Genomic DNA, 112,262 nt, shown 5'->3' with positions numbered 1-112,262 from the left:
CAGCAAAAGCTGTCAAAGCTTGTCGAGACTTAAGAGAGATTTAGTCCGGGCCGCAATGAGAAATTGTGTGAAGAGAAGAACTAATTGAATGTGCTCCTTTGTATTTATTATTTAACTGAATACAGGCAGATATAAATTGGCTCGCAAGTTTATTATTGCTTCGAAGTCAGCCATGCAAAGATGTGATACTGTGGAAAACCAAAATCCAAGTTCCATCCAGGTTTAAGCAAATGCAGCTCACGTGCTTATCGTTTCAACTGGATTTACACACATCTTTTATTTCATGCTGAAAAGAATGAGAGGTCTTTTTGTCTTGTCTTGTTTTTTTTTTTGTTTTTTTTTTTTCCAGGAGCAGCAGAGTTTTGTAGCCTTACATGGTGAAAAAATGACTGACCCAAAACTAGGGCGAGAGGATGAGAGACAGAATGAAACAGCTTCTCTGGCATGCCAGCAGGTCATATCTTCCAGCATTTAAGAAGCGATAACAATAGACACGCAGTGCAGTGGAAAAGTCAAAGGTCACCAATAAATTTGTTTTTTTAATGGCCCTAAAATAGCATTGTTTTACACACACTCCTTAGGTAATAAACATCCACTTCCTCACTTACTCTGACCATATATAAGAAATTATAGTAAGTATTTTGACATGGTGGGTGTAGATTTTTACAAACAATAGTGGCACAACATGAAATGGTCAGTGTCTTATCTACTGCCGGGACTGCATGCGCTATTTTAGGACCTGCTGTCTGAGAATTATTTTTTTATGATAAGGTTCAGTGTAGTACAGTATATTCTAGTATGTCAACAAGCTTCAGTTAGTCCTTTTGCAGCACCTTTGTTTTGTTTTTGGTTTTTTTAACTATTTTCTTGTGGAATAAAGTAGAAAAGGGGAGGACTCCCTTACCCCATCATCTTTGTTTACTCTGGAAGACCAACTGCTGCTGTTGGCAGCTTCACACATATTTCATCCCCCGTTCAGAATCTGCCCATTACGCCCCCATAACCCTCTCCCCAATCTCTAATATCACCCCTTCCCTCTCAGTGTTCTCCAGATTTAGACAACAATGTGGAGAGCTCCTAAAACATATGATCCCCATAGGCCTGCACACATAAATATAGTTTCTATTTTTACATTTATTTATTATCCTAATCTAATAATTTCATGTGCAATGCACTACATTTAAATAATGCTTCGAATCCCACACTGAACTTCAATCGTGCTGTGCACAATCCGTCGATTTTGTATATACACTACTGGCCAAAAGTATTGGCCCCCCTGCAATTCTGTCAAATGATGCTCAATTTCTTCCAGAAAATGCTTGCAATCACAAATGCTTTGGTAGTAATATCTTGATTTATTTTGTTTACAATGAAAAAACTCAAAAGAGAATGAAAAAAAAATCATTATCATTTTACACAAAACTCCAAAAATAGGCCGGACAAAAGTATTGGCACCCTCAGCCTAATACTTGGTAGCGCAACGTTTAGACAAAATAACTGCGAACAACCGCTTCCGGTATCCATCAGTGAGTTTCTTAAAATGCTCTGCTGGAATTTTAGACCATTCTTCTTTCACCAACTGCTCCAGGTCTCTGAGATTTGAAGGGTGCCTTCTCCATACTGACATTTTCAGATCTCTCCACAGGTGTTTTATGGGATTCAGGTCTGGACTCATTGCTGGCGACTTTAAAAGTTTCCAGTGCTTTCTCTGAAACCCTTTTCTAGTGCTTTTTGAAGTGTGTTTTGGGTCATTGTACTACTGGAAGACCCATGACCTGAGGGAGACCCAGCTTTCTCACACTGGGCACTACATTATGCTGCAAAATTTGTTGGCAGTCTTCAGACTTCATCATGCAATGCACATGGTCAAGCAGTCCAGTGCCAGAGGAAGCAAAGCAACCTCAAAACATCAGGGAACCTCCGCCATGTTTGACTGTGGGGAATGTGTTCTTTTCTTTGAAGGCCTCGTTTTTTTTCCTGTAAACTCTATGTTTATGCCTTTTCCCAATAAGCTCTACTCTTGTTTCATCTGACCAGAGAACATTCTTCCAAAACGTTTTTGGCTTTTCGGGTAAGTTTTGGCAAACTCCAACCTGGCTTTTTTATGTACAGTATCTGGGCCAGAAGTGGGGTGTTACCACCACCGTATCCTACCCTAGAGTCCCTTTTTATTCAGACGCCGGCTGATAGTACGGGTTGACGCTGTTGTACCCTAGGACTGCCGGACAGCTTAAACGTTTTTGGATGTTAGTGGAGGTTCTTTATCCACCATCCGCACATTCTTTCGTTGAAATATCTCGTCAATTTTTCTTTTCCGTCCACATCTAGGGAGATTAGCCACAGTGTCATGGGCTTTACACTTATTGATGACACTGCGCACAGTAGACACAGGAACATTCATGTCTTTGAAGATGGACTTGTATCCTTGAGATTGCCCATGCTCCCTCACAATTTTGCTTCTCAAGTCCTCAGACAGTTCGTCTTCTTTCTTTTCTCCATTCTCAATGTTTTATACACAAGGACACAGGACAGAGGTTGAGTCAACTTTAATCCATTTTAACTGACCACATGTGTGATTTAGTTATTGCAACCACCTGCTATGTGCCACAAGTAAGTAACAGGTGCTGTTAATTACACAAATTAGAGAAGCATCACATGATTTTTCAAAGGGTGCCAATACTTTTGTCTGGCCCATTTTTGGGTTTTGTGTAAAATGATAATGATTTAATTTTATCCCATTCTCTTTTGTGTTTTTTAATTGTAAGCCAAATAAATGAAGATATTACTACCAAAGCATTTATAATTGCAATCATTTTCCGGGAAAAATTGAGCATTATCTGACAGAATTGCAAGGGTGCCAATACTTTTGGCCAGCAGTGTATGTTGTGTATTTTTAAGATTCCTTTTTTTTGTATATTTTTAAACCTCCTTTTTAACTGATCACCTTTGCACTGTAAAGGGGAAGCTCACCCCAATCTCTTTGTACATTGGTATGATGACAATAAAAGCTATTCTGATTCTCATTCTTGATTCTGATATATGGGATTGTAAATGCCAGTATTAGCCCTACTTTGGAAATATTAACTCAAAGCTCAACATTTACAGTTTAACTAAACTTGACCTTCTCTAAACTTTTGATTTTACATGCCTGGAGCTCATTGGCGAAATTCTACATCCATTAATTAATCAATACATTTCCAAGGATGTCCATTTCTATTCTTTTTCTTTTATTCTTCCTGTATCACTCATCCTGCTGATGACAGCCCGAGCACAGTGGCCTTCTTGTTTCATTCAGTTGTCATGATTCCAAAAACTGAACATCATGACAAATACCAATTCGAATTGAACCAGGAAACGCCAACAACATCGGGTACTACTCATTGTATCATTCGTTCATTTCATATCTGTTTTCAAATGAAAAATTGGAAAGTAATGGGCTATTGTTCACTGTTTTGATTTTATTTTAAAATTAAAAATAGAATATGAGAGAATCGCATCATGGCATTTTTGTTCTATTCGTTTTTTGTTTGTATCATTTTTGATGTGTTGTGCCCCTAAAATTGTTGACTTTTTTTTTCCAGTGAGGCCAGTCTTTAGACGCACGGATCTATCTTGAAACCTGTTCACGGAAATACAGAAGGTGATATACAGTGAGTGACAAATAAATAGACCACCATGGCCGAACTACAACCATACGCCAATGTTATGAAGTAGTTGTCGGAAGTAATAACTGTAAAACGTTAACTATCATGCTACTGGATTCACACATCAATGGAATCATCTTGTAGAAACTGATGATTAAAAAAAAGTCAACAACTTCCGGGTCACAACAGAATGGAATTTTAATGGTATTTTCTTTATATTCGATTTGATTTGTTTCATTTTCGATGTGCTGTGACCTGGAAGTTGTTGATTTTTTTCATTGAGAACAGTTTAAACTGTGCAGATCTTGAAACCTGTTCATAGAGATACAGCCACCATCTGCCCGTCATCCCTGACAAAAATTGTAAAACGTTAGCGATCGTGCTTCTCGATTCACCCATACTAGTAAATGGAATAACCCGGTAGAGACTGACTGACGTTCCTGAGAAGAAAAAAAAAACTCAACAACTTCTGGGTCACAAAACATTGAAAACAATACAAACCAAAAGCAAATAGAATGAAAGTAGCATGATAATGCTAATAATTTTAATTTCAAAACAAGATCAAATAGGTGAAAAGCAGGCCGTTACTTGTTTCCCGATTTTTGATTGGAAAACGAGAGATGAAATAAGTCGTTTTCCGATTTTGGATTCTAAAACAGATATGGAATTAACGAATGATACACTGATAGCATTGCAACATTTTAAAATGGCAGTGGTTTGAAACCCATCTAAACGGGCCAACACTGCAATGCAACCACAGCAAATTACAAGTGTAACAACAATAATAAAAAATAATAAAGACACTGCAGAGTATATTTATAAACCCTATCAAGCTGCACTCTGCAGTCCTATAAAACATGTCCGAATATTTAAAGTGTGTGTTTACTGAGGCTACCTTAAACTAGAGTTACCAGTAGCAGCAAGATCTGATTTATTTTGAAGGCACTAATATGTTTCATAAAAGCAAAAGGTATTTGTTTCATTGAGAGTGGTGGTTTTGTTGTCATGGGAACTGTCCCGATTGGAGTTTGAAGTTAAAAGAAAGTCATTGACCCTAGAATGTTTGTGGTGTTTTTGGTCGGATGTTCGACCCGCGCAGTGGAAAAATATCTGTTCTATTTATAAAGGCCCATTTAACAGAACAGGGTCATCTATGTTGCACACAGGAACACAAGCAGTCAGAATCTGATAACTGTGTTGAGATCACTGAACATGTTCCTTTTTCTGAAAAGCCTCAAATCCAATATACAGTGCTGGCCAAAAGTATTGGCACCCCTGCAATTCAGATTTTAAAAAATCAGATAATGCTAAATGTATCCCAGAAAATGATTGCAATTACAAATGCTTTGGTAGTAACATCTTCATTTATTTTGCCTACAATGAAAAAACACAAAGAAAAATGGGGGGGGGGGGGGAATAAATCATTATCATTTACACATAGGGTAACTCAAAAAATGGGCCAGACAAAAGTATTGCACCCTTTAAAAAATCATGTGATGCTTCTCTAATTTCTGTAATTAACAGCACCGGTTACTTACCTGTGACACATAACAGGTGGTGGCAATACCTAAATCACACTTGCAGCCAGTTAAAATGGATTAAAGTTGACTTAACCTCTGTCCTATGTCCTTGTGTGTACCACATTGAGCATTGAGAAAAGAAAGAAAAACAAAGAACTGTTTCAGGACTTGAGAAGCAAAATTGTGAGCAAGCATGGGCAAACTCTTCGACGAAACTTGACGAGAGATTTCAATGAAAGATTGTGCGGATGATGGATAAAGAACCTCGACTAACATCCAAATAAGTTCAAGCTGTTCTGCAGTCCGAGGGTACAACAGCACCCTCCGGGGGCTGGGGGGCCAAGCGCAGCCCATCCCTCCTCCCGCAGCCCAGCAAAGGAGCCACCCCCCCCGGAATCCAGGGTGGTCCCCCGGGCCACCCGCGCACCCATCAACCGGCCTTCAGGGATGGCAGGAGGGGACGCACCACCAACCCTACGCCTACCTCCACCCCCGCCCGCCCACCCGGGCCACGAGCCGCAGCCCCCCAACCGGCACAGCACGCCACGGGCCCCCCAGCGGCCCACCAAGCCCAAGGCAGGGCAGGGTCCCCCGCCAGTGCAGGCAACACCCCGCTGATACACCGGCACCCAGCCAGCAACCCGCGACGGAGCGCAGGGCGGATGTCCAGCGAGAGAAGAGAGGGGAAGGCGGAGGCAGGAGAACGCCAAGGAACTGCCACGGGGCGATGCAAGATCGGAGCCCCGACTCCCCACCCCACTCCCGCGGCCGGCAGCCCAGGTAGAGGGGAGGCCACACCATGAGGAAAAAGTGTGGGACCCACCTAACACCCTATTACTGTGGCTGCCAGGTTCCCGGCTGGCAGCCATCACCCAGCACCGTGATGGGATTGTGAGGGGAGGGTAGTGCAATGTATGCATTAAAATAGGAGAGCTTGGCTTGGGGCAGTGGGACCGCAGCATGGAGTTTCTGCCCCACCGCCCTTTGCCGAAGCTCTCCTGTGGAGTATGATGTGTGTGGTGCGTTTATAAAAGCTGCAGGGATGGCGGGGCCTGTGGTGAGGAGGCAACCGTGAGGTACCCCCCCCCCCCCACACACACACAACAGGTCCCAACCATCCCACAACCTTGGTGTGTGGTGCATTAAAAACGGGGGAGCCGGGCCGGGACTGTAAAGCCCCGTCCCAACTCTCCCCGGAGAAATGTATGAGCATGTAAGTGCCAAGGTGAAAGATATTTACAGTGCCGAAGTGAGAAGTGCGTAAGTTAAGAGGCAGGCTCTTGCGGGCGTGGCCCCGTCCACCAGAATCAGGGCCCCGATCAATCCCCGCCCCAGACCACCCACGGCGCCTCCGCGACCGCCCCCCCCCCCCCCCCACCCACCGAGCACCCACCCTGCACTCCGAGTAGGCGCCACGCCAAGCGAACGACGCCAAGGGACGTCCACCCCACCGGCAAGGGACAGCAAGCCCCACCCAAAGCCCCGTGGGCCCCAAGAGGCCCTGTCGAAGACCCCGCCGGCCGGGGGGCAGCGGCGGCCGCCGCGGCCCAGGGAGGCGGACAGGGCCGGAAACAGACCAAGGGGACGGAAGCGTACCCCCCACAACCCACCCCCGGGCCAGGAGGGGCGCGCGGTATGACACCAGAGGGCACCTCCCCGGCACCCGGTACAGGGAGACGCGGCTCCGGCCGGGCGAACCCGGGAGGGAACCATGGCTGCCTCATACACCCCCCGGCCCCCACCCCAACTCCACCCCACCCCGCCAGCCGGGGAAGGGCCGCGGCCCCGGACCGGCACCCGCGCGGCACCCCCACCCGCCCACGACACCAGCGCGCGCCCGACGGGGCCTCCGCACAGCCAGACGCAACCAGACAAGCCCCGGCCGAAAATCCCGGGGGCCAAGACTGGCGACAGGACGGACCAGGTCAGGACGCCAACAAACTCCACCTGTAAAGCTGACAGAAGAAGAGGTTTATCAAACACCATTAGATGTATGCCAAGGACCAGTGAAGTGTATTATTTATGCATAGTTCCTTAATTGTTCCAAGTCTGATAAGTAATATATAGGGTGTTCCCCAAAAAGTTGCATACGTTCCCCAGCAGCTGGAAACCAAATTGTCTATGGGTTTCTTTGTAAAATAAACGCATTGACCGACTAAACTGTGAAGGAAGAAAAATTATTGCCAATACTTTTGTCCGGCCCATTTTTGGAGTTTTGTGTAAAATGATAATGATTGTTTTTTTTTTTTTTTTTTTTTTTTTTTTTTTTTTTTTTGCAAGCAAAATAAATGAAGATATTACTTCCAAAGCATTTGTAGTTTCAATCATTTTCTGAGAGAAATCGAGCATTATCTGACAGAATTGCAGGGGTGCCAATACTTTTGGCCAGCACTGTAGCTACCGTGACAAGTTATACTCAAGTTTCTAAAAGTCAAAATCCATCCAGATGCTGTCTTCAGAAGCGTCAACAAATTAAACAAGATTAATTCACGTAGGACAGCTAAATTCAATTTACTCTGATCTCCTATGTGTACACTGGATTTTATCAAGCACACTTGCAAAATTACCTTAAATAGCATCCATTAAAAGACTAAGAAGGCTTTAACGGTTCATTTAGATACAAAGAAATATTTTCTAACAAACTTGAAACAGTAAAAACAGGCATAATTACAGAACATTTAAAAATCTATTGATTGATTCTAAGTAAAAAGCCTGTTTACCATTTGATTTCGGTAATAGAAAGTCTGTTCAACTACGTACAGTATATAAGCAATTTGGTTGTACCCAAATTTTGTTAAGTGCTTGGCTGCTGGGCAAGATGACACTCTGATTTTGAAAGTCAATGTGGACTGGACACCATTAATGGTGCAAAACACCAAGCAAGTAAAAAAATGTCTGACTTGACTTTATATATTAATCAATTTGGAGTAGTGAATAAAATCAATGTGAATCAATATTTATCTTATGTTACTTAACCCTTTAAGGTCTGGGCCTATTTTGTCTGATTTTGCATGCCTTTGAAGTTGCCTTTATATTTCAAAGACAGAATTGTTTACGATGGCCTGGTTTGGTCCCTTTTTTTGTGACACCTTGAACTTCATGTCCAAACTGTTGTTTCCTTCACTGACCAATTATAAATCATAATTTTGGGCCCAAAAAGACCAAAAATTCCAAAATCGTTTTGTCAAAATTTTTAATATTGATGTCCAATTGACAACCAAACATGCGTAACGAACCGTTTTGAAACTTTGTAATAATTATTCAACATGTTAGGATGAACATTCAACCAAAAAAATTTAGAATAAATAGTCTTTTATTTGACAATTCAACATAAACAACAGGTATAGCCATAGGCGTTTTTTGCATTTATACATGCTCTAGTCAAAACAGGTTATATACAGCAGACCAAACAGTGAAGAACAGTGAAAAAATATACCATCTAACACAAAAAGTGTTTAGAGGCCATCTCTTTATGAGTTTAGGTATTGCGGCCCATCACCTGATGAAAACTATGTACACACAATCAAGCTTCTTGAACACACATTTATATACACAAATTGAGAAGACTGATTGTGGGGAAAAAAATATATATATATAACATTGGGGAAAAAAGTATTTTCAAAAATATTTACAATAAACAAGTTAAATTTTTTTCAGGCATGCCACTCCGAAAAGCAGTTTCGTCCTGGAATTAGACACAGGGCTACATCACAGCCCACACTTCCATGGGGTGTCGGTCCTCTTTCCACCCTTCCATTTTCATTTCACTTTACTTTCATTGTCACTATAAATGTACATGAAACAAAAGTCAGTATTTATGAAAATAATAAAGTATAAAATAAAAATATATACAGCAATAAATAATAATGGAAATCTATATGTATGACAATAGAAAGAATACCGTAGCTGAATATGTGTTACATCCCTAATCTTCATATAGAAAGAAGACCACAAATTATACTTTGATCTGATATGCACATTTTATTATTACATACACAAACACGCACTTATATTGCATCAAAATTAACTTTGTCTTGCAATATCAAAAGAAACTTTTACAGCATTAAAAAAAAAAAAAAAAAAAGTGAGTTGGCTTACCTCTGCTCGTCGATGGCGTCACCCACGTGTTCAAATCCGTCACTATCTTCACTCGAGGACTCTTCCGAAGAAGACGATGATGACGAATTTGGACCACCCTCTTCCTCAAGTTGATCAAAAAGCACAATTGCTTGCGCTAAATTTAGTTTTCCGTTCATCCTCAAAGTCACACAAAGTCGCTCGCCCGCTTGCTTGATTCAAACGGCCGTCGCTCGCCCCCTCGCTGCGTCAGAACACTCCTGCCTCTCGTTCGGTGGAACCTCGCACGGCAGTTATATTTATAAAAAAAAAAAACCGCATTTTGTGCTTCCACTGTGACTTCGAAAGGGTTCGTTTGATTTGTTTTTTTTTCATGGAGCTTCCGTTTTGAAAAAGGACAAGAAATGATGGAAATATAGACATAAACAAATGATCCATGCAGCGTTTTAATGTTTTTTTGAGAGGACAATAAAACTATAAAACTTAAATGACAATATCTCACGTTTTAGTTGGTCGATTGACTTCAAATAACAACGAGAGTAAACCGCAACTTCCGCACTTTAAAACGAGACCAACCAACGGCATGTGGGTGACGTAATTAAAACGCGAGGGTGCTTCAAAGACGACGTGCGCTGAGGACGCGCCGGCGCGTCCTTCGACTCTCAAGGGTTAAAGTGCGTATGACAGCAAAAAGCATGTTTATTTCATATTTTCTGCGGTATTTTATGCTGCTGAATGAAATGGTCTGGTTGGATGTGTGTGGAAGCGATCGATATATTTATTCAGTTTTTTGAATCCCGCGCCATGAAAACGAGTGACTTCCTGGATTGACGAGGATTCTGAATGTGACGTCAGCAGAATAGTCATCTTCAGTATACATCCAATACTACAGGATGCAGAACGACTGTGGATTCAGTTGATTTTACTGATTAATTTGTTTATTTTTCGCATCACGCCAGCCAAATGTGCTGGAGAAAAAAATTTGCTGCACCAGGATGAGGCTTATGAGCCTTTTTGGGTTTCAAAAAATTCCCAATCACCCAGAGATTGGCGTAAACAATTCTGACAGCTCTGGGACCATTGGACTTTCGAAGAAGTGAGTAAACATCGTGTTTTGTATTATGTCAAATGTTTAGTGGCTGTTTTTTAAACTTTCACTGCCAATTGCAAGCACTTTACAGTTAAGGTGGCCAACTTGACAATCACCTACCTAAATTCTGAAAGACCTTATATTTAAATGTGTTTTAATTGTATCTTCAATAAATGTGCATTCTTTTGTCAAGCACACTTAGTAATTGAGGTTAAATTTGATGTTCAGTGCTTTATTTTTTTAATATGATTCAATATTATCTAAATAATGGGTGCGAGAAAAGTATTAATTTTCAGTTGAAATGGCATTAAAAAAGGTCTTAAAAGTCTTGAATTTAGATTTATCAATCCTGGGGGACCCTGTGCCAGCCCGCCATTGTTTACACTCTTTCCTCCGTCTCGGAAGCCGGGGGGTGGTCAGGGAAAATGACAAAAGCCAGTGGCATAAAATATAGTTCGGGAGGTGCAAGAAGTGGACAGTTTTGACCATTATGGAGTAATTTTGCCATGTCATACTGAATAAATACATTTTTAATATTTCATATTCCATTTAGCATAAGACTGTTATTTGTCATGACCATACCATTTATTTAGCAATTGGGGAAAAATAATTCGATACAAAGAATATCCTGTAAAAATATTGGAGAAGAGAGATTGAAAGAATTACATTTTGCTGCCCTCTTCGTCGCATTTTCCTCGTTATGACAAATTCTACCCTCAATGGGCTTAAGTCTAAATCAGATGAAACCATTCTCCTGCCGACGTCATCCTCCTGTCGGGGACGCTAGAGCCCTATAATGGTAGGTGCGGCTAAACCGCAGATTAAAAGACTAATTTCTCGTCATCTGCGCTTTGCCAATTTGTTGTATATAGTCGAATCGTCTCAAAATAATATTCTAATTCATATAAAAATGCTATTTAAGATTTTTTTTTTATCCTGTCGTATGCACTTTAATCAATGTTTTATTGTTAGTGCAAACATGTTGTTAAGTAATTAGCTCTTCAGGTCACTGTATTAAATTTAAATACAGCAATGCAATCATTTTCCTCAAACGGTTTGTGCTGAAGTAACTCACCAGGTTTTTGGTGTATCACCACAAAGATTATAAACTGCTTCTTTCTGAATAACTCTCTCATTGTTACTCTATACCAGGGGTCAGCAACCTTTTTGGTGTGGCGTGCCACTTTCAAATTTTCTTGTCAATCAGTGTGCCACACCAAGATTAATGACGCACATCCGAATGTTTATATCCAACAGAGCTGTAATTTTACTCCAAAGAAAACAACATGAACATACGTTGAAATCTTACAACTACCATTCTTCTTTAACAAATAACTAAAAAATAAAAGTATATTTTAGAAAATATCAAAACTTGAGCATCATCTTATGTAAACATATCACACACACACACAACCCAGCAAGAAAAGGGGAACAAGCGTGATTCTCAGTGCAGGTCTCTCACAGTACAGAGCGGGCTGTTTTAACCTTCAAAGTCAGGCGACTACTTTGTCTTTTTCACTAACAGTGAATTCTATGCACAATTTTAGATTTTAAATAACAAATACAAAAGATGACTAACTTAATGTGATCCCTGGCCCTGTTTTCCATGAATTTCATGTTTCGTCTTGTAGTTGCGTTTGACACTTGTTATGCGACACACACACAACGCTCCCAAGGCATAATGCACAGAGCAAGCGGAAGTAACCAGCCAACCAGTTGTTACCGGCACCCCCAAGGGGCCGCTGTCCCCTACAGTATGACCAGCTTACAAGTTAAGCGTAAGAAAAAGAGAGGCAGGGAGCAAGGTGTTGAGAGAGAGTTGTGCGAAGAGCGCCATGAAAAGTGGCTGTGTCCCATGCTGGTTTTAGTTTTGTTAATAAAAGTCTCCAGCAAAATACCATCCAACGTGTCACTGTGTTTTTATACACATCACCACCTCTCTGAAGTAATAAGCACCGGGCGAATCGACGACAACAAGCCACGTTAATCGCCTGTCCACTACATCCTACGGTGCAGAGTTGCAATTACCAAAAAGTGCAATTGGTAACACAGTGTACTTCCGCCAGCTCTCTGATTGGTCGGCTTCGTGACATGTTAGTAGCGTGGGCTGAATTAAACGCGCAGAGAAAAAAAATCCGACAAGCGCAGGAGTCGAGAAATTGGGGAAGAGCTGGAGGTGTGCTCAAAATCAATTATTGCTCGCATATAACGCCACAGGCAGAGTGGGTGAGAGGGGCGGTCCCGTAAAGCCCCTAAATAACAGGGCGCACAACTGAAAATGCCTTAATTTCCGGTAAAAAGGCACATTGTAAATGGGCTCGCTTCCGCTATCCAAACAGCTAAACATGAAAAGGTTCACACTCCGGATGTTTTCAGTAATCCTTTATGTGTCTCTTTTCTTTTTTATGAAACTAAAACAATGAAAAAATACATGCAATCAGCAACAATGCTGCAAATAACAAAATGCCATCCATATATGCAAACACAATTAGCCTGTATTCAGTAGTTCTTAATTAGAAATATCAAACACATTTCCCCTCAAACATGCAATCTAAAGACAATATAAAGAGTGTAATTCTCAATTTGACAACAAAATACTCACAGACGTTGCTCTAAAGAACACAAATGCCACTCAAGTTGTGAGTGGAGCTGCCATGTAACACACTGAATCCCATTTGAAGAACTTCCTATTTGCATTTTTCTTCTACTGTTTTAGAACCAATAAATAAAACGGCCACAAGATGGGGCGCTTGAGCAAGTGATAAAGCTACAACCGACAATGAACATAACACGCATTTTTTTTTTTTTTTTTTTTTTGCCATGCCCTCGCGTGTCACTGGTTAACCCTTCGCGTGCCAGTGCTGACACGCGTGTCATAGGTTGCCGACCCCTGCTCTATACTGTCCTTTGCAGTATATGGCATACTGAGAAAAATGTTTTTTTTTTCAAGTTGTTTAAAAAATTGCCAAAATATCAGTTTGAAGCAGTACTCTCCAATACCACTTAAACCTACACCCAAATTGTTGTAGCACTACAGCTCTTGTACTGAATAATCATCTTTATAGGGGAAGAATTTTTGCTTCACTGAAAATCAAAACTCGATGGTTAGTCAGAAAAAGAAAATAAGCTTGTGTTATTATGCCACTATTAAATACATACTTTCACATATTTCAAATTCTGTATTATTTTCTTCTTCTACAATTTTTTTTTTTTTTTCTTATCAATGATGGCCCTTTAGCACAGCTTTACTTGCTTTACTTTGTAGTAAAATATCAAGCTGCAGGATGTCCTATGATTCTACGGCAAGGTTGTGAATTTGTTTTTCATTTGCTTTGAAACCAATTCCACAAAGAGCCAAGATTTCATTCCAACCAATACCGACAGTTTAACTTTAACCAATGATTTTTCTGCTGAAAAAAACATCACTTAACTGCAATCCACTGATAACACTTGTAGGATATCAGATTGGTAAAAGCATGTCCTCTTCATCGGTTAGAAGTAAAACGTCTGGCACATTCTGGCCCCATAGACTTCATTAACAGTTGACAAGACAGCTTCCACAAACATTGCGCCACGGCTTCCCGTTGGGGGCCGACCCAGGCAGAGCGTTTGGCTTTCACTATGATAAACTCTACACACGCTGCATTCAAACACCGGATTTGGGTGGAAAAAGGACAAAATTTTTTACTGCATACAAGCAGGTAGGAGTGTCTCAAGAGTGATTTGGTTGAGGATTCAAGGTAATTATTATGTTAAATAGCCCCATGCATGCACTTTGAAACATTGTGAAAAAATGCATGGGAAAAAATTGTGTAACTTTCGCTCAAAATATTTTCGTAAAATAAATATTAACTGCCTGTTTTTTGCTCTTAACCAAGAATTTAGACTGTTCTATGTTCATATCTATAGAAATTCCGGGATGTACGCATTTATTTACAAGAATTTTCAACTTTAAAAGCCCTTTGTTTTGTGATGGCTGCCACGTTGTATCCATTCACAGTAGCATAACTTTACATTCAAAAGATCAGGTAATTTATTTTCAGCCAACTGCCTGTTTTTTGGCAAAAATGTAGTAATTTAGACATTTCTGCAGCCATACAAAACATCGATACAAAAAAAAAAAAAAAAAGCCTTTTACGTGTTTTATGTAACAATTCAATCTAAAAACGACGAGGACCTGATAGCCGGCAAGACGTGCCTCCGTGCTGAGGCTATACAGAATTCAACCTAAATAAGTTGTGATTGTGTATACTGTAGGAAAATGGCAAATTTTGCTTTTGTTGGGTAAAATTAAGATGATGCTGCATGATTTCCTCAAGTATTAAGTCTCTGATGTTAAATTGAGTGATTTATTAGCTGTTGAAAACTTGCACTGAATAAAAAAAAAAAAAAAATGCTATTTTGGGAAAATCCTTATATGTTGAATATTGCTATAGATCCTGAAAATATAGGTGATTATCTCTGCATTTGGTGATTTTTGTGCACCTAACGTAAAATTTGAGAATTTTATAGACATGATTTTTGTTAAACTTATATAAAACAAATAATTAATCAGATTTTATCGGGGAACGACTTTGATTTTGTCCTTTCAACTGATAGTGAAGTCTATGTTGGCCCTTTTAAAAACCTGTATGACATCAGCGGACTAAAACATTTGCACAGTGCATTTGCAAATGTAAAATACTTCAACCATAATACAGTGGTACCGCTACATATGAAGTTAATTTGTTCGAGGACCTTGTTTGTAAGTAAAAATGGTCATATGTCGAGCAAGATTTTCCCATAAGAATACATTATAATTACATTAATTCGTTCCACAGCCTGAAAACCTACACTAGATCCTTAATAAATGCTGCTGGTACTATTGCAAATAGCAATTACGTAGAGCAAAACAAATAAAGTATGAAAAAAATCGGAATAATAATAGTAATAATAATAATAATACAGTACTAGACTCTTTTGGGCTTCCATATACAGTAATGCAATGTGGTTGTGTGATGCTATATTTCAATAAGCGCCATAGCGTTACCTTGTGGACAATAATACCCATTGCATCTGTCGTCCTTTATTGGCAAAATCAATTCATGAATGTGACTGACTTACAGTCATACAGTATATTGTGATGGAAAAAATATAATGCTTTATTTCTTAAAAACGTTACATATAAAGGTACATTTTGCTTTTGCCTAAGTCAAAAATAGGGCGCCTGTACCACTTCCCCTTTGACACAAATTCAACACAGAAAAATGAGGGTCTTACTAGTTTCGACAGGAAATAACCTTCCTATAGACATGCAGTTGCACTTCTTGCTGTGACGCTGATGATGCAGATGGCTGCTTCAATTATTGTCTCCCTGTTCTTGTTTTGCTGCAGTTTTACCTCAACAGGTATAGAACTTCGACACTTTTATCATATTTGATATCACATTGTCTTTCCTTTAGGCTTTTGAAAAGGGAATGATAGTTAATATTACTTACTTTTTTATTTGCTACTTTTACGGAAATATTCTTCCACGGTCGTTATGTCAAAAAATGTAACACGATTATCTTAAATGTGAATTAGATCTGTTTTTTGTTTCCTTTTCGTGGTTTTGTGTGTGTGTGTGTGTGTGTGCGTGTGTGTGTGTGTGTGTGCGTGTGTGTGTGTGTGTGTGTGCATTTTTTGTAATCTCACTATAAAATCCAAATCAACTTTAAATATGACAAGTGTAAACCAAACAACATGTTTTTGATGATATATGTTAAGTGGAAAAAGAGAAAAAATCACAATGAAGTGAGGCAAACCAAAAAAATGTCCAGGTTGACTCAGTGGAACAAAAAGAAAGTGACTATCTTTTCAGATACAGTACAAATCATTCGGTAGGAGTGAAAAACTTCTCAATTTTAAAACAATCCAGACAATGGAAATTAATTTTCCTTATTTCTTTTGTTCCATAGAAGCCAAAGATACTTGTGAAGCTTACGCACCTGTCGGCGGGAGTTTTGTTGTACCTCTGCAACACAAACTGCAAACATTAGACAATCTGAGATGGAAGCACAACAAGACCAAGATCTTTCATCGACTTTCAAATGAGACTCGTTCAGGGAAGCCAGATGATATTAATAGAAATGGTTCTCTAAGGCTGACAAACCTGAAGAGAAGCAGTGAAGGCCTCTACATCCCTGAGGTTTTTAATACAAATGGGGAACCTTTACTGAATGGAAAAGGCCTATATTTGTGTATCTTGGGTACGTATTAACTACATGTTTCCACTTTCTTAATGACTTTTGACTTTGCTTTAGGTTTAAAACCTCCTAATGTAGGTACATATGCATGAATTTTGTCGTTAAGAGTCATGCATATTACACAAGTATTTTTTTTAACCCACCCCACATCAAATTAGTTTGAGTTTGAATTTTAAGAATAATTATTTAAGTATTTAGATATGATTTTTTATTTTATTTAATTAGTGTATACTCAGTATGTTTGATTAACAGAATTAATGGTTAAAGCAAACAACTGAATCATACAATTATTTTTCTGGTGTTTAAAAAAAAAAATCTACATTTCCAAGCATTCCAATAAATGTCCCTTAATGGGTTGATTTATTTGTTGTTATTTTTCTCTTCGGTTACTTCTGTTTATCAGTAGCTTTGAAGTGTTAGTATTGATCTTGTGTATCTGATCAGATCCTGTTCCAAAGCCTGGATTGCAAATTGAATGTGTCTTGCCCAATGTGAAATTCACGTGCATTCCTGGTAAGGTAAGGGCAAACACACCTTTTTCTCATTGTAGCCAAAATACATATAAGGTGATAGGACCCATATTACCAATATATTACCTTATAAAAAGCAATTGTATTGACTGCATTTGTTCCATAATGGCAAGTGAAAAACACAAGGGTAGTTTTTTTTTTCTTTTTACAATTATGGAATTAAGTTTTATTAATTTGTCACTGGCAACCAGTTCAGGGTGTCCCCTGCCTACTGCCCGTAGTTAGCTGGGATAGGCTCCGGCACCTCCGCGACCCTCGTGAGGAAAAGCGGCATGGAAAATGAATGAATGAATGAATAATTTGTCACGATTCTAAATTTTTCAACTGGATACTGAATTTTTTTTTTTTTTTTTTTAACTCCAACTAGGTAACTTTTCAACCATTATAAAATATTTTCATAACATTTGTGACGATATGTCTTTGATATCTTGAGGGGGTCTGTATCGCTTTCACCCGCACTAATTAACTTTGAGGAGGGTGGCAGGAACACAAAAAACTACAAGTATGCTGACTTCTTTATGGCATACGTCACTTCTCCTTTCCCAATCCATTATAAACATAGGCCCGGCTTTCACTTGCTGCCATGAACACAACCCCCCCCCCCCCCCCCCTTGTCAGTGCTGACAAGTTAGGATGGGGGGGGGGGGGGGGCAGGGGGAATACAGTACAAAATCGAATGTTTCTTATTACCAACATTGTCATGCTATTGTTTAGCACCAACTGGTTTTATGGCTTCATTACTATTCATCTTTCACACAGCCGCTGGAAACAGAAATGTTGTTTAATCCACCTGCAGGCGACCGGGAGATCATGATTTTACGACACTGTGCGATGGTCCTCATGGGAAATGCAGTCTTCCTAAAGGCAAAACATTACCGCTTTTGTCCACCGGTGTCGCTAAACTCGACCAAAACTGAAAAGTTACCTAGTGTTGCTTTAATGATTTGTTTTAATTTATTTACAAGGAAAATAGAAATATATTCTTCATGAGACTTTAATCGCTAAGATAATTAGGAAAGTCTCCGGTTCAATACTGAACAACGGAATGAACATTTTAAAACGCTCAAGCGAATGTTTACACCACAACATCATTGATTTCCTCATTTCGCTATCATCAAATACTGATTTAACTTCAGACAGATCATTCAAAGAAAGAAAAGAAAGTCGCATCATAACCAGTGATCAAAAGCTGATTCTGAACAAAAGTTGAGTGCACTGTAACGTATATTTAGTCAATGACCTGTACACACAGCAGTATACATTTGATTACTTTTTTGGGACATTTTAGGGGAAGCTCAGCTTCCCTTGCAGTCTTAGAGCAATCGCATTTCTGTAAACTCATATTAACATGAATAAAATTAAAGTTGTCATGTTGGGATTTTGGAAACAAAACTGTTACATGACTATTCATTTGTTTATTTATTTTTTAAAGAACTCTGAACTACTCTAGATATCTTTCTGACCCACAGACAGCTTATGACACTCTGGAGTGGTTTCAGAATGATAAGCCTTTGTCCGAGGAAAATGAGAAGACTGTACTGCGAGTTGCCAGTGAGGTGCCACATTATTCATTCAAATGCAAAATTTCCAATCGAGTCAGTTCCATGAACAGTGAAAGCTTGATACAAAATTGCATGGGCTCAAGTGAGTGTTATCCAAATTGCAAGATTGTTCTTGTTACATCTCCTGGTGCTGCTTTAAAATTTTCCTGTCTCTCTGTGCCATCATTAAAGGTGAATCCATCTTCCCCAAAGAACTATTTGGCCTAGATTTTAGGATCATGGCAAGCATCCTTGCTAGCTTGGGAGGTAAATTTGCTTCAGTGGTTAATTTTATAATATCTAAAACATGGCTTTAAAATGTATGTTTCTTTTTGTCCTTATCAGGCCTGGCTCTGTTGTTGATCATTATCCTATTCGTTTGCTGTATTCGAGCCATAAAAGAAAAACAAAAACAAGTTAAAGGTAAGGTAACGCATACGGCTTAAAGTGCACTAAATTGGTTTTGTTATAATTTTTTCCATAATTCTGAATTGCATATTATAAGCTTTGTACAACAAATTGTTAAGTGCCCAGAATGTTATTTTTCAAGCTATTGTAGTTCGTCCTTTTTCTGTTGTTTTGCAAAATCTCACTTCTCATTAATATGTTATTAAAACACTGCTTTGTCTTTTCATATTTGAATGCGCTGACAACAAAATCACACAAAAATTATCAAGGAAAGTCAAATGTGTCAACGCATGGAGGTCTCCTCGAAATAGAGTCCCTTGTTCTGATTGGAGTGGGTGTGTAGGTGGGATGCTCGTGGGTGGGGGCAAAGTGTGTGGTGTAGTGACCTGATGCCTCGCAAAGAGTATTGCACGAGACCACATACACATATACATTTAAATACTGCATGATTTATATCTTGTCTTCTCGAGTGAGCTCAGTTTCAAACTCTGGAAGTGGCAGACTCCAGATGGCATGTCTCAGTGCTCAGCACTCCCAATATTATTGGGCATGGACAGGTGCTTGCACAATAAGGCATTGTGTGATGTCACACCATGACTAAGTTCAATGCCTGCCATTTGCAGAGAGAATGCACTTAAAAAAAACAATCGCAATCACTTAATAACTACATAGATAACACATTTCAACCAGGGGACACTCTTATTATACATGAAACAGTATTAAATGCTGGAACATGATTTTAATGCCTCTTTAATGCATATATACTGTATATATAGAGAGAGTATTATACAGTACAATAAAATATGAAATATTTGAAACATTCATTTATTTTGATTAAATTTGAACAGAGGAGGAGGAGCTTCGCTTGGGATGGACCAATTCTGAAGGACAACACCAACACCGTCATCAACCACCCAAACGACATCACCATTGTCATGGTCAAACTGGACCCCGGCAACACCGCAGCAGACAGCACAGAGAGCCAAGGTATCAAAGAAGCAAACCTCAGGCCAGACCCAGAAGTGACACACAGGTCAGTGTAAAGATACATAAGTCGAAAGTAACTCTGGTTCTCATATTTAAAAGTGAACAACCACAAATTTGCCTTAAGGACTCTCAAGCAATGGGCCCAGACAAGCATGCTCCTCCTTGTCCTAAGCCCAGGAAAACAGCGATTCCAGCACAAAGAATGTGACGACATGATAATGCATCACCTTCAAATACAGTATCGTCCTGACGATCATCATCTTGCAGTATTGAGGTTCCCCAATTTAACTACACTATCTCCATAGTCACACAAACCTATTCAAATGCCTTTGGAAGAGGATTAGGGCCAGTGAAGAAAATAAATGCTTGGTCAGACTAACTTTAAAGTCAGTATTCTGAGAATAAAGTCAGAATTCTCCTTTTAAAAGTGAGAATCCTGCCAACTAGTTTTTGTTCTTCTTCAATGGCACTAACCCTCTTCTTAATGCCAGTTTTCCATGACAAAAACAATCAGAACCAGAACAAAAAACAATACAAACTTTTTCACAACATTAACGACCTATAACATGCGTAACCTACCAGTAATGTTTATTTTTATTATTATTATCTTCAAGAAGGAGACAATTTGTAAGCAGCTTTTGTACTGGATTAATCCTCTTTTTTTCCTTCTTTTTTACTCAATTGTTCTGATTTATGTAATGTTGTGGCTTTTTCTGATCACATTACTTTTTCTTATGGCTTGCATTTTACTATATTAAGTTTTAATATAAAAATACATCACAGTACCTTAAATCAATGTAAAGTTTTGTTGTATATCTGAAAATTAATAGGAATAAAATTTGTTTTATAACAGTTGGATCTTGAGGTTGTATTCATTCATTTAGAATAATTTGAATACACTTCTAATGTTAGAACATAAAAATGTAGACAGTAGTAGACAGATTTTTTTTTTTTTTTTTTTTTAATGCATGAGGTAAGCGGAATATTGGTAGAACTTGACAAGTCTTTCGAGCTGCTGCAGCTCTCAGCTCAACACAAAGCAGGTGCATTACATTTTTTGCAGAGATGTGGTTTTCAGTATGTTTGACAGGGCTGAGCTACTGCAGAGTGGAAAGTTTTATGGATGACTGCAGGCTGTTTTGTTACCCTGTTCATGATACCATACATTATATAGTCCACCAGTAATGTTTAAGGTTAATATGTCATCCCCTATTTATTTTTAGTTATGATAAAAAAGCTCTATGTATCATTAATGTCACTTTTAAGATCACAGCTAAATTATTCACGTCCTTGCTGAGGATTCAAAGTTAAAAACCTGCATTGGTTAATTGTGTCCACAAGATGGTAGTGTTATGTTAAATTGATATGCGGAATTTGGTGGCTGTTTTAAGCAACCTAATTCGTTACTGCATATTTGGTATTGTATATATATATTTGGTTATTATATGTATATAGTCAGTTAATTTATGACATTGGAGAATAAGAGATTCAGGGTTCTTTCACATCAATTTCCCATACACAAAGACTCACACTCTCACCACAAACACTTGACGCTTCTCTCTTCACATCCTTTTGGTCTCAGCCTTGAGCCTGAGGTTACACTGGCCGCACCTCTTCTTGCTGCTTGCAGAGTGACTTGGGCGTGGGCATGCTCTTTAACAGCGAAAAGTTCATCTGGTTAAAAAAACACAGAGGTTCAGTTTTGAAAACAAAAGCATAGCAATGCAAAAATAGAAGATACTGGCTCGAATCCAAATGGATGGATGTAAAATTGTTTCATTACCAAATTTCTATTCCCCAAAAACTATGAGAACATAATTAAATGGGCAAACACAATCCACAAACCCATCTCCTATTTTCTTTGTCAGGCACATTTTTTTTTTTTTTTTAAACCACACATTTCTCATTTGACACTCACTCAAATTTCCTTTAATTATTGTTACGTTTAATAATTAAAGCTATTTAGTTTGGTGAGGACACACTTGTTAGTTAGCAGGCTGTTACAAAGCTCTGCTATGTCTACTCTGTTTACCAATTATTTGTATTACATCATGTAAAACCATTTTGCACCAGTGACAACATTTTAGCCGCAGGATTTGGCACTTGATGTTGTTCATGTTTTTGTTTTTATGCATGCATTTGATTTGCATATTTGTACCCTTCTTAAAACCTGACGGTCACATGTATGGACTGTGGATTCAATGTTTGAGGAAAACAGAAATCGGTTTACCTGGGAACTTTTGTCAGTCTATACAAAGAACAATAGTTCGGATTTTAAGAGATTACTTTAAATGACGTCTAACCTATTTTGACTGGAAGAGGCTGTCAGAGATCGTCTGGTGCCATCAGTGGCACTGAAAGATGAATATTCACAGCCAGTCCTTCAAGTTTAAAGGAAGAAAAAAACAAGGTTTTGTATCTAAAGAATGACCTCCATGTATGAAATGGTTGTCAAAGAATCTAAATATGCAAATGAAATATTTCGCAGAACTATGATAATGATAATATTATGTTTTTAAACACAAAAAAAATTATACCGCTTGCGAGCGCAGGTATTGTGTGACAAACACATAAATGCAGATACATTTGAACAGGTAAAAGCAGCTAAGAAAATCGGCACCCATTCTTTATGGTTTCTGTACCTGTGCAATATGTATTTGTCTTTCCCCAATCTTAGTGTAGGACTCTAGCAAAGGCCGCTTGACTTCCATATTACAATAGGTTACCAATGCGTGACGGCTCAATGACGTCAATCTGAAATACTCACATTTGTCCATCCATCTATTTTCAATACTGCTTATCCTTGACTGGGTCGTGGGGTGCTGGAGCCTATCCCAGCTGACTGTGGACGAAAGGCGGGCTGCACCCAACACTAACATTCACACAGCCACTGTGTGGGAATCGATTCCATGCTGCCTGCGCCAAAGTCAGTTGAATGTACCACCACACAACCAGCGACACTACTCGCATTTGACTGGCTAAAAGACTACTGGCATTTAAAAATGTCTGACGACAGATATTTTGCCTACTTTCTAGAAATATTGGCATTTTTTGACATTATTCTCCACGATAAGTGAATGCCCCTTCCAACCGTCCAATATAAGTTAACACGTTAATATTGTGGTTTACATGGCCAAAAATGTGATGTACACATGTGTGGACACCTGGGCTATTTTAGGTGTATGGTTGTTTTTAGTTACTAAATTCACTTGCCCTATAAAGGGCATGTCCAAACTACTGCCTGTAAGCCAACAGTGGCCGACTGCCCAGTTTATACTGGCCCACGGCAAAATTATGAAAATATAATTTAATAAGGCCCGCAAAAGAAGTTTAAAGTCAGCCTACATTCTGTTGCACTTCTCATCTTTCACACTAGATAGAGCTAGTCACTTAAACAGTGCTTCTCCATTAGTTTAGGGGTCAAAAACTGCTAAATTTTTTTAGGAAACTGGAGAATTTAAATATTTGGTTTTACATGAATAAACTTATATTTTAAAAATTCAAAGTGATAAATTGAGCCATCTTGGTTGTGATTTTCTTGACTTTTTTTGCTGCTGCTGGACATTTTTGTCTTTGTTCTTCAATTTGTTTTAGTAGTGTAAATATAAATATATACAGTAGGCCTGCACAAACTATTGTGCGAACTTCGCCAACGCAATGTGCGCAAGCGCAATAGTACCATTGCAGGACGTGCGATTGTTTTGTGTTTTTTCACGTTAAACTTTTGTTTTTCTTCATAAAAGCAGCATTTGGGCAGAGACATGGCTTCGTGGATCCCCTTTTATATACACCTATCTTCATCATTCACAGATAAACCCCCTTAGCCTGGAATAAACGGTATCATATGAATACAAGGGATGTTCCGATCGCATATTTTTGCACCGGGTCCAGGTCACCTGATTTTCCCGATCCGATACCGTAAAAAAGTTGTTGTTTTTATTGCTTTGATGCTCACGCTGCCGAGAACAGCCTCTAATTTACTCAACGAATGAGTTGCCACAGCACACTTCAGATTGTGTACGAAGTTTGACGATGATTAACACATTTTTGCCTTAGCTCGTGGAGCTACCGAGACGTCTCTGGCCAGATCAAAGCTAAAAACCTGCCAATCATCGTTAACTAAGTGCCAAACGCCAGCTGCACTGGTGACCAAGTAAAATAGTTTGGTCGCACTGGATTTCAGGAGGGAGCATGAGAGGGTGTATGAGAAAGAAGCCGAAAAACTATAATTTTTAAATTAAAGCCCTGATCCTTTTCACCTGATTCAGATCCTCTGAAAAATGGCGCGATCGGCCCGATTTCCAATCATGTGATTGGATCTGGACATCTCTAATCATAGCGATTCAACCAAAGTCTTCCCAAACAGAGCTATTTAAGTCTGGTGAACATTCTTCTACTTTTAATATTGCAATATACAGTGCCTTGCAAAAGTATTCGGCCCCCTTGAACCTTGCAACCTTTCGCCACATTTCAGGCTTCAAACATAAAGATATAAAAATTTAATTTTTTGTCAAGAATCAACAACAAGTGGGACACAATCATGAAGTGGAACAAAATTTATTGGATAATTTAAATTTTTTTAACAAATAAAAAACTGAAAAGTGGGGCGTGCAATATTATTCGGCCCCCTTGCGTTAATACTTTGTAGCGCCACCTTTTGCTCCAATTACAGCTGCAAGTCGCTTGGGGTATGTTTCTATCAGTTTTGCACATTGAGAGACTGACATTCTTGCCCATTCTTCCTTGCAAAACAGCTCGAGCTCAGTGAGGTTGGATGGAGAGTGTTTGTGAACAGCAGTCTTCAGCTCTTTCCACAGATTCTCGATTGGACTCAGGTCTGGACTTTGACTTGGCCATTCTAACACCTGGATACGTTTATTTTTTAACCATTCCATTGTAGATTTGGCTTTATGTTTTGGATCATTGTCCTGTTGGAAGATAAATCTCCATCCCAGTCTCAGGTCTTGTGCAGATACCAACAGGTTTTCTTCCAGAATGTTCCTGTATTTGGCTGCATCCATCTTCCCGTCAATTTTAACCATCTTCCCTGTCCCTGCTGAAGAAAAGCAGGCCCAAACCATGATGCTGCCACCACCATGTTTGACAGTGGGGATGGTGTGTTCAGGGTGATGAGCTGTGTTGCTTTTACGCCAAACATATCGTTTTGCATTGTGGCCAAAAAGTTCAATTTTGGTTTCATCTGACCAGAGCACCTTCTTCCACATGTTTGGTGTGTCTCCCAGGTGGCTTGTGGCAAACTTTAAACGAGACTTTTTATGGATATCTTTGAGAAATGGCTTTCTTCTTGCCACTCTTCCATAAAGGCCAGATTTGTGCAGTGTACGACTGATTGTTGTCCTATGGACAGACTCTCCCACCTCAGCTGTAGATCTCTGCAGTTCATCCAGAGTGATCATGGGCCTCTTGGCTGCATCTCTGATCAGTTTTCTCCTTGTTTGAGAAGAAAGTTTGGAAGGACGGCCGGGTCTTGGTAGATTTGCAGTGGTCTGATGCTCCTTCCATTTCAATATGATGGCTTGCACAGTGCACCTTGAGATGTCTAAAGCTTGGGAAATCTTTTTGTATCCAAATCCGGCTTTAAACTTCTCCACAACAGTATCTCGGACCTGCCTGGTGTGTTCCTTGGTTTTCATAATGCTCTCTGCACTTTAAACAGAACCCTGAGACTATCACAGAGCAGGTGCATTTATACGGAGACTTGATTACACACAGGTGGATTCTATTTATCATCATCGGTCATTTAGGACAACATTGGATCATTCAGAGATCCTCACTGAACTTCTGGAGTGAGTTTGCTGCACTGAAAGTAAAGGGGCCGAATAATATTGCACGCCCCACTTTTCAGTTTTTTATTTGTTAAAAAAGTTTAAATTATCCAATAAATGTTGTTCCACTTCACGATTGTGTCCCACTTGTTGTTGATTCTTGACAAAAAAATTAAATTTCATATCTTTATGTTTGAAGCCTGAAATGTGGCGAAAGGTTGCAAGATTCAAGGGGGCCGAATACTTTTGCAAGGCACTGTATATTGCAATATATATCGCAATATATCGCAAACCCCCAAAGATTGACAATGTCAGTTTTTTCCAATATCGTTCACCCCTAGTATACAGTATATTGCAATGTCCTTATACCTCTGGATTATTTTGTTGATTGTATCCCTTAACTCTTTCACTGCCAGACAATTATTAAATCAATTTCAACTGGGAAGGCTGGCTTTGCGTAATCATACTGACCACTGACCAGCCCCCCATATAAAGTAGAATGGATGTCTACCACCGTCAATGAAAGCCAAGGAGTTCATACTTAAATAAATTAGTTGAGTTCAACTTAAAATAAAGACATTTCAAGAAACGGACTGTTTTTTTTTTTTACCCGATTCCAGTCCTCTATTTAACAAATGACAGTGAGGGGTTTTCAAATTGACCCTTGCATCCCTTTGAGTTTTCTGAAAGCAGCCTTCTGAGAAAAAAAATGGACACCACTGGATTGAGTGTCTGAAAAAGTTGAGTGTTTAATCAAGTTGAACTGATCTGAGAGTAAACACGAGAGGGCCACATTCGAGACAGGAGTATGAAAATAGAAAGGTGAATGATGACGTATGTTCAAAGAAGCCATGCACTAAAACCCACGTCTTGTCATGTTTGCTCATCGAGGAATCAGACATATGGGGACTTTAGACTTTGCCAATGAAGAAAAACACTTGGAGATCATGCTGTGTCGGCAATGTGTGTCACATAAAAGCTAATTAAACTAATATGTCATGCAGCATGAAAGCAGCGTGAGTGCGCTCCCTCTTTTTCTCCACACCCTCCCCGTCTTTCTTTCTCTCTCTCTCTCTCTCTCTCTCTTTCTCTCTCTCTCTCACCCTTCCTTCCCAACCCTCCCCTTTTCCTTCAAACCACCTAACTTCCGGCCACGCGCTCCCGTCTTCTACCTGCCTTTCGTGAATCAAATCCCGTGTACAGGTTACAGTCGCTCCCGTGTCCAAACACAACCTCCATGTTCGTCCAGAAGGTGTGGATTTATCGTCCTCATTGGAACCACGGCTGGCATATTGTTTGTGCAAAGGCTCCGCCCGGCGAACGGTGCTAAAGTGGCTGGCAGAGTTTCGTGAAGGGTCCGACAGCCGTGGTAGTCGGGGGACGGTGTTACCCCCCACACTGGACAAAGAAAGAAGGGGGGAGATAAGGGATTTAATTGCAAAATGGAACGAGAATTAATGGATAACTACCTCCTCTCGCTGCTTTGGGCGACGCTCATGTTCGGTAAGACGTTTTCTTGCTTGACTATTGATAGCTAATTAACTCGAGATACGCGCCACCGCACAATTCGAATCTTGTATCTTTTTTTTTTTTTTTAAGGACAAAATTAGTTTTGAAAATATACGTAGCAACTGACGAAGGTGAGACATTACGCCAAAGAGTTCAGAATATTCCAACTTCACCCAGCAATTTTAAATAAAGAAATAAATAGTTGACAGTTTCCCCTGATCTAAATACTGCTGGTATATTTTTGTCACCATCTTAACAGGTGGACTTAAAAATTGATATTACACAAAAGTATCAAATGATTTTCCTACAGTACAATGAAGTACCTGCTATGGAATTGAATTACTGTACTTAACTTGTCAGGATTCCTACATGCTATGTTAAGCACTCCGACCGGCCTGGTGTTGTTATGTTAGGTTGCCTTGGCAGCAGTTGGTTTGTTGGTAAATAGTTAACAAATGGAGTTTTATTTTTAAAGTTTTTTTTTTCTTTAAATAAGGAAAAAAAAAAAAAAAACTGGTATTGAACCTGCACTTCCATAGTGACATTTTGTTTTTAGACCCCCCGGGATCACTATGCAAGTAAGAGTATGGGGCCACCCTGCCCCAAGATAAAAAACAAAGCCTGACATAGTTGGGGACTTCATTAGAAGGATTTCCCCATCGCACTGTGTCATTGGTTTTCCTGTTGTGTTGTCTAGGAGTGGGAACCTCTTTATACCTCACGATACGATACGATTTGCGATACAAAGCTCACGATAACGATGATCTGACGATATGGCGATACAACGATTATCGATATATTGGTCAGGAAATCATTCTAGGATATTCTACAAACAACTAATAAACAGAAAAAACAACATTCTGTTGTGAATTGGAATGAGTTTATCGCAAGTACACATCCAATCCATTTGAACTGGGAGGGTGGCAGCGAATGAACGAATGTTCATTCGCTGCCATCTTCCCACTTCAAACGGATTGAACGTCTATGGCCGGTAGTGGCAGCCAATGCCAGGCAATGAGGTCATTTTGGGCCATTTAAGTTCATTTACCTGTTCATTTTCAGTTACTTCCTGTTGATTTTGGGGTATTTTATGGGTCTCTTCATGTGTATTTTGGGTTGCAGAACAAGAAATGACCTGGGAATCACCCAAATGAATAGGCAGTGACTCAAACTCAACAGAAAGTGACCTGTAAATGTCCTAAAATGAACAGCAACTGACCTGTAAATGCCCTGAAAATCGGACAGAATGACTGTGAATGCTCTGGTGTCAAATGAACGAACGTCTAAATGGATTGGGCATCGAACACCGTCAATGCAGCCTTAGAATTAACTGAGACACTATGGTGGAAAATTTTGTTAGCAACTTGTTGGTTCATTTTTGTTTTTTTTTTTTAGACATTGACACCTTTTCAAAACGATATCTCGATTCATGGCAGGAGCATATCGATAACCTTTTGGGATACAAAGTATCACGATATATCACCATTTCGATATTTTGTCACACGCCTAGTGTTGTCCCGACCCGATACTCAGTATTGGTGATCGATTCAGATATTTTTTGAGTATTGGATCTGGTCATGAGATCAGTGCCAATCCAGTATTCACAGGGGTTTTCAGCACAGTTGCATTTTTGTGTGGAACTACTTATGTTTAGAAAAAAAAATGATTGTTAAAAAAGCATTGTGTAACATTTTATTTTCTAAATTGAGCATTTTTCAATGAGGTACCAGAAGGGTTCGCTTAAAACAAAGACCTTTATTCGACATTCACGATCGATTCAAGCAACAAACTAAGCACCATCATTTTTTAAGATTTTCTTTTCTCTTAGCTATTTTTTTCTTTTGGGGGTTTATATACTTATTAATTTTTATAACCCGGTTGGCTGAGGTTTGCAGCAATACAGTTTACAACAGGGCCCGCTGTTGGCTACCAACCAGTGACTGTAAATAGTAAGGGGCCCTTGTGTTGCAAAGTCTAAAACAGTCCCTAGGTTCTGTATTTTCTAGGAAATTGCCTGGGACGACTGCCCTGTTTGCAACATCTCTTAGGACAAGCTTACCAAACCTGCAGGAAAGCACTTTTAATTTAACATTCAGTAAAAACTTTTACCTTACAAAAATACTGTTTAACTGTTGTCGCCCTGTCAGCTCTGTGAGTTGTACTTTTACAGTCTTCATTTTCACCTGAGTTGACCTGTTAGTTCTAGGTCTCAGCCTCTCTTGTTCAATCTTCCCTATGATTGGGGCACATTTACATTGTGTATCACCATGTGTCTACAGTATCATTTTCAGTTTATCCTTCAACTTTCGACTAAGGGGCCACGTGACTACTTAGTCATAAGGCAGATTTCCACCTAAGGGCCAAACACGATTAGGATACTGACATTACCATATGTTTAGTCATCAGAGCTGTATGTGTACGTGCATTTTTGTGTGTTTGAGGGAATTGGCTTAAATTAGGGTTGTGTCAGATGCTCAAATATTGCCAGTTTTCCTGTGGTACATATTGTGTGATTCTGCAAAACAGAAGGAGGGCACCTAATAGATGATAACCTCTTGAATTTCCTCTATTCACTTACTGTATTTATTTAAACAGATGGAATAGAAAGAAGCCATGCTTGGCAGCACCTTGAGTAGCATTAGAAGAATATGGTATACTTGTCAAGCAAACAGTTAAGAGGTGCATAGAAAGATAACAATGGACCTATCGCTAAATCGTGCCCCCAAATCAGAAAACTCTGACACCAACCGTAGAGTTGCATAGGAATGTGTGGTCGTTTCTTAACGCAATGTTTTTTTAACTTTAGATTTGCAAAATCCCATATCCCGATGGTTAAACGCTGTGCGTGGGGTACCTGTAATTCCAACACCAGGTACCCTGAAAGATTGGGGAGAGGAATTTTTGAGTACCTTTTTCAAATCTTAAAAAAAGCTTCCCTAATGCAAGCTATGGTTGGCTCTGTTGTCGACTACATAAACTACTGAATGTCTAGACAATCACCAAGGACACTTATGCTTGCTCAAATGTAAGTTAATGATTTATTTGTAAAAAATATATATATATATACAGTGGGGAGAACAAGTATTTGATACACTCTCAATGGGTTTTCCCATTGGCAGTGTATCAAATACTTGTTCTCCCCACTGTACATATATTTGATAGCATGTTTTATAACCGTAGACATAACTATTAACGTTAGTTTGATAATATTCGACTGCTTACTTGTTTACGATACGAGCCTGTAACTGCATAAATAGAATAAAATACAACTAATCTAAGATGTCAAGACCCCAGCACTGAAAGTCTTAAGTAAACACCACAAACTTTCTATATAGAAAGAGATATGTACTTACGTTTGGTCACGGACGCACACGGAAGAAAGTTGTCCTCACATACATCTTAGCATGTGGTTGCGGTCAGCTCAACTGCATCCTGCTCTCACCATTTATCTTAAGCATCTATTTATGCCGTATTCATGTCGCACATACTGGACTGTCTCAGAAAATTAGAATACACAATATTCTAATTTTCTGAGACAGTCCTGTATATTGTTCTATGTAAAGGACGTCAGCCAAGGTCGGCCCCCCACATTTTTACCACGCCAAATCTGGTCCCCTTTGCAAAAAGTTTGGACACCCCTGCTTTAAATGGTGGATTAATGTACAGGACTGTCTCAGAAAATTAGAATATTGTGTATTCTAATTTTCTGAGACAGTCCAGTATATGTTTATGATGTCAGTTGTTTATTTAGCACCTCTGGATAATATTGAGAATCCAAATGAATATAAAAGACTGCTTATTCATCGCCACAAAAGCTTCGGGAGCAAAATGTGACAGGTTACATGACATGAAGTTACTAAGTAGCTAACGTTATGGCTAGATAAATATTCAGCCTGTGGGGTTTGTCGTTTTTAAGTTGTGAGCGGTTGCATTTTGCCTCGATTATAATAATGGTCTCCTCCCTGTAAAGTTTAATACCATTGAAATACCGCTCCACTGCATACTGCAACCCCCTCTGTCTGCTTCTAGACAAAATTCATTAAGAAAAAAAAAAAATCAGGAAAAAAAAAAGTGTATTGCTAGCTGTGCTAGTGTAAATTCAGAAATTCCAACTCCCGCCATCATCCATAAATGGTTTGTTCACTCACTGTCACCGAAAGAATTTGACAGAGCCTTGGGTTGTCAGTTTTCCAAGGGTGTGTGGCTTAGTGATAGGTCCATTGGACAGAGGAAATATTGGTTTATTACTTCTATTACTGCCACCTCGCAGACAATGCCTTTTTGACAATCTCTTGTGATTGGTCTGTTTAGTCACATGCTAGGACGGCATACTCCAATTTCCCCCGGCTTGGTTCCTCAGTACCTCCATCTTTAAAAACCACGCAAGCTTCAAGTACAATGTGTGCATCTTTATAATGCCGCCACTACTATAAATAATACAAAAATGCACAAATGTCAGCGAACTCCTGGCGGGAGATTTACACGCTGTTAGTTTTGTAGCTGTTGGAGTGCCGGAGAAGGTGGAAATCAGTCACTCTCAAAAAGGACTGAGTATGCAATCAGCCAGAGAATCCCTGTGTTTAAAGTCTAAAGGATTACCGGAATTCTCCATAAAGTGCGGAGGAAACATGTCCAGCCTGTGGTGTCCTACCTGCAATATCGATACTCCTGTCCTCCTACATCAACGCGATTACCGGCCACGCAAGTTTAAAGAAGCCTTAAAGACCCCAGTTCAAACTGAAGAAAAAAAAAACGCCAATAACCATGATGTTGCCACCACCATGCTTAACTATAGATTTTGTGTTCTTTGTTGATAAGAAGTGTTGTATTTGTGACGTTTTTTGTTGTTGTTGTTTATAAGGCCAAAAAACATTTTCCAACTTGTTTGGGAGATATTATTTTCCAGTCAATATAACCTGTGTAAATGATCTTTTTATTTGCAGTTTTCAATCCAGTTTGCAAATTAATTGTCATTGCTTTCCAAGTTATAAAAAGAGGAGAAAGCAGTGTGAAAACACTTGCCGATAGTTTGCCTTTTTAATTTGTTGGGAAAGCACTTTTTTGGTCCATTGATGCTGACAAGAGCAGCCCATGAAAAATGTCCCGTATATGGGCTTCTGCATCAGGTGTCTAACAACTGTTTTTGATGTTTTTACGTACAATTATTGATAGGGGATTATTTTTTTATGGTATAGTTTGTGCCATGAGCTTACTTAGGATGGTTTCTGACAGAAAGCCAAGTTCTTTACGTTAGTCAAGATGAAGTGTTTTTGTAATCAACTGAAGGGTGCACACTCGCCAACAACTGACTTCAGTTCTCTCTTCATCAGGTTTCTGATCTTTTGCTGCTCATTTTCAGAAAACATTTTCATGGTTGTCTCCTCAAATTTAACTGAAAAGACAGCAGATCAAGTTTCACTGAGTAGTGAAAGGGAAAGGGAGCTTTTCCAAGCCACTCCCTAAATGTAAACAGTGGTGACCTATGAGTGATACAAATCTTTGAATATTTTATAACGGCATCCAAATGAGAGTACGGTTGCAAAATTCCAGGAATTTTCAATGTTGGAAACCTTTTCCAAATGGGAACTGTTATAATAAATCAGGACTTCATAAAGTAAACTTTAGCTAACACAGAATTTAGATGAGACAGTCGGAAAACATGTATGAATTAAAAAAAAAAAAGTAAACATTGGCTAACACAGAATTTAGATGAGACAGTTGGGAAACATGCATGTATTTAAAAAAAGAAAACCTGATTAACAACAAGGTTTAGTACAGGTTAAACTTGAACATCAACATCAGCCATTATTATCAATTCTTTGTTCATTCCCTTAAATATAAATGGGCAGAATCTGGAAGAGAAAAAAAAAACATTTTACCTTAGCATGTAGCGCAGACTTTTAAAACCCTTTGAAAACTCAATCAAAAGTCATTTTTAAATCACATTTATTCCACTGACAAAAACTTATGTCTTAAAGGGCTTGGATGTCTGAATTGCTGTGGTACCCTTTAATAATAAAGCCTGCAGAACACCCAAAAGCAGGTCTATCCATCAATTTTCTACACCCTGGCCTTTCCTTTGTTTCATTACTCAAAATCGGTCTGCATTCTACTTCTTTACACAGGATTCTAAGATCTCACAAGTTGAGCATCTCTCTAACACATTTCAGGCCATTCTCATTCCCTTCACTACAGTTTACATTTCTCATGCCCTAAAAAACATGACCTTTGTCATAATGTAAAACTAAAATTAAGTCGCTATCTCTTAAATCTGTTCCATATATGTTTGCTGGACAACTGTCATACCAATCTATCGCACGTTCACTGTCAGTACAATTTGGTCCAACTCATAAATCAGCAACATAAGTATCCAGCGGCCATCTTTCGTCGGGACTTGTCTGGCAGGTTCTACTGTGTTGGATGTAAAATTAAGATTTTTTTCAACTAATCAAATTAATGAGGCTATGATTCTAGATTTTTGTGAAAATATGTATAAATGTTCTTAAATCTGGAGTAAAATTACTAGTGCTTACTAGTACTAGTGCTAAAGCTTCAAATCAAATTTTGCTGCTTCGAATATTCGTTTAATTAGAGTGGCATTCCAATGGTTTGTTTTCAAAGTGTTTGCATTTAGTTTTATTGATTTGGGTGGCTACACTGCTTGAATAAGAACTCATTTAACATGGCTGAATCCAGCTGCTCCCTGTTAAGACCAACATAGGCTAAGTATTTGTTTGAGCTAATGTGTTTTTTATGCATTCGTAATTTCGTTTATAGGTATGTTTAGCCATTTTTTGGGGGGTGGGAATATGTGTTTGAAGGATTTGTTAAGAGCATTGTAAAAAAAAAAAAACTTTAGCATTTAAGCTAGCGGACTATTGCTATGCAAGTTAGCCAATTGTTGTCTTGTCATACTTAGATCTAGAGCTGAAACGAATACTCGAGCAACTCTAGTAACTAGAGTTTAAAAACTGATCCAAGTAATTTTACTCACCTCGAGGAATCGTTAAATTTTGCCAGCTCTAAGCATCACATTTTGCCCGGACTTCTTTAATGCAGGACAACGCGCTGATGTCACGTGCGTAGAGGAAGAAGCAATTAAAAAAAAAAAAAAAAAACTTACTGCAGCCAACAGCCGCTACAAACTACGCCGACGTCGCTCAAAACGCATAATGCTACGGTGGAAGCAGGTAGCGTCTGCTGCATCTCATAGATAACACATGTACCGTAATTTCCCGAATATAAGGCGCACCTATGTATAACGCGCACCCCAAATTTACTTGTAAAATCTAGGGAAAATTATTGTACCCGTGTATAACGCCCACCCTAATTTTAGCACCAATAAATAAAGGAATACAAGAAAACAGAGCTCGTGTACAGATACAGAAATGTCATTTTACTGACTGGTGAAACACAGCACAAGCATAGCACATTGGTAGTTCAAAACATTACCGTAACTGACAATATGTACGATAGTAATATGATCTGATAACTTCTTGTACTTACCAGAATCCAGGAGAAAACAAAACAGATATGACTTTTCTTTTAAAGGCTTCTGTATAACTTGCTCGTTTCATCATGATAAATAAATGTTTCCTCCATGGATTGATATGGTAAAATGAAAGTGAGAACGTAAGTCGGAAATCCGAGGGAGGTCATCGCTGTTGACACGACAGTAACAATAGGAACTATTGTTATTTGAGTTTGAGTTTCCCAAGGGACAGATATAGTTGACGGACACAGGAAGTCTGTGTTGTTATGTTTGTTATGGTCCGAGTTGCGGAGCTGCAATAAACGTTGACTCAAATGAGTTCAAGAAACTAAATTCTGTGCTTTATGAAGAGTGAAAAAAGCAGAATTTAACACAGACGAAATCATTCGGCCGATCAGAGTGAAGTATTACCGAAACAAAATGGTGACGTCACATACAGTAATGGTCGGCAACGGATCGCCGCATACGTTTCTTCAACACAACATGGCCATGTCAATAAAAAAAGAAAATCTGTTTTTATATACTGTATGTATAATATATATATATATATATATATATATATATATATATATATATATATCTGTCTCCATCCATGTACCCGTTTATAATGCGCACCATGATTTTACAAGTTGATTTTGGGGGAAAAAAGTGCGTTATATTCGGGAAATTATGGTATGTTGAACTAGATGCGAAATGACAGAGTCAGCGGCGTTAGTTAACAGCCGCCATCTTAAAGCAGTTGACTTCTCATCACTAATAAATAAGATTAACGTTACTGTCACTCGCTCACGTAACGTTAGCCCTGCGGAGGGCTAGGTTTCTATTAATTATGACCACTGTCGATGCGTGGCTAACGTGTCTTACATACCACCTTTATTAAATCTGTGAAAACATAGCGCTGTAGAGTAATGAGGGTGTAAAATAAAAACTTAATAATGCTTACTCAATTTTTGCTCATTAGTCATTGCTGGATAAAACACCAAGTAGCACTGGTCCCTAATGTTCTCCAATACAGCAGGTATCATACTGTAATGTTGACAAAGAGTAAGCTGCTTGTCAGGTTGCAATTATTTATTTTTTAGGAACTTGATTCATTTTTTGGGGAACTTGTGGAACAACCAACTAGAGCAGGGCGGTAAAACGAAAATTTACCGTCACCGAAATTCTTCACGTTGACCGACGTAATTTTGACCATGTCTGTAAATTCGGTAATTTAATAAAACAAGAAAATATAGTCTTTTTATCCCGCTTTGATGCTGTGTTGTTCGGCTATGTTCATTTCCCTTTAAGAAAGCAGACAGTGTGCGTACGTATAGAGTCACGTGGTTTTCAGGAAGCCAATCAAACAGAAGCCCGGTAGGCTAACGCTACAAGTAAGCGGGATGGAGTCGGGCTTAAGTTAGCTTCGCCAAACTTTCACCTGACATTAAGTAAACTCTTGGCGGGTTCCAGACGGGCTTTCACCCACTGTCCTCCCTGGTTCTCACGATATCAGGAGAGGATGCTTTCAGTGCTTTCTTCTGGTAGCCAAGCGACAGGCTAACGCTAGCGGCTAACAACGGCGACAAATGAACGTGAAAGTCGGACAGCGGCTCTAACCTTGTCGAAACGGCTGAAATTAATGAGTGGACTGGGCACGGACTTCATGTAGCAATCATCATGTCGCGTTATTTGGCATCTCTGTGTGATTTCTCTGAAAGCTTTCATGATGGTAAAGCACTCAGCATAAAGTATAATCCAACAGTGAAGCCGTTATATAATATGACAGTTTAATGGCCACAGCTATTTTTCTGTATGTGTTTGCTTTATTCATCAGAGCAATACAGCTTTAATCTGGTTGTGTCTGTGTGGGGGGTGCATGTATTAAAAAATGTTACGGGGAAAAAAAAAACAAAAAAAAAACTGAAACCTTGACGTAAACACTTGTGTTGAATAATTATGTCACAGCAGCCATTACCAATAAGTTGTCTGAAGTGTACTATTAAAGCTGCAAGTCATTTGTGTTAGAATGACATGTTTTCACAGTCGTCATATTGATTTTTATAATGTTGTACATTTTTCAAGTCATACAAGCTGATAAAAATGTTCACACTAGAATTCTTATTGTTTACAAGATTTTTTTAATACTTAATGTTTAGACTGCATGTGCAATTGTTAAATTGAAAGCTGGTTTAAAAAATTAACGAGAAACGGTTCATTTGTATTCCATGCATTGATTCAAATTTTCAAATTATATAATAGTCTGCTTGGGCGAATTTATCGTCATTTATCGTTATCGAGGTAAATCTGCTCAATTTATCGTGATATGTACTTAAGGCCATATCGCCCAGCCCTACAACCAACACACGACTGCTGTCAGCCGCAGCTGAAGCACATGCACATGCCAGAACGACAACAACAGCAGGAAGGAACGTCTCTTGCTCTCCCGCTCCTCCCTCACCCCTGCACGTCACGCAGTGCATTCAGGAACGCATGCAAATATCCCCGCCATATTATAACCTGATATGTTACAATACATTTATTTTGAACACTGCAAAAACTCAAAATCCTATCAGGACTTACAGTTTAGACCAGGTGTCCCCAAACTTTTTCCTGCAGGGGCCACATAACTTTTCCCTTCTCTGATGAGGGGCCGGGGTCAGTTTGTAACAGAAAAAGTGTGACGATTGCAGGTGTGCCTAAATGTAAAAATTATGCCTGTCAACAATAATGCGTTAACGACCATGATTAATCTGGAAATATTAACGCATTAAAAAAAATAACGCAATTTACCGCTCACACTAAGTTTGGCCACAACTGGCTCTTGAGTCCCACACGCTGATGTATACATTCTCCGCGCGGCAATGCAGGACAAAATGCAGCCACCCATGATGAGTGAGGATGATAACCCAGGACTGCTTCATGGCAAACTCCATTTTAAAAAGCTGCCTAATGGAAATCTGGATAAAACCAAAGTTGTTTGCACATCCTGCTGTAATTAACTGTCCTTCGATCGACGCTCAACCAGCCTAAAGTATCACCTTCAGGCAAAGCATATCTTCGCTAGTGTTAGCAATGACGCTAACACTGCGGTAACAAGCCGCAGTCATCAAGCTACACTGGCAGCGTGCGGACTCGGACTTGTCAACAAAAAGACAACAAGTAGGTTGATTACTGCTGTCGCTACTTGGGTAGCCAGAGACTGTAGAATGTATAGACCCTACCCACCGACGTCACAAAACCACGTGCTCGCTGTATGGTTCCGCCCACTTGTCCGTCATTTTGTCTCTGTATTAGCATTGGTTTCAATTGATCGAGGAATTTAAAATGCATTTCATGGAAGACCCGGTGCTTTCTGATGCCGTAAACTCACTGGATGTGTTGCATAAAAGGCGTTATGTGAAAAAAGCTTCGTTCTATACAGTCGCCAGATCCATATTTGATGCCCAAATCGATGTTTTTCGACCCACTGTCTTCGCCCTGTCTGCCTGACATCTGCTACGCTGATATTTACAATTATCTTGTCCACACAAAATCAGCCTATTCTCACGAAAATTTGAAAAACTTCAAGAGCTTGGAGGCTTATAAATACTTCGTTGCTGGTTGGGTGAAACAGGTCCTCGTCCATGAAAATTCGGCAGGAATCTATCTTGTGCTTGGAAAGGTGAGTTACGAAATTTTCAATTCAAAATCTTTTGTTATTGCTAACATCCACTGTCAAGTCTAATGTATTTCATGTCGTTTGTCAATGGAGTTAAGGCTTTTAATGTTTATATGGTTTAGCGATAGCACTCTCACTACATACATACGTGTATGTTGTCGGCGATTAGCCTAGCAATGATCTTAATTGTGGTTATTTGTCAGCCCAAAACCCTCTAAGTATATCTTAAATGCATCTTACCGGATATAAAATGACTACTACATAGTCTGTGGTGATTTTTTGGTGCCCAGTTTTCACGTCGAATTGCAGCCATCCATTTCGCTCTCCTCTTTGGATCCCTCGGAATACGGTAAAACTTCAAGTCTCTCCTTCCATCTTCTCTGTTAGTGCAACCAACAGCCACACACGCCTTCACCATTTTGATTATTAATGTTAAGGAGCAGAAAAACACGCCGTAAATAGGAGGAATGTACGTAGCCGTAACAGGTTAACACTATGTTTTGACGGACAATTGGGCGGTACCATTCAGGAGAGCGGAGTTGTGACGTCACGTGGGTAGGGTCTATAGCCATTATCATAGTCGAAGATGAGGGCCTTGAAAATAAAATGACAATAAACAACAACAACCAATGACAAACCACTAGACAGGTACGAGGCAGTGCCAGCATCGACTTATGTCCACTACAGTGGTGATCTGAGCACAGTGGTGCCCACAGTAAGCTGGCCCACCTTGCAAAAAAAGTATCTGGTCACACCTACCACAACCGTTCCTTGTGAGAAACTGTTTTCTTCAACAGGGCATTTTGTTCAAAAGAAAAGGTCTGCTCTGTTATCTGAAAATGTCAACAAGCTAGTTTGCCTGAGCAGTTGGTTAAAAAAATATAGAGTATGACTGGCTAACTTAAGCAGTGTTTCTAAACACCTTGACCCACAGTTTAGTGTAATGTTTTTCAGTTAAGTGTGTGAAAATTGACAGTTTATTTTTTTTATATCTCACACAGCTTTCAGGCCATTTAGTGTAAAACTGCAAATGCTGCATTTATTTTAAAACTCAATTTGGTCAAGTATTAATTCAGTCACACATCATACATTTCATCTTAAAACAAATTTTAAGTCAATTATAGTATTTTCCTAATTTTTTTTTTCCTGAAGAGCAACTTTATTCATCCCGAGGGAAATGTGATTAATCATGATTAATCACACAGTTGACATATGATTAACTAGATTAAATTTTTTAATCGTTTGACAGCACTAGTAAAAATGTATTGTTTTTTCAGAAAGCCACAATCAAATAACCCTTTTTGGATTCTTCACGGAACAAAAGTAAATAAAATAATAATATATTATATAATAATAATAACTGAAAAAGAGGATTAAAGAGCATATGACACGAGAAAAAAAGTCTTAAATGGCATTATTATGTGAATTAGAATCATATTTTGAGACGATTCGACTATATACAACAATTTAGCAAAGCACAGATGACGAGAAATTAGTCTTTTAATCTGCCGGTTAGCCACGCCTACCATTATAGGGCTTTAACGTCCCCAACAGGTGGATGACGTCAGCGGTAGACTTGGCTCATCGATTTTATTATTCAGCCCATTGAGGGGAAATTATTCAGAACGAAGAAAGCCGCAAAATGTCATTGTTTCAGTCTCTCTACTCCAATATTTTTACAGGATATTCTTTTTACCCAAGTATTTTTCCCCAATAGCTATATAAATGGCTTGAGAAGGACCAGTCAGCCCGTTGAGGGGGAACTATTCACAACGAGGAAAACGCGACGAAGAGAGCGGCAAAATGTCATTGTTTCTGTCTCTTTACTTCAATATTTTTACAGGATACTCTTTTTATCCAAGTATTTTCCCCAATTGCTAAATAAATGGCATGGTCATGACAAATAACAGTCTTGGGCTGAATGGAATATGAAATAATAAAAATGCATTTATTCAGGATGACATGGCAAAATTACTCCATAATGGTCAAAACTGTCGACTTCACCTTTACTGTCGCACCTCCCGAACGATATTTTATGACACCTAAATCGGACATATGTCATTTCCCTTCCCCGGCTTCGGAGAATGTAAACAAACCAGAAGGCGTGATAGCTAGCCGACATGCTAACCCGAACCGAGTGATGTTTCAAAGTCTTCAAAGCGGAAAATCACACATAGCTATCCTGGATTATTTGACATGACGACCCGGTTGTCGAATGTCTTAGCGGATCGGCAAACCGCCCGGCAGAGAGCAATTTACAGTTCGCTCCCCGGAGGAGGGTGGCTGGAGTTGTTGTGCAGCTAACAGTGCTGCTGCTAATGCATTAGGAGAGCTTTTTACATGCCTATCAATGATCAAACGTAAGTAGTCCTTCATTTAAAGGAAGTTTGTAGTGTTTACTTTGTAATCGCTGTATTCGTATTTGACATAATACAAAACAAGATGTTTACTCACTTCCTCGTAAGTCCAATGGTCCCACAGTAAATATCCACGGTGAATGGGAACCTTTTGAAACTCCAAAAAGGCGCATACGCCTCTCCTTCATACAGAATGATTTTTCTGCAGCCGTTTGGCTGGCGTGATGCGAAAAATAAACGTATTAATCCGCAAAATCAGCTGAATCCTTCGTCCTCATACACAACAGTACACTGTAGCGTGAAGAGGACGTCTTCTACCGTACACGTCACAGCGCCCTCCTCCTCAATGCGAGACCGAAGCCGGAAGTCACTCATTTTCCTGGCGCAGGATTCAAAAAACTAAATAAATATAGCGATCGCTTCCACACACATCCAAGCGGTCCATATCATTCAGGAGCATAAAATACCGCGTGTATTATGAAATAAACATGCTTTTTCGTGTCACAGGCACTGGGGATCCTTCTGTGGGTGTGTGGTATAAAGCCGGCGACGCTATGGAGCTATGACTCCGATCAGAGAATCAACAGGGGACGTTCAGAATTTATTATGATGAAAGGAGTATGAGATTTATTTTGTTGTATTGTGGTTTCTGTGAATACAAGATAACCATATAAAATGTAAGTAATATATATAACCTATAAACATATACTGTATTATAAACATATCTAAACATTAAATATAATATAAATGAAATAAACTGCTTACATAATGCATACAATGCTAATCATTCACAATAATGAGCATACACATTAAGCAGGAAAATAACTAACAATTTAGATAAGTGAATTGGCAACAAACAAAATTCAGGGGCCAACGATTAGCTCTAGCGGCTAACGGTTAGCACACGGCGGCTAGCGGTTAGCTCGTGGCGGCTAACGAATACAAGGGACTATAAGCTGGTAACTGATATGCGAAACGTGTTTATGCACTGCCAAGGCACACTTCTGCAATATAACCACCTCTCTCATTCAGATACACAACACTTAGATTGCCACTAAACAGGACGGCAGCTTGAGGAACGATCCGCAGGCAGTGAAAGAAGGAAAAAGTGACTGATCTTGTGTACACGGGCAGTGAAGGGAGAAAAGACAGTAACTGGTGTGCGCAAATGAAGGGAGGAGAGAAAGTGACTCGTGCGCGCGTCACTTTTCTGAAAGGGCCAGCATAGTAACAATTAAACTAAAGCACAAACATGCAATGGGGCTTTCGTACAATAACACTATTAATTAAAAAGATAATAACTAAATAACCCTCTGTGGGTTCTTCACAGAAAAAAAGCCAGGAAATAACATTATTGGGGGAAAAAAATAAAAATGCTCTCTGGTATTGTTCAGGGGCCGGACCAAATGTGGAGGCGGGCCGCATCCGGCCTGCAGGCCGTAGTTTGGGGACCCCTGGTTTAGACCACCTTAAAACATAACTAGAACTTAAAAATAGCTTGACACAAATGGAAATTCAATTGAAACAAGTGGGAAAAACACCTAACTTTTAAGTGATGTGTGTTATTAAGCGTAATGGCATTTTTAGGTAAGAAATATATGTATGTATGTGTATATGTGTGTGTGTGTGTGTGTATATATATATATATATATATATATATATATATAATATATATATAATATATATATATATATATATATATATATAATATATATATAATATATATATATATATATTAGGGGTGTAACGGTACATGTATTTGTATTGAACCGTTTTGGTACAGGCTGCTCGGTTCGGAACGGAGGTGTACCAAACAAGTTTCTGACGTAATGTAAAGTGCTGTCAAATTTAGCGCATTAACAGGCAGTAATTAATTTTTTAAATTAATCATGTTAAAATATTTGACGCATTTAACGCAACCGCGGATTTCCCGCTCATGCATCCCATAATCCCACTGTTAATTACGCCCCACGGACAGCTCGCTAAGGGCGTAAAAAAAATAAAATAAAATGAGCCACACACACAAGTTGCAAGTGGACACAAATTTATTCACACAAGTCGAACTCGCAATGAACAAAATATACAAAATGTGGAAGGAGCTGGCTTCAGCGTAAGCCCAGGCCAAAACAACAAACAAAATGAAACTACACTTAAACCCCACCCGCTAAGTAAACCCTGATCGTAAAAAGGAAATGAAAAAAGGACAGCCACAACCCTGGCTTCTACACTAAACAAAACGGGTTGAACGAAAACGGCAGTTTACCTCTACTGCTGCACGGTGCTTTTATTTACAGTGGTGAACAGAAACAATCCAATAACGAATGAACACAAAATACCTCACCGAAAAAGCGCGAGTGTAACAAAATAGCTATCAAATGCACAGGTGAATGATTGTCGAGCAAACAGCTGGCAAGGAGGTACGCGGCACGTATGCTGTCAAATGCGAACTCTGAGTGTTAACTGTAAAATGACGAGCGGTCAGATGACTTTTGTTAACACTGCCTTTATTTGTTTAACAAGACTCAGGCACAATACAACACACACGCGGGGATGCGAGCTCAAACAACGGCCTAATACAGTAGTACTACCTTGTATCGGCTTAGCTGCCGTAAAGCAAGTGTCGTTATTGCCGCAAATGTAAACAAAGGGCTGCACAATGGATACATGACAGACAGCGGCTAGTTTCTGAAGTTGGCACCCTTCCTCAGGTGGCCCATTAGCGGCAGCAACATCGTCTGCCCGTCCGGCGTCAATCAGAGTACATCACATCGGGAGGCAGCCAGCTGGCAGACGCGACGATCAGCTGACTGACAGTCTCAAAAAAGATAACAAACGGCCAGGGCCGTCACACCACTCAGAAGTGCAGTGAGCAGCGTGGGTAACGGTTACATGTAAACATGGAAGAAAAGAAAAGCAGGTTGGCCATCTGGGAGGGGAATTCAAAATTAAAAAAGAATATAGATGGAACAACTCTCAGAAAATGTAAATAAGTTGGTTTGCCTCAGCGACTGGCTAGAGGATGAGTAGGGAAGAGAGCCACATTTATGTGTACTCTACACACACTTTGCACACATTATAAATAATACTGTTTTTGTTCCTGTTCTAAGGCTTTGTTGTGCATTTGTTTTGCAGAGAAAAAGAGAATGTCTTCAACAGAAAGAATGTTAATGTTAATGCCATCTTGTGGATTTTTTGTTATAATCAACACAGTACTTATGTACAGTATTTTGAATGTATGTAGTATGGTGTTTATGGTGTTATACTTGTATAGCGCTTTTCCACCCTCCGTCTTGTGTCTTATCTTTCCATTCCAAAAATAGTTTACAGAAAAATATGGCATATGTTAGAGATGGTTTGAATCGCGATTAATTACAATTAATTAATTTTTAAGCTGTGATTAACTCAATTAAAAATTTTAATCGTTTGACAGCCCTTACCTAGCCCTTAATTTTCGAGGCTGTGGTCACAAAGTTAATATGAAAAACTTGAAACTGATCAGTGTTACAACTGTTCAGTTTTGCACATCAGATATTTTTTTTTAAAGAAAAAGTCTTAGACAATGTTCTTTATTTTTATTTAGTTTTTCAAAATATCTACATTTCAGAATATTCTATTTTCTATTTTTGAGCAGAATTCTAGCTTTGTATAGGCTAACGTTCCCATTGTTGAAAGCACAAAAGTGTGTACTAAACAACTAGCACATTTATATTTTGCATTTTGTTTTCTTACTGTACCGAAAATGAACTGAACCGTGACCTCAAAACCGAAGTATGTACCGAACCGAGATTTTTGCGTACCATTACACCCCTAATATATATACAGTATTTTATAAGATCAAAAAGTTTTTTGAGTGAAAGCAGTGAATGTCTTTTTTATTTATTTATTTATTTTAAAATTCTGGTCACATCTGAGATGCAATTGTTGGCTGTTTTCAACAATGTACATCAAAAACAAAGACATTGATTGACTGAAAAGAGTTCAAGATTAGATGAAATGTCTTGTTTTTCTCATGTATATTTATAATTGCCCTTTACCTAAAAAATGTTTTATCTGATTACTCGAGTAATCGATAGAATTTTCAGTCGATTACTCTATTACTAAAATATTCGATAGCTGCAGCCCTACTTAGATCCTCATTTACCGTAATTTTCGGCCTATAAGGCGCTCCCATTAAATTTGACACGAAAACAGCATTTGTCCATAGATAAGCCGCACCGGACTTTTCAGCCACTGTCATGAGCATTAATGAAGGGTTATGCTATGTCGTTAAGTGCCATCCGGCAAATTATCTCACTTTTGAATGGATGTAAACGATCCAGACTGGACATAAATGGAGTTGGTGACAAAATTTTACAAAACAAAAAAGTGTCATGTCGTAATTATGACGGTCTTATGACAGTCAAGTGGTGCCTATTAACTCAAATAAATCAAGAAATAAGCAGGACTGGACTATTAGCCGCAGGATTCAAAACGGGGGGGAAAAGGTTGTGGCTTGTAGTTGGAAAAATACGGTATGAAGAGGAAAAGCGGCATGGAAAATGAATGAATATTTATTCATTTTATTCATTTTTCTATTCACATTTAATGCTCTTTTGAAAGTGCAACCTTAGCAAGCCTTTGTTTTACATCTACTAAAATCTATTCTGCAATGAATAAAGCAGTAATGTGAAGTAAGGTTGGCCAACCATGTTTTTGAATAACATCAATGGCTAAACAGTTATAAGCATATTTTCGTCATTTTTTTTAACGCAACCCTTCCAGATTCTTTGTTTAACCCATAGCAACGCCCTTGACAACAAAAATGCTTTTTTTCGGCAATCTTCGGAAATTACGTCACACCGGGAAGTGCGAGGGAAGTTCGCCATAGAACAGTATTGTTTGTTGCATTGCTTCTCGGTAAGATGCCACGGCGGTGTGTGGCAATGTTTTGTTCTCACTCAAACGAAAAGTTGTATGAGTGGCCAAAGGATAGCAGGGCAAGTAAATGGACATCTTTCGTTCGCACGAAACGAATCAATTTCACGCCATCATCGAATAGTGCTCTCTGCTGCAAACACTTCGAAGATGCCTGCTTCCTTAACCAGTCTGCATATGATCAAGGATTTGCCAAAAAGTGTGATTTTTGGATAGATGACTGATGACTTTGTCAAAGCAGAGCTGCCAACTGTTGTGGAATGATCAGTATAAGCTAGCGACGTGGCAGTCCCCCATCATAGTTGTTGTTGCATTCGCTAGGTTAAGCGTGTTTAAATTGTGCGTTATCTACGATCTTGTCCGAAAGGGTTACTCAACTGTCAGTCGGGAATGAGGTGTGGATGTGCAAATAAGCGGGTCGGCGTCACGGTAATTCACGATCACGTTGCCGTAAGAGATGCACACCGCCGGTGAGTTTGTGCACATTTATTTGTATTTGTATTATGTATTTCCACCTTCATGCTTCAAGCATTGCATTGCATTTGTACAGTTCGGCATTTCTTTCACGGTGATCGCTTGACAGCCTTCTAGTTTGTGTTTTACTGTACGAGAGCCGCTGACAGGTGACCCCAACAAGCGTGTTGCTTTTAATGTCTGGCAGCGAATCAGCGAGCGCGCAGGTCACGCACTGAATCATGGGAAATGTAGTCTCGGGACAACACTGAAGTGATGCTTTGTAATCTGTTCGCTTGTGTGAAAAAACTACATTTCCTCACACCATTAGACGCCACTTCCTCCCGAGAGCCCCGAGCTGTGTTGTACTGTTAGCTCCATGTGTTAATAAAGAAACAAAGTTGTCAGTACGTCGTGTGTTCGATACATTTGTAAACAAAAAGCTCATAACAAGACACTATGCACGATCCGTTTAAGAGACGCTGGAGTAGTAGGAGGCGAGGAGGAGATCAGCGAGAAGCAAAACTTTGCGGTCGAATGTGGCGGCAGTCCGCTATTATTTTGTTTTTTATTGTTGCCACAATAAAGTGGAGAAAGCCATCAACGACTCATCTCCTTCTTCCCTCCCAACGTTTTTATATTATTATTTTATATGCACAAGAGCTGCCGGATCTGCCAAAATGAACATGAAGTCTGATTATTATTTTTTTTAACAATGTCATCAGATAGACAAAAACATAAAATTATGTGCAAATGCCTGCATCTTCAAATCATGAAAATAATAACAGCCAATATCTTACCAATCTTGTAATCTCGATGGGTCTTGTATCCATTCTATGTCAGGTAGTCTAGGCACATTGTTTGCATCCTGATTAGCGTCTGGCTAATACATGCTAGGTCCAACTTAAAATTCCAACCTCCTCTTCTTCCTCCAACTCTTCAAAAACTTGGATCTCCGCCCTTGCGTTCGATCTATCGCTTATGTCGCTGTTTGAATCATTGTTTGAAGGGCTTTGTATGGCGACCGTATGTATGGAGCTGCCATCGCTGTTCCCGGTGTGACGTATCACTTCCGGGTTCGTCCCCTTTCAGGCTCGAACTTCGGAAACGCGATTATTTTGTCAAATATACAACATATCAATTATTTTTTCATGCTTTATTTGTTGGACAATGTTTAATTACTTTAATTGTGACCCTATTTGGCATGTTATGAAATTACTTCACATTACTGCTTTAAATGCTCCTAATCAGATTACTTGATTATTCGAAGTAACTAGTAGATAGATTCATCAACTACTAACATAATCAATAGCTGCAGCCCTAAAAATTACTGCATCTCATTCATGATAAACCAAACCAAGAACACGCTCCTTTGCCTGTAATGTTATATTTTTCGAATGGCCCCAACTTAAAATGGCTGACTAGTGTTCCCTGTTCCCATTGGCTCCTTATTCGCTGGTAGAATAATGGGTAACTGATCGCAAGCTGTTTGAAGTATGAATTCTCTGCACATCTCATTTCCATGCTGTTAATGTTCAAAAGACATTCATAATATATTGATGAGATGCCGTTTGGTAACCTCTCGGAAGTTAAAGTTAATTTGGCCAGTGCCAAACTCATTGTCCCTAATCTGAGTAAACTATTGCTAGCATTAGACTAATGTTAATAGCTATTCAGATACTACTACCTTTTTTGATTTGACGTTTTATGTTTCTGGACTGTTCTTCTCTTTATTTGAATTTTTTTATTAATTTAAATGATGGTAATATTTCTGTTCAATAAATGTTTGTTAAATGAATTTAAATAGATTGTTTATTTATACAAAATCAATACATTTAAAATCATAACTTTTATTTATTTCTGAAAAAATTCCTAGAGGAACCATTGTACACACACACCTGCGAGAGCAAACACACAGTCTAACTCTTAAACAATGTTGAGAACCCTGTCTTTATGGATTTTTCTTGTGGACTGTACATACATTGCAGATTGTTTTTTCTCCCCGCACCTTTTGAAAGTGCACAACCCAAACCAAGAGCTCAAACTGGTCTGAGTGGATTGGACAAACTACGCAAAAACTGTATTCACATGCTGAATAGTGTTTTATGTTTGTCAATTTACAGGTGTAGTTCTGGTAGGCTGAAATACAGACACAAATGACAGCACATGACATACTCGCTGTTCTTTTTGGTATTCCATCCAGCCATTTGTTTACCGCTCACTTGGATCGTGGGTGAGCTTGAGCTTATCTGTGAGGTAAATATAGATTTTGCCATTTTTAACATGAATAAATCACTTTGAAAACTTTTCTTCCTTGTGGAGCTGCGCTGGGACTGCGCATTCATTTGACTTCCTGGCTTCATATGATTGGTGAAATAGACTCAAACGGCAAAAGGTGAAAGTCTCTTGACACAAGTATCTATGATGAATCAAAATACAGTAGAGTACAGTTGCTTGAATGCACAACAATAGTAAATGTAGCTCATTACTGCCCATCTCTGGTTTTCAATCATATTTCAAAAATGACTTTCAACTCTTGAACAGACCACATATAAGCAGAAAGAACAACTATAACTGGTGTCTCCTAAACTTAGTGTATGTTTGTACGACCTTTGACTGCTCAAGCAACCTTGGTCAAATGTCTTGCCCAAACAATATCCAGCAATTTAAAAAATTTAGGTTAAAAAAAAAATGCAGCTGTTTTTGAGGTGCCAAGCGAGGCCATGAAACAAGACTCCACTGTCAATTGAGTACAGAACTCAGTGAAAGACCGTAGGTGGTTGGGTCACACTGTGCCTTGTCTCTTCACACTCTTAAATGGTCCACTTAGTTTGATACAATGACATTAGCCTTTGCTAATGAGAGGAGGAGGATGGTTTGTAAATTGTCGAGTGGCTCATGTACGTAAATCTCTCGCTTTCTGCTTCCTGGGCAATCATTCTAATCTGCTGACACAATCATTCACATGAATTCGCTTCAGCTTGGTTCTGATCTCTCCTGTTCCTCTTCTCTGGATGTTGCTGTGTGTTCACTTTGTCAGCTGAATGGCAAGAGTTCTTTAGTTTAAGTGCGCATCTAAGTTCATGATTGGTTGCATGCACCTTCCTGGTTGTAGTTGTTGATCTGAAATCAACATCCTTTTCGTCAATATTGCAAAACACATCACGTCATCCCTCCAGGCATCATCTATTTGAACTCTAAAGATTGAGTTGAGACCGGTAACACTTAAGACCGGTGTTGGGCCTGTCATTTATCAATTTTGGGGGGAACCAATTATCCTATTAAATATTCCATTTATCAACTGATTTTTTTTCTTCTGGGGTTCTAATTACTGCATATGACAATCACGACTGATTTCTGCAAATGGCTATTAAGGTTGTTTGAAATGCACTCCTGAGGTTGCTTCAGGTTCAACTACAAGATAATTATAAGTTACTCATACAATGGCTGAGAATTGTAATTATTTTCATAATAGATTAACTGTGTAAGATTTAATTACCAGTTTTGTCTGTAACATGTCAAGAAATGGGCAAAAAATTTGATATTTTTTTCCAAACCAAGTATATTTAGAAAATGTAGGCTCCAGCACCCCCGTGACCCTCATGAGGATAAGCGGTTCAGAAGTTGAATGAATGAAAATGTCATATTCTGATTCAATGCCAAAGATAATCTGTCTGCTTTTATTGAGGTCTGCTGAGTGGAGAGAGGCTGAAATTCTTTGGAGAACAATAAGCCTTTAAACTATGAATTACTTGTTAATAGTTTTTGATAGTATTTGATTATTGATTAGTTGACGATTAATCAATTAATTTTGAAATTACAAGTGCAATGAATCAACCACAGGCATTGTCACACACACACAAACACTAGGGCACGCAAACCTTCAAACAATTTGGGGGGGGTTCTTCTTTTCCTGTCCTTGACATTAGGTTGCCAATTGTCATTAAAAAGCTGTGGAACATTTTTTTGTTTTTTAAATTATTATTGATCGTCAAGCAGGTACACGTTTTGTGGTGGATTTGTTGTGTTCAAATGCCAATGCTGTGGCATAACCCTATATAATTTTCATCCTAGCTTTGTTTTTCTTTAAATCGGAAATACTGTATTTTTCGTATTAAATCCAAAGGTTTAACACCCTCACCATTACCATATCAGTCATTGCCACCCCTCGTGACAGTTGAGCCTTGTTTTCAAATTTTTTAGTAATGATTAATCTTTGCTTTTCACTCAAGGTGGGTGCTTGGCCCGAGTGGTGACAGTATCTCCAGGCCCACTGATTCGTGTGGAGGGTCAGCCGGTCTCCATCAGATGTGATGTCGTTGACTACATGGGGCCTCGTGAGCAGGTGGGTTCTTTCTACTATGCCTAAGGGCAACAATGTTTTTTTTTTTTTGTTTTGTTTTGTTTTCTTTAATCATCTTGTACTAAGCATTTCATCCACTGTCTTTCAGGACTTTGAATGGATGATGTCCAGGGAGGCCAACGGACAGCAAATAAAAATCATATCTACCTTTGATGCCACCTACTCCCATGCATCTCTCAGCAAGCGTGTGGCATCAGGTGACATCTCAGTGATGCGTCTCCAGGACAACACGGTGGAGTTGAAGATAGCAGAGGCCAAGTCACAAGACGCTGGCTTCTATATGTGCCAAACACCGAGCACTGACTCTGTCATCAGTGGCAATTACGATGCTCAGGTCCAACTCATTGGTATGAAGTAGTGTGTGTCTGTGTGTGTGTGCGTGCGCATTGCTAGTGAAGCGTTTGACCAGGCTAGCTAGTTTTACTTTTTATAAGTAGTTTATCTCCCTACGGTTCATTTAACAGCCAGTGCCACGACTTAGCAATGCTCTAGTGAACATGTTAAAACCCAACAACATGAGCAGCCACAAAGGCTTACTTTACAAAGTCCCTGGCTTGTTTTTTGACTTTCACATGTATCTGCTAAACACACGTCAGGCTCTCAGCAAAGGCTAAGCAAACATCTCAGTGAGTTCAAATTATATACGTATGTCGTAGGGCAAATGTTACACTTAAAACATCATCATCTATTTCTCCTCACTATGTATTAGAAAAGGACATATGGGGTGGAACCTCTTCCCAGTTCTCTTTATAGTATTTCATCAAGTCCCCTAAAAAAACAGCAAGCTGGGAATCTTATTTGCTTAAAGGGATGAATAAATTGAAGTTTTGAAGAGAAACTGGGCTGCTCTCAGCAAGCAATGTTGAGGTGCCCTTGAAAATGTCACTGATCACTTGTTTGCCTGGATTACACATGGAATTGGTATAATTATTTTTAAATAGCCCACACATAATATTTTATCTTGAAATGTTCGCGCACCCATGGAGCTGCAGTGCTACCTAGGTCCTGCATAATTTGGCCTGTTTTACGGAGAAAAAAAAGAATCATAAAATGATGTATTCAGCATTTCTTTGAATTTAATTGGGTTTCTGCCTTGTGGTTAGTAAGTTTGTAAATACCCCAAATATTTGGGGGGACTCTTTTGTTGTTAAGTTACTGCTATCTTCATCTCCAACATGCAGAAAGAAAAGGATGCATGTTTGGCATTTCTGAAACATTTGACATTAAAGCAATGATGCCTGAGAACAGGTTATTTAGCTCCATAATGCACAATCATGTTCAGCTGCTCCCTAGCTCAACTCCCCTGGCACCTTGTTAAATTTAGACCTGAATTAACTTGGCAGAACTGTTATGTGGATCGTGTATGAACGTGCGTGTGAGAATGCGTGTGCATGTAATTTGCTGTCCACAATGAGAATATTCATGTTGGTTGTGTGTGAGATATGCACTAGGTTGCTAGCTGAGATGATGAGTTGGATTTGCTGCTGTAGGGTGTGTACCAGTCGAGACTTGTGCGCTACATACACACACACAGGCGTCTATCCCCCGATGAGGGTGTTTGGTTATGTAAGAAACAAGTGAATTGGAGGTCGCTGTGGGTTTCAGAACTCGGTTCAGGCTAATTTTAATTGATAGTGCAAAACGAGGATTATTTTTTTTCCTGCCTTAGCTATCTGTCATCAACACTCACGTCATCGCTACCCTGACCACAATTTGCACTGGACAGTAGTTGTGGCATCACTAAATCCGTATTAATTTTCTTGACAATCAAACTATAAACTTGATTAAGTTCTTTCTTCCTCCCTCAACTATATACCTGTAATTTTTCCTCACAGAAACTTGGCAGCTGAACAGAGGTGTGTTCGCAAGGTTTATTTATTTATTTATTTATTTTATTATTTACTCTATTCCAAAGGCCTGCATTGATTAATGAACGCAAGTGCTGAAGTAAATATCTGCCTTCAGTTGGCACCATCAGAGACATTTATTGTATTTGTAGCAACATAGAACTGCACAGTATTATACTAGGGGGGGCTTTTGATATTGTTCCCTTTTTGCAGAGCTTAAAGATGTGGAAAAATACACCCTCTAACCACGAAAGCAGAATGTGAATGTGCTTATTACATCAACAGCACAACAATAATGGTGTATATCTAATGTTTATTTTTCATCATTAAGTGAAATTGATACTGTTCCCATAGTGCATCGTACTGTATATCTTCTCCAGATAACTGTTGGCTCATTGTTTATTCAAAATGATTACTCATGAATGGGAGAGTGAAGAGCAGTCATTTTAAACCATTACCTAAAAAAGGCAACCAGTCTATCTAATTTAGGTTTGAAAATATTGACTTGGTTCGAGAAAATGAAGACAAAAACATCGACATTAAGGAAGCTCTGGTTGGCACAAAATTTCAACAACATCTCCTGGGTGTGTTTCATCCACTCACCATGTGATTCCACAGTTCTTGCGCTAACTTGTCAGACGTCATGCTGTGGTACATGAATCATTACAAACTTTTAGGTTTTATGTAACCTGTGATTGACCAACCCACCCTGACCCTTAACAGAATAAGCGGTAAACAATAGATATATATGAATGCATTGATGTTTGGTGTTAAGTGACAGACAATTTTATCCAAACCACACGTTTCCCTCAGGCTCATTAATTCTCATATATTCACAGTGTGTTAGACTTGCCTTGAAATTAAAAGTAGGGCACTGGGAGCATTTCTGGCAAAGACAGAGCTCATCTTCATTATGTCTTTTTTTATGCCCCCCCCCCCCCCCCCCCCTTGTTTTTTTTTTTTTTTTTTTTTTTTTTTTTTTTTTTGCCTGTCGCAATAATAGGAGACATGAATCTGGTGTAAATTTTTCGTCCCCTACAAAGGAAACTGCTGTCAGATATCTGAACATTATCCGAACACTGCGAAACGGCACATGCTAATGACAGCAGTGTTTTCCTGCTTCATTACTGTAAGGCTTTTATTGTAAATAGGTTTTTTCTGGCATTTTATATTTTAGCCTTGTCTAAAGTGCTGTTAAAAAAACATTTCCTATCATGAAGAGACCTTTCATCATCTTGAAGCACTTGAATGACTCTTAAAGTCAGTACATTGTAGACATTTTAACATTTATAACAGAAATGAATCTTTCAGTATAAGTCACCCTTTACAACCTATCCTACTTTGAACTGGCTCATTATGTTTTTCTTAGAAACCAAAAAGATCAAGCAGCAATAACAGTCAACCTAAAAAAAATATTTTCAGTAAATAAAACACTAATATATAATGGTATTGTACATTTACATATTGATTGATGAAATATATCCATAAAACGGACCATTTACAAATTGTAGATCATTTTACAGGTAGTCCTCGAGTTACGACAGTCCCGTTCCACACTGGCGACGTAACCTGAATTCCCGCGCAAAACGGATTTTACCATTTAAGTTTGAAATGTGTGTGTGCAATGTGCAAAAAATATTTTTAAAAAGTATTAAAAAAATATTAATAATAATAATAAAATAAAACAAAACAAAACCAAAACAGTCTTGTCGCAGGTGCGGTGTGTTTTGGGACAGCTCAGACAAACACTGAACACATCAACATTACAACCTGAAGCATACATGAAACTCGTTTCGTTACATTACTGTCCTGATTTTTATGTTACATGAACCAGAAGTTTTGCGGATTTAAACTGTGGACACAAAACCACTTTTACCGAGGAGCCAGGAATATTAGTGCGACGGTTTACCTGAATGCTTTATCTTTACCAATGTTCGTCAGTCTTTCGCGCCTTTCACTACTTGTTTTATGATGTTATGCTTCGTTTCCATTGTAATTGATTTTCTTTTGGCTGGAACAGCATTGCTTCTTTAGGGCCATCATGTGAAATGTGGAGGGCGAAAAAGGCAAAGATCCTCCCGGCTGGCGCACAAACACAGACAAGCACTATGCACTAGCTAAGCAGAAACATAGGTGTTGGAGACTAAAGCTACAGTACGTCTACACTAGAAAGGAGCAGCCTTGTGTATGACGTCGTCGTCCGCGCGGTTACTTCTGAAACGGAAGCTTATAATTTGTGGCCGTTGTTCGATGTCTTCTCCGCACATATTCAAGCGTTAAAATTTACAAGCTCTTTCAGATGTAAAACGAGAGCAGGAAAGCCGCGTCTGTACCATTCGCTTCCATTGTTTACGATGCTGTGATACCAAACAAAAAAATGGCGATGGCGCGCCCCATGACGTCATTTCCGTTGGCTTCGATTTTACACGGGCAGCCGGCGGCTACACGAGACAGGGCATACGGCGTTTGACAAATTAGCTGGCTATATAGCCCGTGAAATAAAATATCCGGACAAGAGGTACATTAGTGTAGCCGACATGCCGTATAGTATAATAATTTGAACTTTTAAGGCCATTATCCATCCTAGTGTAAACGTAGCCTATGTGGTGGCCAAGGTATGTGCATTGTAAAGACGCAATGTTGTAGGTCGAGGACATCGTAACCTGAGGACTCCCTCTATGAAACCTGAAATTTGGCAATTTAAAGAAACATGTTTTCAAACATGGAATTAATCAAAAGCACATATAGGATTTTTAAAATAAATACAATAATTTGATCTTTTCACCCTTTCTTTTCCAGTCATCCCAAACACGCTGATGGTGAACCCTCAGACCCCTCCCTCTGTCGTCCCTGAGGGTAGTGATGTTACTCTCTCCTGCAACGTCACCAGAGAACTCACACAGCCCACCTACTTATCAGTCACCTGGTCGCTAAAAAAGGGAGGAACATCAGAGGAAATTTTAACTTTTGGCCCTCAGGGTAATGTGGTCACAGGTGCCAAGTATGCGCGTCGTTACGCTGATGGAGCCATCCGTTTAGCACCCGGGAAGAGTGGATTGTTTGAATTGGTAATTTCCAGAGTGACAACATCTGATGAAGGGATTTACGAATGCAATGGAACAGAGTGGACACATGAAAATGGAGGAAAATGGATTCAAATTGTGGGAAGCGCAAAGGAAATGGGAACTGTTGCTGTTACTCCAACAGGTGAGAAGCACTCTCATTCTTTCAACACATAAGAAACATTAAAATGAAAAAAAGAAACCAGTTGGTAACATTGCAGTGGTTGTTACTCAGCTTTTATGGCCTTGGCTTAGAGCGTGATTCATTCTGAGAAATCTTGGCTGCATGACTTGAAAATACTGGAGCAGGTGGTGAAAGCAGGCTTCAAACCTATGGTGCTGTGTCCACGCAGTTATTTTAGAGACAAGCACTGCATTTGGAACAGACCTGAACATCCGCATTAGACCTTTTCATCACAACGTCACATGTACTTTACTTCCTTGTGGCAAAAGCCATTACATTGAATATGACCAGGGCAGAGTGATTAAAGGGACAGACAGCACCTAATATAAATGACCTTCATGTGAAAGACTGTATTTTAAGACTGACAGTATTTAAAGAGACAGACATCAGCTTTACCATGTGCATCCCAACAAAAAGAATCTTGTTTAATAAATTCAAAACACAAAGAATTTTATTTTTTTTTATGTGTAGTAGTGGAGAAAAAAAACATTAAGCCAGTTTTTGCAGGACGTGGCCACCAAACATTTTATTAGACAGACAGACATTAATGCTGGTACAGTGGTACTTCGACATACGATCGCATTGACATGCAATTGTTTCAAAATCCGACGTAAAATTTGTCTCATTTGTCTCGATATATGACGACATGCTCGAAATCCGACAATTTATGACAGCGTTGCAATTTCATAGTTTTCCCGCAAGACGGACGCATGGCAGATTGTCTTTTGAGAGAAGTCAACATGGGTCCTAAGAAGGTTAGTGCAGGTGGTTAAAAAAAGGAAAAAGGTGACGTTTAGCATTTAAATGATGAAAAAATATGAGCGTGGTGTGCGCATCAGTGAACTGGTTCAACAATACAGCCGAAATATGTCTACGATGCCGACAGTCCTCCGCTGACCTCTGTCCGCCAGTTTTTATAAGTTAAGGTGACAATTAATATTGTTGTAACATCAGCAAGGAAGTCCCCAGCTTTGTCAGGTTTTTAGTCATTTATTTGAGGACTTATGCAACACACCACAGCTACTGTCCGCCGTGGCCAGCCCCAACAACATCAGAACATTAAAACTGTGGAAGTAAAAACTAACACACCTCTCTCACTCGGTCGTCAGTCACACGGTGCTTTCAGGAACAGCATGCAAAACACAACCTCCACATTAAAACCTGATTTCATACATAATTATTATTATATTATTTTTAATTGTATTTGTAATTGATTTGTTTTACTATGTGTATTTGCTATTTGTAATTGTACCAGCAGTATTTATTAAGAATTTAGCATAAGTTTTTGGGCTGTTGAACGAATTAATCGAATTATGATGTATTCTTATGGGATAATCCCACTTCACATACGACCATTTCGACTTACAAACTAGGTCCTGGAACGAATTAAATTCCTATGTAGAGGTGCCACTGTATTAGTTTACCCAAAATGCAAGTATCCCAGGTTGCCCACGTTTCCTCGTGATATCAATACCCATTATCACAAGCCCCAGTGCTCAGTGTGTGTTTGTTTGAATATAACTGATGCCACAGAATTGCTGTGTTTACAAGCGATGTCAGTTTTTGTGTTCAAACATTATTTTCCCCATCAAAGGTCTAATATTTTCACAATTTGCACACTTAAATACTTTGAATAACTGTTTTTCATATGTAAGTTATACATACAGTAGATGTTGTCTCTCCCTTTATTATGCAAATCAATAAATTCTTAGACCCCTGATTATGGATAAAATACTTTATCAGCACAAAAAATGAGACTGCTTGCAAGCGCAAGCATTTTGTGATGTCAGTTAGACCCACACACGAAAACACATTGACAGAAACACAGGTGCATGGAATAGTGGGTATTACTGATGTCAAGACGAAGGGTGGGCAATCTTGGATATTCACATTCTATTGGTTAAAATAGTACTGGCATTAATAAAATTTCTTTCCTCAAACCAAGCCTACTGCCCATAGTTAGCTGGGATAAGCTCAAGCACAAGCACCCCAGCGACCTTTGAGAGGAAAATGAATGAATGAAACCCAATATGGGTGGTTTTGTTCTCACTCTGTCCTTTGGAAGTGCCTACTATGCCATTACGAAGTTGTGATCATTTTAGAACTACAGTAATCCCTCGTTTTTCGCGCTTAATAGGGTCCAGAACCCTCCGCGATGAGTGAAAAACCACAAGGTACCCCCACAAAAAAAATTTTTTGGGGTGTGTTCAATGTATTTTATTCCAATTTAGCATTGGAAAGAGATACAGTACATATAAGACAGTTTTTTTCACTTTTTTTCCCCCAAAGTATATAGTATAATTAAAAATACTTTTATGTATACACATATATTTTAATAAATGATTTTTAAGCACTACAAATGCAATAATTATTGTTTAAACATGTGACTGTCCCACTAGATTATTTTAAACAGAATAAAGTATAAAAATGCTTGCTTTTATTAAATGCATCTTTGAGTCCACTCAAATCCGCTCAAGGTGCTCACTTACACACAGTGCGTTGCCACGGCAACTATTTTCAAGTTAAACGATGATTGACACATGAAGCACTTTGAAGCTTCTGAACATCTGTAAATCATCGTTAACTTTAACCAGCAATGGCGTACCGCAAGCATTCAAGCATTAATATTCATGACATTAGCTACTGTTGCTACCGTTTGTCCCTATGGGAAATAAATGGAAATCGTGTACGAAGGAGATGTTTACAGAGCTAAACCTACCAATTCTCTCCTATAATGATGTCCCTGTGCCAAATTCACTGGCAAAGATGTGGAAGAACATAAAAATGTTCAGTTAAAGAGATGGCCTGAGTGTCGAAAGCTGAAAAAGACGGGGGAAAAAACGAGCCGACCTAAGCATAGCCTTAGCTTTTTTATCCATCCTTTTTTGCCCTGTCTTTCTTATATATCTTCCGGTTGTCCTATGTCTCTGACCGTTCTTGGGGGTAATTTAGTTAGTTTTGTGTAGCGATCATAATGCTACACAGTGACAGCCAACGAACACTTTTAATTTTTTCATTGATAACAAATCTTAATTCTATAATTTATTTAGACTTACCCCTTACTAAAGTTGTTTTTTTACAACAGAAAAGATAACTGGCAGTCGGATACCATTTTAAGTCTTTTCAGGTCATTCATTGTCAGACAGAAGCAGCAAGGCACAACGTCAAGCTAAAAAATAAGTTAAAAATATCAAAATGGCTTACCTCTTTGTCCTCTGAAAAACCATGCCAACCTAACAAAATGTTTACTTCATATGAAATGTGAATGGATTCACCAAGCTGCCGTTAAAAGTCCGCGCAAGTTGATTCATTCTTCACATTTTTTCCTGCAAGTTTTTGGTTTCGGGAAATGTATGAAGGAAACATCCCTCATATGTTGTAATGTCTAGAGTCGTTTCTGCAACTTCCAAAAAAGAGATGTGTGATCGGCATGTTTGTTTTTGAAAGATTACCAGAGAAAAGTAGCAGAATTAACATTGTCTCCATGCAAGGGCGGGTCTATAATGTCCCACTTCTACTTTACTTCCGCTTTACGATGCGACGTCACAGTCTAGAAATAGCATGCGGGCGGTACGCCATTCCAGTGCACTGCCTGAGCAACAAAGAGCTGGGAGAGGGAAGGAAGGAGGGAGGGAGAGTGAGACTACGCGATCGGCTCGAGACAGCTCATCTGTATATGTTTTTTAATTGAAACAAAATCCGAGATGGACTGACAGTGCGAAGTTAGAAGCGGGAAGTAGCGAGGGATCACTGTATTTACAAAGCCACTACAGGTAGTCCCCGCGTTACGACGTACACGACTTGTGATTTCGACTTTACGATGCCCGAGTCTCGTCCACCATTTTGTCTCCAGTCGTTGTGTATTTGATTTTAGCGTTGACTTTTTTTGTGTGATGCATGCTTATATTTTGGAGCAGGAAGCATAGAGGAGGTAGTACCTCCGCACGCGAGTAAGATCGCATCTACATACTAAGAGGAATGTATTTGCACACACGAAGAAGAGTGCACATGCACACACAAGACAGAGCGCATCATCCCACGAAGAAGACGCGCAGCCGAGTGAGAGAGTGAGGGGAAAGATTACAGCTTAGCTCACCTTTTAGCTAGGATTTAGTTCCAACGTCTCAGCGAGGATAGTACAATGATGTATAAAACGTGTTTTTGAATAGTTATTTTGAGATTTAGGGTGTATTACGTACGGAGTACTTAAAGGGTTAATTCCGATCTACGCGGAAATTCGGGCTCCGTCGCCAGCGTAGGAACGGAACTGAACTCGTTCATAACCTGGGGACTACCTGTATTTGTTTTTCTTGGCCACAAATTATGCTGGATGTTTTTTTGGCATGTCCCGATCCGATTACATGATAAGAAATCGAGCCGATCGCGCCATTTTTCAGCGGATCGGAATCAGGTGAAAAGGATCAGGGGTTTGATTAATAAAATATATTTGTTTTTCTACTTCATGCTTGTACAGTGCCACACCCTCCCTCCTGCTAAGCAGTGTGGCCAAACTGTTCAGTGCAGCTTGCATTAAAGTTAATGATGATTCCCAGGTTTGAATGGTTGATCTTGCCAGGGTGGCTTGGTAGCTCTACGATCAAAGGCACAAATGTGTCAATCATCGTAAAACGTGCAGCCTAGTCGTAAGTGCTATGGCAACTCATCGAGTAAGTGAGAGGCTGTTCTCAGCAGCGTGAGCGTCAAAGTGTGAGTGGTTTTGAGTGGACTCGCTCAATGAAGCATTTAATAAAGACGAGCATTTTTTTGTTGTTCTTGTTTAAAAATAATTCACATTATGAGGGTGGGACAGTAACATGTTTGGAACTTTTGTTCAAATTTAAAAAAAAAAAAAAAAAAAAAAAAAAAACTTCTTTCGGTATCGGATCAGGACTATCAGCAGATTCTCAAAATCAGGTGACTCGGATGCAAAAATATGTGATCGGAAAATCCCTAATTATTGTTATTTTAGGAAGATTGAGATAAATCTCAATTTTGGGACATTTTTATTGGTACAAAATTTTCAGTTCATGTTAGCAATTGTCACTTTCGTTCAGCCCCCCTGGATATTTCAGAAAAAAAATATTTTGTTTCGCACATACTGTAAAAATGTTTTCTTTTTAAGGATGGAAGGGGCGAAAGCACAAGAGCAACAAATTTTGTGTTTGTTAGCACGTCTCACACAGAGTCAGCTGCAATAAGCTCACCTATATAACTATTAAGTATAACTATAAAGAAAATACTTGAATCAACTTCACACAAAGGGGGTAAAACAAGACCCTTTATTGTGTGGCTGTCTGCACTGGAATGGCATCCTTTGCTCTGTTTTCTAGGAGGCTGATGACCCTCACTGCTGTGGTATTGTGTTTTAGTGAGCCCTGAACACACACAGACTTGACTTATTTATTGTTGTTGCCGTAGCCACCGTATCTTATATCTTTCTGGGTCACCTCATCCTCTTAAGTACTGGAAAACACTCTGATTTATGATTAATCTCGGGTACAACTACACACTCAGGTACACATATACACACATTAGTCTGGGGTCCATCTTGTTTCTTATTGACTGAGCAACTTAAGCAAAGAAGATGAGAAAAGTCAAACAGTGTGGGCTTTGTCTTATTGTGTCCTACTCCGGACGCCATAGAGGGACTTTTCCCAACATGCTGCTCTCTCTGTTGCTAGTGGAGACGATGTCAAGGTTGTCAGCTTGAAGATAACTGCCACGGTTTTTAATTAAGCAGTCTGTCTTTTGAAAAAGCAGCCTAAAATATAAAGTTGCTGTTCTTTATTTGGTATTAACAGATCTCCTGTTTAGAAGAACTTTGTTCATTTTCAATTTTAAGTGATTTTAATTTGGCAATTACTGAGCAATACGCACTCCTGCTATTTCTACAGATAGTCACTGGGTTACGACGTACCCAACTTATTTGATTTCAATTTGACAAAGCTGGAGTCTCATCCGCCATTTTGTCTCGAATGTTTATTTATTTATTATTTATTTATTGTTTTAGGCGCCTAAACAGTACCTAATTGTACCTCACAGTATCTTATTTTTTACTTTGTTTTATTAATATGACGTACAGTGGGGCAAATAAGTATTTAGTCAACCACCAATTGTTCAAGTTCCCCTACTTGAAAAGATTAGAGAGGCCTGTAATTGTCAACATGGGTAAACCTCAACCATGAGAGACAGAATGTGGGAAAAAAAAACAGAAAATCACATTGTTTGATTTTTAAAGAATTCATTTCCAAATTCACCTACAAACAAGCAAGATTTCTGGCTGTCAAACAGGTCTAACTTCTTCTAACGAGGTCTAACAAGGTCTAACGAGGCTCCACTCGTTACCTGTATTAGTGGCACCTGTTTTAACTCATTATCGGTATAAAAGACACCTGTCCACAAATTCAGTCAGTCACACTCCAAACTCCACTAAAGCCAAGACCAAAGAGCAGTAGAACAACACCAGAGACAAAATTGTAGACTTGCACCAGGCTGAGAAGTCTGAATTTGCAATAGCTAAGACGCTTGGTGTAAAGAAATCAACTGTGGGAGCAATTATTAGAAAATGGAAGACATACAAGACCACTGATAATCTCCCTCGATCTGGGGCTCCATGCAAGATCTCACCCCGTGGTGTCAAAATGATAACAAGAACATTGAGCAAAAATCCCAGAACCACACGGGGGGACCTAGTGAATGTCCTACAGAGAGCTGGGACCACAGTAACAAAGGCTACTATCAGCAACACAATGCGCCGCCAGGGACTCAAATCCTGCATTGCCAGGCATGTCCCCCTGCTGAAGCCAGTACACGTCCAGGCCCGTATGCGGTTCGCTAGCGAGCATTTGGATGATCCAGAAGAGGACTGGGAGAATGTGTTATGGTCAGATGAAACCAAAATAGAACTTTTTGGTAGAAACACAGGCTCTCGTGGTTGGGGGAGAAAGAATACTGAATTGCATCCGAAGAACACCATACCCACTGTGAAGTATGGGGGTGGAAACATCATGCTTTTGGGGCTGTTTTTCTGCAAAGGGACCAGGACGACTGATCTGTGTAAAGGATAGCAGTGCAACGGTTTGCGGTTCAAAACCGAACCGTACGGTTCGCCCTGTACGGTTCTATACGCCTTTGTGAACCGCGCCTTTTTGGTTTTGCAATTACAGTAATTTATTCCGAACGCTTGTGGAATGAATTGGTCAAACTCTGTGTGCCTGTGTGTGACGTGAAGCGCAGCTGTGGAGAAATTCCCGCCCTGCGAGTAAACGTCCAATCGCTGTCAAGCACCTGTGTAATAGGAGCCGAGTAACGCCCTCTCTCGCTTACGAGCGAGGTGAAAGTGAAACAAGAAAGAAAACAAAAAAAGTTAGGGCGAGCGGAGGAGTCGACAGACCGATTTTTGAGGAGGCACCGGCTTCTTTCAAATCTGCGGTGTGGCAACATTTCAGTTTCCCCGTGGACTACAATGCAGACGGAGAGAAAATATTGAGAAAAAAAAAAAAAATTTGCAAGCATTTTTTTTTTTTTAATGAAAAAAAAAAAACATGAAAGGTATCACCAGTTACTTTGCCAAGTAACTTTTTTACTACTGTGTGTGTATTTCAGTAGTCAGTCACTACACTTGCCAAAGAGCTAAGAGGCATTTTAACAGTCAAAAATATTTACATTTTAAGTGTTTATTTCATTTTTTAAAAATCTAAATAAAGGCAGTTTAAAAAAAAAAAAAAAAAAAAAAGCAAAACGCAAACCGAGACCGAACCGTGATCCCAAAACCGAGGTTCAAACCGAACTGTGTGCTAACTGAACCGTTGCACCCCTAGTAAAGGAAAGAATGAATGGGGCCATGTATCAAGAGATTTTGAGTGAAAATCTCTCTGGTTGAGTCTCCAGATCTCAACCCAATAGAAAATCTGTGGAGGAAGTTGAAAGTCCGTGTTGCCCAACGACAGCCCCAAAACATCACTGCTCTAGAGGAGATCTGCATGGAGGAATGGGCCAAAATACCAGCAACAGTGTGTGAAAAGCTTGTGAAGACTTACAGCAAACGTTTGGCCTCCGTTATTGCCAACAAAGGGTACATAACAAAGTATTGGGATGAACTTTTGGTATTGACCAAATACTTATTTTCCACCATGATTTCCAAATAAATTCTTTAAAAATCAAACAATGTGATTTTCTCGGGTTTTTTTCCACATTCTGTCTCTCATGGTTGAAGTTTACCCATGTTGACAATTACAGGCCTCTCTAATATTTTCAAGTGGGAGAACGTGCACAATTAGTGGTTGACTAATACTTATTTGCCCCACTGTGTAATACATCTTTTTGGATAGTTATTTTGAGATTTAGGGGGTATTTAGGGTTACTTGAAAGGTAAGTTCCGACTTGTACTGAAATTTGGAACTGAACTTGTTTGTAACCCAGGGACTACCTGTATTTGTGTGCATAGTTCGAAAAACAAAGCATTCTGTTAAGGACTTAGCGATTCAAATTTGGCACTACATTTGCTGCAAGAAAATCTACATGATTAACAAAAGCTTTCATGCGAATGGATGTTATAGCAGATTGCTTTGATGTCATCGTCATGCTGCCTTCAATGCCTTAGGGGCCATTTTACTGTGTACAATATAAGGGTTTAACAAAATTTTAAAAAATTCTTGAAAAACAAAATTGGGTGCCCATCACTTTCCTTGCTGTTACAAGGGTTAGCGGAGGAATCAATGGCAGTGCTTATTTGACATGACTGCATGACATGACGTGTGACATGACATGATGTCATGACAGCAAATCAGATTCTCGTCACAACATGTAAAGCTCATTTCACCTTGACTAAAACCCTGGTGTCTCCAAATTTTTGCCTCAGCAGAGATAAAATACGGGAGCGGCTGCGAATAAATTTTCTTGTTGACTTGTAGAATGCTGTTTTCTGAATTAAATCATCAGTGTATCACACGTTTGTACATTATACAATTCGGTTGTTGTATCATAAACATGATGTTTACTCTTCAACTCAACTTATATTGCTAGGTCTGATGTTAAATGTTTTATACTTCTCTCCAAGAATGTTTGATTCTTTTGTTGATCTCGTTTTAATAATCCAAATCTGTATTCTGAAGCTTGCAGTTCCAGGTATATTATTTAGCACATCCTAGAAGCATTGCAACTGTAAAGTGAGCATGAAATCCACATGGTTAAGTTTTCTGTCTGATTGCAGACATTTGCTTTCGTTCTCTCAAGGTCAGTCTCTCAGTGTGAAGGCTTCTTCGTTGTCCTCTGCACCCTCCATGAATCTGCACCTCACACCTGGTGACAAACTGATGCTGCTTTGCTCGGTCACTGCCGACAACCTGCCCTCCTTGTCCCTGGAAGTGTCCTGGCTGGCCAACGGCCGGGATATCATCACCATGGAGCGCAGTGGGGTCGTGATCGCCAATATGTCTGCCAGCTCAGTGCAAGGAAATCACGAAGAGGCGAGTATAGAGAGGACTGGGGCCAATGAGTACAGGTTATCAGTGAGACAGGTGAGCACCGAGAACGATGGAGCATATGCTTGCCGCATTCGGGCCTTCATCGAGAAAGGAGGCAAGAGCTCTGGAGGAGGAGGACGGTGGCACATGGCAGCTGAGAAGACGTCAAGCCCAGTGATGGTGAAGGTGTTGCAGATCAGTAAGTGACCCCTTCCATTGCAGCATTCTTTTTTTAAATTTTTATTTTCATGTAAAAATCCTAGGCAACAAATGTTCAAAATGAATCCAGTACAAATACCGTAATTTTCGGACGATAAGGCGCACCTGACTATAAGCCTTCACCCACCAAATTTGACACAAAAACTGCATTTGTTCATCGATAAGCCTCGCCGGACTATAAACCGCAGCGGTCCTCACTGTAGTTTGAGCTAGTGTTACACCAAAAGATATTAACCGGTAACACTTTATTTGACAGCGGCATCATAAGCCTGTCGTAAGACCGTCATAAACCATCATAATTATGACATTACACTGTCATGAGCATTAATGTATGCTAAGTTATGACAGATGTCATTTAGTGTCATACGGCAAATTATCACACTTTTGAATGGATGTAAAAGATCCAAGCTGAACATAAATTGATTTTTTTTTGGGGGGGGGGGTCAAATTTGCCAAATGACACTTAATGACATCTGTTCTAAGCATTTATTAATGACCATGACAATGTCATCATAAATATGACGGTCAAATGACAGACATATGATGCCGCTGTCAAAAAAAGTGTTACCTATTAACCCAAATAAATCAACAAATAAGCCACACTGGACTATAAGCAGCAGGATTCGAAATAAAGGGGAAAAAGTAGCGGCTTATAGTCCGAAAATTACGGTACATAAAATTTATATGAGTGATCTGCGCACCCCTGTTTAAAAGCCAGATATAAAAAAACAAAAGTATGACATAAATAAATCTTTCATAAAAGACTTTCGACATTGATCTCACATGTAACTGATAGACCGTTGGGGGAAAAAAAAATGGGGGGTGGGAATCAAAAATAAGCAACTGAACAAATGTTTTTTGACCAATTTTTGGCAAGTACAGCAAAAGGTGTTTTTGTTGAAAACACCATTACCAAGATAGGGGAATTAAAAACTGAAATTTTAATCAGTGTTAACATTAAACTTTCAGCTTCTGAAAAACAGTTTTGGTAAAAGCCTACACGTTCTGACATGTTTAGGTTTAATCAGGGGCACTTTAAATGGTGGTACTCGTTTGCTGACTCTGATGTAGCATGAGTTTGATTCTGATTGTTTATAAAAGAGAGTGCACACTTGTGCAACCATATATTGTTGGTTGTGTAGAGTTACTTTCTCCCCAAATGATGTCTTCACTTACGCAGTTTTATGGCTTACATTGATGGTGGAAAAAAAAAAACTTAAACATCAATTTATAACTCAAAAGTCTTGCATTTTAACAGGGATGTGTTGACCGCTTATCGCCTCTTCATATGAATTAATTTAAAAGTGAATAATTGTTCTTTTAATAAGAGGTAACTAGAAAACATCTCAGACATGACCTGAGGTGACACGAAATATGTTGTGTGCTCCTTTTTGTATATCTGCTATGCTATTTCCAAACTGCCACCGGCATTACGTGTAGACTACCACCATGCTTGAGCGTTTTATCATCAACCAAACTACATAGCAAGAAAAAAATGGTAATTTAGAATTCTGGCTGGGAGTTAGCAACCCATTATGTAGGGGTTCAGATTTGGTTATGGTCTGTGTTATAATGCGACTCTAGTTTCCACTGTACTGTATTGTAATCCATGATCAATTGAATCATCAACATCGATGGAATCTATGTACCTTCTGGTTGCCGGCTATACGTCAGCTTTCAGCTTACGCAGCCTTCAGTTACAGCAAGAGCCTAATAACTTATGAAAGTCCCAATAGGATCAGGATGTGCTTGCACATGTTTGTGTTCGTGTAATTGCATGTGTGTTGGTGTACGGGGGTGCGCGTGCATACGTGTGTGTGTGTATCTGCACTCAAACTTGTATCCCACATACTGAGGATGTGGAACTGTTCTAACTGGTAGTGTTTCTACATTGTAGCCTGGAGGCATGCATTCCTTCATCCTTCATCTGCACACATACACGTGACCAACCCTTACCAGGCAACCAACACGCACACACACGCACACGCGCACACACACACACACACACACACACACACACACACACACACACAGAACAAGACAAGCTGTTTTTTTGGGAACTTGTTTTGGAAGTGCACACATGCTCCAAGTCACTTATACCCAGACTAAGGGTTAAGTCCTCTCACCCATGGGCTGTACTTTGAAGTGTGTATGTGTGGGTGTGTTTGTGAGTGTTGCTTTGTCAGCTGGTATTGTTGTCAATAAAGTGCTCAAAATGTCAATTTACAAGCAAACTTTATAGCAGGGGTTCTCAAACTTTTTGCGCCAAGGGACCTCTTACAGAGAATTTTTCCAAGGGCCCCCTTATAATCCAAATACTATCAACACATAACTAACATTAATTAGGTATTCATGTTAGTTCATGTCAAATGCCATTGGAATCTAAAGGTTGCCTATTTTGAATAATTAAGTCACAGGATTACATTAAAAAATATTTTTTTTTTAAGAAAAACAAGAACATACCCATGTTTACATGTTTTTTTTATTTTTTTTAACTATGATCATTATTTTATTTTTGGGGGGACTTACCTTCTTCGTTGAGTTTCAGTTTGGATTGTGAATTGTATATATAGAGAGTGAAAAGAAATGAAGTCATGATTCTGTGCTTGTATAAATATTGTGGCATGACCAATAGCTGAACCCTGAATGGTCAGTATACTCACCACCCAATTTCTGACAGGCTGCGTGGTGATAGAACAGCTCGAGTCGTTTCCCTTATCTGCTCTTCTTATCACACACAATTGCATAACCCCAAAGGATGCATCCCACGCGAGGTTGATTTTGGAACAACATTCCTTCCCTCCCAAGGATGTCACTGTCGTTCAAATGGCATCTGTGTTATATAGGCAGCACCTTTACAGAGTTGAACACTAACCCAAAATTACCAATAGAAACAAATAAAGAATAAATTGGTTCTATGCCTGATTATATAAACCCTTTTAAAGGCATCGGCTTTACTGCGAGCCCCTCCTGGATGACCGAGCTTCTCACGCTAGCTCTAGGGGAAAGCCCAGACACTTTGGAACGTAGTTGATTTGGACTCAATGTCCTCCTGTCTCTCCCCAGACAAGGGCGAACTTCTGTCGTGGATAGGATTAGACAGGAGGTTCCACCAGGCATCGTCAGCGATCCCTCACAAAACGTTTGGGTCTGCTGGGCCGTACCGGCATCTTCACCCACCATTAAAGCCAATTCGCCACTAGTTGGTGATCGGTTGACACCTATGCACCTCTTTTTTTGGTATAGCAAAGGCATGATATGCAGACTAGAGTTGACACAGTTGCTGAAAATGGCGAAACTTCACTTGAGCTTTTTTCCCCTCAAAAAAAGTTGTACAGTAGATGAATTTTAATTTTATTTAGAAGTGTTTTTACTTTTTTATAGCAATTATTTTTGTTCTTGATCTAATCTTGAGCAACCTGAGCTGTGGCTGTGGGTAGTCTATAAATTTTAATTAATAATGATATATATAATAATAATAATTAATACATTTTTTAGATTTTAATTTTATTTTAAAAATTTGTTACTTTTTTGTTTATTTATTCTAACATTATATTCATGTTCTGAAAAAGAAAAAAAGATATTCCCAGAAAAGTTTTTTTGTGTTTGTTTTTTTGTTTGTTTGTTTTGTTTTTCTAACCCATACATCTCAAAATAACACATTTTGGAGCTATAATTGCAATACTGTGAAACCGTGGTATTTTTCCTCAATGTTATCGTACCGTCAAAATCTCATACCGGCACATGCCTAGTCTCTATAAGTTAAAGTGACAATAAAAACCCTTTTTTAAACAAATTCTATTTGTAATATTATTCCGATTTGTATTATAATTCATTTGTTTTCCTATATGTAATTTGTCTTAGTAATTAACTAAAGTATTTATTGAGGATTTAGCATGGATTTTGGGGCTGTAGAACAAATTAATCGAATTACAATGTATTTTTATGGGAAAATTTTGCTCGACATACCAACATTATGATTGAAAAACCAGGTCCTGGAACAAATTGAATCCGTATGTAGAAGTACCACTGTATTTCTTACTGAGTGTTGTACAAATGCTACATTTGGGATAAACTATTGTTGGCGATGTAAAGCGATAAAAAAAAGTCATATCGAGTTTGAAAATTAGGGATGCACCAAAAGCAACATTCATGGCAGAAACCAAAAACTGATTTGGAAACATTTTGTAAACAATTGGCCAAAAATCGAAAGGCCAAAAAAGACATGTAAACAATTCATTTTTTTAAATTAAATTCTTGATTAATTATTATGATTAATTAATTATTTTCCAATAAATGCCCTTTGCCTCAAAATGCGCTTTCTTGGAAGTTTGCGACATTTGGAAAATGGGTCTCATGCCTCTAATTGCTAAGCTAAATGAGATCTCGATGTACTGTATGTTTGGGTGGAACTGTAGTTCACAACAACAAAAAATGTTTGTTTTTTGTCGAAACTAGTAAAAACTCTTTACAAGGCTATTACAATCTTGCCTACTCCTTTAGAATAAGACTCGCTGTTTTCTTGTGCAACAAGTGGAATCGATCGAAGCCAGCGAGTGGGCCTAGTTCTAGCGGCAATAAAGACGGGCGATGTCACTCCCAGCCTGATTAAAAGGCAACTGGCAGATGGGGTGTGGAAGTTGCAGGAAAATGTGACAAAAGAGGAAGTGACGTGCCATAAAAGTATTGTACTAAACCACAGCAAACACGATTGTATGCATTTAGATACTACTTTATTTGTACTTCAATCTACTCACACACAGGCTCAAATGCACTGTACTCAATGTGACGCGGGACGGAAAGCAATTTCAGAACGAGCATTTAGCAGCGATGAAGCAAATTTATTTTATTTTCCTTCATTTGATAATTAATATATATGTTTTATAACTTAAAATACTTCCAAACTGCAGACATGTTGGCTGTGAGCCAGTAGTGTTAGCGAGACAGGGTCAGCCACCGTGTTGCTTCTCGTCGTGTTTTGATTAGATCATCACAAGAGGACTAAGGTTCTTCACACTATTCAGTGGTAAACCTTCGGTCTTTAAAACTGAAAACCGACAATGCATTTTTAGCTATTTTCAGCCGATAGTTTTCAACGCCAAATTTTCGGTCACATCTCTATTGAAAATAATGAATCGCGATATACAGACTAGATGTACTGCCACATGAATTCAGCAATATAGCCCACAATAATTTTACTCAATTTGAGTCTCTGAAACACCTACTTTACCAGGAGTAGCCACTAGCGATTATGTGGCACTCATTTATCAGGGGGAATCACTTTCCGCATACAATATGAAAGCAGAAGACTAGGCTTCCACCCACTTCACGAACAATGACAAGTAATAGCACTGAGGTCATTAAATCAGGTTTAAACTTAAATTTTCACATACCAACAAACTAAAGAGCATAACTACTAATTAGTGAAACAACTGGAACAGTAACTGAAGAATTAATTAGCACAGGATACGAACTTTGAAAAGTTATTTACATCCTCAGTACCACATTGCATCTTATGAGGCAGTAATAACAATATGTTTTACGACAACTGTATTCACAGCATGTGGCAGCAGTCTTGGCCAAATGAAGCTTTTTGAAGCAATGAAGCTTTGCAGCCAATTGGTTGAAAGCCTCTTGGAGGTTCACTTGCTTTATGGCGGTATCAAGTGATGTTGAAGCCCAAAAGGCCAACAGTGTTGAGAATTCTCTGACAATTTAAGAAAATAGGAATGTGCTTGTGTTACTATATGACCAAAATGCAATAAGTGTTATAGGGATGATTTGTTATTCATTTTTGTTTAGAAGTAATAGCTTTCCCACAGTGTTTTGCTTTGAACAGGGTTTTTTTTTTTGGGGGGGGGGGGGTTGTATTTCACTAGATCTAGGGCATATTCTCACCTGCTCTGTTTGGTTCAGACCAAACCAAAAAAGTTTGAGATGCGCACCTTTTGGGCTGGTGTGAATTAGAGATGTCCCGATCTGATATTTGGATCGGATCGGACGGCAATATGGGCAAAAAAATGCGGACCGGATCGGCCGACAGGGAGAAATTCCGATCCAGACTTCCGATCCAGTTTTTCGAAAATCCGGTCCGGGTTTTCCAGCGCACCGATATACATAATCCATTCCAGTTTTTGCTTCGGTTTCCCTAAAATCCGGTCCGCATTTTACGGCACACCTCAACACTCTACATTACCGTCTCCCAATTTACCGAGAGACTTTATCTGTAAAAATGTCAGCTGTGTGGGATCATTTCACCTTAAAGGACGACAAAGACGAAGAGGCAGAGTGCAACATATGCCACAATAAAGTCAAGCGTGGTGGTAAAGCTGTAAGAAGTTTTAATACAACCAACCTAATCAAGCATTTAGCGACATACACGTGCATTGAAAACTAGGTGCGTTAGTAAACAGCCGCCATCTTAAAGCAGGAGACTTCCCTTGTAGTCTGTTGTAGTGAACCTTCCAAGCGAACCTAATTAACCTTTTATCTAAAATACTCCTAAATCGGCAAAATCTTGACTTGAATCTATTCTCAAAACAGTTTTAAAACTTTCACATGTCAATAGTAGACAGAAGGGAAATTATGGAATAACGGGAGCAATTTTAACAAGTTAAACAGTTGATTCGCAAAATTAAATTGATTGAATGTAGTTCAAAGCGCTGATACAGAATGGGGACTTGAGTATTTTATTTACTGTTTTAAAATGTTAACTTGATACTGAAATAGTCGTTTGTTTAAACCTGAGAGGCTTTTTATACAATTTTTGTAACTAATGCACGAAACATTAAAAGCATCTAATAGCTTGGGGGGTTTGTGGGATTTTCCACTGACAGTTTACAATATTATTTGCACGTTTTACTGACTGACTATGCCATTTCTTTTTGTCTTTTATAATGTTTTGTGTTTGTCACTGAATAAACAGGTCAGTTTCTTGTTACCAACCATTGTGTGTCATTCAAACTCACCTAATTCAGCTGGCTAGTTGTTATCAAGAGTACTAAAACCTTTTTCAACATGAGTCTGACAACTAAGTAAGGAGGCTAAATAACTTTAAACTTTAATACATGCTCAGATAGGGCGGTATCGGTATCTGCCAGTATCGGTGTCAGATCGGAAGTGCAAAACAATATTGGTATCGGATCGGAAGTGCAAAAAAACTGGATCGGGACATCCCTAGTGTGAATACAAACCGGCAAACTCTGGTGCGGACCAAACAATCGAGACCTCACCAGAGAGGTGGTCTCGATTCGCTGACTTCAGCGGGTTACATCAGAGACTTCCGCCTCGATCAGCTGGCACAGGTAACGAATTCCCTCAGCTGAAAATCTATATCTTTCATGGAAAACATCGTCCGGGTACGCCATTGGATTCTAGCGGTCTCTAAATACTCTTGCCCTCCGAAGAGAGCCCCTCACAATCCGCGCGCCAATGTCATACAGGTCGTTCAGGTACCCTCAGGTCAAGAGGAAACGTCCGCGGAGGAGTGCTGTTTAAATAGAGTATGGTTAATCGGAAACCTGGGGTTACGCAGGGGGGTTACCCGCGGGGTTTCAACATATCCACCTTTTGTAGTCCTGGGTATCCGGGAAATTAGGCTGCACGTGATAAAGTTACTCTCGAAGTTACCCTGACAAGCCAGAAAACCGGCTTAAAAGTACAGGCCCCTGGTGTGAATATGCCCTTAGATACCAATACATGAAATTTCAGATGACAGGCAATCACCATTGCGTTTTGCAGCTGCTTTATAGTGTAGTCTGTACTACATTTGCATGTACCACTGAAAAAAAAAAAAAAAGTTTTAATTCCATAATATTTTTTTGGGGAAAAAATTTTGATATCGTATCTTAACGTATCGTATCGTGACTCTGACATATTTAGGTGCATCGCATTTTGAGTTCATGTGTATTGTCTTATCCCTAAGAATGCACATGTAGTTTTACATTTGCTGCTGAACAGAACACTGATACAATACGAATTGGGTGGGTGGTTAGTGTTGTCAGAGTCCGGATCAAATCAGTGTGTCGCACCCACGCTCTTCACTGGCAACACAAAAGGAAGACGTGTAAGTGATGGCACCTTTAAAAAATGTATGTGTCATCTGGTGTATCTGAGCACAATAAATATGTAAGTCTTTTTCTTGTCCTCGATCCTTCTTTAAATTGATGAAATTGTATAATTTAAAGTTGTTTGTATGCCTGTAAAATGTATATAAGTTACAATTTAATCTAACTAGCTTCCTAATTATTTTTATTTTATTTTAATCTTGCGCTACAGAGTAGAACATTAAATAAAATATGTAGGCATCAAAACATGAGGTAATCACATATCATGTAATGTTAAATGTATTTCACTCATCGGCAGGTACAAATGATTCCTGTCAACCCTCCCTGTCAAAATTTATTGGGTGTCTACTGCCATCAATGGCATTGAAACATGAGCATTCACAGCCAATCCTCAGTTTAAATAAATTGGACATCTATTGTTGACAGTGGCAGGCAATGTATTAAAATGCAATTGTTAATTTTAATTATTTTCATTATGGACTGCAGCGTTTTTCCTAAAAAGCCACATTCTAGGGTTTATATATGAAGTTTTGGCCTAATTTTGGTGTGATCCAGGAAAAGGAGTGCCAGTTGACATCAGCCATGCTCTGCTTGTGGTGGCTTGCTTGTGTTGCTTTACTAAATAAGCCATTCCAGTGAGTGAGAGTGGCACATGAATAATTGCCAGGGAAGCTTCACACTTTCTCATCCATCAAAGTGTGTATGTGTGCCTGCCTGTGTGCCTGTGTGTGAGGGGTGTGCTGAAGTCTAAAAAGCAGATGGTGGCTGTGCATGAGGTGCTGTGCATATATGACGTCCAAATGACATCACTCCAAACCCTGTCCTTTGCCAAACACATAAATGTGCATGAAATAACTTTCCTTTTTACACCGTGCTGATCCTTTGGAGGGTTATATCCACCCCAGATTTGTGAACAGTATATCCAAATATTAGGAACATCTTTCAGCCCAATACCTTCTTCGTGCAGGTGTGTTTGCCGTTCACTGAAGTGTAACGATGCAATCTGGAGGTCTGACAAGAGATACACACCTCTTCTTCCACAGTCAACAGTGTTATTTTCTTTTTCTTCTTGTGGCCTGGCTCTGTGGATTCAAGGTCCAAAGCACAAAGCAGCAATCACTGCACTGTACTTGTCTGGCCACTCTGGACGAAACCTGGCACTGACTGATGAAAGTAATGTGCCGCCAGGATGGGAATCATTTCTCCAGAGGCAGCTCAGTGGCTAACTGCGTTATTATTAGAAGTAAGCTTTTGTTCAAGGAAATGCTGCTCGTGATAGCACTGCTTGAAATGGGTCCAAATAGTTCTTTGACTTGTTTTAACAGCAGATATGATTTACGAATGAGAAGGAAATGTAACTTCAACTGTTATACAGAAGCGTGGAAACCTATCCAACGCATAAAGTGCTTGAAATTTTTCAAGTGTCTAAACAATGAAATGTTGCTGCTGGAACTCAATCAATATCTGGAGCACGTTCAGTAACCATTTTGCTCTCTCTTTTCCCCAGAACCAAGCTTCATGCTGGATATTGAGACCATCGTTCACCCCCAAATGACCAGTGAACCGACAGAGTTGGCTTGTCATGTAACCAATATTACACACCTACCCTTGGGAAGCCGGCTGGGTGTTACATGGGAGCACATTGCACTTCCTGGTACTTAAACTCTGGTCACCAGGCACATAAAAAATGCATTAGTGAAGAAAAAAAAATCTTTATGGCATTGAATCTTTTTCATTGTCGCAGGAGCTGCCAGCGAACCTAAGGCTGCAAATCCTATTGGCTCTATAGACGCCTATGGCAATCTGTTGCCTGGTGCTATATATTCTGAAAGACTGGAGACCGGCATGATGTCACTAACAAGAGTCCAGCCTGACACTTTCAAACTGCGAATCCTCCGCACGCAGGTAACACAACTGTTTTCATCACAATGGGTCAGGAAATGAGATTCTTTCACTCACATTCACAAGTCAATTCAAGAGTACGTGATGTTTGTCATTTACAGGAGATCGACATGGGTCAGTACATTTGTGCTGTCTCTGCATGGAGCATTAACAGTCAAGGCAATGTACTGAAGACTGCTGAGCATCAGAGCTTGCCAATGACTGTGCGATGGGATGCTAAACGTATGGAAGTTTCAATTATACAAACTCAATGTATATGCTCTCTGAATATGGCATTTGTTTTCTTGAGGAACCCTACAATTTATTCCAAAACTACAAGTCATAATCTGTGATGTGATGTAAAATGGATTGCGCCATAATAACTACGCTGTTGAATTTGATAAATGAGTTTATGTCTGACATACACTTGTAGCATTTCTAAACTTCAGAGGAAATCTCTCAATGGGACTGTTTGTCTGCCTCTCTATCCACTTCCCCTCCTCAACCACATCCACATGCTGAACTTTATGCCCTTACTCTAGCTAATTGAGCCATGATGTAACAATCTTTCTCAGTGGGCACGCACATCTGCTCAGAATCAAATTTACTTCATGGTGTGATTGCTTATCTTCTTGTTATGGGGTTGCCCCTTCAAAGAGCGTATACTTCCACCTCCATTGAATAATGTCTTTCATAAAGCTAAAGGATCCATTCATTGATCCACTGGTTTTTATTTCTAGGTCCATCACTGAACGTTGTAGCCAAACGCATTCGCGAGGCTTCTGTGGGCGGTGCTACATTTGAGATAAGCTGCACAGTGGTGACCCAAAACCTTGGTGAAGCGGGATATTCAGTTCTTATCCAGTCACAAGACAGCCTGCAAAGCAATGTGAGAACCATTATGACCCTTAGCCCCGACAGTGTGGTGCAGCACGGAGGAGCCACAGACCCCAACAGGAGGTATGTGCCGTCCAAGAAAGCCCCGCCCACTTGGCTCGCTGTAATTCATCAATTTTAATTTGAAGAAGTATTTCCTTTCTGTTCATTCAGAGACAGCCTAGTTTTGACAAAATCCGGCCCAGCTGAGTTTAGGTTTCGCCTCGGTGGGGTCCAGTTGTCAGATCGAGGTTTCTATTGGTGTGACATCACTGCATGGACAAAGCAACAGCCCGGTCAAGCATGGACCAGAGCCACGAGTGCAGAATCCAACAAAGTCAAGGTCGACTTTCAAGAAAACGGTGCGTTCAAAGCCATTTGCAAATGCTCACATTCACAGCTAGAAATAGCATTTAAATTAGAGATGTGACTGATAATTCGGCGGCGATAAATATCGGCCTAAAATAGCTGAAAATGCATTGTCGGTAGAGATGTGACCGAATTTTCAGCACCGACAACTATCGGCTCAAAAAAGCTAAAATGCATTTTCGGTTTTGAAGCCGAAGGCAAACCACCAAATAGTTTGAAGGACCTTAGTCCTTTTGTGATGATGGCATCAAAACACTGCAAGAAGCAACACGCTGGCTAACGCTATCTCGCCAACACTTCTGGCTCACAGCCAACATGTCCATGGTTTGGAATTTGTAGAGAGCCAACATGTCCATGGTTGGGAAAATACTTACAAACCGACGACACGCTAATACATTTTTAGCTATTTTCGGCCAAAATTTCGGTCACATCTGTAATTCAAATCGAGCACCCACACTTGTCAATGGCTCACAAGCATACGTACTTGTACATATCTGACCTACTTTACTGTGTTTGATGTGAATGGGAGGCAATCAGAACAAATGTTCGAAAATGGAGTAAACGTGCCTGTGTTTAAGGATGCACACTTGAAACACAGAAGACATACTGTATGAAGAATGAAAGGAGGTGGAGCTAAGCAAAGCAAATCTTTCTCTCAGGAGAAAGGCAGCCCTTGAACGCGCCCTCTTTCACCTAATTGTCGATTTTTCTCTCACGTTCCATCTGTCAAACCTCCCCTTTAAGTTTCTTGCCTTGCTGCCTCCTCCCTCTCTAGGATGTCTTCAAAGTGAAACCCCTTGGCAAATAATCCAGCTACAGAAATCTATACCACAGCCTCCCTTTTCCCTGCATGCATGCACGCATGTCTTTCAAGTGCGCATGTGTGTGTCAAAACATTTTTAGTTGACCCCCGAACAGAATAGGCGTATGCAATACAAACTAGCCTTGGGTTTTTTTTTTTTTTTTTTTTTTGTGAGCACTGTAATATTTTATTTATTTATATATTTCTAAGTAATTGGTTTAAGTGGTTTTATTTTTGTTAATCTAAGACCTATTGTTGAAAAGGCTCAAATCACATTATTGTTGCATATTACATGTAATGTTCTCAGTGTAATGTTGAGTGATGGTTTTCTTCATTACTCTTTATAGAGTTATAAAAGTATAAAATGTGTAATATTGCCAATGTCATGGAGTGACTTAAGAATAGTGAAAGCCAAACATTCCTCTCACGTCCCATAAGATTTGCTCGCTTTCTTTCTCTAATATTGGCTATATAAAAATAATTCAAAGGGTCCAGCTTTGTTTTCACAACCTGGGTCACATTCTCCACAGCTGGGGCCCCATTCCTATCTGCACCGTGTGTCTGAAGCTTTTTTTTTTCTTTTTCTCCTTGATTATTTGCTATCATACGCGGATGGTGTTGGGGACTGTTAAATGTTGAACTAAATTTGTTTAAATATATGATGTGATGGACACTTTTCCTCAATGCCCATTGGATTTAATTAATAATGGCAAGAGTGACCTGAACCTCTCCTGGGACCCAAGGTTGAATTGTTGTTGTACCATATTTTTACCCATTATTACTGATATCCTCTGGGATTGCAAAGAGAATGCGATTTTTACAGTTTTGTCTTGAAACACCACATCCTGCTGCTTTATTGTTTGTTTTTGTTTTTTTTTCTTCCCCAGGACCCTCCTTTTCGATCGCCATTCATTCAGACACCAGCACGGTTTATCCCTGGCAAACGGCCAAGATGAAGTGTTCCCTTCGCGTTTCCGGATCCTCACCAAGGACCGGTACAACCCACACAACCATAGGTTCACATTATATACATTTGAAGTCATCCACAGAAGCCCAACCCTCACAAAAAAAATATTTTATGAAGAATTACAAACCAGAGCGAATCCAAACAAACTTCTAATAGTTATTTAATTTAATTCAAAATGTATTAAGATTAAATCAGTCTCTTAGTGTTTTTTATTTTCCCCTGTAATTACACACTTCACAATTTCTTATGCGGCAGTGGCACAGTTGTTTGCTCAAGTTGTCCTGAGACCAAAGAGTCAGCGGTTCGATTCCTGGCTACGACTGCCCACTGTCGAAGGCACTGAACCCTAATTTTCCCCCAATGTGTTGGCAGCGCCTTGCATGGCAGCAGCACCATTAGTGTGTGAATGTGTGCGTGAAAGTGTAAATGTGTGCTAATGTAAAGCGCTTTGGGCATGGTAAAGCATGCAGATAAATGTGCTATATAAGTGCTCTCCATTTACCATACGGAACTACATCTATGGTGCATAATTTGAAGCAATTTTTGAAACTTTCACAAATTAGTCAACACCACTGCTTATACGAGTGCTTTGTAAATAAGTACCAAGTAGTATCAAAACCGTTTCATTCATTCTGACTTTTTATTCCTGCTCTACAGTAAAGACAAGTTGCATTTACCAAAATAGTATCATAGGAAATTGCATGTTCACCTAACTGTAGCAGAGCTATGTCAAATTTAGTAAAATTTATTTTGCTTAACGTTTCCTCTTTTCCATTTCACTGCATCATTCCTACCAGGACAGCTTTTATCTCACATGTAGCCATGCCTTCATACTTCTGCTTTCTAGAAACCCATTGAGCTTCCCTTTGTCGTCATGCATCTGCTCTGCTAATGTAAACATGTCACATGAGCTCATGTGCCACTCCCTGCCTCCTCCAACCCATCTGTCAAGATTCTTCTTCATCTCTTGCTTCTTTACTATACCAGCCATCACATGCTTTCTAAGATAAATCCCTTTAACAAATTGATCAAACACTGTACTCCTCAGCAGCCGCTAGTGAGCTTGTTTAGGGTTTCTTTGCAGAATGGCATTTCCTGGTTTGCTTTGTACATATGCATATCTGTTTTCACATGCAGATGCAAACTATGACTAATTTTCACACATTTATAGTCCCTGAAATAGCGTTGTTCTTTAATAGTGTTGAAACTGTTGGTGTATCAGGTTTCTATTGTCTCAATGAATGGCACTCCCAGTTTTTTTCTTGACAATTTTGCAGATCAAAATTCCCAAAGGTAGGGAATGTCACGACGGCTCAAAAGGTGGCAGGGGCATGCATGTTAGAATGTTAAGTAACAGGCCATCAAGCAGCTTGGTGTCAGGTGACATGCATCAACAAAGGTGCGCCGCTTTTACTAGCCAAGCCTTTGCTCAGGTGTTCTGACTTTACCCATCTGCTAATAGCTCCAATGGGTGTGCCAGTGTTTTCTTTCATAACACCACACCACTACTACTTTTTTGTCTGTGCATGCTTATCGCTAAGACCCAGCAAGATGGTTGTTAAGGCCACTCTAGTAATGGCACTTACTATTCGTTTTTTCTCCAGCATTTATGGAATTCAAGTTATTGAACATCAGGATCAAAGATGTAATCGGTCTCCTTTTCAACCTTCCTGTGGACATTTTGGTCACCAATCATAAATATAGCTTTATTCAGTCAAGTAATTATGTTAATTACTTAACCAGTAGAGACTATTAACATACATAAACTCATGAATGCAAAGCAAGCCCTGGTCTAGTTACTGTAATAGACCTCACAATGAAATAGGTAAAAGAGTATAACCACAATAGTACACATACCAGTTGCCATTTCCCTGACATCAGAAGTTATTTAAACATTGGAGCATATCATCCTCAATCACCTCAAAGCACATGCCCCTTTCTCCGTTCATGGATGCAAATCATTTTTTGCTTACAGTGGTAATACATCAGTCGATGATGGCATCATTCATGCTTTTCAACAAACTTCCAAAAAGTTCGACACAGTGGAATTTTTCAAATTGTTGTGAGATCATCAGTTTTCCCGGGCACATGGAACAGAGTGCTACAAGAGCCTCCTATTTCAAACCATGCATTTTGGTCATAGAATGTTATTCCTTAGACCATTCAGAGCATCCCCTAATGTGTTTAATCCCAAAAATTATTCTCATGTCCTCCATGTCCATCTGGTGTAACAACTATGCCAAGCACAAAAAAAAGACTTTCACGAATCATAATCGGCCAGTCAAAAATCATTGGCCTCAGTCTGCCATCAGTGGACAAACCCAAACAAATAATGCCCAGGATGAAAACTCTGTAACACCACCCACCCCACTCTTCATGTCTTCTGACTGCTTTTTTTGGAAGACGTTTCAAATCCCTCTATGCCAGAACAGTTTTCTCTACCTTCACTAAGGACAATAGAGTCCCAACTCTGTTCAATTCAATCTGCGCATTTAGGGGGTGCCCAAGAGTTTGTATTGTCATCACATTTTATGCCATTTTTGTTGCATAAGTATATAAAGTGGGTTCATATACAGTGTATCAAGTTAATATAATCAATATTGGCTCTATGGTCATACTCTGAATCAAAATTAGCCACCTAAATAAATGGGCAATTTGTATCACTCATTTTTCACTCATAGGTGGTTGCGTGCTGATACCAGATCACTCGTCGTTTGTGACTCAGTTGAGCAACTGTGCAAGTACATTCCTAAAAGGCCGCTAAAGCCAGCTCTCCTGTTGAAGCTTGTTTTTAAAAGGGGCATTATTTACACATGCTCTTCTTATGATTCTCCTTTCACTTCATCAGTGATCATTTTTGCTGTAATGCCAATTTAGCTGCAATTGTGTATCTAAAAGAACAAAAACATCAACCGTGTCCATGTAATGGAAATTTTAAAAATGTTTTCCTCCAAACGTTAGATGGTCCTGAAATTTCACTGGTTAATGCCAAAACAATAGGTGAAACTTTAAGTGAAATAGCCTCTATTAACCTGATTTACAATTGGCCGCAGTGCACAAAAAAAGGAAGCAAACAGCTAATCGTGGGTGGAATTGAGGAGAAAGGAACAGATTGAATGTTTGTTGAAAAGGAAGTTGTTGGGTTTTTTTTGTTTGTTTTTGTTTTTTGAGAAATCAAGGTAGTAGCATCTCAAAATAGCTACCGGTAACTTTCCAGTTTTTTTAGTTTTTTTTTTTTTTTTTTTTTTTTTTTTTTTTTTTTTTTTTTTTTTTTAACTTTTCTCTATTTGATAAGCAAGCTTTGCATGTGGAAAAAAAACATTTCAAACTTGGAAGAGCAATATGTGAATAATATATTTACTGTAACCAATGTTAAGTGAAAAAGCACATCTTGATGAATAAGCTGTGTAGTGTTATTATTCATTCATTCTGAGCCTCTTATGGCGGGGTACACCCTGAATCGGTTAATAACATCTCATTAAGGTGAGTTCCAAACAAGCATCTATTTTGAAATAAAATTCACTAGAACAATGTGGTAAATTTTAAGAATGCTGTATATAGAGTAGTAGTAAGAAGGAATTTGGAGAGAATACTATTTCAATGCAGCAATTATGCATTTAACAGGTATAGACCCTACCCACGTGACGTCACAACTCCTTCCTCCTGACTGGTGCCGCCCAATTGTCCGTCAACACATCATGTTTACCTGTTACGGCTACGTACATTCCTCCTATTTACGACGTGTTTTTCTGCTCGTTAACATTAATAATCAAAATGGTGAAGGTGTGTGTGGCGGTCGGTTGCAATAACAGAGAAGATAGACGGAGAAGACGGAGAGACTTGAAGTTCTACCGGATTCCGAGAGACCCGGAGAGAAGAGAGCGAGATGGGCTGCTGCAATTCGACGAGAAAACTGGGCTCCAAACGACTACCACAGATTATGTAGTAGTCATTTTATATCTGGTAAGATGCATTTAATATATATTTAGAGGGTTTTGGGCTGACAACCACAATTAAGATCATTGCTAGGCTAATCGCCGACAACATACACGTATGTATGTAGTGAGAGTGCTATCGCTAAACCATATAAACATTAAAAGCCCTAACTCCATTGACAAACGACATGAAATACATTAGACTTGACAGTGGATGTTAGCAATAAGAAAAGATTTTGAATTGAAAATTTCGTAACTCACCTTTCCAAGCACAAGATAGATTCCTGCCGAATTTTCGTGGACGAGGACCTGTTTCACCCAACCAGCAACGAAGTATTTATAAGCCTCCAAGCTCTTAAAGTTTTTCAAACTTTCGTGAGAATAGGCTGATTTTGTGTGGACAAGATAGTTGTACATATCAGGCTAGCTAGCAGATGTCAGGCAAATATGGCGGAGACAGCGGGTCGAAAAACATCGATTTAGGCATCAAATATGGATCTGGCGAATGGATAAACTGAAGCTTTTCCACATAACGCCTTTTATGCAACGCATCAAGTGAGTTTACGGCATCCGAAAGCACCGGGTCTTCTATGAAATGCATTATAAATTGCTCGATCAATTGAGACCATTGATAATACAGACACAAAATGACGGACAAGGGGGCGGAACCATACAGCGAGCACGTGATTTTGTGACGTCGGTGGGTAGGGTCTATTAGAAAAAAGGTAGCGTATGAGAACACAGTGGTTTTACAAAAGTAGCAGAAATCTAAATCTGTATATTCAAGGTGATCATTTGAAAATTATATTTTATATTTACATTTTCAGTGGGTTTAAAAATATTTCCTTCAAATATAAAATTCAAATTATGAAAATATAACATTTATAAACATGGTAGCGTTGGAATAGTTGCCAATACAACACTGAACATAAAATACATGGGAACCATCTTTTGAACTCTTGTGTTGTGTTGTGTCTGCCAGCCTGCTACTGGATGCTAACAAGGGACTTATAATAAAACTGGAATGACTAGTATGTTCTTGCTGTCTAAGCAGTGGTTGTTTAAATCACACTAAAATCTTACTGTACCAATGATGATGACATCACCATTTAGAAGTAATTTTCTATCTCTCCAATGGCAGTTTGTAGCTTTTTTTCACTAATGTGAAATACAGTACCTTTTTGAAAGCATCAGGAGATGATAAAGCTCTGTGCATCATGCAGCTTTTTGGCTTTTCAAAGACCAAATCAAGATTAAAACGATTTAGAGCAGTTGTCTTTAATCTCTGCTTGATATCAATTTGGAACCAGAGGAGTTGTTGTTGTTGTTGCTGCTGCACATGTGCGCATGCCCATGTGATGGATATTGAAGCATTAAAATGTTGGAGTGTCAGCCTTCTTTGGCACAAGTAGAAGGATAAAACCTATTATACAGTGATCATATAAAACATAAGGGCTGCAACTATCAATTATTTAAGTCATCGATTAATCAAATGGTTAGTTCGAATAATCGAGTAATCTGATATGGAACATTTAATGTGTTGCAGCATAAATTTTAAGAGATGTAAATCAAATGCTTGATAAGATTACACTTTCAAAATAGCATTCAATTTAAATAAAAAAATAAAATTCCTGAGTTTTTTCAGACTTTGCAGAATTGGTCTTTCATGTCACAAGATCAATAATTGCATTTGCAAATGAATTTATGTACTTCAACTTAGCCTCAAATGGTATAAAAAAAAAAGTTTATTAGGATCGAAGTACAACAAAAGAATTGTCCGCTAGCTTAAATGCTATAAGATGCTAATTTAACTTTGTTAAATATGCCTTTAAGCTAAATTACAAATGCATAAACAATCATATTGGCTCAAACAAAAACTTACAAACTTATGTTGGTCTTAACAAGGAGCAGCTGGATCCACCCATGCTAGATGAGTTGTGTCATTCACTGTTGCTTTGAGGATTAAACAAATCCTCAAAGCAGCATCAATGGCAGCGAACAAGATAAGAGGTTTTAGCAGTGAGTGATTATACAGTTTTATTTCAAAGCAATGATCACTGCCAGCACTCACATTGAAAATGGATATGTAGTTTATTACTGTGAATGGCAGTGAATTAATAATACTGGGTATTTTCCCCACTATAGCATCAATGACAGGCCCCTAATTATGTAACTTATACCGATTATTTGTAGTTAGAGGGGCTGACAACCGATTTTTGTAACCGATATCCATTTGTAATAAAAGTGTTAAAAAAAAAAAAAAAAAAAATGTTGTTGAAAAAATTAAATAATGCAAACACTTCCTTGAATTGCCGAAAGCATGTTTACTGAATCACACAAATAGAAAATAATAGCTAATATTTGGTGGTGGTTCAGTGGTAGAGTAGTCGTTTCCCAACCCAGAGTGTGTGGGTTCAATTCTTCTCCCTGATGACCACGTTGCTCCTGGTGCTGTGTCACCAGTAGGTAGATGAGGATATAGTGTGAAGCCCTTTGACGGCCTTAAAAACATGGAAAGGCTCAATAAAAATGTAACTCCATTTAACCAATCAGAAGGTAAATACTTGTGCAGGTGAGAGAGCCGCGGCTGCTTCTGAGCCGAAATAACCCAGTTTTAAATGGATTTTTTCATATCGGCCAGACGAATTAAAAAAAGAAGGCCAATACTAATATGCGTCAAATTTCCAATATCGGCGCCGATAATCGGTCGATCTCCAGTTTTGTTGATAGGTCCCATTAGCAGCTTCCGGATGAATGAATGCAAGTTTACCATGTGATGAAATGTGGCAATGATCCATGACAAAATGAGTGATTTCTTGATGATTTAAAAAGGACATACACACTTTCCATGAGATTAAATGACTTGGCATAACCAATAGCCTCCAAAAAAAAACAAAATAATGCCAGATAAGGGTTGAAAATCATGATAGAAAAGGTGAAACCCTTAAGGATGGAAGTTGAAACCATTTCTCCTCTACCCATCTGTAATAGCTAGCACTGAAGCAAAGTGACGAACATTCAGATGTTTTGTACTTTGTGACATTCTCCAAGCAGGTGATTAACACCTGCCAAATTGTTGAGCACCTCTGACTGAATGCATCGTATCATCCTTTTGACTCACAAGTCTATCGTCCCTCTTTTCATTCCTTTTGCTCCTTTTCCTCCTCCTCTCCTTCCTCTCCACTCTCACCAAATTACCCAGCTGTCTTTGCAGGGGCGACAGGCAACCGTTAATTAGCCAATCTCACGCTCCGTTAGCCGGCCGAGGAGACAGAACGAGCTAGCGAAAGAATAGGTGGTGATGTGGAGAGGGAGTGAATGAGGGAAAAGTGGAGGCCGCTAAACAGACTGTTAGTGAGCAACAGTGGTGGAGGGTGAATAGTGGTGCCAGCAAGTGGAAGAAGAGGAGGCTTGAGAATGGTGTGAAAAGTTTACCACGTTGGGAGAAAGCTTATTAAGAAGTTGGGGAAAAATCCTTCCCCCTTGGTTGCATATTACTGTTAATATTAAGCATTTCCTGTCCAAAAATGAGCCAGGTGTATGCTATGTGTGAAAAACGTTTTATTTGGTGGGAAAAAAAGATGAGTCACACTAGTACATTTCAGAGCAGTGGCAGTAAAGTTGCATTCGAATAATGTCCAAAAACGAGACACCGTTAGAATCCTTTTTTTTTGTCCCACTGCTGGAGGAGTTCCAAGAATCTAGAAAGTGGTGATTATGTAAGTAACAAAAACCAGGAGACAGATGGATTTGTTGATGCAGCTTGGCAGCCTGAAATCGTACAACCTCATTGGATTTTAAATCATCAATGTTCATCTCAACGGGATATGCCTGTACAGTGTAAGCTCTAATTCTTTTTGGACAGCAAAATTTCTTGCTCACTTTGATGCAATGTACTGAATGCGCCACTTTTTTTTTTCCAACTAAGGTGGGGTAAACAGTTTTTCCACACACTGAGGTAGGAAGAGGATTCTTTGATATAAGTTTAATGCACCTCAGTCGATGTCATTTATTTATTTCAAATCATTTGTTATTTTCAGCAACCTCCAGATGACTTGAATCAAAATTGGTGCGCACACTTTTGACACTTTTGTGCCACTGGTAAAGTAACAGCTGACAATACAAAAAAGAGGTGTAGGAAAGTGGGAAGCTGGGCAATAAATAGGTGGGTAGAGTAGCCAAAAATTTTACTCAACTAAGAGTAGTGTTACTTCAGAATAATAGTACTCAAGTAAAAGTAGTCATCCAATAGATGCACTCAAGTACAAGTAAACAAAGAATTTGGTGAAGAGAATACTCACGTACTGAGTAAACATTTTGATTAACTGCTTAAGATGTTTTATTTATTTATTTATTTTTGTCAACAATGGTATTTTTTTTCCCTCAGCACAAAGTTATCTGTATGAACTGTTATTATTGCACTGTTCTCTAACATATTACATAACCATATTAAGCCAAAGAAGCACAAAAAAACAACTTTGAATTCCGTTGAGAGATAAAAATCTACAGAAATAAAGCATTACTCGTCCAAAGAACATGAGTGCCTTCTAGTGGAGAAAACATTTCCTATTATGAAACTAAAAGGATCATATCTCCGGTTTTCCGTGATCAATCAATGCCGAATAAACAAATCTGCGCTTTCGAGTCATGTTGACGCTTTATGTCAAATTCTTTAATTTTTATAAAGACACCACACGATTGAACAGGCCGGCGTGGTCATAGAACGCTAGTTTGAGTCTGATTGGAATAATGGAGTCATGTGCTTATTGTTGCGACGTCTCATTGGTGAAAGGTTGAGCCACTGTTGGCGTCTCTTGCAAAAAATAAAAAATAAAAAAAAGCAGAGTAAGAGTAGTGTTTCTTCTTCACAAATCTACTCAAGTAAAAGTCAAAAATATGACTTGGAAAAACTAATCTTAGAAGTAAATTTTTCTCAAAAAGTTACTTACGTAAATGTAACGAAGTAAATGTACGTTACTACCCATCTCTGGCAATAAAGAAAAGAGGAGCATTTAACGTGACAATTAAATATGGCCAGGAGATTCTGAACATAACAAAAAACAATGTTATCACGCCATTAACCACACAGTTAAAAAAGACAAAGTATATCAAAATATCAAATTCCACTCTTGGTTAACCGGCCAAAAAGTCAAAGCATAAAGAACAGAAATGAATCTACTGTCAGTCTTTTTCAATGCTCAGCAGTAATGAGAGACGCATTGCTTCCCGGCAGCTTTGTTTCTAAAGGCTAAATGTTGTTTTTAATCTTTTGTCGGGATTCCGCTCTGCCAGTACCGCCTTGCTTTATGGTGCGGAGAACTCAGCCATTTTCATTATAAGCGTGTGTGGTAATTGTCGGTCTTTTGCGTGTCTGTGTTTGAATTTCGGGCAGTTTGGTGCCTTGGAGTCTTCTCGAGGGATTAATCCGGAGAAATCCAATCAGGCTGTTTTCATTTCCACAGACAGCCATTTTAGTTTTATGAGCTTAGACGAGAGCCAGATACTCAGTTTGAGGTGCGCTGTAGTTCTCAATATGCCGTCGCAATGCCGCTTCTTCTCTGCTTAATGAAGCCACCACATCACTTTAAACCATGTAATGAAGCCTTTGCAGTTAGTGAAGTTCTCCACTAATCAGGTTGATGGGATCTTCCTTCAGTATTGCATCTGAAATTCCTCATAGCGCCAAGTTGCACTTAACGGACTAACGTATCTGGGCACAAGACCATTGATTTTATGGGAAATGGTAGAAAATAGGGGATTTGTCAGGGTTTTGAGGCTAATCATACAGTAAAATGTACAGGACTGCATTATTTTTTTAATTGAACCACAAAAGCATGGTATTGTCAAGGCAAAATTGTTATGACTTGGAGCTGTTTATGAAAACAAGAAGAGATATGTTGGGCGGGTCCTGCTTTGTCACATTCGTGCTGCAATGCTGTGATGTAAGCTACTGTGTATATTAGTAAGCGGTGGACACTTCTGTTGGAATGTTGGTGTGAAAGACCAGACAAAGCAGGGCAGACATTGTGGTTTAGAGACTGTTGTCCACATGGGGCCACAGATGTGACTAGCAGAGGAGTCTGATACCCCTGTAGGAGCAAATTGAGGGCACACTGCAAATTTATAACATCTTAATCAGATTATTTTTCTTCAATCTAGACAAATAATTTTCTCCATCTTGCTTTGAGTGATAAAGACTAGTTAAAAGATAGATGCATCAGCTTAGTTCCCTTACTTTAAGTCAATATTACTATTTGTTCTGATTAAGCCCGTACATCTAAAAATTGGTAATTTTAAACGAAATCAACAAAAAAAATTCTTTAAAACAATGTTTTGAATAATATATATTCTTGAATTAAGACACTATCTGACGAACAAGTTTTTTTTTTCTTTTTTTAGATTAAATTATTAAATTAAATAAATCTGTTAAGATAATTTTCAGCTAGCTATTTTTCTTATTTCAAGAATTCTAATTGAGTAAAAGTTATATGAAGCACTGGCAGACAATTTCACTTATTTCTAGTAGATTTACTCTGAAAACCTGAGATTTTAACTAGTTTTAATAAGGTGTGTTTTTGCTTGCCTGGCACGGCCAGACTGTTCTCCCGGTATTTTTCAAACACTGAGAGAAAAGTCTGGGACCCAGCCCATTAACGGCCTCTCAAGCAGGTACAAAATCAATCGACAAATCAGATTAGTTTATTTGCGTGACGTGTGCGTAACGAGCAATGTCACTCTTGCGCGTCGAAAGTTGTCGCCACAACAACACAGATGGTGAACAGGAGAGCCGAGAATATGTTCCAATCCACGGTAAAATCAGTTTTAAATTACCAAAAGCACATCGACACGAGTCATTGACAACAGTCCTCGCGCTAGCCATGTTGAATAAACTCCGCTCTCCTCGTATGTTTACTTCCGCGCGCAATTCCCTCGTCCTGCCCTCGTCATTTTACTAACGTCACGTCTGCCTGTCGCTGATTGGTCCACTCCGCTGTCTGTTTGCTGTGACTTGCTCCGCCCTGGAAATTGTATCCGCTGAATGGTGGCCAGACTCAATAGCTGGAACAGCGGTGAGTCTGGTGTACCAGGCAATGTTTTTGCAGTGTAGAAGCTGAAGGTGTCCCCCTTGATTCATAGCTCTTTGATAAACAAAATAATCTCCACACTCACTAAGTGTTCCAAATCCTCAAACTCAAGCCATCCCTTCTAAACTGTTATTCCAGTCATCTTCGCTGTCAAGAACAAAGAAGTAGTAAATTAGGGATAGAGGACACACTGTAAGAAAGCCAAGTCTTACTAAATATAGCTCTATTCCTTGAGTATTGTTACTATCACCAAAAACAAGCACCCTGGCTTCATATACCAGCACTGTGGTATTATGCAAAATGTGCCTCTGATAATTGATGGGCAAGACATCATATACACTTTTATTTAAAGAACTAATACAATTTTCCAAGCAAATGAGTTTTTTTACTTAAATACACTTCAACAAACAATCCTTTCCAGGAAATACAAGAGCCTGCCAGGCTTCAAAAGAGCTGCTTCCTTTTTTAATATCTTTATCAAACACACGGTTATTGACTGTTATGTGGCATTTCCCTATTCACATCATCAAATATTTGATTTTTTTTTTTTAATAACCAAACCCTGACTTTTATGTAACAACTTAGTCCTGGACATGTTTGGAGACTTTCATGGTCTTCGTGTCTGTGTTCATGTAGTAGTGCCGGTGTTCTAGTTGCAGGTGTACCAGTATATAAATTAAAAGATCATGTAATGCTTGGATTTTAAAGCGGCTGGACTTCAGTTCACCAATTGTTTCTTTTTAAAGTAATTGTTTTTTTTAGTCATCATAAAAAGGGAAATAATTATCAAAACATGCAATAGATAGTTGTTATGGGGTAACGACTCCTTTAAAAAATAAACAGGAAACAAAAGTAAACTATGACTTATTCAGTGACATTGCTAGCATTTTTTTCATTTAATGGATGCTGAAACAGTGAAGATCTGAATAAATTATTAAAATTGTTCTCCTAGTTTGCATAATATTATATGTTTTGTTAGATGTTGTAGCTAACATATTTGATATAAAAACTGAGCGCACATTCGTGTTTCTAAGTGAAGGTCCACCATCTAGTACTCATTCATTTGTAATGTAACCTGAGAATTCCCTCCTTGTTATTGTCCGCCCTTCCAGCAAGCTTGCATATTTTGACCAATGCACATTTCTAACATTATATCTGCCTATATCATGGGTCTGCAACCCTGGTCCTCGAGAGCCGCTATCCAGCTTGTTTTCCATGTCTCCCTCCTTTAACACATCTGAATCAAATAATCCAGATCGTTATCAGGGTCCTGCAGAGCTTGATGATGAGCTAATCATTTGATTCAGGTGTGTTAAAGGAGGTAGACATGGAAAACAAGCTGGATAGCGGCTCTCAAGGACCAGGGTTGCAGACCCCTGGCCTATATGGTACTTTGGAAAATCTCAATTTTGAGGGGCGTGGGGTTGGAAATTATAAAACTATAGGCAACTTGTGGTGATACTGATTCATACTCTAAATCAATTTTGCAAAGATGTTTTTAGCCTTTAACCTTTATTCAGCCCCATTAAAATATAATGAGCTATTTCATCCTTTAAATTTGTCCATAGTACTCCTGACATAGAATGTTTTCGGGTTTTTGTTAAGTCTCACAGTGAGGTGATCCTTGGTCAAGCAAAACTGTTAATTTGGCATTTTTACAAGTCTACAGCGCAGTTGACTGTCAGAATATTTTGTTGAGTGGGTGATGTAGGTAGTACTCAGCCTGAGGAGCAAACTAAATCAAAAGCAAGATTAACACAACGGGTGCCATGACTGTTTTTAAAGGCGTAGCACTCAAATCTCAAATCCTTCAGGAAGTGAGCAAGCGAGTGAGGGAGAAGTTGAGATGTGATTCATTACTCCGCTTCGGGTGACTTCACTCTTTCCTCTTCATTATGTTCGCTCCATTCTCTTCTCTCATCCACCTCGTTTCTTCATCTACCATTTTCTCGCCTAACACCCACCGTCTTTAATAGTTTTCATCATTGTTCGCCTTTTTCTTTGCTTTGTTGAAGGTTGTCATTTGCAAATGCTCTGTTAAGTCATCTGGATTGTGTCTGTCTCCTCAATGACAGGCTGGTTAACGCGTCGTCTTGTTCATATTGTATGTGTCTCAGCTTCTGTGTTTTTCTGTATGTTTGTACATGTATATTAGTAAGTGCGTGTGTGTGTGCGCGTGTGTAGGAGGATCTACAGTGTTAATAGTTCTTCTCCCTGACACACTAATGACTGGTTTGTGCTCTCTTTCTGCCTCTCTCTCGCTTTCCCTCCCTCTCTCCTGGAAATAATTAGCTTCCCCCCTCCTCCAACGATTACATCTATTATCATAATTCTCTCTCATCCCCGTTTGCTTCCATTTGTCATCACCAACATCCTTTTTCTTATGCTGCCTATCCATCAGTTTTATCACCGTCACTGGGAGAGCAGCAGTCGCCCCCCACGTACATGTTAATGATTAAGCTGCTCTGAAGGTTCTGATGTATGCATCTGCATGTCAGTCTTTTCGGGGCATCCAAAACACTACAATTAGCTGCATTTCTACAATGCAACACTTCTCTGTAAATGTTATGCTTGATGCAAAACCACTGCTAATCATTCCAGATTGATGACAAAAAGGGATTTTGAGTAAATCGAAAACTGAATTCGTCAGTGCTTAATTTGTACTACTAATCTCAAAAAAAAAAATTTTTTTTAATGCTGGCATTAAATTGGCCATGTTGTTTTGTCATGATAAATGGAAGCTGGACTTTTACTTGTACAGTGCTACCTGAAAGGCACTCTAAGCACTTTAACACTGTCTCCTTGTACAGCTACTGATAATTGAACATCAGCAGGAAACTGGGTTCAGTGTCTTGCTCAAGGACACTTAGGCACACCTCAGGGTCGCATATGGGTAAAGAAATCAGAATTGATCCGCAGTGGGAACGTAGCCTTGGACATGGTCACACGTGATTAAAATCTAACACGCAAACTTTGGGTCGGGAGACGACCAGTTAACCGTCTAAGCTATGCGGCCCATGTAGTTCTTTATTTTGTACTCTCCGTTGTGGCGGAAAACACTCAGGTGGCTTGAAGTTCCGCTCTGAGACCCCCAATTTGGCCAAATTTCAAAATTGTCCTATAAGCATATGTGATACATCTTTGGAAAGCTTAAAATCTGTATTTTCTGGGGGAAGAAATTATTTTAACAGGAGGGCATTTTTTTGAAAGTTGAAAAGTAGGTCCAATCAGGTGAGTTAGAATAGACATTTTTGAGACCTTTGACAATTTCTTTGTTTCTTATTTTAAAGGTTTTGGACACCCATCATGGTACATCATAAATAACAAACACTTCAAGTAACATTTTTAATAGAAACTATCTATTTCTTAGAGATGATTTCCCCACTCATTGTCATTTCATAGTTGTTTGGTGAAAGGACACATTGTCTTGTATATAAAAAAGATGTAACTGTTACTTCAGGGCCATGCCATGCTTCTCGGACAGATACTCAACCATGTCTTTGGCATTGCGTTTTTTTTTTTCCCAGAGTACACGGCTCTTTTGAGGGCCTGGGAGAGGAAGCCAATCTCTCCATAACTCTCCCCTTTGCCGTGGTGAGAGCCATAAAAGCAGCGTTGAGCCTTGTGGGGCAGCATTGTCAAGTCATGAACTCTTCATTTATTCTGATGAATGGAAGCAATAGAAATGATGAATAATGACGTTAAAAAAAGACCTCCAACACACTTATGGAGTCTGATAAACAAAATCTACTTTATACTGACTCGCAGCAGCATTACTCCACATTGTCAGCCTTGTCGCTGTCATTTTTGTGATCATCCTTGACAGACACTGTATTTTAAACTCCTTGACTGCCTTGTGGTCATGTTTGGTGTCATCTGTCATGAAGATGTTGGCCTCCCTGACCACACTGACCACATCTATAATAGCATCCTTCAGCATCTATGTGGCATGATGACTTCTGAAAAGTAATCCAGGCAATAATGTAAACGTGAATGGAGAATTCCCAATGAAAAGATGGATCTATCTGTCCAACTAGCTATTGTGTTTAGCCTCAAAGCCTGGTACCTACTCTATAAAATTCAAGCATCTAATGTATATAATATAGTACTGTCAAATTTATCGTAATTAATTTTTTAAATTAATCACGTTAAAACATTTAAAGCATTTAAGGCATGCGCGGAATGACCCGCTCATGCAATGCCTCAAACAGATTACAATGACGCCGTTTTTTGCACATTGAGAGCTAAGAGGCAGAGAAAGGCGAGTGGACACAGGCGTTCATTGGACCGCACCGTTTATTGGCATAAGCTTCGGCCACTCCTTCACAACAAACATACGTATCATTTAGTGAAAGCACAGCAAAAATAATACTCCTATCTCTCAAAAAAGTAATTTTCACAAAAAGAAAAGCGCTTCAATCGTTTAGCTCAACAAATACACTGGATGGCAATATCTAGTCACAATATACAAACTATCAGAGGTCTCGTATGTTGTGAAGCCAGCAGTCAAATGACCGTGAAGTACAATGGAAACAGGGAACTTTGGCGTCAGTCGAGGGACAAAACACACTCATTGGCTTGATTTCTAAGTAATTTATAACTCGCCATTGACACCTTGTGGTGTATTTCAGTCACTACCTTATGTAGTTAAAGACATTGCAGAAGAACGGCAGGGAGCCCGTGTGACAACACCGCTCGGCGACGTCAACAATGAGATACAGTGGGGCAAATAAGTATTTAGTCAACCACCAATTGTACAAGTTCTCCTACTTGAAAAGATTAGAGAGGCCTGTAATTGTCAACATCGGTAAACCTCAACCATGAGAGACAGAATGTGGGGAAAAAAAAAAAAAAAACAGAAAATCACATTGTTTGATTTTTAAATAATTTATTTCCAAATTACAGTGGAAAATAAGTATTTGGTCACCTACAAACAAGCAAGATTTCTGGCTGTCAAAGAGTTCTAACTTCTTCTAACGAGGCTCCACTCATTACCTGTATTAATGGCACCTGTTTTAACTCATTATCTGTATAAAAGACACCTGTCCACAAACTCAGTCAGTCACACTCCAAACTCCACTATGGCCAAGACCAAAGAGCTGTCGAAGGACACCAGAGACAAAATTGTAGACCTGCACCAGGCTGGGAAGACTGAATCTGCAATAGGTAAAACGCTTGGTGTAAAGAAATCAACTGTGGGAGCAATTATTAGAAAATGGAAGACATACAAGACCACTGATAATCTCCCTCGATCTGGGGCTCCATACAAGATCTCACCCCGCGGCGTCAAAATGATGACAAGAACGGTGAGCAAAAATCCCAGAACCACACAGAGGGACCTAGTGAATGACCTACAGAGAGCTGGGACCACAGTAACAAAGGCTACTATCAGTAACACAATGCGCCGCCAGGGACTCAAATCCTGCACTGCCTGACGTGTCCCCCTGCTGAAGCCGGTACACGTCCAGGCCCATATGCGGTTCGCTTGCGAGCATTTGGATGATCCAGAAGAGGACTGGGAGAATGTGTTATGGTCAGATGAAACCAAAATGGAACTTTTTGGTAGAAACACAGGTTCTCGTGTTTGGAGAAGAAAGAATAATGAATTGCATCCGAACAACACCATACCTACTGTGAAGCATGGGGGTGGAAACATCATGCTTTGGGGCTGTTTTTCTGCAAAGGGACCAGGACGACTGATCTGTGTAAAGGAAAGAATGAATAGGGCCATGTATCGAGAGATTTTGAGTGAAAATCTCCTTCCATCAGCAAGGGCATTGAAGATGAGACGTGGCTGGATCTTTCAGCATGACAATGATCCCAAATACACAGCCAGGGCAACAAAGGAGTGGCTTCGTGAGAAGCATTTCAATGTCCTAGAGTGGCCTAGCCAGTCTCCAGATCTCAACCCCATAGAAAATCTGTGGAGGGAGTTGAAAGTCCGTGTTGCCCAACGACAGCCTCAAAAAAATCACTGCTCTAGAGGAGATCTGCATGGAGGTATGGGCCAAAATACCAGCAACAGTGTGTGAAAAGCTTGTGAAGAGTTACAGAAAACGTTTGGCCTCCGTTATTGCCAACAAAGGGTACATAACAAAGTATTGAGATGAACTTTTAGTATTGACCAAATACTTATTTTCCACCATGATTTGCAAATAAATTCTTTAAAAATCAAACAATCTGATTTTCTGAGTTTTTTTACCCACATTCTGTCTCTCATGGTTGAGGTTTGCCCATGTTGACAATTACAGGCCTCTCTAATATTTTCAAGTGGGAGAACATGCACAATTAGTGGTTGACATAATAACTATTTGCCCCACTGTAGTTTACAATGAGATAGTGTAATACTACTATGACTATTAATCAAAGGTTTTGACTCACTTTGGAGAAAGGACCAGACTTGTTCATCCTTTGCAGCTCTTAGGGATGGGCATTTGACTAAATGTTAAGTAAGGTTATTGGTAATTCCTTGACTTTTCAAAGACTTGTCTGCTTGTGTTTCTTTTAGACCACCTGGCCTATGAGGTGCGTTGGTTTTTCACCCGACTTCGAGGTGGGCAGACGACGACACAGGTAGCCAGCGTTGACCGCTTTGGAGTGGTCAGAAAAGAGTATCGCAACTCCTCCAGTGATGTTTCCATCGAGCGTCAGGACACACACTCTTACACATTGAATGTCCATGGTGCACTTGACACGTGAGTGTGTATTGTTACTCTTTTAAGGTAGAGTTTTAAGGTAACTACAGGAGGCTGGTTTATCTTTGAGCTCTGAGAAGTGTGAATCAGAGAGCATTATTTACTGTATGGCGCAGATTCTAAGAAGCAAAATACGTATTCCACATAAGTGGCCTTATATAAGAGGATTGTTTGATTGTGTCGGCTACAAAAATGATTAGCGGCGAACTCATCGTTAATCTTATACAAGACAGCTACATTCAATTAATAAAGTAATACTGCACATTTACAGTGTTCTTTCACTTTGGGTAGCCTAAAGCATAACTGTAATAGTAAGATCAAATCAACATCTGAATATACCACATCTGTCAAGTGTATGGATTCTTTTGGCAGCAGAGATTTGCTCACTGAGAGTATAAAAAATTTCACAACAGTGTTGAAGCAAGTTGGCCTTTCGTATTTTTATATGTGCACAGACTATTTTTCCTCACCTCTGTATATGATTATGAGAGTTTTTATGTCTTTGGTCTCCTAGTGACAGCGGAGAGTACCACTGTGTCGCCACTCCCTGGTACCTGTCTGCCTCCACAGGAGCCTGGACTCAAGCTGGGGAGTTGACGTCATCTCGAATATTCCTTACAGTGCGATTCGCCGGTAAGGAGTGTGTGCACTCCATTGGACATTGTGGTTTGCCAACACATTTTCACCAATTCTTTCTTGTTTCATTTACAGTTTGGGAATCCCTAAAGTTGCCTCTCTTGTATGGCGTTTCAGCATCGATAGGTAAAATACATTTCGTACACATTTGCTTGGCTGAATAATAGCTGATATTGGATTGAGGCGATAACAATATATCATGGATCAGGCTGAATGTACTGTAGCAATCATTAAAAATCTGATTTTATTTGAATTACAGCTGTGCTTCCAAGTTAGATTTTTAATATGCTGTAATGTTGATGAAAAATGTTTTGATCCAAAAGACTTTTGTAACTGAAAAAACAGCAGAAAGGGGATTTTGTGATGACATAAGCAGAAAAAAAAAGCACTCGGCAAGATGTGGTCTTGCGACAAAATTTTCTTCCAACATTACAAAACTGAGCTTTATGAAAGTCACAAGAGTGAACAAACAACATATAAACTAATAAAGTACTAATCAAGCGTCTTTGAGTGTCCAAAAAAGCGCTATACAAGTTTGATGTATTATTATTATTATAATTATTATTATTATAAATACAGCACCAAAAAAAAAAAAAACTTTTTGGGGGGGGGGGGGTACCATCAGTGAACCCTTGCATTCAATTAACCATCCAGTTCAAAATGAGAGCATAAATTTTATTACACATCTTTGCAGAAATTCAAATTAAAAAGGATTCATACTATATAACTGCTAGATGGATTGTTTTTAGCGTGATAAGTCATGTTGAACAATGTTACAGTGGCTCGTACATCCTTCAACTTTTCTGAATGGTGCCTTCGGAGGAAAAGATTTTGACGCCACTGCTGTGGTCCTTCTATCCCTAACGGTTTGAGAACTAATACAGGTAGTCCACTGGTTACGAACGAGTTCCATTCCTACGCTGGCGAGGTAAACCGAATTTCCGTCTAAATTGGATTTAACTCTTTAAGTACTTCTAAATATAAAATAACTGTCCAAAAACATGTATTATATGTAATAGTAATAACATCAAGTAAAAAATAAGCTACTGTGAGGTACGTTGAGTTAAATGCCGTTATATTGAATGACTATTCGGTCTTAAAAAATATATATATATCTATTCGGGGTTTACTCACGAGTGAGTCACTTTGCTGAGAGAAAAAGGCAAGTGGAAGGAAAGTGTAGGGAGGCAAAGGGGGGGGGGGGTTCATGGCCGCACAGGTTGCCCATCAACGCGAGCCCACTGTCCGAACTCAAAAAACCGGATCGTGACTCACAAGAGGAGTCTGCGCTCGGGAGAAGCAGCAGCAGCATGAGAAAAAGGAATTGGAAAAAGGCGCTTTAACGGCAGACAGAGAACAACCGGAGGTTGGGGTGTGCGCCATGACTCTCCCAAGCCGAAAAGGGCGCTTCTCGGGCAGACACATGAGAACTGGAGATGAAAGTGGGTGGGACCTCACCTGACGCAGTCAGGAACTGCAGGAAGGCGGAGACGCTGCTTGGGGAGGAGGTATAGCAAGAACTAGGTCAGCGGTCTTCAAATACAAATCTTGAAGGTCCACTATTAATAATTATTCATTCATTAGTTAAAGGTAAAATGGACACATATTTGTCAGTACATTCTTCATTGAAACGGCGATTTTCATTTTTCACTTTTCTTCTCTTGGTCAACTTTGAGCAGGCCATTTTGTTAGATTCGGTCTTCTACTGGTGGCATGTAAAGTTCCGGGTGCGACTCTGCTGCGGTCCGTCCACTCTAGCTAGAAGCATGCAGGCTTTCCCAGCCAATCAGCGCATCGTTGTCATAGAGATGACAACAGAAGTGGGAACATGATATTTGACTAAAAATGAAACAGAATTTAGCGACACAATAGTAGCGCATAGCGATAGATTGGCAATTCATACAAATAATATTTTTTAAAAGTTGTTTTTTTTTTTGTGTGTGTTTTTTTTTTCTTTTTTTTTTTTTTTGTTTTTTTTTTTTTTTGTTTTTTTTTTTGTTTTTTTAAAGTGCCGTTTGCTCTGGGTCCGCAGAGAGGTCGTGGACCGCGGTCCGCTAATTGAGGACCCCAGATTTAGGTACTGTTCACACACAAAAAAAAAAAAAAAAGTCGAAATCTCACAAATCAGGTATGTCGTAACCCGGGGACTACCTCTAATGGCTTTCTTAAGGGCTTCCTGCAATGGAAGGAACCACACAAACCAGCAGCAAGAAGTGCTAAACTTCAACCAAATCACCCAAATCTTCAATGTATTCTTGTAATGTCTGCAGGCGTGGGCCTCTTCTCGCTTGTCCTAGGCCTGGTTTGCGCCCAGTGCTGCTGTCGCAACGCCGCGCACACTCCGCGCTCACGCAACAAATTGATGGACCTGGAGATGGACTGACAAATACTTCCCCCTGCGCCCTCACACTGCAGTGCTCCCAAGAAACAGCAGATGCACAATAAACACGCTCCTGTCAATGACTTGTGGGACACCCAGTTGCTTCCAAGCAAAGGCCGTTGGGAGTAAAATGGGTGCTGCGTTTCTTTGGGAGCCTAAGAGAAGCCAATATATTGCTTCCTGCTGTACTCTGAACCATTTCAGCTCTGCAGTGAGGAGCAGGGATTCCTCCTTTATTCTTTTTTTTTTGTTTGTTTGTTTTTACTTTTACAGACACAGGAGAGTTCACTGCCATTTGGGAATAAAGGACCACTTATCTACCCAACACTAACAAATGAACAGCTCAGGCTGCCCCGATGCAAACGACAGCCACATTTTGAATGCACAGAATGGGGATTGTTGGACTTAATGGGTTTGAAATGGAACTTCATGGTTAGGTCCCTCAGCCAACGAGACAGTGTGACTGTTGAGTCAGCATGAGTTTTGTTTCTTTGGCGAAAAGGTATTGCACTACCAACCCTGAGTGTTCCTAATTTAACAAATGGATGATAACTGTCTTTTATTCTCTGCTCTAGTTTTTTGGAAAAAGTTAACTGATTTTAAAGTGGGAGCGAGAATTCTATGCTTCCTAAGGAGACATGCCGTGTGTGTTTGCGTGTGTATGAGTCCTGTCACTTCTCGAGGAATTTTTTTGTGAGTGTGCATGTTGTGTTTTATAGCACTAAGTGAGCAGCGGGAGCAGTTTTCAGGTTTACATCAAACGCTTCTAAAAGTTGCTGTCGCTCTCAAAAAGGAATTGCTCCTTTTAATTTTCCACTGGTACAGATCATCTCACCCTCCAACAATGATTGCCTCCTCCATCTTTCCTGTGTTTGAGCAAGGCCAAGCCACCATATTTCTTTTTTTTTTTTTCTTTTTTTTTTTTTTTTAAACCCACTTACAATGCTGCTTTGAGATACGGTTTTAATTTGTCCCTTGAACTCATTCATTACTCAAAACTCTCAAACCATCTTTACCCATTATAATAAATAGAAATGCTCTTAATCTGTTAAGTCCTCACTAGAAATAAAAATAAAAAAGTTTTTTTTTAAGGGAAATTACACTATCATACAGTACCTTATAAAACAATACTAACCTGGATAGAATTTTTTTTTGCTGAAATGGTTTGTGAATCATGATGGATTATTGCGATTTGTATATGAATTAGCCACCGGGAGGACAAATTAATACTGGCATGAAGATACAACTATGTACTATAACTGTGACTAACTAAACAGTAATATTTGTCGCTATTTGCAGAGTATAAAGAATATACAGTATACTAGGTAATACTGTTATGTTGTCTATCTAAAAGTTAATGCATCATTTGCGTTTAAATTATGACACCGCAATTACTAATGGTATTCAGTAGCCTGGCTACTGAGTTTAATATTGTGTGATAGCAAAAAGCAAGTTTAAGGCAAGGTTTGAACTTACGTTGTTTCAAATACATGACAGTAAAGCTCTTTGGGTCTTTTTTTTTTTTTCCCGTTCGTTTTGTATTTAGTTTGACAGTAGAATTTCACTGAGAAAAGTAAACTTTGAGCAATTCATTATATATTCCCTGCTTGTTGCAGGGTAAATTGAGTTGAGTTCACTGCCACCATACACTGCTCTTGTGTTTCTTTTCAAGTCAAAGCAAAAACTAAGCCAAATGAGTTGTGGTGTCATTAAACCTAATGATTCTGGTTACTCACTGTACTGTAGTTGGATCGTATTGGTATGTTGCGTGAACACGGCATCGATATTTCACAAATGTAACGCCATCATTTTTGGATCAAAGGTGCAAGCAGTGTGCAACTCCGATGGACTTTCACAGAGATTTCAAATAGTATTCCAAGCAACCAGAAATACTATTTGAACTTTGAGGAGCAATATTGTGTGGTCGTTAATTATTTTTCGCCCTGAGTCAGAGTCCTCAGGGTCTGATAGACGGCGCCTGTGAAAGTGCAGCTACACTCTTCAAATGGAGCGCTATATGCAACCACTATTTTTTCACACATATATTGCAATACATTTACATATTCTGTGCCAAATTGTCAAGTTAAACAAATGCCACTGACAAACTCCCTTCTTTTCATGTACTGTCATTTAATTGTAATGAGATGTTTTTTTTTAATGAACAGAAGTGTAAAAGGCTGATTCTATATATAACGCCTATTTTCTTCAACATGCAGTTATAATAAAAGTGGCTGTCTCTTGATGTGTGTGATTTGCTTGGCACAGACAAGATGGATTAGTGTGTAAATAAAGCCATGGGTGTCGGGTGTTATCCCTGTCCAACCCGCGTTCGCCCCCTCGCACAGCTGAAAATGAGTTTTTCCAGAGGATCTGATGTGGTTGTGAGTGGAGTTCCCACACGGGGGGAATATGGGCTACATTGGTTTTTGTCAGAATGTGCGGTTCAAGCCATCAATCATTTTTAACCAACTTCTGAAACTCTCCTCACTGTTTCATAATTCAACACTGGGCCGCATTTTACTGTCTCCCATCCTCTTGTTAGTCTTACGGGAATCCACTCTGCGCGTATATTCTTTTATTCTCCATTTGTCTCCGGCTTCTCTTTCTCTGCTACACTTCAACACATCTTTCATTGCCCCTCCACATTATACCAATTCCTCTCCTCTCACTCTTGATTGAAAATGCAGATGAGACCCGGCTGTTCTCCCGGGCTTTGATTTTAGCACCTCTTCAACGCCGGTTTTTCCATCCATCCTGCTCCCACTCATTTGCATCTTATGTGGAGAGAAGTGGATCGGGTGTCGTCTGGTACACGTGCGCATGTTTCGAGCGTGCTCTCTCAGGGTCCACTTGACCTAGTTTCGTGGTCCTGCTTGGTGTGTTCACTCTTGTCATGGATCATTTAGTAATGTGGTCTCGTTGTTACTGAGCTATTGTCTTCCATGATCACTTCATCGTCCCTTTGAAAAAAGAAATTTTTGTGCAAGAAACAAATACAGATTATTGTATTGAGGATAACGCAAAGTGTGGATGTTCCCGGACTCAATTACAAACGCACTAATTTTATGTAATGGAGGGAAATATCTTTAATGATTTAGGTATCTATGATAACGGTTCCTTTTCATTTCAAGGTATAACAAAGTTATATTTTATATTAGACTGTTAAAAAAACATGAGTATGTGAAAGTTGTTGAAAGAACTGTCCACAATTCGTGGAGGGTAGGATTGAGAATTTACAGTTAGTTGACATTAATCTCAATAGGAGTGCGTGTATTAAGCGAGACAACAATCCGACAATTCTTGTATCATTGTCAAAACCTTATATGTACAGTGTACTTTAATCGGACGGTCTGCGGCTGACAGAATGCTGTTTGTTTCTTTGTTTCTTTGTTTGTTTTGCCCAAACTAAGATTAGTTGTTCATGTTTTCAAAGGTTAAGTTTCCCGGGTACTGACAAGTGAATGACTGGCTCTTTTCGGAACTAAAACCATGAAAAAGCAAGTACACTGTATTGAAGTTGTACCACCAGAAACACCCCATTCATTGAGTCATTTAGCAAAACACAATGGCTAGCCCACTAGCTAACGTCAGCTCTGAAACATCCAAGCAGCAAGTCTGTTTCATTAAACCAAGAAACGGAACAGATAATCATTTATTCTGTTTCCCAATAACCATGAAACCTGACAGAATATCAAGCATGTCTATTTATAAATCATCTTACCTGTTGAAATGTAAATTAGAGCTGGCGTTCTATCTCACTTTGAAGATGTTTCCTTCTTCAATTCAACTGTGACTTCAAACACTTGAGCTAAAATCATAATTCTAGCCATTTTTTTCTCTGTTTTCTGAATCACACATCCTTTGTCAAATGAGATTGAAAGCTTTGTATACTAGTGTTGGCTTTGGTGATCACAGCGTCTCGTCCCACCCAGATGTTTGTATATGGCGGAAAACAGACAAGACTGAAGAAGCAGTTTCTGCTCTTGCACTCCTCTTTAAAAGAAACTGCTGTATTTTAAGCCAAAACATCTGTTGTGTTTGATAGAACAATATGTCTATATGCTGCCATAGCGGATTCATGGCACATTAAGCCCCCGAACTATTTTTAATTTGTCCGTTTTACCCTGAAAACCCCCGTTTACAGACGTCGCGCAACCGCTTTTGTTTCAACCCAGCCATAAAACAAAGGTAATTAATTATATTTATTATTCCAAATGTCGGTCGTTTTTAGCTTAGAATCATTCACTGATGTCTCTTATTTCATAAAAAAAAAAAAAAAAAAAAAAAACGACTTTAAATAATGATTCACTCGCATATTTTAAACTTTTAAACAAAGTACGTTACAATGGCATCTGTAAAAAAGTCACGGATATTTACCTCATAACTATCGCTTCATTGTATTTTTTTGTTTCTGTCACAATTTTTCCCAATATCTTAGATGATAAATAATCGATCCAAACAAGAAAAATGGGGGGGGGGGGGGGGGGGGACGTTTAAAAAGGTAAATATATGAAAAAGAAAATCTCGACCACTCCTTGATGTCTGCGATTTCTGCATCGCGACCCTTGTTATATTACCATGTTTCACCCATAAAATCCCCCCAAAATCCAGCTGTGGCCAGTCACAGCTGTGTCTTGAAACTCAGTGATACATGCTGCATCGAGGTTTTGGATCGATACAAGGTAAGTACGCGATAATATCTCGTTAAAGTCATGGCGTCTGTAATTCTGCTCTCGCGTGCTCTCACCTCCAGGTAGGGTTTTGCTGTTTAAAAAAAAAAAAAAAAATTTAAATGCCCTCCTGTTAAAAATTTTTCACCCCCCAGAAAATTGAGATTTTAAGCTTTCCAATGAGTTTAGCCAGATTAGCCAACCAAGTTGGCTAAATTGGGGGTCTCGGAGCGGAACATCAAGTCACCTGAGTGTTTTCCGCCATATACTAGTATTTACATACCATACGTATGGAACTGCAAAGCCTTAATCGGTCGAGAACCAGTTCTAACTATTTAATGTGATACCATGCACTTTACTATAAGGGGTTAGAACCATGTTATAATCATAATACAAATCTACTGTAAAACCCTAATGTTAAGAGTGAGCCGGAGTTGTGACTGCGTGCCCTATAAAAGGAAAGTGTCAAAGTCCACACGAGTAAAAAAAGATTAGTTACTGACACCATGTGTCTTCCTTTTTTCCACAAATGGCAAAAGGGCACCGATATTGATGGGTAATCAGTGTCTGTATTGCCTACCGCTGTTTGTTGGCTAAATGCTGTATGGTTGTTGCTTTTACCCTAATCTCACCCTTTGAGTCCAGCAAAACAGAAAGTGTTGTTTAAAACTAACACCTGAGTGAGCACAGTGAGGCCCCGTATTACACACCACAGATGTACTGCATTCCACATCATCGTTGCACCATATTCAGCGGTTATCAGCCAACATAGCGATTTTGTGTGAGTTGGTGCCTATGCGTATGAGGGACAGAACACCATTCATAATCCCCTTTCACACACTCCAAAACACCGGGAATATAACTGTGCAGCAGTGGTATATGAAAACAATTTCCCTAGTCGACTTACATGGAGATTAAGTGACATTTCATGGGTCACGTCTTAGTACAATGTCCGGGACTTTCCTGGGAAGCGGTGTGCATGAAAGCGGGTGTTAAATTCCCGCATCACAGCACGATGGCTAATGACGTAAATATCATAGCGGGCTGTTCATCACTTCCTCCCTCTTCACAGTAAGACAAAAAGCGGTAAACTACCATCTCAATTATCAACAACAACAAATTAAACTGAAAACATAACAAAATTAAATTGCTACGCGATCGTAGAGCCAAGGAAGAATGCCCATCGTCCAGCTTTGGAAATGTGTAGTTTATTTTGTTGTCGATGTTCGGGTCCGCTAAGGTTGTACTTCAAACCACAAAACAACGGACAATGGTTTATTAAACGCAAAAATACACGCGATTGCTGAAAAGGGGGAATTCCACAATGCATTCGTGACAGTAGAACCGAGGAACAGAGTCCATTGTCCATCTTTGGAAATGTGTGGTTTCGTTTGTTTTGTTGCTGATGTTAGGGTCTGCTACTGCGGAAACAAGGTTGTACTTCAAAGCACAAAACAACGGAGGGATGCGTTCAAGGGTTTATTAAATACAAAAAAAACATGCGATCGCTGAAAAGGGGGAATAACACAATGCATCTGTGACAGTAGAACCGAGGAAGAGAGTCCATTGTCCATTTTTGGAAATGTGCAGTTTATGTTGTTGCCGATGTTAGTGACCGCTACTGCGAAAACAAGGTTATACCTCAAAGCACAAAACAACGAAGGAATGCGTTCAAGGGTTTATTAAATACAAAAATACACGCGATCACAGAAAAGGGGGAAAAACACAATGGGGGCTATAGGTCGACGGGGATCAATAAAATACTAACCTAAACAGTGGGCAGAGAGCTGGTAAGGCAACAAAACAAAGCCAGCGGGATTCTTCCTTCCACCCTTTTTTTTGGATCACCTGGGCTTAAATACAGTCTTGATGAGCTTGAATTGGCTGCAGATACGACGTCGGGAACGCTTCCTCCGGAACAAAACACGATTTGACCAACATTGTGAAAGCCGATACTAACCAAAAAGGACGTAATGCCTGGGTTATAAAATCGCGCCAGCAGCCCTCCCGCACAGAGAGCGCCAGTGGGCAACACAGTCTGTGAGATTGTCCAACCCGTGTCATTCTTGGGACATCTCTACATGCGTGAAAGCAATGACGCGAGTAAATCCCGCATCACTTTACACGGGAATTTTCCTGGAAATGTGTGTGAAAATGGCTATAGTGTCCTTTAGGTACCTCCAATTACAATACGACTTGCGATACAAGGTTCACGAAAACGATTAACTCACAAAATGGCGATACAACAATTAACGGTACTTGGGTCAGGAAATCAATCTATATTATTGTACAATGCAACCATTAAAGAGAAAAACAAGCTAATTCTAAATGAAATATCAATGCACGGCTATGGACATCGACTATCGGCTACTCTCAAAACCTTTTGTCTTTATTTCAGTTTCAGGGCTCCAGAGTAGCTAAGCTAGCGCGAGTCAATGGCACCATTATAGCATAAATCCTGAACTTCCTGTAAAGGCAGCTAATAAGTTAAAACTGACACTATCTAGTGGATCATTTTGGTACCAACCTGTTGGCTCCTCTACTAAACACTGACATTTATTTTAAAACGATACGGCGGAAAACACTCAGGTGACTTGAAGTTCTGCTCTGAGACCCCCAATTTAGCCAACTTGGTTGGCTAAACTGGCTAAACTCATTGGAAAGCTTAAAATCTCAATTTTCTGGGGGGTGAAAAATTTTTAACAGGAGGGCATTTAAAATTTTTTTTTTTTTTTTTTTAACAGCAAAACCCTATCTGGAGGTGAGAACACGCGAGAGCAGAATTACAGACGCCATGACTTTAACGAGATATTATCGCGTACTTACCTTGTTTCAATCCAAAAACTCCATGTAGCATGTATCACTGAGTGTCAAGACATAGATGTGAATGGCCCCAGCTGGATTTTTGGGGGATTTTATGTGTGAAACATGGTAGTATAACAAGGGTCGCGATGTAGAAATCACAGACATCAAGGAGTGGTCGAGATTTTCTTTTTCATATATTTACCCTTTTAAATGTTTTTTTGTTTGTTTGTTTGTTTTTTGGGGGGGCTCGATTATTTATAATGTAACATATCAGAGAAAATAAGACATTTACAAAAAAAAAAAAAAAAAATACAATTAAGCGATAGTTATGAGGTAGATATCCGTGACTTTTTTTTATAGACGCCATTTTTTTCATTGTGACATAATTTGTTTAAAAGTTTAAAAAATTATTCACTCAAATATTTTAAAGTCCATTTTTCTTTTTTAAACGAAATATGAGACATCAATTAATGATTCTAAGCTAAAAACGACAGACATTTTGAATAATAAATATAATTCATTACCTTCGTCTTATGGCTGGGTTGAAACAAAAGGGGTTGCGCAACGTCTCTAAATGGGGGTTTTCAGGGTAAAACGGACAAATTAAAAATAGTTCAGGGGCTTAATGTGCCATGAATCTCCTATGGCAGCATATAGACATACTGTTTTATCAAAAACAACCGTTGTTTTGGCTTAAAATACAGCAGTTTCTTTTAAAGAGAAGTGCAAGAGCAGAAACTGCTTTTTCAGTCTTGTCTGTGTTTTCCGCCATATAGCGATTATTTGTGGGAGCATAACCTATTAGGATGCAAAGTATCACGGTATATTACACACCCATACTGGAATGTGTTTTATTTTTTATTTTTTATTGTGAATGTAACAGTACTTCTGACCTCCATATACGCCTAAGGAGGTGAAGTTTTTGGACTCCCAGATGACCTCCAGCACGACCTCCCCTTACATGGTGTGTCATGTACACGCGTAACCACAAATAACTGGTAGAGCGAATATGAGTCCGAGTTGAGTCATTGGCTTGCCGCCAGCTAATAACTCGCTGAAAGACCAGCCTGCAGCAACTGCTTGACACGCATGCTGTAAATACTGTCTACATCATCTTCTGAATGGTTATTAATACCCTTGATGACGAATGCAACTGATGGTGACTGTGCCGGATTGACTCTCAGTATCATTAGGAAAAGAAAGTCAATCGTCTTCATTTGAAGAATCGATCTGGTAGCTGAGATATAAAAGTCTTCTTTTTTTCCCCATCTCCTTTTACCAAGGATGGTCAAAACTAAGTATCACAAGGTATAACTTTTTGACAAGCACATCCACTGTGTATTGACATCCTAGCTATAATTCCACATTAGACTACAGGGATCTCAGCTAATGCTTCATAAGGAAAGCATTAAAGTGAAAGGGGATAAGGAAAATCACTTGAACTCATACGCAGCTGTCAAAACTCCTGTGAGTCTTGCGCAGTGCTCGACCCCAGAACAACTTGCAGAATCATGCGACAACAACTTAACCTAGTGGGTGTACAACTTGCTTTTCAACAGAAGTGCTCTTTTGATGTGCTGCAAGCCTGAGCTAGTTTTGTGAAATCAAGAGCAAAGAATAAAGGCGGGAATCGATTGCTCAGACATAAATGTCTCCAATTCCAGCTTGCTGGATTGTAAATATGCCTATAAAACCCCGCTTGACCTGCCTCTGCCCTCGATTCCTGTAAAAGGAAGGCATGACATTGAAAGGCACACATGTGACTGAGAATAGACACTTGCAGAGAATTATTAATTGGGTAATCTACAACACTGCCGTAGAGATGACTCATGTACACAATCTGGCCCACAGAAAAACCCATGAAAAGACTTTTAAAAACCTCCTCAGAGGAAGTTCTAATGTGTCACAAATAACAACTAAAATGGTATTCCTTAGTCATAGGTGTCAAACCAGTTCCAAAATGGGCCAAGTGGATGCTTTTTGTTCCAACCGACACCGCCCAAACAGTTTAACCAATGAATTTTCTGTTGAAACAAGCAGCACCTGACAAAGTTTAACTGATTACTCATGTAAGAGATCAGATTGGTCAAAAGGTGTCCTCTTCATTGGTTGGAAAGAAAACCTGCACCCACTTGGCCCTATATGGAGTCAGTTTGACACCAGTGCCTTAGTTGGTCCTTTCCAAGCTCAACTACAGAGTATCACAAAAGTGAGTACACCCCTCGCATTTCTGCAGATATTTAAGTATGTCTTTTCATGGGACAACACTGCCAAAATGACACTTCGACACAATGATGTCCGTCTCATCAGACCATAGGACATGGTTCCAGTAATCCATGTGCTTTGTTGACATGTCTCCAGCAAACCGTTTGTGGGCTTTCTTGTGTACCGTCTTCAGAAGAAGCTTCCTCCTGGGGTGACAGCCATGCATACCAATTTGATGTAGAGTGTGGCGTATGGTCTGAGCACTAACAGGCTGACCCCCCACCTCTTCAATCTCTGCAGCAATGCTGACAGCACTCGTGTAACGAGTCACATGACATTTTGGAGGGAAAATGACAAGCAGTACTTAATTTGGACATTTAGGGATGTACGTAGTTTCTAAGGGGTGTACTCACTTTTGTTGCCAGGATTTAGATATTCATGGCTATATTTTGAGTTATTTTGAGGGGAAAATAAATTAACTCTATTATATAAACTGCACACAGACTACTTTTATTTGTGTCAAAGTGTCATTTTGTCAGTGTTGTCCCATGAAAAGATATACTTAAATATCTGCAGAAATGCGAGGGGTGTACTTACTTTTGTGATACACTGTAAGAGTGCTGTCAGTCCAGCTCATGTGGGTTCATTGTTGTGTTTGTTCCTCGGTTTGAGCACTTTAATTCTTGTTAGATTGAATTTAATATTATTTTACATCACAGTATCTCTAGGTGTGGCCTGATGAACAACAATAAATACACTATTGACACAGTGATTATTGGATTATTTGTGGCCCAATTAGATGTATATTTGTGTAACTGCCATGTTAAGTAACTTGGATAGAACAATCCTTAACATGCCAGCCTGAGTTATTTCATCGAAAAGTGCATCCATCCAAGTTTTATATTACCTATTCTCATTGCAGAGTGCATGAAAACCTATCACAGGAAGTCGGAGACTCACATTTTAACTCAGACCCTCAGAAATGTGACGTGTACGTGCTGAAAACCCGTCTGCCACAACAATTGTAATCATGCTTTGAAAAGTAACTCCAAAATGAAATGGGTTGTGTAAACTTGCGAGACCCTGTCCTGTCGCGTTTACCATATACGGAAAAGCGTAGCCAAAATGTGGGTCAAGTCATCTTGAAAGTTAGACGCCTTGTTTGTGTGTTGCTTTGGCCAGCGCACGATCAATCACTGGATTTCACGGTCAAATAAACCCCGAGAGCGCGGAAATGTTGAGCTAGAACATGTCGACATCAAGCAACGGCCCCAATGTCTCATAAAATACTGTATTTCATTACACACCTTGTACACATTGGGAAACTAAACAACGCGCATTCAAATAGTTCATGCGTAACCTTAAAGAAGGAGGACAAATAAAAGTCATCGTGTCCATATAGTCCTCAGACACTATATAATACCTGTGAGCTTTCATTGTGAGAAATGGAGGGCAGTTTTATCATACCTTCCAAATCTCCCAAATCCCACATGTCAGTGTTATTTGAGAGTCATTTCTGTTCACGAGAACTTTATTTGATGGCGAGATAACATGATGAAATTAGAAATTCAAATGTACAGCCATGTAAAGCATTAAAGTAGGGGCAGTATAACAAGAAGGAAAAACAAAATTTTGAATAATACTTAAAAGCACATTTTGACCACATCTTAAGTGTACATATAAATACTCATTGCCCAGTTACTTGCTCTAGGGGAGTGGTTCTTAACCCTTGTTTGAACCCCAGGGATTCGGTGAGTAATTCTAAGCCTGGAGTTCGTCGAAGGTTAAGACATGCAAGACCCTATTTTTGCACACCGACTAAATCTAGACAAAGTGGCGGTTTAGACTAGGTTTGGGACTTGTTTGCCCACAATTTACTGGCTTTATTCCACTTTTAGCCCTCTATCTGATGGGAGGAGAAACTGGTTTGCTTAATGGAAGGTTGACTCGCACTTGATATGAGGAAGCATAACAGACCTACAGGCAAAATGGACTGCGTTGACATAAAAAACATTTGCGTCACATTTTACGCTATGAAACGAGTGTGTGATGCAAGGATGCAACAATAGAGTGAGAATGTAAACATGAAAACAAAAAGGTTTCATTTAATTTTCCAATGTGAAAAGCAACGCAAAATGCAAAGTTACTATTGTAAATTTTATTTTCACATTGTTGTAGTTTTTGTGTGAAGATTAATGTTTTTTTTTGCCTATGAACATAATGATTTTGTGTTGAAATTTTGTTAAACATTTTGTGCAGTAATTAGATACAGGGTGTTTCATTGAGTTTTATATATTTTGGGATGTAAACATGACAGAAACTACAGGCCTAATGATGAACAATATGAGATTTAGTCTTTTAAATTTGAATGAGCAATTCAAAGGTAGGCGGCACGGTGTCGAGTGGTTAGCACATCCCCCTCACAGTTCTGAGATAAAGGGTTCAATCCCGGGCTCTAGCCTGCCTGTGGAGTTTGCATGCTCTCCCCTGTGTGGGTTTTCTCCGGGGACTCCGGTTTCCTCCCACATCCCAAAAAACATGCGTGGTGGGCTGATTGAACACTCTAAATTGTACGTAGGTATGAGTGTGTGCGTGAATGGTTGTATGTCTATTTGTACCCTGTGATTGGCTTGCAACCAATTCAGGGTGTAACCTACCTACTGCCCGTAGTTAGCTGGGATAGGCTCCAGCACCCCCATGACCCACGTGAGGAAAAGCGGCATGGAAAATGAATGAATGAATTAATTAAAAGATATGCACATTGGGCTAGTCTTGGCCATGTGCAAATGATCGCTATCAATTCTCCTAGTCAAAATGGATAGGTGGTCGAGCGCCGCCAATGGCACTGAAAGATGAGCATTCACAGCTAGCACCCACAATTTAAATTAATTGGACATCCATCTTTGTCAATGGCAGGTTATGAGTTACGGCCATACTGCAGCATTTCATTTTGTATCACCGATCATAGGCTTATGATTTCTTAGGCGGCATATACTGCAATCCGTCCTGTGTTAGTATAGGAGATATTGAAGAGGTTCTGAATTTAAAATCTTAACTGTCAGATTCTCCAGAAACCTAAACCAAAAAAAAAAAAAAAAAAAAAAAAACTGAAATAAAAAGCGATTTCTCCCACCCCTCTTCCACAAAGCAGATAAATTAAGCAATAGTCCTTATAACATTGTAAATAATTTGTTAATTTTCATTCATTATTGTTTATTGTCATAATATAGTTGATTATCAAAGGCGATGAGTTTAAACCGACAAAAACAAATTTAATTGAATTTTGACTTTATAGGCTCAATTATGACTTTATTTTTGTGAATAATGACTTGTGATGGATCAGTGACGATCCATTGTAAAAAAAAAAAAAAAGGTAACATTGGCTAAGCTATCGTAGCTGCAGGCGGTAGCTTACATTTGAATGTATTTTTCGTGATCAGTAGTTTAGTTTTTTCTGGCACGTGTTGGGGTTCCTTGGAGACACTCCGGCCAGTCCTTGAGGGTGCAGGTTGTTCTGGTTGAACAAGTGGAAGCTTTATATGCAGAGAAATCTCCCATCTCCTAATAAAACCCCTAAAT

At 39.3% G+C, this 112,262-nt stretch overlaps 2 protein-coding genes across 2 annotated transcripts; both read left to right on the top strand.

Annotated features, from left to right (window-relative positions):
* The first annotated feature begins 15,637 nt into the window (after positions 1-15,637).
* Positions 15,638-20,842, top strand: LOC130906740 (T-cell surface antigen CD2-like). Its single transcript, XM_057821336.1, has 8 exons — positions 15,638-15,718; positions 16,268-16,558; positions 17,000-17,073; positions 18,555-18,729; positions 18,819-18,893; positions 18,972-19,049; positions 19,883-20,067; positions 20,146-20,842. Exons 1-8 carry the CDS (start codon positions 15,652-15,654, stop codon positions 20,227-20,229), a joined length of 1,029 nt encoding a protein of 342 aa, XP_057677319.1. The 5' UTR covers positions 15,638-15,651; the 3' UTR covers positions 20,230-20,842.
* Positions 20,843-26,948: 6,106 nt separating this feature from the next.
* ptgfrnb (prostaglandin F2 receptor inhibitor b) lies at positions 26,949-101,814 on the top strand. The gene is made up of 15 exons (XM_057829561.1): positions 26,949-27,310; positions 50,405-50,517; positions 50,624-50,882; positions 55,182-55,589; positions 64,863-65,291; positions 74,885-75,031; positions 75,122-75,282; positions 75,381-75,501; positions 75,999-76,218; positions 76,309-76,496; positions 78,193-78,300; positions 95,801-95,987; positions 96,502-96,620; positions 96,699-96,749; positions 98,894-101,814. The coding sequence occupies exons 1-15, from the start codon at positions 27,250-27,252 to the stop codon at positions 99,004-99,006; spliced, it is 2,685 nt and encodes an 894-aa protein (XP_057685544.1). The 5' UTR covers positions 26,949-27,249; the 3' UTR covers positions 99,007-101,814.
* The last annotated feature ends 10,448 nt before the right edge of the window (positions 101,815-112,262 follow it).

Source organism: Corythoichthys intestinalis, chromosome 2, assembly GCF_030265065.1.
Source record: "Corythoichthys intestinalis isolate RoL2023-P3 chromosome 2, ASM3026506v1, whole genome shotgun sequence".
In the NCBI taxonomy this organism is placed as follows: domain Eukaryota; kingdom Metazoa; phylum Chordata; class Actinopteri; order Syngnathiformes; family Syngnathidae; genus Corythoichthys; species Corythoichthys intestinalis.
The sequence above is the reverse complement of the archived record's forward strand: the minus strand, read 5'-3'. Positions and strand labels throughout refer to the sequence as shown.

Excerpts from the sequence above, each read along its gene's own strand:
- LOC130906740 (XM_057821336.1), top strand. The coding sequence starts at position 15,652 with ATGATGCAGATGGCTGCTTCAATTATTGTCTCCCTGTTCTTGTTTTGC. Across the intron at positions 18,894-18,971 it reads CATCCTTGCTAGCTTGGGAG|GCCTGGCTCTGTTGTTGATC; the intron begins GTAAATTTGCTT and ends TGTCCTTATCAG. Across the intron at positions 20,068-20,145 it reads GACCCAGAAGTGACACACAG|GACTCTCAAGCAATGGGCCC; the intron begins GTCAGTGTAAAG and ends ATTTGCCTTAAG.
- ptgfrnb (XM_057829561.1), top strand. The coding sequence starts at position 27,250 with ATGGAACGAGAATTAATGGATAACTACCTCCTCTCGCTGCTTTGGGCG. Across the intron at positions 50,883-55,181 it reads TGCTCAGGTCCAACTCATTG|TCATCCCAAACACGCTGATG; the intron begins GTATGAAGTAGT and ends TTTCTTTTCCAG. Across the intron at positions 76,497-78,192 it reads GGTCGACTTTCAAGAAAACG|GACCCTCCTTTTCGATCGCC; the intron begins GTGCGTTCAAAG and ends TTTCTTCCCCAG.